The 143,042-nt window shown below is 37.7% G+C and overlaps 8 protein-coding genes across 10 annotated transcripts; 5 read left to right on the top strand and 3 right to left on the bottom strand.

Annotated features, from left to right (window-relative positions):
• The first annotated feature begins 43,597 nt into the window (after positions 1 to 43,597).
• Positions 43,598 to 67,844, top strand: LOC146133567 (neuron navigator 3-like). The gene is made up of 15 exons (XM_083397060.1): positions 43,598 to 43,925; positions 54,308 to 54,660; positions 55,407 to 55,555; positions 58,720 to 58,853; positions 60,672 to 60,825; positions 61,235 to 61,436; positions 61,994 to 62,196; positions 62,776 to 62,944; positions 63,366 to 63,513; positions 63,853 to 63,943; positions 64,161 to 64,338; positions 64,814 to 64,934; positions 65,496 to 65,647; positions 66,430 to 66,607; positions 67,276 to 67,844. The coding sequence occupies exons 2-15, from the start codon at positions 54,417 to 54,419 to the stop codon at positions 67,643 to 67,645; spliced, it is 2,493 nt and encodes an 830-aa protein (XP_083253186.1). The 5' UTR covers positions 43,598 to 43,925; positions 54,308 to 54,416; the 3' UTR covers positions 67,646 to 67,844.
• A 2,830-nt stretch (positions 67,845 to 70,674) lies between these two features.
• LOC146133566 (coiled-coil domain-containing protein 57-like) lies at positions 70,675 to 73,304 on the top strand. Its single transcript, XM_083397039.1, has one exon. It carries the CDS (start codon positions 70,675 to 70,677, stop codon positions 73,216 to 73,218), a length of 2,544 nt encoding a protein of 847 aa, XP_083253165.1. The 3' UTR covers positions 73,219 to 73,304.
• Positions 73,305 to 74,933: 1,629 nt separating this feature from the next.
• On the top strand, positions 74,934 to 92,082 carry LOC146133565 (armadillo repeat-containing protein 3-like). The gene is made up of 21 exons (XM_083397518.1): positions 74,934 to 75,022; positions 75,343 to 75,460; positions 75,811 to 75,936; positions 76,096 to 76,161; positions 76,983 to 77,158; positions 77,997 to 78,123; positions 78,381 to 78,448; positions 79,473 to 79,659; positions 80,208 to 80,360; positions 81,369 to 81,477; positions 82,454 to 82,573; positions 83,283 to 83,412; positions 83,829 to 83,965; positions 84,530 to 84,698; positions 85,313 to 85,413; positions 87,442 to 87,513; positions 87,776 to 87,837; positions 88,806 to 88,865; positions 89,623 to 89,734; positions 90,016 to 90,178; positions 91,253 to 92,082. Exons 1-21 carry the CDS (start codon positions 74,975 to 74,977, stop codon positions 91,454 to 91,456), a joined length of 2,508 nt encoding a protein of 835 aa, XP_083253644.1. The 5' UTR covers positions 74,934 to 74,974; the 3' UTR covers positions 91,457 to 92,082.
• A 152-nt stretch (positions 92,083 to 92,234) lies between these two features.
• LOC146133564 (DNA primase small subunit-like) lies at positions 92,235 to 96,843 on the bottom strand. Its single transcript, XM_083397519.1, has 13 exons — positions 96,585 to 96,843; positions 95,521 to 95,678; positions 95,262 to 95,368; positions 95,036 to 95,109; positions 94,903 to 94,979; positions 94,218 to 94,333; positions 93,900 to 94,045; positions 93,677 to 93,744; positions 93,480 to 93,618; positions 93,074 to 93,143; positions 92,920 to 92,990; positions 92,646 to 92,771; positions 92,235 to 92,341 (listed from the first exon to the last, which is right to left on the bottom strand). Exons 1-13 carry the CDS (start codon positions 96,721 to 96,723, stop codon positions 92,322 to 92,324), a joined length of 1,311 nt encoding a protein of 436 aa, XP_083253645.1. The 5' UTR covers positions 96,724 to 96,843; the 3' UTR covers positions 92,235 to 92,321.
• A 4,980-nt stretch (positions 96,844 to 101,823) lies between these two features.
• LOC146133563 (lysosomal thioesterase PPT2-A-like) lies at positions 101,824 to 105,945 on the top strand. Its single transcript, XM_083396952.1, has 6 exons — positions 101,824 to 102,075; positions 102,473 to 102,626; positions 103,513 to 103,608; positions 103,934 to 104,041; positions 104,742 to 104,974; positions 105,377 to 105,945. Exons 1-6 carry the CDS (start codon positions 101,914 to 101,916, stop codon positions 105,518 to 105,520), a joined length of 897 nt encoding a protein of 298 aa, XP_083253078.1. The 5' UTR covers positions 101,824 to 101,913; the 3' UTR covers positions 105,521 to 105,945.
• Positions 105,946 to 108,600: 2,655 nt separating this feature from the next.
• Positions 108,601 to 116,007, bottom strand: LOC146133562 (receptor-interacting serine/threonine-protein kinase 1-like). 3 transcript variants are annotated; one of them, XM_083397364.1, is made up of 12 exons: positions 115,777 to 116,007; positions 115,011 to 115,204; positions 114,044 to 114,499; positions 113,033 to 113,271; positions 112,602 to 112,775; positions 112,374 to 112,430; positions 112,215 to 112,306; positions 111,446 to 111,641; positions 110,850 to 110,990; positions 110,593 to 110,766; positions 109,654 to 109,786; positions 108,601 to 109,275 (listed from the first exon to the last, which is right to left on the bottom strand). In XM_083397364.1, exons 1-12 carry the CDS (start codon positions 115,780 to 115,782, stop codon positions 109,167 to 109,169), a joined length of 1,971 nt encoding a protein of 656 aa, XP_083253490.1. In that variant the 5' UTR covers positions 115,783 to 116,007; the 3' UTR covers positions 108,601 to 109,166. The 3 variants fall into 3 exon arrangements, with proteins under 3 accessions (XP_083253490.1, XP_083253491.1, XP_083253492.1); XM_083397365.1 differs by having other exon boundaries at positions 110,593 to 110,748; XM_083397366.1 differs by lacking the exon at positions 115,777 to 116,007 and having other exon boundaries at positions 114,044 to 114,351; positions 115,011 to 115,188.
• A 3,203-nt stretch (positions 116,008 to 119,210) lies between these two features.
• On the top strand, positions 119,211 to 125,894 carry LOC146133561 (uncharacterized). Its single transcript, XM_083397792.1, has 6 exons — positions 119,211 to 119,465; positions 120,231 to 120,434; positions 121,965 to 122,118; positions 123,831 to 123,972; positions 124,859 to 125,044; positions 125,696 to 125,894. Exons 1-6 carry the CDS (start codon positions 119,211 to 119,213, stop codon positions 125,892 to 125,894), a joined length of 1,140 nt encoding a protein of 379 aa, XP_083253918.1.
• Positions 125,895 to 126,914: 1,020 nt separating this feature from the next.
• LOC146133560 (uncharacterized) lies at positions 126,915 to 133,650 on the bottom strand. The gene is made up of 9 exons (XM_083397791.1): positions 133,566 to 133,650; positions 132,396 to 132,579; positions 130,787 to 131,701; positions 130,029 to 130,538; positions 129,462 to 129,596; positions 128,762 to 129,016; positions 128,316 to 128,387; positions 127,639 to 127,763; positions 126,915 to 127,147 (listed from the first exon to the last, which is right to left on the bottom strand). Exons 1-9 carry the CDS (start codon positions 133,648 to 133,650, stop codon positions 126,954 to 126,956), a joined length of 2,475 nt encoding a protein of 824 aa, XP_083253917.1. The 3' UTR covers positions 126,915 to 126,953.
• Positions 133,651 to 143,042: the final 9,392 nt, after the last annotated feature.

Below are 143,042 nucleotides of genomic sequence, written 5' to 3'. Positions count from 1 at the left end.
AACCACAACGACTTTAGCCGTAGATTCCGAGCCACAATTCGCCATCTTAATGTTACACCATTTATGACAAGCTTATGATGCAAGAGCAATCCTCGTTATGCGTGGTTCTGCGTTTTTTAGGAAGGTTTCAGTCCGTTTTGTGAGCCAAATCTGGTACTTATGATTTCGAAACAATGGGCACTGTTGCTTTGTAGTCGTTTAGTGTTCGGATTAGTATAATAATCGCGTTAATACCATACATAGTTAATGGTGTCCGTTATTCCACGTCAATTTCCTGCCAAAAGTCGAAAGAGGTCTTCCAAGAAAAGCTTCGAACATCTTAGAACTCTTTTTTAGGAAACACTGCTTGATTTTTTTACGAATCATTCGCGTTTTGTAATCTCTCTCGGTTTGTACAAACTGCTGAATTGCGCAAGCTACGTTTTTTGTTTTGTTTTTACTTTTAATTTAAAACAGCTCGTTGCTTACACGCCAGCCTATATCAAACCTATAGCTGTATAACGCTTTTAAAGTTTATATTTTTAAATGTGACGTGCTTGTTGTAGCTATAATACTAGGTAACTGTAAGCTTGGAACCGTACACGACTGACATGTATTAAAGGGCGCGCTGTACATTTTTTAAAACTTGATTTTTTGTTTGTAGTTGCATTTTTTTATTTTCAACTTTTATTTTTTACACGTTTCTTACAAGGGTGATGACCCTGTCCTGTTTTTGAAACGGAATAGGTAAACCGAAAATTGAACTTTTTTCTATTGTACGAATTTGCAGTTGTCTCTGGCTCTAACAACTACACTCCAGTAATGAAATGCTATTGTTTTGCAATCTTAGCCTTGACAAGCTTACGTAAAAAGGACGCTAAATGTCCTTTTGACCAAACGGCGATGCACTATTTGAAATACGCTGCTTTTCTATCTAATGAGATATCTCCTCACTTTTATTGTAACTTTATGGTGTTCGTTTATTTTTGTCGTCTGGTCGTTTACAACAGCTTATTTTTCAACGACCTTTGTGTGAGAAAATTTAAAATTCCCAACTTAAAATTAGATTTGTCAAAGACGTGGCTTAATGACGACAGGCATATCTTACCAACTAAATGTCTCCAAAAAGTCCCCTGTGCTTTTTACGTTTCCTTCCCCCAAAGCGCTACACCAAATTTCCAAATTGTCTTGCCCCATTTTCCGGGAACGAGTCACGATATTTACTGTTTTTGCGAATTTCTGATCGTTCGGTGTGAACGTAGTTTGTTTTCCCCGCAAATCGTGTAATGTCGTTTCCCCCCTTTTACTCGTTTCTTATGTTGTTTGTCCCACTATTGTCAGCGCGTGTCCAAAAGTCGTTTTACCGCCGCCTGTATTTTTGCATGTGTGTAATTTGTAACAAATCGACGCATTCTTTCGATTGTGATGTCTTTTGTGCATTTAGGCAGTCCAATAAAGGAGCCACCTTAATCACGCCACAGCATTTTGTTTTTTACACCGGATGCGGTATCAGCAGTGTTGTAAACAAGTTTTGAAATGACTTAAGTCCCAGTCAAGTCATTCGTAAAACAGCTTAGGTCGAGGTCAAATCTTTCGAACAAATAGCCAAGTCAAGTACAAAACTGAGTCATCGGTTGCCCAAGTCAAGTCGATATTAGCGCCAAATTCTTGTCGTAAAAAAGAAAGTTTCAACTAGTATAACTGGTAAACTCGTCCGATTATGAGCCATAACTGAAGTAAAAAATAACGCAACATATAGCAATAAAATTGTTTTATGTGCAAAACTTAAGACAGGTAACCCGCTAAATGAAAATACCTATAATTTTAACCCAAGTCATTTGTCCAAAAAAAGCAGTGGCTTTATTCAAGTCATTGGATTGAGTCGATACAACACTGGGTATCAGATAATAGTGTATTTCTAATTCAATTTAATAGAACTTAGTTTCCCTTTTAGTCCAGCTAAACCAGGGGTTCTTAAACTTTTTTCACAGCGGACCCCCAAAAATTGTATTTGCTTCACGTGGACCACGGTAAGCAGAAAATTTAATAAAAATTACGTCATGGATTGATGTCACAATACAAATAGACTGTAGAAATCCGCAGTTTTAGGTCCACAAAATGTGAAAAGGAAATTAGAAACAGAGACATTCAGTGCAAAAATGTTTTATTTTTAATTGAACTCTTTCCTTAGAAAAATTGATTACTTCCTAAATATATACCAATATTTCAATTTGATCTTCGTGGACCCTCTAAAACTAGTTCACGGATCCCTAAGGGGTCCATTGACCCCAGTTTAAGAACCCCTCAGCTAAACGATGTGTTATTACCAAAATTTATTCGATCGAGACGCGATGACTGAATTTCGATCGTTTAAAACTACAGCGCGAATTATCTATCAAAAACTTATTTTAGTGAATTTGGATGAAGTCACGTTGCTATAAATGGCCCTTATATAAAAGTTTGCCTTCAGAACTGAGTTACCAAACTAGCGGCGGCGATAGTGACCAAAAGAATAATCGTTTGTAACATTTCGACCATGAGTTTTTACGGACAAAGTCAACGCCTAGTGTCTGCACCTGAATATAAATGTCCGGTACATCGCAGTGAATTCCGATACCCAAAATTTTGCGCACAAAGTGTAGCCGTACGATACAATTCTGGGTGTTACTACCAAGGCAAGTAAGCATACATTTATAAGACTGAACCCTATACAAGCGTACTGTTTACCAGTTTGTAGTTCAAATTTGTTTGGAAAGTTGAGTTACCTACGATTGATATTTAGTTTACTTTTTTGTTGTAAAACAAAACGACCCTCTTCCTAATTTGAGTGCACGAAACTTGAAATAATTGGTAAACTTTGTGGAAAAATTTCAAGGCTTACCCAGTGTTGTAATTACTTAAGACACTGTTTTCAAATGACTTGATCATTTGACTTAAGTCTTTCCGACAAAAGACTTTTGGTTGAAAATAAGTGATTTTGTTTCCTATATGTTGCGTTTTTCTTATTCTTTGGTCGAGTTATTGCTCATACTCGCACGAGTTTGAAAATCCTAATAGTTTAACGCCTTTTTTATGACAAGGACGTGACTTGAAGGTAACCTGCTCAAGTTATGACTTGACTCGGGCAACTGATGACTGGGACTTCACTTGTTATTTATTCAAAAAGACTTGACTTTAAATTAAGGTATTTTACAACTGTCTGACTGGGACTTGAGTCTTTTCAAAAAGACTTTTGACAACACCGATATATAGACACGTTTCTTCTGGTTGACCGGGTCCTGTTTTCTGGAACTGTGAGATGGGGATTTGCAAACCAAACTTTGCTCATGTCGCGTATATTCAACATATCCTTTCTGTCCACATACATTGTTGTGTAGGGGTTGTCTTATTATTTGTTCTATTTTGTGGCAGTCCTGTCACCATAGATTTGGCCGCGTTAAGTAACACGAAGATGTCTGATTATAAGCAATAATATTAAAGTGAAAGTGTGTTCTTAGTTAAATCGCTTTTGGGTTTTAAGTTACTATTAGATTGCCGAACAAAACCTATATACATTTTTTATCAATTAAGTCGTTGAACAATATTGCTGACAGGGAATTAGTCCCTTGGCCAAAAAGCTTGAGAACCACTGTCGTAGGTAATCCGCTGTCTCACAATGACATAGTGGTGTGCATTTTCGTAATTTAATAACAGTTATTGGGAATCCATAGATATCCCCGGAATAGTCCACTTTTATATGATATCCGTGGTAAATGCTTTTCCAGCTTGGTGGATCATTTAAAACTGGCATTTTCGTCGTTATATTTTCGCTTCGGTGCCTTTTGTCATCCTCAAGATATCCGGATCGAGCCATTTCTCCAGGATTTGTTGTGTTTAGGGTCTTAGGATGATACCATTCAGGGACAAATGTATAGGCCTACCTATCTCCACCTGACTGGACTGCTGTCGTCCACGTTTGTGTTTGTATTGTAGTGTACGCCGCGACTGTGTAACGCAACAACACAAAACAATGTTTTTTTGCTTTTTAACAGCAAGGCAGCCAACCAGTCGCAGAGAATCTACTGTTCACAGGTTTTATCAATCAGTGTGCATAACATACGCCAAGGAAGCGGTCAGTTGGCATGTTTTTACAATAGTTTTATTGTACATACTTAAATTCGGTTTCTGATGAACGGTACTGATAGGTGTATCTAACGTAAGGGCAGCTGCTAATACTATACACAACTAAAACCGCTGTGCTTTATGTAACATCAAAAGGATCTAACCATCAACGGAAAGCCAGTTATTCGGTATTCGACTTCGACGATTTTAAAAAATACAGTTTAACATCGTAAAAACAGGTAAAACTTTTATTTGTTTGCTTGTAACAGTGATAGAGGTTAAATATTCGAGTATGACAGCCTACCTAAGGTACTGTACTATTTTCGTGATGTCTATAGTTTGATTATTGTTATTGGTAACAATTTTACGTCATTTTTATGACATTTTAGTGGGTAAAAAACAGAGCGAATTGCAACATATTTACTTCGTAAATTCGAACAATGCAAGGCAAAGCACGGGTAGTGTTGAAATGAATTAAGTTCATGACTTGACTTCATTGCACGTCAGTCACTATTTTCAAATGACTTAACTTGACTTGACTTAAGTCTTTAGGGTATTTTTAGTTATTACTCATTATCGGGCGAGTTTACCATTTTTTTAATGACAAGGATTTAAACTTTTGAATAACTTGTTTTAATTATGACTCTACTGGAACTTGACTTGGACAACTGATGACTTGTCTAGGACTTGACCATTAATGTATTCAAAAAGATGTGGCTTATACTTAAGTTTTTTACAAGTGATTTCACTGCAAATTGTTAAATGACTGACAACACTGTGTATACAAGTCTGTTGTTTTTGCTATTAATTCCAAGGCCATATCTTGTCGTAAAACTTTATAAAGTAGCCCAATGTTGTGCAAACCAAGTCTCTCTCTACAAGTTTATCCCGGCACTCTTATATCTATAGGCAAACGAAAATAAAACCGGCTTCTAGCGGGACAAAATCGTGTGCCTGTAAAATTTCTCCAAAACGTTCTATACCAACAACATGTTTTGCAGTGAAACACTAACAGCAGTTTTCATGTCGGATGTCGCGTCACCTCCAAATAGGAAAGAGTGCGTGCCGGTGAATTCGCACTGGTACAGTCACTTTCAGATAGTTCAAGAAACCGTTTACGGTGTGACTATGGCGGGCGGCAACAGCCGAAAAAATACCGCGATTTGAAATTGTGGCAATTTAATAAATTGCCGTCCAGTGTGATTACTGGCCAAAGTCGATCAATAGAGGGTTGTTTTCGGGGCTTGCTATGTTATGGTCTCGTTCTGTTTGATGTTTACTGTTGCTATGTTGAATTAGCAACTTAAAAATTTAAAATCAACATATTGGTCACGAATTGCAGGCAAATAAAAATATCCGACTTTAAGCGTTCTTTAAACTAAGAATTTTATGAAATAACTTCTATCTCGCTTTGTATGTATGGTTTTAGGGTATGTTCTTCGTATATTTCACGCTTTTTCATTTATTTTGTATAGATTTTGTTGAACCTACAAAATTTCGACAAAACTTTATAAATTTCATGATGAACGCCGAGCAGAAATTCATCGCATTAAGTCTGGCCTTAAGTGTTTGGTGTGTTTCTTTTATTTTGGCATATTCAATGAAACAGTTGGAGCAATATTTCGAAGGTAATTATGGTTGTGTAAATCTGAAAATGGTATACATGGTTAAGAACAGTATGGCTTCACGTAGAAAAGTAAGATGTCAATTTCATATACAGTAGATTATATTTAAAATGTATTGTTCAAATGTAACGATTTTGTGGTGCACCTTAAAAAAATCAACCTCAATTCGTGTGCTATAAAGTGTAGTGCAACTGCTGTTTTGAAAGTAGTGCCCTTTATTTATTACTTAGTTTTTTTCTATTATTTTTTTGTAGATAAAATGATTATTTTTTGCTATAGTAATTTCTAACGTGAAATTCAATCTATATTTCGGCTAATGGCCTACTGGTTTAGAATACAAGCTTTATTTTCAAATCAACAGTAGGATTCCTATTTTACTTTACTTTACAAAAAAATATGAACATGCTGTGAAATAGGTATCATTTAGCGGTAGCCTATGATCTTCTTTGTTATTTCAGGAATGCAACCGTTAATGGGATTTTTGCAAAAGTTTCCTTGCGACTTAGCACCGATGGCACCGCTGGTATGTTAATACGCTTGTTGACGCTTTTCATCCAATGAGTTGTGTTTAAAATTGTTTTGATAGGCGCTAATACAAATGACTTTACGTTACTTCGACATTAATGTTAACGTATACCGGTTTACGCTATAAGTACTTATTTAAATTTATGGCCCTGAAGGACAAACAGTATGTCTGGTAATAAAAATGGATTATTTATATTTCTTATTTAACAATGTAATCCTTATTGTATTAAAAGCCGTCTCTTTATCGCCATTTTATGCTAATTGAATAAACAAAGCCGAATTCCACAGCTTACATAACAGAGCTAACAGATGACTTTTACCGTTTTTTTCATTCGAATTCGCGGAGCTTGCGCTATGCTTAGAAACTTTTGATGTCTCAGGACCGTACAGTGTGTTACTTTTTCACTGAATGTGTATGATTGTTTTCAGACTCGAATAGCCTGGTTAACGTTTTTCATTCCTTTGGTGACTGGTCAGGTGTTTCTCTACAGATTGGCGTCAACCATGTGTGTTTTGGATAAGGTAACTTACAACTTGGTACTCTACATTTAAACAGTATGTATCTCTATCTCACTTGTTCTGTTTTCCAGTTATATTGTGAAACTGATTAGGTCAAATGGACATCTTTGCCATAGTCGGGTTTCAGTTGGGTCGAAAAACTTTCTGGTTGTTCCTTGAGTTTTCTTTTTTTGTAAAGCGTACTGTGCCTATTTCATGTAATAATGTAAATCACTTTCCTTAAGTTTCTGCATTTTGCCTAATCTAACAAAACACTTTAATTTAATTTAACACGCTTCTGGATTTTAAAATTATACTAACCCAAAAGAGCTTGGGTTAAATGTTTCATTGTTTAATCGATAACTTAATCAAACGAAATGGACATAGTACATAAAAAATAAAATACAGTGAACAGAAGAGCCGCATAAACCTGGGAATATAGTCGCATGCAACTTGCGAGCCGCGGTTGCTAACTCTTCTTTAAAACTTTAATATTGAGCAAAACGTGCGACAAACAATTGGTGTGTTTTGTTTATTTTGCAGAAGTTTTACCTGACCTGGAGTTTCAACATGATTTGCTCGTCGTTTTGGTTTTTGCTCTTTGGCTACGAGAAGCTGGTTAAAATGGCTGTTGGCCTTACCCTTCCCACTATATGTTCGTACATCATGCTTATCATTGCACTTCGCCGACGAGTTAACGTTGACGCCAGATATCCACCGATTCCAGGCAAGTCAAACGCATACTACATCTTGATGCTTAAGCAATAAATAGTTTTTTACGTTTTAGCAGTGAAATTACCATTTTTGACAAAATATTTCTCAAGTGTAAATCACTACGTTAAACCGATTACTATATGGAAATGATCATATTACCTTAAAATGGATAACCCTCATACCTTCCTGTACAATATTATCGAATAGTCATGGTTGGAAATGTGGTAGGCAAACTACGGCCGGGGAGCAATTTAATCCGGCCCGCGGCTACTTTTTTACCTTTTTAAACCGAAATTGGGTAATTTTGGAATATTTTTTTGAATGAATTGCGTCCTCACTCATTGCTATACTCTAAAATACTTTTAATTATATTTACACATGAATCACACTTTATATTATGTGTAATCACATATTTGATCGCCCCGCCAAAACATTTTCCGTCTCTCATGCGGCCTATTGTTAAAAATAATTGCCCAGCCCTGATGTAAACCATATAGCGCCAGCCTTTCATTACAAACAGTTAAAAAAATATAACAAAAAGTATGTAGTTAAATTATAGCCATTAAAAAGGCTAGAACTTCTGCTGGCATTGATTAGCTTTTTCACAGCATTAGCTTTTTAATTATATAATTCTCTTTCCGGCAAATGTTTTTTTATTAATGGATGTTCCGGCGTTTCGATGACCTATACGGGAAATCGTCTTGGGTGTAAGGAGGTTATTGAAATAGGTAATCAAAACGTCTGCACATTTGCTAATCAAAAATATTTGCTGGAATAACGAGGTGCAGAAACAGTATATTCATACGTAATAATTAATGTCAAGGTCATTGACATGTTAAAAAAGAAAAAAGAATTATTAAAAATGATACCTAATTCTGTATGAGCTTTGATATTCTTATTTCGTCTTACTACAACCTCCAACCATTTTGCTACAAAGTATATTCATAGCCTTTTAACTTCGGATTTTTCTTATTAGAAGCATCGCGTTGGTGGTTCGACCGGTGTATCATTGACGGAACAGCTTTCTTCGTGGTTTGGTACACATACTCGGTTTTGATATTTGGCGGAACGGCAGTCTTATATGAAGAGGGGCCGTGCAAAACCGGACAACCAAGGGGTACTTATTTTGTGAAGAACTAATTTATATGAGTGCCGCACGACGGCGCAGCTGCGCTAGCGTGATCAAGTAAATTTTAGAAGGATGTCACACAAATTCAAAGTGTTGTAAACAATAATATTTAAAAATGACTAAGTCCCAGTCAATTTGAAAATACCTTAAGTCCAAGTCAAGTCATTTTGCAAAATAAAAAGACCCGTCCGAGTCGTCAGTTGTCGTAGTCAAGTCCAGTCATTATTAGAGCATGTCTACTCTAATCCAAGTAATTGAAATAGTAAAAAACGCAACATATAGCGAGCAAACGGTTTTACGTGCAAAACCTGAGATAAATAGGCTAAGCACTTAACTTAAGTCATTGATTTAAATCATTACAACACCACAACCTTACTATATGTATCAGGGCTTTCTTATTATATGGATTAAACTTTTTACAAAGAATGTATAGAAAAATCAATGTGCAATAATGGACACGAATTCACAGCCTTCTTATAAACACCCTGATTAGCTTACACACCCTCTCTTGCGCTAACATATTAATAGAAACAAATCCTACCACCAAACATTGCTGGGATTTATCTTTTCGGAGCTAATACACACTAGTTGTTGCTCAGGTCTAATCAATCCCGAAACATGCGCTCTTGCTGGAATTTGTTGTTTTATCTTGTTGATGGCGGTGCTCACATTTCTCGACTTGGTTGTCTTTCCCCGCTACACAAAGCACATACGCTCCGGCTACCTTGCTGTCATCTACACTTCGTTGTCCGTGGTCGTGACCATGTGCATAAACAGAAGAGGTAATGGAAAACAGGAAAAATGCATGGAGTAAAGTTAACAACCTCGTACGATACAGGGTCCATAAGAGTTCCAGTATCTGTAGGCAAATCATCAAACACTATAGGGTGGTCATACGTGGAAAATCCCCGAATGTCCCCCGTTTTGCATCTTTCGTTTTATTATTCATATTTTTAAGAGAGAAAAATGATATCTTTTTTTATATTGTGGTAGCCAAACATTTCACAACATCACTGAACGGTACGTAAACAAAAAATTAGGCGGCATTAAATTAAACAGTTTTCTGCGGGCCACAGAAAATGATAAACGTGTGGTCGTGGGCTTGAGTTTGTACAACGTACACGTTATAAGCCGTACACTGTAGAGAACACTGCTTATAGCTACTTTATTTATTCAGGGTTAATTGTAGTTTATATACTATTCTAATACACGTTTTTAGCCTGTACCGTGACGCCAATTGTTTTGGGGTGCTTCAAAAGATACAGTGAAGACAACGTTTAAAGGGGTAAAAAAGTACAAAGTTTACGATGGTAATATGTTGGCAAAGTGTGCACTCGTGTAGGTGAACTTTGGTAACATTGCCTAAAACAGCAAGTTGATATTCTTTGGCGGTTAGTTTAAAACAATGATGTGTAAAAACGTCAAATACTAACGTCAAAGATTTTTCCATGTACAAAAGCAGTTCGGAAAGGCGTAATTAATATACGTGACATCCAAATCAACAAAAGTCAACAAAAAATCCGATGTGAATTCTCGTGATAATGCTTATGTTGGTATAAAAATAAAAAATAAATCTGTTGCTGGTCTTACAGCATAGGTTTGTAGTGTTTGTACCGTTGTCTGTGATGACACGTATAATGCGTTCCACTACCAAATTGAAAACTTTTAGCACGACAATGACAACGATGTATTTTTTTAAGTTTGTTTCCCACCCAAAACCCCCACATATCACTGAACGTAGTAAACAAGTTGGCGCGGTTACGGATCGTGAAGTGTCTCATTTCCAAAAACGAGCGCAAAACTTCGCTTTTTGTCTTTTTAAGATTTTCACCCGAATGCTGCGATACTGACGACGGTAGCGGTGGTCGCTGCATTGGTGCGACGCAAAAGGTGCCAGTTGCAGCAACGATTTGGGCGCCATTTAAAGTCCCAATAAAGACGAGCATGCCTTGCACCTCTACAGTACACCATACGTTTTGTAATTATCGACACACACGTTGCCTTGTGAAATAAATATTCGCAACAAAAGGTCTTCGGATATGATTTAAATGAAAAGGGTTCAGCCAGAACTTTCTTCTATAGCAGTGGTTCTTAACCTTTTTCCTTGCTGCATCCCTTTCAAATCACCAACGATTTCTCGAACCCCTTCTAGAAATGCCCCTTGTGGGTGCGAGCACCCCTGGTTAAGAAACCCTGTTCTAAAGTACGTTTTAGCTATGAAAATGCAGCTGTCAACCACGGGCATAGATAACGCTTCTGAAATATAAGAATATCAAACTTTTGATTTTCGGTTTGTGCCTTTTTTGTTAACAGTTATAGCAAGGTGCACTCTGCCTTTGTCAAGAAAGCCTATATTTCAATAGGAATATGCTATGTAATATAAAACGTGTAGCCTATAGTAAGTAAATCGTTTGACGTACGGTACATTACGTTAGAGCGAACGTAGGGTTGTGACCAACTGTTATAGATATAGGGCAGGCCACACGTTTGTGTAACAAATAATTACGATTATTGTTTATCAGCATCCATATGCCCGACTTTATCAAAATCTAAATATTTATTTGTAAAAATCAAGCCTTAAATTAAAAGGATTTATAAAGGCGTGTTGCGCTTTGTGCGAATCTATAGCATTTTTGTATCTTTTGTATTAAAAGTAACACCTGCGGAACGAACTGTATAGTGTTTATAAGGTTGGGCCTACTTTTCATGACGTCACATTTAGATATAACCTTATGACGTTACGATATGATGTGACTTTGTGTATCTTTGAAAAAAATGTCATGCCACCAATTGCATTGTACATTAGGATTGTTGATACTCTCAGACCGAAAATGTTTCAATCACTACAAAACTCATTTATGACGCTTTGTAAACCACCAACACAAAAATCCTTCGTCGACGGCGACAATTATCTGTCTCGTTGTCCAGTAAATTGATTGCGTTTGTCGGATCTCGGAGTTTCGAAGGATGAAAAGCAGACGTGGTAGTCGTACGCCCTACATCTCTTGGCTGAATAAATCTTGATGGAAACCACACTTCATTGTTACGCCCGGCATGCGGCTGAGATTATGTATAGTTAGAACTTAAAGTGTACAGGAAAGTTGTAATCTAACGTAGATTGTTTAAACGCCTATTGCACATTTAAGCAGTTGCCTTTCACTCTCTTCGACTACTAAAATAACTATTTCTATTAAAACTGCACGAGCCCCCCTGATTAAGAAACCCTGGTCTAAGTTACTTTAGGAAATGCACCTCATTAATTAGCGGTTTTAGGTTACAGCTGCGGCATTCAAGGGTTCTTGGAGTTCAGGGAAAGTCGCGTAAGTTTGTTTGGCTCTGGATTCGACGCCAGACCTTTCGATTGTCGCGTAGCCTGGGAAAACTCTCAGCACTCTGAACTTGATACAAGCCGTTAAGTGCAACGCATTAAACCTTGGGGCGTCTTTTTATGGTTGGTGTTGGAGTAAAAGTGATTAATTGTACCCACCTTACTGTATCCCCTTATTACGTTTATAGCAGTTGTACTTTTCGCTGTCCAACGAAGGTTAAAAAATTTTAATCTAAAGCACGTGCAAAGCTTTAACCCAGTAGACAAACAAATAGTTGTACACTAAAAGGTTATTTTAATTGCCACTAATCCATAACATGTTAAAATGTTTAATAACATTTCTTCGCAGACCCATACCCCAAAACGTCCTGCATTTGTTGCTTGTATGTTCAACGCGCACTTTACCGTTTTTCATAAAACGGAAAACCAATTAAGACAACATCAACGAAATATAATAAATTAATTAGAAGGACAATAGCAAATTAAGTACAAAAGAAAACTTAAGATCCTTGTGGTAAATGAAAGGTAAATGTTTTAGAACCAATATCACAAAATCATGTACAAGAGTGAAGTTATGAATAATAATATTTACTATTAGGCTACCAAGAGTAAACAGTGACTTTTTTGTCTGGTGTCAAAAACATCTGAGTAACTTTCCTTTCAGGTACACACTTCAATAATTTGGTTGTTTTAATTTTATTCTGTATTTATCGATAAGTTGTAGTGACATCTATAACAGACGATCAACTGTACAAATTGTATGGCACAGCAAATGGAAGTATGACACAAAAATCCAAAATATATCCTTTCTTAACGTCATGTACAACATTTTCAAAGAGGAAAAAATTCGGATCAGCGAACTAAATATAGATAACAGCCTTAAAGGTTTAATGAGGTGATACGTAAAAAATAAAAACAATGCGTTATTTTTTTTAAACATTGAAAACCAAAAAATGAAACAGGCTCATTTTTTCTTTTCATCGGAAGACAAGCAGTTTACTTTGGTTCCACTTTTGGGCAAATCTTTATAGTTCTTCTTTACTGTGACTTAACATGGCGGCCAAACTTATTCTGTAGCTCAGTTCTCTTCCGCCAAACAAGAAAGGTAGCCAACGCGTAACCCATCATAATCCTCGCATTTGGGTGGAAATCTGTAACACCAATTAACTGTTAAAGAAAAAAATCTGACGTATCAGCTTGGAATTTTTGCGTCGAAGATCAGTATGCAAGACGCCTATCAAAATTCGACAAACAAAATTCTAGTTTTGTTTAAACTAAGTTGGGAATTTACTACTTATCAATGGATCCGTTTAATCTTACATAACTTTTGAGGTATCCCGGGGAGCTTTTGTGTAAATGTTTATTTTTTTATATTGTGGAATGTGGACAGTCGTGCATTAACAATTGGAATCATTGAAACGTAACTGCTAATAAACTTTCATTAAACAAACAACCAGCAATCATCTAGGTATATATATTTAAAAACATTATTATATTTTGTTGGGAGCTATTAGAAAACCCATGGCTACATTGCTAAATAGGTTTGCCACCAACTTTTGTAATAATAGTAAGCCCATGTCTTGATGTATCAAGAGATAATCGTAGGTTAGTTTTCAGTCTAGAATCCAGAACATGGCATTTACCACAATATTTTTATTTTTTGGGACACATCTCCAATTAGTTATCCAGCTTGCACATTACCTTTCCTGTTGACACATATGGACAGCACCACGCCCAAACATACGTAGATGGTAGTAAAGTAGCCTACATGGACGTGCTTAGTGTAGTCAGGAAATACAAACAAGTCAAGAAACATCAAGACTGACGTCGCAAAGATAAAACAACATATTCCAGCAAGAGTGCAAGTGTCGGGATCTATTAGACCTAAAACATAACAAAAAGTAAGTCGTTGTCAGTGACTTAGTTATCATTGGCCAGTTATACTAATGATGTAAGATTACAAAAAATTAAACACGCTTTTTTTACCAAAATGGCATTTCGTTATAAAGGTTAAAAAGACTCATTTCGGAAAAAAGTATAAAGCGAAAGCGTTGTCTATAAAAGGCGTATCGTATTTTGATCTTATGTAAGTCAATATGCCCACTTGCTTATAGGCCTAATATATTCCATTAGCTCAATATCGCTACCAAACGACACATTTCTGATATTTCTAAGCAAAAACGGTTACCTCTTAGATTAGCAATTTCGCTCGGTCCTTCTTTGTACAAGACAGCAGTTCCACCGAACAGAAAAACCGAGTAGGTGTACCAGACCAAAAAGATTGCTGTCCCGTCAATGACACAACGGTCGAACCACCAACGCGACTCCTCTAAACATAGAAATAATTAGTTGTTGGGACCCTGCTTATTTATCTTTGCTGTGTATGGGAGCTCTCATCGCTATTATTAGGGTTTTTTCGGGAATTTCGGCAATTACAGCTTTTTATTTTGATCAGCTTATTTCGACTAAACAAAGTGCTCTTCGGGGTATAATTGGTGGAGGTTGTAGTAAGACGTAATAAGAATATTAAAACAGCCCATACAGAAGTAGGTATTATTTTGAACGTTTCGAATAAATCTGTATTTATTTCCAACATCGATGTTGAAAAGTCTTACTTCTGTATGGGCTCTGATATTCTTATAAAGCGCTCTTATTTTTTTGTTGTGTTCTAAAAATATTTTGCAACAACTGTTGTATCTAAAAAGCAGTATACTCTGCTTTACAACAGTATATATAGCACGTCTTATCTCTGATGTTTTAAGACGCAAACTTTTTATTGTAAATCGCCCTAAATTGCTAAAATAAAACTCTAAATCTTAATGGATGCCGCCGTGTGTTGCGATGCACTTATACTTACAAGGGTTTGCAAAATGCTTTGTCCCACAGGGAAACTTGTTTGACTTGCTATTGCCAAATCACTTTACCTTTTTCCCATTGGTGCCAAATAACTTTTACCTGTCACAGTAAATCGCCTTGTCACTTGAATTATATCGCATTTCTGAATTTATACATCTAAAACAGTGGTTCTCAGAGGGAGCCACTACTTGTCTTCATTAGGGAAGAATTTTTAAATTTGGGTAGGAAATTTGTTCCAGGGGGAAATTGGGGAGGAAAATGGATAAAAAAGAAGTTATTTAATCGGGTATATGGTATAAAAGGCCTATTTAGCTGTTCAGGTTTCGTTCATATTTTAAAGACGGGGTACATTCGACCGAAGCGCAAAAATTATATAATTATTAGGCTAAGCTGGCATAACTTTCGTTGGAGAGAATGCCACAGTGCAGAGGACGCTTTTGTCTGTAAATATGCCAAAAAATAACGTGGAACATACGAGAAAGACAGGAGATATTCGCTCAAAGCGCGAAAACAATTTCCATTTCAGTCCTTAATGCAGGCTAAAACTAGAGTTTGGAGGGGTCATGACTAGATTCGTCCCTCAAAGAGTGTTAACAATAAACCAAACCTGTAAAAACTCGCCCTTGTTTTCACTTAGCTAATGTATTTTAGTAAAAATAAGCCGCGGGCCGGATTAAGTTGCTCGGCGTGCCGTATGTTGCCTAGGTCAGATCTATAACGGTCCGTCAGCAAAATTGGACATAAAGTGATGCGTTTTGACTTGCCTGGAATTGGCGGGTAAGCGCCGTCAACGTTAGCTCTCCGGCGAAGTGCAGCGATGAGCATAATATATGTACAGACTGTGAGAAGCGCTAGAACCACCGCCATGGTAGCCAGCTTTTCATAACCGAAGAGGAAAAACCATAAGGACGAACCGAACATTGCGCAAGTGTAGGCCAAGTAGAACTTCTGCAGAAAATAAAAGATAAAAATTGTTACAGCTTTTTTGAAGTGAATCTATCAGAAAGAGATAATTTTGCGACCGAAAGCGAATCGTCCTCTCAATGAAATACAAAAATGCATTTTTTTATATTAAAAACAGGAATATTTTTTCTACAATACCAGCGCTAACAAAAACATATAAATCCTTTATACAAACTAGATAAGTTAGAGACGTTAAAGTTACCACAAAAATTTTATGTTTTAAAAGCTTTTTAAAGCTTGTTTTACAATAAATAAAACTCACAAGGTTTTTTTTATCGCGACACAAATTTGGAAAATTCGAAATATCTCGTCCATACCTTTTCAAAAACAGGCACTTTTGATGCAAGCTTGTAGAGGAATATATGGCCTGACGTTAAAAGCGACCAAAACGTAAACCAGGCAAATCGAGTCTGAAATGAACGTATACGGTCATTGGGCGGTGGACACAAATATAGTGGTACACTAAATCTTTGAGAAGCTAGAAGTTTGAATGTTATTCGACGGAAAAATGGACTATAACAGGGGTGGCCAACCAGTCAGACAACGAGAGCCACATTTGTTACTTGGTTAACCACAAAGAGCCACACCTCACACATGGAAAGAGAAGTATAACTTATATCACTCCATTTCTTGCTCACTCCCACAAAGCAATCGCACGAAACGTGAAAAAGAGTGCCTTTACTTGGTTAAATTGACAAATATTTAATTTAGAAGGAGACTTGACGCATGGTTCAAACAATAGACATTTATCAATATAATGTCATTTATCAAGATGATTTTAACAAATAACTAGAGAATCATTGACTCACAGCTTTATGGCTGTTTTGCGAAGTGCAAAAATCATACTTTTTGCGTCTATCATGTTTTAAAAGTGTTACTAACAATACATGGCCTTAAGGCAAACATCCTGAGTCTGAACCGGAAAATAAAAATAACTTTGCCAAACGAAATCGACCCATTCCAAGATATCATAATTGTGCAACATGAACGTAAGAGCCGCATAAAACTGGGTGAAGAGCCGCATGCGGCTCGCTTTTTTCCCTGCACGTCAACAGGAGTGCGGGTTCGCAGTCGGACTTGGGACTTGACGAAGTCGGTTTATTTTGCTGGAATCGGACTTGGTACTCTGGGCTCGAGTACAGGACTACTTGAAGCTATGACCAGACGAAGTTACTCACCCACAACGGATGTGGTGCGAAATCAAAATAGAACTTTCTCGCATAGTCCCCATTGCGAATCATTCCTGCAAAAGTATAAGATTGAACTGTTACTTGTCAAACCGATCCAAGAAAAATTTGTCAAAGTTAGAATTAAACGAGTGCGATCTTGTAATATGAATTTCCCAATTTTACTGAAAATTTAAATAACTCAGGTTAAACACGGGTTTTGGTAGGCAAGCAAACTTGAATCTACAAACAGCTATGGATGCCTGGGAAATAAAGCAAATATGTTGATTGCTACATTAAAACTTACCGTGAAAATAAGGTTCTAACCAACCCATAGTATAAGCGGAGACGAAGAAGGAACAGTAAATGCCAGAAAACATGCTCAGCGCGATATACCTTTGCTCGACGTTCATGGTTGTATTATTTTAGGGTTTACAGTTTGCTCGAATTTGCAGACGCAATTAAAATGTTTTCTTCTGTAAAATATCCCAATAGGTTTGTAAAAAATACAGGTAAGTTTTCGTAACCAGCTTGTCTCTACGTTAAAAACAACGTTCCCGCCAATATAAAAAAAATTTAAGGCCAATTAAAAACCCTAGTAAAACACAAAGGCAAATACCCGAAAACCTAACTTTATAGGATTCTGTTTCAAACTTAAAACAGCGCTGGTCTATGACCGATCCGTAATTCAGATATGTTAACACTTTTAAACTTAACGCAAGTTTAGCTTCTTAGTATAAGGGCAACCTTAAACGATGTTAGCGCTTTGAGGCGCTAATTTCAAAGGGCTGTTTACGTTACTAAAAACTATAACTTTCTCCTTAGACTCTGACGTTGTTTCCGGCGTGAAATGACTGGCTCCGACAACAAAAACAAAATTGCGAGCCGACAGGATGAACGTAAATATCAGCCACCCCAATTTTTTTTTTTTTTAGTCGAGCACTATAAGATAAGTTGTAATTATGTTCTTGGGTATCCAGTGTGACAGAAACCAACAAAACGACAACACGCGCATCTATATTACTCAATATTTCCTTTGGCGATGAGTAACACTCCCTTAATGCTAAAATGGTAATAAAATATGACAAAGTCAGACAGTGTTCAGCCTATATGTTTTACGCTGCGATCAGCCCGTTTTTTTTTTTGGTCACGTACCCAACGTTTTTTGCGGGCTTACATTGACCGATAGTGTCACGTGGCATTCTCCGAAAAAGCTCAACAAAACACTGGAACGAATCGTAAGTAACATTGCCAAAAAAGGCCGCGGAACAGACGTATTAGCGTGGTACCAATTGGTTACAGAATTGGCGGCCAACCTTTAGTAATTTTTTATGGCAACCCAGTGGTTCCCAACCTTTTACGATTTTTGGCACCCTCAGAAAAATTAAAAGTAATAAGGCATCATTACCCAGGCGCGGATCTGGGAATTTTGTTAGGGTGAGCTGAGGGCATATTTTTTAGAGATGACGTCACAGAGGTACGTCATGCCGTGACGTCACATAGTTACGTCATAAAGTTATATATAAATGTGACGTCATAAAAAGTACCCTATAGACATCATAAAGTTCGTTTATTATGTTATAAGTTGTAGGTTGGGCAGGTGTTAGTGTTATCTTCAATACAAAAGCTACAACGATTTTATAAATTCGCACTTAAGTTACCCAGACGTTTATTTTCGGGAGTGCAATAAGACTTACGACGCCTTTATGCCAAACTTATCTAAAGTAAAATTGTCTGATATAAGGGTGGAACAGATGACAGATATTAACGTGGTGCCAATTTGTAACGGTATTCCCCGCAACCCCCGCAAAAAGATCTTGTTTACCACTCTATTTCAATTTTGTCCACCGCAAAATGACCTTTAACTCGTTTGCATTTCAGACTCGATTTGCCTGGTTTACGTTTTGGTCGCTTTTAACATCAGGTCATGTATTTCTCTACAAGCTTGCATCAAAAGTGCCTGTTTCTAAAAAGATAAAACACTTAAAAAAGATATAGTTTCTATAGTAAGTTGAATGACCCAATCTTATCTCGTTTTGTATAAAGGTATTTATTTATTTTTTGTCAGCGCTAGTATTGTGAACAAATAGTCGTACATTTAATAGACGAAAATGCACTTTTAGATTTTATAAAGAGCACCATTTGATTTTTCTTGCAAAATTATCTCTTTCTACTTCAAAAAAAAAATTCACTTCAAAAAATCTATACACATTTTATCTGTTATTTTGTGAAGATTTTCTACTTGGCCTACGCTTGCGCAATGTTCGGTTCGTCCTTATAGTTTTCCTCGTCGGTTATGAAAAGCTGGCTACCATGGCGGTGGTCCTTGCGCTTCTCACAGTTTGTACGTATATCATGCTCATCGCTGCACTTCGCCGGAGAGTTAACGTTGACGGCGCTTACCCGCCAATTCCAGGCAAGTCTAAACGCTTTGCTATCTGTCCAATTTTGCTGACAGGATCATTCTAGACGAGATTGATAAATTCAGAAATGCGATATAATTCAAGTGACAAGGCGATTTACCGTGTTCGTGGTTCCACAAGTGGCGGTGTTTTTAAAAGTTGTTTTAAGTATTTTTTGGTCTGGTACACTTGGCCTACTCGGCTGTCGTGTTTAGTGGAACTGCTTTCTTGTGCAAAGAAAGGCCGAGGGAAATTGCTAAAACTCCCCAAAACATCACAAATGCGTCGTTTGGTAGCGCTATTGAGCTAGTGGAATATTATAAGCCAGTGGGCAAATTGACCTAAATAAGTCGGGCCAAAAGCTTGGTGGTTTATTGTGATGTTACTATGGAGAAATTAAAACAGCACACATCGACTTACTAAAAAAAAGAAAATGGTTTCCAATCGTTTGGATTAGGACACATTAGAGAAAATATAAATTGGTTGTTGCAATTTTACCATAGTATTTTCGCTCGGTTGTGATGATATATAAAGAAGTTTAAACAACACACATCGAAAAATGAGGAAAGCGTTTTCGATTTATTGAACTCAAAAGCGAACGCAAACAGTAGTTTCAAAAAACCTACCAAGCAAAAATGAGAAACCTAAATTTTGTGAAAAGTCTTTTAGCACCCTTGAGTTTAATAATAATTGGAACCTCGGCTCAGCGATTTTCAGTATTACACGAAATTATTATTTTATTAGTATAATTGCCAAATCGTCATGCTCATAACCAAATTGCCTAAGTCATTTTTTACTGATTTTTTTTCAAGTTTTTGATTCAGTCACTCCTTGTTACCATCCCTCATCCATAGAAAAATTGCTTCGGTCATTTTTAGGTCATTTCCCACTCGCTTGTGCAAAAAACTGACCGCTTGTGCAAAAAATGACTTTTCTATGGATGCGGATGGTTACAAGAAGTGACTTAGGCAAAACTTTGAAAATCATAAAAAATGACTTAGGCAATTTGGTTATGAGCGTAACGAAATGACAACTAAGCGACGACTTACTTTTGTTGTGGTTTTGTTCTAATAGAGCCCGACACCTGAACTCTTGCGCGAATATGATGTTTTATCTTTACGATGTCATTGTTTGATCCAATGTAAAACCCAAAATTAAGCCTTTTTCACGTTTTGTTTTTAAATATAAATTTCAATTTTTTTTTAAATTCTATTCACCTCATTAAACCTATAAGGCTGTTATAGATTTCTTGTTCGTCTAATCAATATGATTTTAACTCTTCGAAAATGTTCTACATGACGTTAATATAGTTGGATTTTGAATCAGTGGAAATTAAAATGCCTTTTTAGTGCATATTTATTTGTATTTCTACAAGGTTAAAGCTTGCACAATATTTGTTATGGACATCGAAAGAAATATATTTTGGGTTTATTCCAACTGTTATTTTCTGCCTGAAACATTACACACGACAAATTCTCTCGTTATTTCTTTTAAATGACAATAAGGGTCCATAATAAGGCGGGTACAATTAATCACCTTTGACCCCATCACCAACCCTAAAGAGACGCCCAGGGTTTAATGCGTTGCACTTAACGGCTTGTATCAGGTTCAGAGTGCTAAGAGTTTTCCCAGGCTGCGCGACAATCGAAATGTCTGGCGTCGGATCCAGAGCCAAACAAACTTACGCGACTTTCCCTGAACTCCAAGAACCCCTGAAAGCAGCAGCTGTAACCTAAAACCGCTTAATAATGAGGTGCTTTTACTAAAATAACTTAACCGTTTTCTTCAATGGTGGAGTGCTGGTTTTACTATTCTGCTGTAAACAATTTTGTCTGAACAGAAAATTTCTTTTTACATTTTAACTGTTTAGAAGAAAATTTTTGTTTTGTTTGTTTGTAATGAAGCTTGCGAATATGTAATATGGTTAAATATACGTTTACGGAAGATGGTTGTAAACAGTTTAAGTTTGTTAGTCTCGTTATAAATTGTTTAGATTGGAAAGAAAAAGTAAATTTTGCATCAAAAACGCCTAAAACTAACCCGAGAGTGTTTCCCTTCAATTAAATTTTAACTAAAAATGAACCGAAGGGTAAAACACAATTGACAATAAAATGTACGGCACTAAAATTGCTGTAAGGTTTGTCAATCAAAATTGTCCGCAAGGGCAAAGGTTTATTTCGTTGTTGTTCGCGGTTAGGGCAGTTTATCAGCTGCTGAAACGGCGCCAAATTGGCTGGAGGTATTTCAACAAATTGCTAGTAGCGGTCAATGTGACATGAAACGCGCCTGCGACTTCAGTTTACAAGATGCTACCTTTATTACCAGTGTTGATTGATTACGTTCTATGAAAAACTTTCAAGGTTCAAACTGAAAACTTTGTCGACTGAATTTAATCAAATCACCCTGCGAAGAGTAAGCTTTGTGCAATTATTTGAGCAGTTTAATCAAAAAAATATTTTTTTAGTAGTCAAAGAGACTAAAAGTTAACTACTTAAATGTTTAATAGGCGTTAAAACAAAGTGTACTTTTGTTTTGCCAGCCACAAACGTTCTTAAGAAAATCGCATAGCTTTTTTAAGTGTCCACTTGCCTGGAAGTTTTAACTACGTAATCGGGGTCGAATACCGCGTTTACCAACGAAGTGTGGTTTCCATCAAGATTTATTCAGCCAAGAGATGTAGGGCGTACGACTACTAGGTCTGCTTTTCATCCTAGGAAAGTCCGAGATCCGACAAACGCAATCGATTTACTGGACAACGAGACAGATAAATGTCGCCGTCGACGAAGGATTTGTAAGTTGGTGGTTAAATAAAAGCCGAAGTCTGTTGTAAAATAAAAAAATGGCTGTCACTTTGCAGATCGTCTTAATAACTTTTATAGTCATTGGTACAGGCTGAAGTGACTAACCTTCCGTAACTTAACGGTCCCTCGTATCAGAAATGAATATTTTTTGTCGCTTTTGTCGTGTGCTGTTAAGTGTCTGTCAGTCAAGATTGGTCGCCGGTCGGGTATTTTATTTTAAAGGCGATTAAGTGTACATTATCTAACTATGTGGAATTTAAACCATAATTTATTTGATTGGCATACAATGAATTCTAACTACCGCTTGTATTGTTATTAAACGTTGGTTTTTCAGCCTTTTACAGCCAGGACATTTGAATTGACATTGCCATTAGGTACACTTGTAGGCTAATAATATTGAAAAATAGGTTTTAAACTCTTTCATAATATGTTTATTTTTTGGTTATTTAGGTTTCAAAACCTTAACTACAAAGTCATATTCCTATCGTTTTCATGGTTTATAAAAGCACAAATCCGGAAATAAGCAAATATGTCGGACAAATTGTTGTGCAGTTTTCAGGTTTTTGTGTAAAATTATGATTTCACTTTTCTTTTATTCCAATAATTCTAGGAACAGGAGTAATATTTCCTACTCCCCTTCAAAAGACGTCTTTTAAAATAGTAACGCACCTTTCATTATGTCTTTGCTAGCGGCTGTAAAAAGTAATTTGCTGACAACACCGCTTTGATTGCTTTCTGCAAAATGTGTCGCTTTTATTTGGTGACGTCATACAGTGACTTCTGGTCATGAAGTTTAATATTAGAATCGCGAAAATCTTTATATGTCTATTTTTTATGTTTTTTTTACAAAAAAATGGCCGAAATAGACCTCAACAGCCTTAACTGTGTGTATCTGTAAACTTTAAATGCACATAATGATAAAGTGCATACATTTTGTAAGCTTTTTATTTTGTGGTGAAACTTCTGCAGGTAATTTCTGTTTTGCAATTAGCGCGTTGCTGCTGTAGGAAAACTTGGACAGCTAGATGCATTTTCGTATTTTAAAATTACAATATTTTTAGGTTAAATCGCAATTTATTCTCACCAGCTTGTGAATGTCAATATTCCCGTGCTGTTTGTTTTATACGTTTTAGCTTAGCCTATGCTTTTTAGACTACAAAAATAACTATTTATGGAAAACAGTCGCAACCCGGTTACTAGTGATAGAACTGCTATGCTTTTTGTTGTTGTACGCATTTAGTTGAAACTAAACAAGCAAAGATGTTTGTTTTCGCAAGACGACAAAGGTCAAATTATGCCTTGTAAGGTCAGAGCAGCGAATAATTACCGATTAGGATTGACAAGTTGTGGTCCTTTATTTAGCATGCGCATGTGCCACGAGGCGTCGAATTACAGGGTCGGTAGCATTGTTTGTGGCTGTACAGTTGTTTGCTGAAATAAGGTGACACACATCGTTAACCAATAGCTGGTGGGAAATGTGTAGGCTAGGTTTTCTTCACGTTAACAAGGCTAAGCGACGCCGCGCCAGACACGCAAGCCATTGTAAGTAACGGGCGATCTAGTATTCCATTACCTGACTAAGGATTAGCCGTTAGCAATCGCTAATGTTCGTAAAGGTAACTGAATCTTCTTTGCCGCGCAGCGCCTTTTATTATCGATTTGGAGCGTACTTCGGGCTGCGTTTAGCTTTTCGATTTCTAATGCTACAGGTCGATGCCGCGTGGCGTTCGACAGAGTTTTGTGACAGAAAATAATAGAATATATCTGGTTTCTTGAAGATTAAGCGAGGCAAAGGCAGTGCAGGGTAGTCGGCTGTTGATATTTAACTGGATTTATATTAAATGCAGATTTCGATGTTTTGCAAAGGTTGGATTGCGAATTGCAAAAGCACAAGAGCAATTTTTAATTTCATTGCTGAGTTTTTAAGATAGTTTTATTTTCTAAACTTTTTATGTATATGCGTTTGGATAAGCAAGCGATTTTTTATATACATTTAAAAATATATATTTTTTTTGCGTAAATTGCTATGGTATTTTGCGGACGTCAATTTTTATATTAGTTTTATGATAACTAGTTTGAAGTACCTCGTAGAAGGTATTTTAAAAAAAAACACACAATGCCAATTATTATGTGACTTAACAATTCGGCTGGGATAAATGAATATGGAACGCATTGTTGAATTGGTAGCTTACTCTAAAGTCTAAACAACTTAACGTTTGTGTAAAAAACATTGTGTAGAAGCCGAAAAGGGGTAAAACCAAAACTAATTTTGTAGTTCTGGCGAAGGATTAATGCATCCCTAACGCACAGACTCTTTACCTTTAGAAAATGTTCAATAACATGTCGTCACCCTGCCACATGTTCGCCAGCTCAGCAATACATTTGTTGGCTCAGTCAGCAAATCACAGATTGATATCTCTCTGTACATATTAGTCGTAAGGCTTGCAGGGATGCCAGCTGTGTTGTCGCAGTAAAGTATTCAACGCGTATAGGCGAAAATCCTATTAAACTATCCTAGACCCTCCCCAGTCGTCAGTGAAAACTGACCGATTGTCGCCTCGTATGTATGTCGAGATACGGGGCGTTATAGTCACTTGGTTTAACCCCAAGTCGAATTTTATTATTGCCTGTCGTGTGTTTGCCGTTTTGTCTGCGGTGGCGGGTTATGAATTGGTTTTTCGCTCTCCCGCGCGCAGTCGATTTCCAAAGTTTAACCTTCCCTGGATATTGTGAGTCGGTTTCCGTTTTTGCAGCTGCTGTGTTAACCCCTATATACCAGCACTGGACAATAAATCTGCCTGCGATTCGCACTTTCTGTTAAGTCAAATATTTGCCAAAGAATCGATTTTAGGGGTGGGAAAACAAATCAATTGATTTCGCAATATTAGGTGAAATTTCAGAGTGAAAGACCCAACAATATACGTCGATATGCTTAATATAAGTCTATTATTTAAAAATACCAGCGTTTTTTATCGCTCTATCAGCGTTTTTTATCGTTCTTAAATTAACAAAAAAATACCTTATCTCGGGAATTTAACATCTAATCAAAACAAATCTATGATAAAACTGATGATTTTAAATGGGAAAACAAATCAATCGATTTCGCAATATTAGGTGAAATTTTGTAGTGAAAGACCCGACAATATGCGTTGATATGCTTAATATATAAGTCTTTTATTTGCAAATACCAGCGTTTTTTATCGCTCTATCAGCGTTTTTTATCGTTCTTAAATTAAAAACACATACCTCGGCAATTGACATCTAATCAAAACAATTTTATGATAAAACTGATGATAATACTTAATGACCTTTCTATATATCGCCCAGATAAGCTTAGAGGGGATTAATTGGAACTTATAATTAGCGTTTAATTTTATATGTCAACACGTTTACTTAGTTATAATCCGCGTGGGCGATTATATCTGTATAGCTTCCGAGAATAGCTTGGGGCTGACTATTTAATCGTTATATCTTTGCAAACAGCTGTTTATTGCGCCAGTTAGTGAAATATATTGCAGCGTGAGCTAGTTTTTCATCCAATGTATCTCATACGAATAACAAATAGCCTAATTGTTTAAATACGTTTCTAAATCCAACTACGCCTTGAGCTATGTTGTATCAATTTTGTGAAACTTAATTTGTACTGAAGCCATATTATGCAAGCTGTTATTTTGAACACTAAAGTGTTAATTTTGATCGTGCCAGTAAAAGCAACATAAGCGGAAGTATTTTTTCTTCGAAAATTTGCCTCTCTTTTAGTTGGTCGGCATCGAAATTGGTTTCCACATAAGTTAAACTTAAAAACGTTATAAATTAGGAAAACTGAAAACTTTAATAGACTGTAACCCTTTGGGTTTATTTATGGAGTTAATACGGTTTTCGACATAAGGTAAAAATTGGTGTGTGGTCAGCATTTGAGTAATTGTTGTTTTTTCGTTAATTCTGCTTCACTTAAAGAATTCGAATCGTGCTTTGTGACGTCATAGTGGTACGATTTGTTACTTTACGATAATAGTTTTTTTTACTCGACCTTTTTGGGTTTGCAATTCATTATCAAGCTACATTTCAGATCCTTGCATAGTTATCAAGCTACATTTCAGATCCTTGTATAGTGTACCCAAGTTTATTTTTCCTAAAAACAAACCAATTGCATGCCGAGAAAAGCAGAAGCGTTTAAAACGCGCCCGCCCGTCTTCTCCAAGAGTGACCTGCAATTAAACCTTTTCCACGAACCTCCAAATAACATCCTGCACTTTTCACTGTTTCGACTCAAGCCTTTCCCACGGCGATTACATGAAAAACGCGCATATCGCGAAAATAGCCGAATCGCGATGCCATCGAGTCGGTGCAACAAATATGACGACATAATGGCGTGGCGATTAATTGGCGCGCGATGCAGGGCCGATGATTGCGTCACAGATTGGCCCGGGGTCACGGGCGGTTCCACGGGGCGTCCAGGCGCCACTCGATTCCGCGATGACGTTTTTATGAGGGGCGTTTATCGTTTTTTTATATATAGGATACCACGCATCCGTCAATTCCGTTAACAGCTGCATGCGGGTGGTAAAGTTAATTTTTATTTTTATTTTTAACGAATAACACCCTTTTTTGCATATCAACGAAGTTATTTCACTGAAAATAGATTTTTGGGGTCATGCTGAATAACTAGTATCGCTGTGTTACTTGTCATGAGGTATACTTGTTTTGTTGTTGTTTTTTATACTTTTTTGTTGATGTACTTGTTTTTTGTTGATTTTATATCATTTTTTTTCTCTTCTCAGCTGCAAGATTTTTTTTTATTTTCGATGTAAAATCTATTTCTAACTTTATTCCGATTTACATGGCACAACCCTGTGTATGTTTTTACCAAACATTTGTTTTAGTATAGGTAGCATATTTTCACATTTTCCAGCTGGCATTGTCTCGTCAAAGTTTATTACGGCTGAAAATCTCATGTTTAGTGGTATGATATATTTTGCAAACGCAATTCATTAAAAACATAGCCCCTACAGAACTAGATATTTCCATACATCAGTTCGGTATATTGAACGTTTCGAAATTTTGTATGGGCTTTGATATTATTACCACGTCACACCAACCATTATACTCCAAAGTTTATTGTGGCTGCCAATCGGGTAAAATACTGCGTCGGATTTTTGATACAAACGACGGAGTTAAGTTCGACCGTACCTTGTAGGACACACTCCACCGAAAAACACAAATCTTTTGTTTTGCCATAAAACAAAGCGCAATTACACGCTTCGCGAAAACTTTCTCGAACATTGGCGCCGAAGGTTGTAAAAGTCCAAACGATTTTCCCGTCGTGAAATGTCGGGCGTGGGACATTTGTCGGTACAACAAACTCGCGAAAGTTTCCAGTTTGACTAGTTTTACGGCTGAAAAAAAACCAAAACCCCTAAACTACAGTGGTAGATGAGTAACACCAACCTGCAATGGAAAATTTCTCCTTAACAGACGACTCTAAAGTAATTGTGAAAATGGTATTTTTTCGTGAGTAATTTATATTCTAATATTTTAAAAAGCGTATTTATAATCTTTTCTAAGATGTCTGGTTCATGTATATTTTTAAAACAGTGGCAGTTTTGAGTAAATCTTAAATGGTAATTTTTACTATTCTAATTTTCCCGCCTGGCCGCATATAGTTGATAATTTTGTACGTTTCGTACTGAACTCGGAACTTAAAATGGATTTTTTTTTGGACCACTGACTCTTGAAGTAATTGTGAAACTGCTGTTTGTTTATTAAGTAATTATTGTTTAGGGTTTTAAAAAGCGTTTCAATATGTCTGAGACATGTATATTTTTAAAACAGTGGGATTTTAAATCTTAGAAAAATGGTAGTTTCGAAGTATTCTATTTTTGCCGCCCGGCAGCCTATAATCGACAACTTTTTTAAATGAAGAACGTGTCTGTATAGATGCAAGAAATGATTCAATACACGTTGCAATGTCCCACTCACGGAAATATTTCGCAAACGGCGAGAGATGTAGTTGATAATTTTGGGCATATTTTACTGGGCTTGGCATTTAAACGAAAATTGTCGACATTTGTGCAGAATTGAAGTGCTTCAGCTGCAAGGTTTCATCAAAACCAACCAAGCGCACTGTGCCTATCACACCGAAAAAGACGTGTTTTGACGCGGTCACACGCCAAAGCAATGCACTTCGCTGTCAAACTTTTAATTGCAGGCCATTAGCCGAACACTCTCCAGTCGTAATGAGAAGATACGTGGCTGTAGTCAGAGCAGCGCAACGCGGAGATCTTGTTTACTCAACGGGCGCTAGTTTTATGGCATCCCTGAAACAAAGCGAGGGTTGCTTTTCTCGTGCGTCCGGGCAATAATAGATCGCTCGGGCCCCGCGCTTTTTCCGAACGATTAATCCCGGGCGCGATGCCCAATTGCGCGTGTACAAGTCCCGTGTTTGCTTTTGCAGTGGATTTTCGCCGTCGCTTTGCACAATCGCGCAAGGAGAAAGGCCAGAGCGCTTTTGTTTCTCTGCCAGGAGTTTGTTTGCAGATATGTTTATGTACCCGCTCCCCCTATAATACGACCCAGTTTGTAAAGTTTATAAACGGACTTTGCTGCTATTGTTGAGTGACAGATTTGTTGTCTTACATGCCTGAAGATTGCAGCGGCGTTTTGTTGTTGATTACATGCGTAATAGTGGAAAAAGTTTGAATGAACTCTAAGTATATAGATGCAGTCTATGTATAGAAAAGCCTCGGTTTATAAAATAATGCTTGACGATGTCTGTTTTGGTGTTAATTACATGCTTATCATTGAAAAAAGGTTAGATGCAGTCGATGTATATAGATTCAGTCTATGCATATAAATACTCAGTATTAAACAATGATTGACGAGTCTATTTTGTTGATGAGTACATGATTATCAGTGGGTTTAGACGCAGCCTATGTATATAAATACGTGTTAGTAAACGAACATGGTAAAAAGCTCCTATAAAATAATGGCTGACGAATTCTGTTTTGTTGTTGATGTAGTAACTGCAGAGTATTAGTCATTAAATACAAGATTTGCATTAAATATTAGCACTTTGTTAGCACGAAAAGACCATTGCTAGCTTATTGAATTTCTAAATGGATTAATTTGTTAACCATTTTGTTTTATACTATATATAATTTTCAAGCTATAAACGACTTATTTTCCCCTTACTTTTACGCAATTTATTTACGCGTCGTTGGTAAATGAACTTCGTTTGTTACTTTGTTCCGATTATTATGAGCAACACAGTTAAACTAAAAAATAACTCACAAGCAACATACAGCAATCAAATTGTTTAATGTGCAAAACTTTAGATAAATTTTAATGTAAAACACTTAAATGTAATCCCAAGATATTTTGACAAATGACTTAAGTCCAAGTCAAGTCATTATCCAAAGACTTACAGAAGGTGCACTTAAGTCAAGTTAAATAAGTCATTAAAATACTGGTACCACGTTGCGTTTGCAAAAGTTTCTCAGCAATTGCTAGCTCTGGCGACAATTTTATTTTAATAAAAGTCTAATTGCTAGCTAAGTTAGGTTGCTTTGAGAAATGTGTGAAAAATTCTGATCGATATCTTGTTTACTTCCGGAGATATTACACGGTTAAATTTCGAGCTGCATGTTTCCCTTTGGTGACCGAGCTTGTGAGTTGATAGAGCCTCGCCGTCAACATTCGAAAGCCGGCGGTTAGTCAGTTGGACGTCCTGGATATAAACACAATATCCAAGGCACCGGTTCCGAGCGCGCATTTGACCCGTAAAATACAGGAGCCGCACAACGGAGATCAAACACAGCCCTTTGTTATCGAATCTGGCGGGCTAAAAAACTGCCCAAGAAATTGTCCCCGAATCGTAAGATAATACTGGCGTCGCGAATTTATTCAGCCGTAATTTGGCCGCATCAAAGCGTGCCCGTTACACCTGGTTGGACGCGCCCGGCGCAGAAATCCGGCCAAAACAAGGGAAGACCCTTTTATTTATTTTCGAGCGGGCGAAAGTTATTAGCGGCCGTTCAGGTTAAACAGAGCGAAGATGGGAAAAAAACGGCGCGCAGGCCATTCTGGTTTGTACAGGAAGGGAACCGCGTTTATTTCAATTTCGTTGTCCCAACGGTTTAATGAGTAAGTTTCATAATGCGACAAAACTGTATCGGGCACCCCAAGCCGAGTAAGTTGACCTTTTTATTAGATTTTGTGGAGCTTGGAAATTTACAAATCTTGGTGAAATGCATATTGCGACTTTAGTTGATGCCTATGAGCTTTCAAAAGGGTTCAGTAAGATGTAGTGAGAATATCAAAGCCCATACAGGTAGCTAGCTTTTTGAACATTTCGGATGACTCTTCATTTATTTTCAACATTGGTGGAATGTATATTCAAACTTTAGTTGATACTTATAAGCTCGGAGTTTCTGGGGCATAAATATGCGACATTTTGTTCCCAGATACAGATATATAACTTTTGCGTGATGCAATTAAAGGCGAATTCTGTGTATAGGGCTTGCGCTGTGAATGAACTTTTAGATAGACGACGTCAAACAACCTTAATGAATTACGTGTCAATTGGCAGGAAAGCAAAGCGTTAAACGGCGAAAGTGGGATTCGAGGTCGATGTTAGGAAACAGACTTGTTTGCTCCCGTCGGCTTGGCGATAGGCTGCTAATTCGAAGAAAAACCCGGTATTGTGGGATGAATAATAATGAGTCGAGCGTCAAATTTTCTAGAGTTGTTTGTTGTACGGGTTTCTTAAAAATATTCTGATAGTCACGCTGGTTGATTAACTTTGAAATTTACATTAAAAGTTTTGCAATATTACTTTGTTGTTTACTATTGTACGTTCGTTGTTTACTATTGGACGTTACATGATTTGGTAATCCGCAAAGGTTCGTAAACTTTTCGGTTTTGCTGTAATACAGCCACAGGTAAACATCACTATTCAAACTTTAATTTTACCGATATATTCCAAGAATTATCTCAACACACAGGATATAACTTATCGCAAACGTTCCTTGAACTTTAATTAAGTCCAGACGTTATTTGCAGCTTTGTCAATATTACACAGCATTGACTGGAAACCCACGCTGATTTTAGCGTAATACGTGACTTTTTTAACCACGGTCAATTACCTTAGGCGCCAGGTTATGTTTGCGCCCCTATCCTAGATCCACAGAGCGATCGTGGCTTATTAATTTCGCCCGGCATTTGCAATAAAGGAAGGGGTATACTTGACTTATCGATAGTGTCGGTTGTTAAATATTGAGTGCGGCTTCATTGTATTGAAACAAGGCTTGAGGTTTAAGTTTGGGCTATAGGTTACGACGCAGAATCTATTGTCGCGAATGTAGCATGGGTTTCGAACATTTGTAAAGTGTTATTCGCCGTGAAACTTATTACGGTCAGACATAAACCTAAATATTTGCAAGGTACAATTAAATGCTAGCAGAATCTTTAAAGAAAGTCAGACAAACTTAAAAATTCATTATGTGTATTTTTATTCGAGGATCAGTCTGTCGATTTTTATATAAATCACACAAAAATAATGACGTTTCCACCTTCAAAGCCAAATAAACACGAAGAAGTTAAAGTTTGCCTCGCATAATTTGCAGGTGTATGCTTGTTCCCTTAAATTTGCAGCTTTTTGCATTTTAGGGCCCCCGGTGTTTTGAAGTTCGAGATCAGGGTTTAGTCTGATATAAGCGTGTTGTCTAACTTTACTTTAAATCTACCACTCGAGGTTACGTATTCTGTTAAAGCTCGAACTTTGAATTGTAGCTCAGCAAATCTCATACTTCTTTGTCGTTTACTAAGCAGCAGGCCAGCTTAACGGGAAAGCTTTGCAGTTTTGTATGCTTGCTTTAAGGTCCCCTGTATGTCGAAGTTAAAGACCAGATCACAGCAATCCGCATACTTGTTTGTCGTTAACTAAGCTGCAGGCCAGCTTAACGTGAAAGTTTAGAGCCCCATTTGTTTGGTCGCGGTCTTGGTTGTTGCGCTTAATCCTTTGGTCCCTTAAGTGTTGACAGCAGTCCAGGTTGTTTCAGGTGTTCGCGCTGAACGGTGAAGCCAAATCTGGAGGCAAGATTAAATATATTTAGGTGGTCGTTTCAAATTTAGTTGTGGTTTATGTTATGGACATTTGAAATGTAGCAAATGTGGTACAACTCTGTATATAATGCTGATCAAATATGATAAAATGCTTGATTCTTCTGTTTATTTTGAATGGCATTTGTCGTTTTATTTTTTATAAATTTTGCCTTTTTTAACTTAAAACTTGATTCTTCTCGGTTACCAGTTAATCAGTGCAAGTTCTGGAGACTCCAATCAAAATCAGTCAATTTGCTAACTTCCATCGTATTTTTGTGTCATCTCGTAAATAGAACCATCACATTAAGATATAAAATAGGGAGGTAATATTTTGAATTGGACATTGTATACTGGCCAATGACTGAGAAACATGGTATAAATTGTTAAAAAATTGAGTCAAGCAGATTTTGAAAGGGTCGATAAAATTGGCTTAGCGCTGCGGAAGACATCACTCTTCGGCCATTCGGGTGACTAAACCGGCATTCAAACGCAACTTTGTAATTGCAATGTAAACAGTATATGGCATCTGTTGTGGAAATGCACTAAGCAGTAATGGAAGTGATGCACCTTGAAAAGCGAAGCCTTACGTGGACGTGATGGTAAATATACGGACCACCTATGCTGCTCATGGGTCTATTCTTGTATCTTGGCGGCTACGATCTGTTGAACTTGTATGGGAGACGGAAGTATTCAGTGGCCAACAGTGCTTTGAATTAGATCTATTTAAAACGAGAGTTTGTTGTGACTTTTGACTGACTTGTACACAATTTTTTTATATATTTTTTTCTACTTTGAAAGAAGATATAAAAACGATACGAAGGTTTGATTTTTTATTTCTGGACCGCAATATCAAATTCCAGTTGGTTACACCCGCGTTCGTAGATACTTCCTAAAAAGTCATTTAAGTCTGAAGTTACAATAATATCAAAGCCCATACAGAAGTAGGTAACATTTTAAACGTTTCGAATAAAATTTGATTTATTATATACTTCTGTATGGGATTTGATATTCCTATTACGTCTTACTACAACCTCAAACCATTATGCTCCATAATTTAAGTTTCATTTTGGTTAACTGAAGTTTTGCTGTATACTTAAGGCACGCAAACCGACAGATCATATCTTTGCTTTTAGGATCCTTTATAAAAACATACAGGCTTCCGTAAAATAACAAGTGCTTTTTTGCCGCAAAGTCACGTTCGACCTTGTCAAAACACTTAATGTATAAGGTTTAACTTTTGTGTCCCGTTGGAGCACACCCATTAGCCTGTTGTCACAGCTCGCCTTTGGAAGCAGTTTAATACAGCATCGAAGGGTCACACCTTTTACGCACGAACGTCACTTCGTTGATAAAGGCGCAATGATCACAACTGTGTTTGATTGATGAATTTTGTGCACTGTGCTGCCAGGTAGCTTGAAAATGTACAGCACACAGTTTTGTTCGTTTGCAGCGGAGATTCTCAAACTGCTCGTGGTATACATTAAGTATTTGGAACACTTTGGGATACTCGTGCAAAAAATAAATAACCGACGACGCCAAAACACTAATGCAGTCTTTCATACAATATTGGGCTGTTTAAATCAATGTATTCCTAATAGATTGATATTTTGTAAAAAAAATTAGGTCAGAATTTATCAAAACTTTAAATTTTAAGTCAAAATTTATCAAAATTTTATATTTTTAGGTCCAAATTTAGTTTTTTAGGTCAAAAATGAATCGCCCTATTTATATTAGTTATCAGACCAATGGTGTCATTCAAATCTCGCATGCTTTTTTAGACTATGTGGAGCACTGGTGTGGCGGCCGTATATTTTAATACTGGTTTCAACCATATTTGACAGTTAAAACGGTTTTAAAGTTGTACTACAATGTTGACGATAGTATAGCTCAGCAGAACATACATGTAGATCTTAGCGATTACGAATAAATAACGCTTGTTTTAAGAACGCGGCCATCTTGTTACTGTCCCGTCAGTCCGATGTTTTTCGCAAACGTAAAGTCCCTCGTCGGCCACGTCAATAATCTTCCACTCCGTAAACAACCTACTGAGGGCCCTAATCGCACCCGGGTCACCCACTGTACAGATTATGGGATTTGGCTACATTAACGTGCCGCCTACTTGAGTCATTCTCAGCGTCTGAACCCCAATGGAACTCTAGCCTACGCGGAGTCGGGTTCTTTTGTCCCCGCACAATGGACTTCCGCGACTAAAGCTTGAATTATATATCTCGAAATTCGCCTTTAGATTATTTTTATTAGGCCGTCGTTTCTACGCCGACCTGACTCAATAAGTTGCGAAATTGTCGCGACGCGAATATTGTAAACGAGTCACCGAAGACAACCACACAAACGTTGGATGATATAGGCTTCGACAGTGGTCAAACATTGCTCATCGGGTATTGTGGGGCGGCGTTATGACTTTCATGTACAGAAATAAACTATAGTCGCTGGGCATTTTTCAGACGCACTACTCTATGATCAATTTGCAGGTTTTCCCTTAAGCTTTTAATTGTTAGAACAAGCCGATCAAAATATAAAGTTTTAAAAGTTTTATTCAACTCTTGGCTCTTAAAGATAAAGTCTACAATGAATTGCAAATCTATTTGTCTTCCTTAAGAAAAAAAGGGGTAATATAGGATCAACTGAATCAAATGCTGTGTTTGCCAAGATCCATTTGTACAAAATACTCCATTTTATTGTTATTAAAATTGCGATGTTTTGCAAGAATGTAACTAAATATAAGTAGACCCACAATCCCACATCCAACGTGTCAATGTTTGATTTAAAATCCCGTCCTATGTCCTATGCTATCTAAGAACATTGCATACCTAGACTATCCTGTTTTTTCCGGGATTTTTATATTTGGCCTGAAATCATAAAAATTGTCAGTTTATTACCATGCTGATTGAAATGCGCGAATAGACACTATAGGTTAATATTTTGTGCCTTTTTGCGTGGTTATCAGCGCAGCGTGGCGAAACTCATTTGCTGTTTGTAAATGCTCCATTCGGCTTTGTAGAAGTCGCAGTTTTTGCAGGTAGCCGTCCGTTGAGATCTGTGCTATATCAACATCTCGCCAGCGCTGTGTGTACAGAAGCTTAAGCGGTTTTAGTCACGAACCACCCCCACCCCCCTTTCTCCGCACGCAACCCCCTGTAAAAACCCAACAATCGACGGTGTTTGCTGTTCGTTTGGAGAGAGTTTGGCGCGATGCCAAAGCTCGCGCGTTGCTTCTTTTGTTTCGTCACAATCGAACGCGGCGAGGGGCGAAAATAATCCGGACCAGTAGAAAGTCACTTTCCCGAAAAGTCCCCATTTGTCACAACATACATTTTTTTGCTGTTAGGTAAAAAATGTACAACAATAAACGAAATTGCTGTCGTTACAGTTTGACGAAGTTTAGCTATTTAAGCAAAGCGTATAGTGTCCTATGAAGAATATCAAAGCTCTACCTACTTGTATATAGGCTATGATATTCTAACTACGTTTAAATGAAATCTCCAACCATTATGATCTAAATGTGTTAATTTGTAGCATAAAACTGTTTTTAGTATCTTGTGAAATGTATTCAAAATTAGCTTCCTATAATGAAGCTAATCTTCTTCGAGATGTCATTCTTAAAACACCGAGGTGTTTTAAAGTTTGCAGAAATTTTCGCCCTCCCGCCCCGTCATGTGTATATACACCTAACTCGGTTCGACGTTTGTCACGTCACAAGTGGACCACTGTGACGTCACAGCACCGTCGTTGTTTGCTCACGGGCCGCTCGCGATCGTCACGTCGGAGTAAAGCAAACGTGAGCCGCTGGGTGTCACTTTTGCCGCCAAACAAGCACCCCCTCCCCCCTTACTAACAAACAAAAGGTGATAACACCTTCGCCAACCATACAAGATGAAACTTTCAGACTTAACGTGAAAAAAAATCCATTGAACCTACGAAAAGTTTGAAGCCTAATGGCTGAAGGTTGTAGTAAGACGTAGTTAGAATATCAAAGTCCATACAGATTTCGAGCCTGCCCTGCTTGCATCATAGATCAACAGATTCGGTGAGTCTGCAATGGCTTTCGGTGTACTAATTATACGTGAGCCGTAGTCGTTGGTTAAAAAGCAACTTCGGAGGGGCTAGATCTCAGTTGTGAACGCACATATGTGTGCATGTTTCATTGAATAAATGATATGGTACTGTGGATCCCCTTCAATTGAATTGCTTGTACTAACAGATTGAGCAAGCATTGGCGTTGGTTATAGCAAAGTCCATTTTATTCAGCCCCCTGTTCCCTGGCTTGCTTATATTTTCAGCAACGAGGAAAAGAACATGAGAAAGGCGAATATATGGGATGACAATCGTTCTTGCAGATTTGTGATGCATTCACGCTTCGTTGTGCTGTATTTGCTCGGAGCTTGACTTTTAGGCGCATGTAAAGAGCTGCATTTGTCCATAATATTCGCCGACTGATTGTTTGCCGTAAACTATAGCTACCTTTGCATCCACCTCATTGCAAGAAATAACATTACCGTAATTGCGAAATATTCACCGAGACAAAAATAAAAATAAAGAGAAACAAATGTTAGAGCAACGTACGGATGGTGTTTGGGTGATTTGTGCGAACAAATAAAAAATGGAGATAATTACCTGATGTTTACAAATTTATTTTAAGCTGCCCAAGAACCGTTTTTAGAAGAGTCGCATTTCCTATTCCGATCCAAATCCAACGCAAACGCGCCTACAGGAAGAAAAAAAATCAGGTCTGCGCGTCTCGTAGCTAAAAAAAGAAGCCAACCAGCGGCACTTTCTCGCGAATTACTGGAAACCCGACACCTCGCCGTCGCTTCAATACACGGGCTCGCGTGACTGGAAAGACGCGCCAGGGACTTGCGCTGCTTCCTCGCCATGGGAATGTTGTTGTTTTGCCGCGGCCCGGCGCGCTTATATTTGAACGACCCCGGATTAGCCGAGTGCTGTCGTTTCTGTCTCTTGGAAGCTTGGAGCTCGAGCCAAGAACCGAGCGACATTTGCGTGACCACCGCTCGCGTTTCTGAGCTTTGCTTGGCGAAAGTCCAGATTTTTTCAGGGATATAATGGCAAATTGTGTATGAGGACTGACCTCACCGGATTGCCTTTGAAGATTTACCAGCTGACCTGTACTAATATAATTTGTATAGGTTCTCCTATCCTGAAGCAGCCGTATGGCACTTTCTATTTTATTTAGGTACAAACGTCAAGCTGAGCTGACGAGAGTGTTGTTGGTATAGTCGTTTGCATTTCCTAATACGCGTATAGGCAATATATGTTTAGGTTGCAATTATCAGATGCAGGAATATTTTGGTACACCAAACAAGTAGAACATATATGTAAAAGCAAGGGTTAAGTTAACCTGTGCAGAAGCAAAGTCAGAGTTTGATTTATTTTGAACCCATTGGAGGTATACTCAATTATGCAGGTCAACCCCCTTGGCGCATTTTCAAGGGTTTTTGTCAAAATTTTAGGATTTAGGGCCAAATAAAAGCGATTGTAGGGAAACACGAAATTTTATTGTTCCGGTTTGCTGATTTGTTTCCTTATTGGTTTAGCAGAAAAGTGTACTCTTTTTGGAGGCATCCCTTTAAAGCGTTTTCCTGTTTCTGAACGCGTTTGTTTGAAGGCTGAACACATGAAACGAATTCATGCTTTTCCGCGGTGTTTAACAGTTCCTGGAGCGCACAGAACACGAATAATAATTCGACTAGCATTTGATAAGAGTGCGCATTGCTCAGTTTTCTGTTTACAGTTGTAATTTAACGTTGTCTTTTATGTTTAAGTTATCAAAATCTCGCCCCAAACAGCTACTTTACAATGCGGGTAACTAAGCAAGGCTGTGGAGTCTGAGTCGGACTCGGGACCACACCGAACAATATTTTGCTTAAGTCGGACTCAGGACTCAAGTAAGACTGTTGAAGATTAGAGCAAATCGATTTCCACATTTTGTCAAACAGAGTCGACAGAAAGCTGTGAGTAAAGGCCTAAAAAACTGGCTTTAACGCAGTTCCGTCTCAAAACATCGAACCAAGCATTGAGCAGAGTAGGGCCTTTTATTGAAAATCGGACGCTATTGAGTGCGCCGACCGCATTCGCCCCAACGTAAGCGCGGAAGCATCGAAACATAAGATTGATGGATGGGTATTGAGCGCCAGACAGTCGCCGCGCAGTGCCGCAAATTCAGACCAATGCTAAACGAGTGGCCGCGACCCGGAGCTGGCCTCTCAGCGACAGAAGTGACTTAATTAAGGGGAAATCAATGACAACCTAGTTGCAGCGCTATGGGCCTTTTCCCCAAGGGGTTTTGCGCCTGTTGGCCCGATAGAGTGCTTGTTATTGCAGCTTGCCTTCGAGCAAAGCAAAAGCCACGCGTCGCGTGTTCTGGTCGATTTTGGAGGTGTTTAAGTTCTGACCCGTCGCATCGCATTATCAATAATTTATTCCTTTCTATTTACCTCGACGCGCTAAAGAAACGCGCGCGCAAGATCCCGGGAACAACAGTATCGATTTTCGCGGGATTTCGCGACGCCAAATCCCGCAAAAATTCCGCACACGTGCCAATCCCCGTGACGGCTTACCTTCGTTGTTGGAAAGCGGCAAGAAAAGGTAATTAGGAGAACATCATTGGGGAGAAGCGTGTATTTTGCCCAGTAATGCGACCTAAAGGATTTACCGCTTACATAGTGAGAGCTCTTTCCGGTCAGTGTATCGATTGATAAGCGTTTAATTGAAATTCGGTCACGAAATAGTAAAAATTTATTAACTTTGTATGAAAGTGATGGCGAAAAACGCAATAAGACTTGAAAATAATTTAGATTTTAGAACGGTTTAAATTGTAAGTTTTACCTTGCATAACCTACTAAACTCAACACAAAATAATAGAAAATAAAATTGTTGTTTACCGCTGCATTTCACTCTTGGTGATATAAAATTGGATACTTCGAACGAGGTGTCAATATCTTACCGCGATCAGATTTTAGCGCTTTGTGTTATATCCCCGGCACCTGTTTTTGCGCACATTACTTTACACGAGACCCGAGTAAAGGAAAATCCAAAAGCCTTCCACAGTTCGAAGTACCTCGTATCAAGCGGCTTTCCGGATCATGAAAAGGTCTCGTTTAACATGCAAGTGATAGGCAAAAACGCAAATCCAAAAATCCCTTGATTCCTAAAGTTTACAGTGCCGTTCTGTGCCGTTGTAGTTGTGGACCGCCAAAAAATCTCGAGTTTCCCCGAAACGCGTAAGGTTTGCGCCCTTCCGCGAAAAACCCTAATCCGGCAATCCCTCAAACAGACTTGGACAATAATTTTTTTTAACTTTTCAAAATTTGACAAGAGTAATAATTAGATAATTTTAGTTTTTCCCAATTAGATGAGAATTATAAAAAGATGATTTCGTTTTTTTTCAAATTAGATTAGAATTAGAATTACGGAATTCTTGAAGAAAAAAACTAAACTAGATTTAATAGTATAATTACGTTTAATTATTTACAACCAATTTAGTGTGAATCGAAAATTATTATAATGAGAATTTCAATGGTAAATATATGTGTGCTAAATCTTATGCTTTTTGGCATAGCTTTTTAGGCTGTAAAAATCACTTACTCGTCTTCCCGACGAAAGAGTTTTAATTTAAATTATTTTTTTGACTGACAGACTAAAAGTACCGCTGGACAAAGCATAGCATATTCGGTAAAAAACGAATTAGATTAGAACTAGGATTGAAGCACACAAGCACTTCTCAAATTTAATTCGAATAGTATTTTGTTCTAGTTCATTATTTCATCAAATGAGAAACTAGAATTATCTAGTTGTCCTAGTTTGCCCACAAACGCCGTTTTGCCTCATAACTCCGTTATAGCGGAGGCAAAGTCTCGTTCGCGCTGCGCAAAGGTTTCGCGGCGCATTCCTACCTGCTTCGGTCGAGACACGTAACTTGAACCCAAGGTTTAGCAATTTCGCATAAGGCAAGGGGTGTGCAGCTATCAGTCAGCGCCGTGCTAAGGAGTTGCGAAGAAGGCTCGTCTTATCTCTGCAGATAGGCAGTTTTAAGCTGCCAGGTTGTATGTGCGCGATAGGGCGAAAAAGCAAAGTGGATCTGCAATGTAGCTGGGTAATGAATTGCAAAGCCGAGTAGATCGACATCATCTTGATTAGGACGTTTTGATACGAGTTTGTATAATTAATCAGTTAATAAGACAAGTTCGTATCGAAACGTCTTAGAAAAGGTTATTGATCTGAAATAAATCGAAAAAAAAATCAGCCAGGAAGGGGAACAACAAACAAAAAGGTGTTCTAAGGTACGAAAGCGTGCCTCAGTCGGGTTTATTTTGGATGAGTTGCTGATTGCTAATTGTTTTTAGGCGGTGCGCTTCCTAATCTTATACATTATAGGTTTTTGCCTTGTTTAATTTGTAATATCTATTTTTGTTGGGAAATTTGTCAAGAAATCAGCCGAACTATCCAATACACACGTATGGGTGTGCAGAGTGCACCCATCTGTATCAATATGAGGCGATGAAGAATACCTGCCGAGACGGCCCCCGGGGGCATACCGCAGCCAAAGCAGCGGATCGGTTATTTATCCAAACAGAAAATGCAAATCTAAATTCGTTCCAACGTGAGATCGCCGCACGCAAGCCTTCGCCACTTGAAAGCACGACTGTGCGGCAAAGGCAGGTGCTAATTTTACTTGGCGTGTGAAAGTTGGGCAACGCCAAAGTCGCGGCGTATCGTCGTCGAGTGTCGGTCGCCGCGGATTATACAGATTAGGTGCGCCCCCTCCCCAAAGGGGGTGCACGTTTACCCAACTCGGGACCCTCCAGCGACCCGAGTCGAACCCGTTACGGGAGAAGTTTTTACGCCCCAAAAAAACGCCGCAATTTTCCATAGTGGAGTGTTTTTCAAAACGAAACGCTGGCGAGTTTTTTTAGGTAAGTTTTGCAAATTTGCCTTGAAATTTAATTTAAAGACAAAACAACAGCTGCGAGAATGGAATTCCTGGCTAATAGCGTTCCACGTTTGAAATAACACGCTTTCATGTTACCGAAATGCATTGGTCTGCTGCAATCCAGTTATTTTAAAACACACCGAGAAAGCATCGTAGCCTTTCCTAAATTTAAGTAAAACTCTTATTTGACTGAAGTCACCGCTAAATCCCATTGCTTTCTCTATTGTTATGACAATCAATACACTTAGCAACCGCGTGACGTCGTACCCATTGGGGCTTGGGGTCTTTGTGGGTCGGTCGATACCCCAGGCATCTACCCCCGCACCCTTTGTGGTCAATTTACCCTTGACAGGGGCGAATTGTATTTTGGGTGAAGCGATATTTGGCATGACGTGGTGCGTGAAAGACTTATAAAAATAAGCAAAATCACGTCGGATTATTACGCCTTGATGACATTGCATTTCAATAGTTGATGAGAACTATTATAAATAGATTAGAGTAACCGCCTAAATTTTAACTGAAATTTACAGAATTGCCTACCATTATACCTAATGAAATCGTTAATGATTTAGATATTTTTGACACTTTGTGGGCAATTTATTAGTGAGGACCTAAAAGTTATCTTGGAACAATTAAAAAAATAGTTTGTTATTGAATGTTTTTCGAAAGTTTTGTGAAAAATTTCGTCGAAATTCGCGCGGTCGCCAATGTCGTTATTAGGAAACCATACAGTTGAACCGGATGTGATAAACGTCAGGTGTTTTTTCAGCGTTTCAAAGACAATTTCACGCTGGTTTGGAAGTGCGTCACTTTTTCCCTTTTCCCGAAACCGCGAATAGTAATGGATGTTCGCCCTTGGGAATCAATCTCCTTTGCTTTTGTTTATTTTCGTTTACGGTTGCCAGGCTTTGCGCTTATATGAAGTTCTCAATTGCTTGCCGTATAACCTTAATGTACATAAAGTTTGCAATGATCGATCAATGATTTTGTTTTGTAAAATTGAAACACAAGAGTAGGAACCTTTAAAAGACCTAACGGTTATCGTGTAGTCCAGTCGTTCTCAAACGTTTTTTCTTGTGACGCCCTAAGTTTCGTGCAATCGACGCACTAAAGAGTATGAATGTTATTATTTTTTACTAAAATTCGTACACTAAAGCCAATTATTTTTGTTTTTTGAAGAAAATCGTAATCCATATACGGTAGATACGAAACGAATTCCCTATGCGACGGCATGCACAGTTTGAGCACCTCGGGTTTTGTTCAACAAAGTTTAACATGATTGGGCGAAAATATACCGTATTGGATATCAACCGACTGCATTGACTTAAACGAAGTAACTAAACACACAACTGACCAGAATCGCCATTACCAATATCCATTTTAAAGCAAAAATCTGAAAAAAAGGCAACATTTATCTATGCATTTTGGGTCGCTTCTCTCAACTCCATCCTCACACTTTCTCTTTATTGTCCGTCCATATCATTTGTTTTCAACATCCATTGCGTGCGACCCTATAGCCATAGACGTGTGGCCTGCCGTGACCCGATCCCCCATTTACCCGTACAATGTACATATACGTCGCGTGCGGCTTCAGCAGTTTGCACAGCGACGCTATCGAAACCCGTCCTATACCCCCCTCCCCCATCCTGGTCCCCTCAGCGTTTTCAGTCGTTTTTCGCCGCTTTCCAGTCTTTTTGTCCTACATCGTTCGAGTGTTGTTTTTATCACGACACGTCGGGGACTCTGTATGCGCTTGGCCACACACGACGGTTGGACTTAATAAGTAAGAGTTCTCGTCGCTGGCATCTGGAATGCGATTTGCGAGGCTGCAAAGTGCATTTGAACATCGTTAAACTGTCGCGCAAGTCGTTTTTCATTTAGTTTGTCCGTCGGTATTTTGCGTGATAGGTCGTTGGAGGTATTTCGCAATTTATTGTCTCCTTATTATGATTCGTTTGTTCTGCGAATGAATTTGGAAAATAGTTCTTGTATGAGAAAAGTTGGCGCCATACTTTTATATAAGAAGCTGAAGCACTTTAGGAAGTGAGGAATCTCCCGTAGATAATAAAATATAAAATAAATTTCATGGCTTTCGTTACAGATAATGTTAATTAAGACTGTTTACAAAAACAGGTGTAAAACATAAAATAATTTCTTAAAGTCTTACAGAAATATATATTTCGCCTTATGATTACGCATCGTCAAGAAAGAAAATGATGGTGGTGAAATTTATATTTCTGTAAAATTATAAGAAATGAATTTATGTTTTCTACATGTTTAAAGAAACAGTCTTAATATCATATTGTATGTAAGAATACATTTACATTACAACTCTCACATAAATAATGGTTTTCTATAGGCTTGCTTGATAATCTATACGGGAACTCGAAAGAGTTGCAAACAATGAGCAACAATTCTAATCCTATACATTTCTTTCAGTTTTTTATAGCATGATGTGTGTCGTGTTAGTTGGTGTTTTTGTAACAGCATAATCTACTATACTGCTTGCAAGTTTTTTTACCTCGCAACTTCGACTGTTTTGCAACTCTTTTGTAACGCTACCGTTCAAGAAATGCCACAGGATCAAGAAAGGCTGCGCCTCGCCTGTCACTCATCCTGCTGACTACACCTCAACCAATTGGACAGCTGAGTCGCAAAGTCGGGTCTTCAACTTTACAAAGGACTTGACTTTGACCATCAAAGCGGCTTAATTCAAGGTTGACCTCTGCCCAGTCGATAAAACCACTCGAGAAATAGCGGCTGCACAGTTCGGTAAGAGTTCATCTGTCTTTATTCTTTAAACAAAAGCATGAAAGTTTAAACAAATTGAAAACAACTGAATGTCGTGACGGAACAATAACGAAACGCCAAGGACTGCGTTTTTTTAAGGCACGATTTATTCAAAATACGCACGAAAAACTAACACTTAAGTTAAAAAGAGACGCTTAAGAGTAAATTTTTGGAGACTATTGAAACGACTATATTAACGAGGCCATCTTAAAAATCGTCCGGAAATTGTTTTACACCCTCCTTAGTGTATGAGACACTGATGGGGTTTTAAACTTTTAAAACCTTTCTATAGGGTAGTGGTAGTGATTTTTCGCTGCTTTACTGAATAACGGGCCATTTGGCGATAATGGTTGAACATTGCAGTGGCAGAGGAAATACTTGTTATAGAAGTTTGAGCGTTACATGAAAGATAAAAAACGTTATCGAACCGTTTAAACAATTTCTGTCATCCTCTTATGATTAACCAATTTAAACTCTTGGTAAAAATAAGTAGCCCCTTTGCTTTTAATCGATAGACATTAAAAAGGTTGTCCTAAAAAGTTTTCTTAGCGCTTAACCTACTTCACCCATGTACTTATGATTTGCTGATTTATTTAGGTATATGCAAGTATTTTTTTGGTCGAAGGGCCACAAAACATTTTGCATTATATTGGTAACTTGAGCAATGACCAAATCTGAAATCTTCCCAGACCAACCTGTGTGCCTGTTTAATAATAGTCACATAGCTTGTTGATCGTCACATTAGCGTCACGATTTTTCGACAGTGCTAATCCTCTTTGTTATTAATATTTTGCGAAAGTTCCAAGCTCGACAGTCGTCAAGGTGGGTGGCGACATGATTGGCCATTAGTGAGGTCACTCGGGGTCACTTGCGAGTTGCCTGAGGTCAAACTTTTCGACGCAAAAGGCTTAACTGAATTAACGCGGACGTGACCGCAAATAAAACGCAGTAAGAACGAACGTGGATTACATGTAACTGGTAATAGTAGTGTTTATAGAATTCTCTGCTTAAACAGCCCTGGAGTGAAGTATGAGACTATACGTAGGCCTACTTTAAAATAGCGCAGAAGTATGGGGAAAGGCTGTTTAAGGTCATATAAACAGTCGTCAAATCAGTTAAACTGCACTCGAATTATAGTGTTCTGATATGATACCCAGCGGTGATTGATGATGTTGGCTACATACATACTTTTATGCTTTGCCTTTGTGCTTACAGTGGATTTAGTTCATAAGGATTTTGTTTGATAAAAACTGTTGTGTTTTTGTCGCGAGGCGTAGCAATCTAAAGAAACTGGGAAATAAATGTTTAAGAAATTTCAACTTTAGTTTTTGCTTCATTTTTATTATTTATTTTTTATTTAATGTTTTTTCTCCTAAATTTTTTTTTGTTTTGGAGTCTCCAGCTTTCCCACAGGACGTTGATTACGAAACTGGGAAATAAATGTTTAAGAAATTTCTAAAAAAATACTTCAGCCTCTTCCGATGTATCGCCTTGTCAGTTCAAACCATATAGAATTATAGAATATTATTACACCATAAAAGGATAACGCCCAACCCTCTAATTGGTGGCACGCGCAAAACATCATTTGATCCATTGATGTCGCGACTAAACGTTACTTTAACTGACACATCCAGCCTCGCTAAGTTGATCTGATGCCGGCGCTAATCTCACGGCAAGACACGGCCCAGGCGCGCTTTTGAAGTGTCCACTTTTTCTTGACCCCTGGACGTCTTGCCTTCGTCCGGCGGTGGCCGGAGCGTCCATCAGTCGGTCAGTAGATAACAGATGTTGCCTTGTGTAGTCATGTGGGCAGCCTCGTTTTGTGGTCGCGGCGTATAGGATTAAAAGCATTAGCGATAAGGTTACTCTTGTAAGCTGCATGTTGCGAGACTGCAGATCCGATCAGTCCGGTCAGTTATTGTGTTTTTGTTTAGCTTTTAATGGATCGATAAATAAAGTTAAAATTTGATTTTTATAGAAAAACGTTTTTGTTGGTACGCGTATAAGGATGTTTTCTTGTTAAATTGTTGCAGAGAATACAACATCACGAAATATATTTTAGTTATGCACTAGTGTTTTTTAATGTCGAACTTGAAGTATTAGGAGTGTTTCAGCTTAAAAATTAAAGTTACAGACTTTTTATTTTTGATAGAAACTACCTTTTTTTCAATACGAGCAAACAAAAACGAATTTGAAAATCAGAAATGTTCTATAAAGTAAAGCCGAGATGAGTTTAATAACAGTTTTTCTTTGTGAGTATACCTGACAATAAACACGACTTATAGCAGCGCCGCCGCTTTCTTTGTTGCCCTTGGGTCAAAGATGGCATCTCCCGAAATATTTCTCACGCTTTTTTTCGCGTGTTTGTTCGTACCCGGGACGCCCGAAAAGACAGCGCTATTTGCAGTTGATTCAGATAGAAAGTGTGATAAGCTGCCTGAGTGTAGGTTTTTATCTCGAAAGCGTTTAGACCAGTCGCTTTCCTATAAGTTCTGTGTGGAAGTAGCCAGAGGTACGCACACCATAAACACATTGACTGATAAAATTTTGGCAGTAGCACATGTGTTTCATTGCGTTTTAATGCTGTGTAGTTATACAGTTGAAAGCTTATAATTAGGAAGTAGTAGGAGTAGTGATTTGAATGTTAGGCTAATATTGAAGCGGTTTTGTTCTTAAAAAAACTTGTTAAAAATGATGAGGTCAGCTTTTCAAAATGATGAGGTCAGCTTTTCCAAGAAAGCAAAAAAGGGCCCGTCAGGTAACAAATTTGTATAACCACGCAGTATAACGAAGATTGACATAGCTTGCAGCGCGTTAGTAGGTATACAAAATCTTGAACAGACCAAACTGTTTTGTAAATATTGTTCTTATAGTTGTTAATTCACAACCAACGGAATTCAACTGTACGAATTCTAACTAAATACCTTTTATACAGTTGAAAGCTCGTAAACAGTAAGTATAGTGGGAGTAGTGGTTTGAATATTAGACTAATATTGAAGCGGTTCTGAAATGTAGGAATTTTAACTTAATAACTTTTAAACGGAAACGACATGTACTGGGGTGAATTTCGGGGCGACATTCTCCGGCGCTTTATAGTCAAGTAGCAGATGTCCACTTTGGGTATTACACGCTTTTCGGAGTGTCCTCGCCCTCTCACTTACGTCGGCAAGTGCTTGTGTGAATGGGAAAGTGCGCTCTTGTTCTAACCAAGTGCTCGAAGTTGGCGAGAATTACCCCCCTTTAAAATGGCCGGGCGTTCAAGCGGGAATTCACGGAATTTGACCAAAACTTGTTGTTCTTGTGGTTCAGCTGCGCGCTTTAACGCTAAAATGAATCGAATCCGGAAAAGGCGATAGACATTCAACACACAGAAACATATATGGTTAGGTTGGCAAATAAAGATTTGGGAGCTAATGGTGCAGTCAAAAAGGTATAAAATATTAAAAAATTGGCAAAACAATCAGAACACTATAGCTATTCAATGAAAGATAATAAACACACATGTGTTCAACAATTCTGATCTAGCTCTTCGGAAGCTGCTTTTCGATCAACGATTACGGCTTTTGTATCATTAGTACACCGAAAGCCATCGCAGACTAAGCGAATCTGTCGACACTATGGCCATTTATTAACTCATTCAAATATTTTACCGAGGACTTTAAAAACCTAAAAAAAAATAGCCGTTTTAGTGAAAATGTACTCGCATTAAGGAAGAAGTACGATAGATAGCAAGTATAGACTTGTGAGTTACTGGGACAGCCTAAAATGTCTAAAATATAGCAAATTTAGAACACTGTTGCCATTTAATAATTAAGTTATATCCAAAAGATTATACCGGGGACTTACAAAACTAAAAAAATAGCCTTTTAAGTGAAAATATTATCGCACTAAGATCTAGGCGTGGGACAAAAAGGAACATTTGACCAGCAGCAAAGTTAAACTGCCACAAATCGCCTCGCCCAGTCGCGTTTAATGCATTTTATTGCAAGTTTGCGTCACTGCCATCTGCCGTCCCTGGATGCAAACGATTAATTGCCCTATCGACCGACTTTCTAGAAGCTGTCGCGATCTGAAGAAATCGCATGACGGCTCGCCTGCTCAATATTAGATTTCAAACGATTTTTACGCGCGCACAAAACGCCCAAGCTCGGTCTTGAGTTTAAACCATTGATTTGCGCATGTTTAAAGGAAAAACTTTATTTTATATTTAAGAAGTTTACAATTGTTAAAGTTTCTCATGAGTTTTTCGTAAAAAATGTTTTGTTTTTGAGTCCCCGGCTTTCACAGGACGTTTATTTGCTACATAACCTTATAGAATTCCGGTAAATGCGTATTTCGTCGCGCTTCCAAAAGTCATGAATATCTAAATTTGTTCGGTTAATTTCTGCATTAAATTGCATTTAGGGATTAAGTCCAACTCACTTAGGATAGAGCGCTGACCCCACAAAAAGTTCTTTGTATCCCGCGGTTGACCCCAAAATGCCGTTCGAAGTTTTGTTAATCCCCCGAACTGCGCACTTCGTCGCTTTGCCTTTGCAACTAATTTGTTGCCATCCTACCGCGTGACGTGTGCGATCATTGTGACGTCAGAATTGACACCACTCGACGTCGAGAGCTTGTAGCGGTCTGACACAGCGCCGGGCCATTGTTGTACGCCGCAAAACAGGGTCTTGAACACGCAGCTGCGTAGATTTTTATTTGTGCAAAACGACCCGTGGCGCCTTGCTGCTGTTCTGTCAAGTTAGCACCTTTTTTCAACTCGTCTGCGAAGCGCTGTATAAAGTACTCTGGTGGTAAGTTGCGATTCCCTTTAAAAAGTCTACTTAGACGTTTCAAATTTAGGAAGGTTTGCAGGTTTTTGTGGCGCAGGTTGTCGTGCAGTCATATACAACGTACTGTAGGTTGCAGTGTAGTTGTGTTGGAATTAAGGGAATGGATTTATTGGCATCTCTAATTAGTTATAATACTCGGGCAGGGAAACTGCAGTTGTACCAACAGGTCGATTCGTTATCGATTTTCCAGACTGCCAAGGGTTCGTACCGTGCTTACCGCTGGCGGCGGAATTTTAGTCGGCAAACAGGGGTCGCGTTTTCAAGCAGGAACCCCGGTCTGAATGCGCCAGGGATCTCGATGCGTTGAGTCACCGGCCCGCTATTTCACCGGCCCATATTTGGCCGCTTGATTTGCAAGTTTTCGATCGCAACAGCACAAGAACGAATGACTCTGTCGAGCGGTGCTTGCGCCTGTCAGTCAGCGCCATCAACCCGCCCGCCCCCCATGCCCGCGCGTTAGCCTGATTGCTTTAGCAAACTGACGGAAAAGCGATAGTTTCTTCGCAGCGCCCCCCACCTTCGATTTGCAACTTTTCGAGAGCGCCCGAATTTGCAGCTACCCCGTCTCGGCCCAATTAGCCCCGCTCATCAGGCAAAGCGACGGGCAACAAATTAGCCAATTTGTTTCGATCATCGTTTCCTTGCGCCCTTTTTGCCGCCGTTCCTTTCACCAGTTGTTGTGCTTGTCTGTTTGTCTGCCCTTCCCCCGTATGTGTGTGGCCATCACAGAAAATCGTGCGCTACCTGCGATTTCGCGTTTCGACCAGTTTCGGCGACGCACGTGGCTTTGAGCAAACGTTAAACATAGTGAAGGGTAATTGCCTATCATTCCGTAGGTGCAGCAGTGAATAATGTTTTTGGCGACCTTCACCGTCTGAATTTTTATCGTCAGATTTTTGCCAACTGTATTAACCAAAATGGTCCGATTTTTTGCTAAACTTAAAAACCAGAATTGTCAGATATTCTACCAGATAAAATTACAAAATTTTAAAAACTAGAGTTTTCGTGTATTTTTTTATCAGTAACCCCATAACTGTCAGGTGTTTTGCACACTTAAGTGGCCAAAATTGTCAGACTTTTGCTTACTGTGTTTACCGAAATATAACTTCAAAATGCGAAAAAAAACTTCAAACGGGGCCATGGCACAGCATGAAAAATGTGGTAAACCGTTTTCCATTAGGTGAAGCCAAGCTTTTTCTTGTTCAGCTTTCCGGGTTCGATAAATGCAGAGCCCGTTTGCTTTTCACTTTAAAACCGCAGACGAGAGCACGCGGTATAAACCGAACTCTCCTCCTAAGTATACTCACAATTCGTTTTCGGCCGCCGCAGCTTTCGAGACGTTGATATGAGTTGGCGATAGAGCAGCCATGAACCTTTGCCAGTCGCGCACCTGATTATGATTTCTTGGAAGTGTAATGACTATATTGAACCTAATTGGAATGATTTTCATTACGTGGGACAAATTTAACCCTCCACCCGCCTGATTTACTTTAAAATAGTTTTTAATCGTAGTCAAAAAATCCCTGGCTATTGGAAACTATAATTCTACTTTGAACGGTGATAAAATTGATATCCTTTAACCAAAATAACAATACGGTAAATTTAAGGAAATAAAATTTTATCACGCACGCATCGCGTATTCTCACTGTAAAAACGGTTAAAAAACGATTTTTCTCCCTAATGCCCGATCACGTCCGCATTTTACCCCGCCTTTCCTTATCAAGCTTTTATCGCCCGCCCAAAACCTTCTCAAGGTCGCCAATACTGTGCGCTGCGCCATTGGAGTCATTCGCGGGGCACTTCTAAGAACCAGCGCGTGCCAACCTTGCAGCCCAAACTATACAGGGATAATGGCAATACAAACAGGGGCATTAGGCAACGGCGGGTCGACCTCTTGCGCTTTCGCTTTGTTGTCATAACTTGTTCGCTTCCTGATAATTTGGCGACGACGGACTGTGGCCAAGGCCAATTGGGCACGAGAGGGTGTTTCAACCTTCGCCGTCGCAACCCGAAAAAAAACAGTTTGGCTTTGTCGGGGTTCTGTGCAGATCTGTATCGGCGTCCTGTTGCAACAAATCAGAAAACGACGGGGCGATGTGGCGCTTTCAAGTTCTGCTGATCAAAGCTCTTGGTGTTTTCCCGAACTCGGCATGATTCCAGTTGTACTGGATTCAAGGAGTACGCTGGATTTCTATCGTTCAGTAGCATTATTACAATGTTTTGGAGCATAATGGTTTTACTGTAGGTTTTGTAAGACGTAGTATTAATATCAAATCTCATACAGAATTAGGTATATTTTTGAAAGTTTTCAATTCCTCTTCATTTATTTTCAATATTTGATCTTAAAATGAATAAAGACTTATTCAAAATGTTCAAAATGTTACCTTCTGTATGTGCTTTCATCTTCAGAAGGTAACATTTTAAACGTTTTGAATAATTCTTTATTCATTTTAATATCAAATGTTCAAAATAAATAAAGATTTATTTAAAATGCTACCTACTTCTGTATGAGCTTTGATATTCTTATTATACGTATTACAATCTTTCTAAGCCTCTTTTTAGTAACGGAGCCGTAATGGTTGCCAACATACTTAGGAACACTAAACACGGATCTGTTGATTATCTTCAGTAGAAAAAGAGTGGCCCAAATAATAGATAAAAGATTCATTCTTTTATTAGCAAACGTTTCGGCAATTTCTTTTGCCATCATCAGTGCAGTAAGACTTTTTTAGAATCTTTTACTTTTTTTTTTGTTTAACCCGCGTGTCGAAATCTCCATTTGAAGCGGCGCATCGCCTAACGCGATCTCACCCATTTTCGTCGAATCTGTCGCAAAAACGACAAAAGCAATTTGTTACGGCGCTCGTGTTTCGCGCCCGCACAACGACAAAGCCAGGGAACAGGCAATAATCGCACGAGAAACGAGATTAGGGGCTCGTTTTCTTAATAGGCCGTTCGCTAACTGCAATTGGCTATAGCCGGGCACAGGGCGGGGGGATTAAGCTGTTCAGCGGTAGGAAATAGGCCAGTGCTAGATTTACGCCGGCGACCACTGCTAAACGGATATCGCCGGCAGTTTGCCTGTTAGTCCTGTTGTGTTTGTGTTGGACAAGTGTTGTGGCGTTTCTGGAGTCCGCTGTTTTGTTGAGATAGGGTCTGGGATCTGGACCAGGTATTACGGTTTGGTGAGGAGTAAAAAACGTTTTGTTTCTTGGTCAGGTAGCGGGTTGAGATAGTTTTTTAGATCGAAAATGCTAGCGGGTTGTTTCTTGTGGTAATGAGTTCAAAAAATGGTTGGAAGCCATATTATAAAGAAAGAGAAAATAAAATTGGAAAAGTTCCTCTACTTTGGGTAAAGGATTGGCTAGGGTGAGATAGATTAATAGGTGATAATATGATACTAGCGCATTGCACAAATAGCAGCGCATAACAAAAAAAAACAATAAAAACCACGGACCTTAATGTCTGTATAGTTTGTAGTAAGGCGCAGAATAGATTTTAGAGCCCATAGAGATCTTGAAAATAAATAAATAATTATTCGAAACGTTTAAAATATGCTACCTACTTCGAGTATGTGCTTTGATATTCATACTACGAATAAAAACCAGGTTAAGCGAATTGGACTATCGGGGTGCTTAAACCAACACGTATATACACACCTTGCGCAGTTGTGGAAAGGGAAACCTTTACCAGCGCGTCGTAGCTTGTTTTACGAGGGATACATCAGGTCGGTCCGTTGCTGAAATATCAGATTGCTTTCACTTGATCCCGCCTCCAATAAAATCCCTCCAGCCAACTTTAGACAGAGATGGACAAGCTGGTGAACTCTCAGTTATAGCACACTTGTTGAAAGTTTGGACCCACTCGAGGATTTTTGAACAGGCTCTTAAATTGCTGGTACATTTTGTTTGTCTGGTCTAGGGTACGGGTAACGAACACCCTAGTAATAAAACGCTTGCAGCTCATTCACTAAAAAATGGCAAGCTTTCTGACATACTCCAGTAAGGGCTGATGTGTATATTCCGCCTCTATGATTAACTTATCCCAAAATACCTACGTTTGAACGCTGTAGTTGGTGGTGTTGCACGTAACACAATATTTTTTAGAGTTATAACTTAAGCATTTGACGCACATTTTTTACCGACTCTGCATAGCGCATGTCAAATTACAGGTGGTGTGTTCACGTTTCCCAGTGAAAAGTATTCGACTCTTTTTGTGCCAAACTAAATGTGTTTTTTTTTCTGCTACTATTTTAGCAGAAAATTCGCATACATCTCTATACTAAAACAAACTGTCATTTTCAGAATGATATTTTGCCAAACAAATACATATTCGTTATTTTCAGCAAGGATAAAAACGTATTTCCTAATGTGAAAATAAAAGTTATTTCGAATGTTGCCAACAAACCAAATACAATTTTTTTGTTGATAATTATGACATTTGTCGATCAATCCATTGGTTCACATTTGAAATTTGATCAATTGTCTAGAAAAAGGTACTCGAATATTCGTATTCGTTTCTCAGGAGTAGAACAAGGGTGGAAATCGCACGCTACAGAGCTCGATGTGCCGACAGCCGATTTGTACGAGCGACGTATAAGACCCTCCATGGGGTCGGGTTTTGTTTGCGCCCGCGGAACCCTTATTTGCCCACTCACTCGTCCCCAACTGGGGGATTTGTGGCGGCTTAGCTCGGGCTATCTTGTGCGAATATCTCCTCGCATTAGGGCGCGTGTCCGACCCCCGGCGAGCATTCTGAGAACGACCGTATACTGAGATTACCTGCCCGATAAGTGTTTCGTTGTACGTTGTGAAGGCCTGCAGTAGAAAGAAGGTTTTCGCGCTCCGGGAGAATCTATCGAATTGTTTCTAGGATGTCGTAGTCCATTCTGATTACATCGTTTTAGCCAAAATGCGTCATGCATCTCATCGCACCCTTGAAAAAAAGTTTTGGCAACTTAAACTTTTTTTTAGATTCTCGCCTGCATTCCATTCATACGCTTTCATGTTAACAGTGATGCGTATGACGTTCATTGAATAAAAGGTATATGAACTTAGGCGGCTGTTATTGAAGAGCTTGACGGATTTCTAGTTTGATTGTGTTGTTTCGTTATCTGTTTACACTTTGGTTTAATCAAAATGATAAGCTTTCGAATCATACGCTGTCCATTAGGCGAAATACGAACTCGTTTAATGCTCGAACCGGTTAGTTATCTGTTTACAATCTCCTGTGAATGCAATTATTTGCTTTCGGATCATATGCTACTGATTGGGCGAAATGGAAACTTCTTTTCGAAATTGAAACGACTTATTTTTTTAATTTGTTTACACAATTCCCATTCCATACCAATTTTTAAAAAATGGCGAGCTTGTGTGTTTTCATCCCAACCACTTTGTTAAGCTGCTGTGTTACGTTCATGGCTTGGGGTGTTTACTGATGTGACAAATAGAACGTTCGCACCTGAGTGATATTAAGCTAGCAATAGTAAATAATTCACGCTAAAATTTACCTATATAATTTGTTTTCACACAGGACGCAGACCGAAAACGTCTAAGCGTAACCAGAGCTGTTAAAAAGAACTGCAAATTTGTGGAATAACTCCTTCTTTGATCGCTCCCTCTGAAACCGAACGCGCTAAAACATGGAACGCACCGCACCAGGCGAGGAAAGGGAAATCGACAAGTTGCGGAAAACGATCGAGGAATTGCGGACCAAGGCGGAACGGAACGGCACCCTGACCTCACAGGGGACTACCCCATCCTCCGCAGCCCCTGGGGCCCCCTTCACGTACCCGGAAGCGAAGGGCGCCCCCGGCAAGTCGCCGGAGGTGACGTACCCGGCGTCGGACACCAGCAGCCATTGGAGCTCGTCATCGCGGAATTACGGTAAGGGAGATTTCGTTAATGAATATGCTGTTGCTGCTATAGGTATTGTATCAACTGCAAAATTGTTATTCCGGCAAAATTTTACAATCGATACATGGTAAATGAATGTACTGTTGTTCTGAGGCATTGTATCAATTGTAAAACTGATCTTCCGGCAATCAATTTTTTATTATTGTTAAATGTACCGACGTTTCGATAAACTATACAAGAAATCTTCATCGGGGTAAAAAATTTCCTGAATCATAAGGATGAATGAAGATTTCCCGTATAGGTTATCGAAACGTCGGTACATTTAATAATAAAAAAATATTGCCCGAAGATCAATTTACAAAATTCTTTGTTCAATGCCATTGTTAGGAATTTTATACCGTGCTAAGTGTGCGATAATGATTTATTTAATAAAACAACTGAGATAAACAAAATTCGTGTAACTGTACATTTTGTGTTAGCTGCTGCTTAAAAGCCCAAAATATTAACGACTCCAGTGTGGGAAAACTAAAAAGCATATTTTCAAACCAATTTTTCTCAAAAATATAAAAAAAAAACGAAAAAACGACCACGAAGGAATACATAATATTGTGCCTTGTCGTGTTAGCTGCTGTTACAAAACCCCAAATTCAAACACTATAATGTGAAAAAAACAGATTAATTTAAACGTTGTTCGAAACTATATCGATTAATATAATAGCTGTTGCCAAAAAAGCCAAACTTTTTTCGCTTTAAACAAGTTATTCCACATTTTGCAGACCCACTCTCACCCAACTCGAACAAACGGATCTCGTCCGGAAGTCTTTCCAGCATGAGTTCCCACGCCAGTCACTCGAGCGTGTCGTCTTCCGGGTCGGGCAGCAGCGCAGACAACGCTCAGCGCAAAGAGGGAAAGAAAAGAAGATGGGTATGAAACTAAATTCGGCTCAAATTTGAAAAACGAGTTTAAGTTTAAATAAAAGCTAGATTGATCTAGCGCAGTTGTTTTCAACTTATTTTCTTTCGTGGCCCATTTTCGTTGCACAAAAATTCTGTGGCTCATTATTTTTTTTATGATGGAAAAACTATCAAATAGGTTTACAACAAAAAGCAGAAGAACATATTTCAAAACAGATTATTTATTCAACGGTTCATTAGTGAGATACTGTCTTCTGAACGATTGACTTACATTTCATTTACATTCCTAAGCTTAAAAGTGCTAAAAAAGGAAGTATAGTCTTTAAATGTTATACCTTTCTGGTAGTTTCCTCCTACATTACTTTAAGGTTTATGACCACATATTGAGAACCATGTTTATCTATTAATCAAAAATAATAGCTCCTATGGTATTTATCAGTGTTGTAATGACTTTAGTCATTGATTTGACTTATGTGCACTTAAGTCACTTTTTTTAAATGACTTTGACCATTTCATAAGTCTTTTGGACAAATGGCTTGACTTGGGTTTAAGTCATTTTGTCAAATAACTTGGGATTATTAAGTGTTTTTATTAAAATTGATCACAAGTTTTGCACATTAAACACTTAGTGCTGTATATTGCGTTTCGGTTATTTTTTAGGTAAATTGTTGCTTATAATCGGAAGAGTTTACCAATTTTAATAGTTTAACAGTTTATTTATATGGTAATGACATGACTTGGAATTGCTCTCATAATGACTTGGATTGGGACTTGACTTGTTATTTCTGCAAAAGACTTTGACTTAGGTTATTTTTCAAATAACTTGACTGGGACTTAAGTCATTTCAAAATGAATTATTTACAACACTGGTATACATATTTGTTCTCTAACGTTTCGGCAACCTTAGTAAGTGTTTTGCAGAAACGGGTATGGGTTACCAAAGAATTGCTTGTTCGTGCCCAACAAGCGACTTAGCGGCTTAGCAAGAAACACAGCAACACCGGTAGCAAGAAAAGTGTCAACTTTAAAGTGGCAAGGGCCCAAAGGAAGATACGGGGCGTGTTAAACCCAAGAAAAAACAACATATCGTATATCATCCTTAACGGGACCCTTCAACTGTAGGTTAGGAGGCTGGCAAAAGGGGCTGCGGCTTGTATGGTTTGCTTATGCGTTAACTCTTTGACATTTTATCTTGTAACGGTGGTAATTAGTGGCGTGAGATGCTCCCAAGTTCGTTTTTTACACACTTAAGCCGGCAAAAGGGCCTGCGGTTCGTATGGTTTATTTATGCGCTATCTCTATCTTGTATCGATGGTAATTAGTCGTGTAAGATGCTCTTTTGCACCTATTGCGACTTAAGTTCGGTTTTTCACACTTGAACCCATGTGGGTGATCCTGATTCACATTTCAGTCTTTCTGGTAAAACTCGAAAGAGGGAGGCGTAATGCGCGATTATTAGTTTAAACCCACAGGTTAGTGGCGCACCCTCCGCCCTTGTTAAGCTGATATCTTGAGAAGTCGAGGCCTGATCTTTGCGGCCTCTCGATCATACTTCACCCTTCCTTGTAGACCTTCTGGTTTTGCCACGCTCTTGAACACGCCGGAGTTTTTAAGCCTAAAAATGAATATGTATAGTCATTTCTGGACCCTTGCTAATTCCCATGAATGTTAAAAGCATTTGCACACAGAATGCTATATGCGTCATACAAAGCCGTTTGGCCTATGGTGCTCCTGTAGGTTTTAGGCCGAGACCTTGAAGATCAATTATCCCAAAATCGGCACTTCCCAACAGACGTCATCGTTTTACCGGCGAATTGCACACCAATTGTTCACCCAGCTCTTTGCTAAACCTCTATTACCGGCAGTGAAGGAGGTTCGACCCGTTTTTTCGGTTCAGACAATCTGCAGATTATAAACTACTAAAAAACTCGCCCATTTTATGATGAATGTTTGTTGTATTGGATCAATGCGTTAAAGGGCGGATTGCAGAAATCTAAAATACTTTAGGTTTTAAACAGTTAATGGGGATTCGCGAAACGATCTTGGGTTAAATATAGATTGGTCGCTAATTTTGTTTTTGTGCGGACTCACTTGTTCCTTCGTTCGGGTGAATGCTGTTAATCGAACTGGGATACACGAACAATCCGCAAAAATACTAAAGTGGGTTCTTCGCGTGGCAAAACATGCCTTTGATGCCTGGATAAAGTTCAATTTGCGTCCAAAGGAAAGAAAAAGAGGAAGGTTTATACTTTTGTCAGAAAACGCCAGTTGTATGTTTCGGGGTATGGGTCTTGCAAGATGGGAATTGCGATTTACATGTTAGGGATTATATCGCTATGCAGATTAACATAAATGTAATCCCGAATTGGGAGCTGTAATTAAATCAAATCAGCAAAATGAGAAAAGGCATAAAACGCCCATCCAACCCTCAACGGTGCGAACATAACCCCATCAGGCGCTGAAGCCGCAATTGGTCTTGACTTGATTAGATTAGTTTCCACTTGAGTGTGTACGGACCAAACGTTTTGCATGTGAGCTGCTCCAACGGAGCTATGTGCCCTATCTGCTGAACAGCTTGTAGCGGGAGTCGATTTCTACCCTTGGTTTTTTCTCAGATGCCAGCAGGTGTTTGCGCTTTTTCGAAACATTTTAGAATCGTTTATCTAAATTAGAGCCAATGTCAAGTCCTTGCTGTCAAATCTTTGTTTGATATTTACGTTTGGCATATTAAGGGGCATTACTGTGGTTTTGCCGTTTCCCCACATATGCTTTGTAGCTCACAGATTGTTCTAATAAAATTTTATTTTATATTTAGTTCATATAAACTTTACGATCAGTAATACTGGGCCTTGCGCAAATCAATTAATAAAGACAAATTGTATTGATTTTTGACAAGATTTTGCACAACCGTGCTTTTTAGGTCTAAGTAATAAAGCTATGCATTTATAGTGCCACCTGTTATCCCAATTAGAATTAGACAAATGACGTTTAGACAAATATTACCAAGACAATTATATACCGATCTCAACATGTACTTTGTGATTTATTTAAACGTTTTTACCATATGTGGATGTTTTTTTTAATCAATTCAATTAGAATCTGTGTGATCAGTTAATATCAATTTTAGAATCATAAAAACCAACAATACTTTCAACTTAACTTCGTTTTTCACAGTTACCCCTCAAGTCTGCCTTCTCGCGAGGGGGCAAAGGCCCCCAGACGGCCGGGGGCCCGGAATTTAATGACGCAGATGATTCGGGGTGCCCGGTTTCACCCACAACGTCGAGAAGAATACTGCACAACCCCAGGTATGGCGACTGAATAGCCCGGGTCGTGTTGACTTACCCCAACGTCGTGTAGCAATTACAATTAGGCAGCTTGGGTGGCGTGACCATGCACATTTTTGTGATTTGGTGTGAAATCAAAGAGGCTAGATGCTAAAAAGTTTTGGTTTTGCTCGAAATTGCCAAACGTGAACGTTCTGAAAAAGGTTTTTTTAAATATTTCAATGCATTACTTCAAGAGGTAAATTAGTTAAAATAGGGATGTTTGAGTTGCCCAGTTTATAGTTGGATTTAACATGTGAGAACTCGTTATTTTATTTAGCTCTAACGTTTTAAAAAAGAACCTTTTCCTAAGAAAGTACACCAAAGCCGTCGCAGACTCATTAAATCTGTCGATCAATGATGCAAGCAAGGCAAAACCTCACTACAGGTTTATTGTGTTTTTCTAACCTGCCTTGCCTGCATCATTGATCGATAGATAAAGGGCGGCTAAAAACCAGTTGTTAAACACATATATGCGTGTCTATCTTTCTTGATTTGTCCTAAACAATTCATTACTTATAGTTTCCACTTTAATATAATTAAGTAGAACTCGGCTTCCCAATTAATGTTTTTTTCTGTTATAACGTAATCCGTAATCCAAGTACACGGGGTTTATACGGCGATATTTCTCTTGCCAATTTGAACTGCTAATCTTCGTGTAATGAAATCTAATCGGGATTTAAGCCGCCCACCAGGAAAGCTAGAAATAAACTCCTGGAATCGGCCTGTCGACCTTTGGGTCTTTCGGGCGCTTGGGTACACGATAATTCCATTCAATTAGACGCTAATCAGATTAATTACGGCGCCAGATGTTTTATTTCGCTGCTTGCCAGAGAAATAGCACCTCCAGTAATATTTGCCAAGTGATTTTAAAGCTTTTGCAATAACGTTGTCGTTAAATTAATTCGGAAATTATAGTCATAGGCAAACACTTGTGTATCAGGTGCAGAAATCACGCAATAACTAGATTGACAAAAGCAAGTAAGCTTTTAAAGTGTAAGCGAATAGGCTTTTAACATGGCCTTAAACTAACCAGATTAAAAAGAAAACCTGTTTTTTATTGCGATCATGTAAACATACCATAGGTTTGTTGAATACTTTTGTTTTATTCAAACCGATACCCAATGTTGCAAGCCTGCTACGTTACAAAACTTATGATGCCACAGCTACAGTAAAATTGATTGCTGAATTCGAAACATGAATATGTCAAGTTAAATAACTGTTAACCTATAACTTAAATATTCATTAAGCTATATTTGCGTTCTCGTTAAGACGTTTAGTTGACTTCGATTGTTACTGTTAAGACTAACAGTGACTTTGCTAAAGCGCATTTTGATGTAAGTGCAAGCAGCATTCTATTACTTGCGGTCAAACGGCCAAAGGTTACAGCACATGATCCTTGACATTGTAGTTGTCTTTACGGCAGTTGGTGTTACTACCTTGTCGCGGTAGGAGCTCACCTTGTTAGTCACTTGAAAGTGGTGATGATGTTCACCTTACACTTATGCTACTTCTGTTTCAATAACATTGTTTGGTATTCTATTTCAATAAATATGAATCCATTTGTGTAAGCTTTTGTGTTATTAATAAATTCCTGTACACTGATAAAGACTTCAGTATGGTATAGGATCCATTAGTTTTCAGGTACCAAGGTTGAAATACAACGGTTTGCAAACGATATTTGTCCAGTTTTGAACGATTACCGACACAACTACTTGGACCACACTATCCCGCCAGAGTTAGACCATTTATAGCATTGCACTTTCCCATCTGACGTAGCGTTTTGTTCCATTCTCGCAGCCTTGGCCTGACGCCTCGCGACGGTCGCATTTCGTACAACGAGATTCTTCAGATCGTACAGGAAAAAGATCGGCGCCTGACCGACGTTCGTCTGGAAGCGTTAACTTCCCAGCACCAACTCCACCAGCTCAAGGACCAGATTGCTCAAATGCAGGTTAGTTAGTGGAAAGGCTTTGCCTACCACTCTCGCAAACAATTGAGGGTCATCTGAACACATGTAAATTTCGTTTCTGATATGCTTTGCAAATGTGTTCATTTCTTAAACATGATAGAACTGTATTCTAAGGTCTTAGGGGCTTAATAGTGGAAAAGGCATTTTTTACAAATTGTATCAAAATTATACTACATTCGAGAGTCTTATCAGGCCATTTTGTACAATTCCAAAGAATCGAACATGATTTTTACGTCGAAAATGGCCATATAATATTGCGAAAAAAATCTTTACGCTTCCCAAGCATCCATGAAACCTAACCGATGGCATAAAAATACGTATACCTATGTTACCAAACGGTACTTTTTGTTTTTAACACACCATCATGTGAACTTACTTGTTTTTTCTGCAGCACGAAATGCAGCTCCTACGCATGGAGAACGAGCGCCTCCAAGCGAGCGCGGTCCCAACCGATTACGTCACGACCCCCAGTTCCACGATGCGGCGCCAGAGATCAAATAATAGCGAGTTCACCCCTTTCCGTGAGGAAAAATTCGGCTCAAGTGCGTCGCCAAGTGACGCGGTGGCGTTCAACCCGGCTCAACCGCGACTAGGTTTGATTTTTTTTTATTTTTACAGGTTTTTTGTGCTCATCGATAAAACAAGAAATACGGCCTTTTTCATAGCAGCCCAACTGATGTTATTTTCTCGATAACTTGCCTAAGAATGCGATGTGTATACTGTAGACCAGATTATATTTTGGCACTTAACCCTAGTTTGAAGTTTTAAATCTGTTTAAAAAACTTATCACAACCGAACGTTATAGATTTTTTCACGGTATTATGTGACGAATGAGGTATGTTTTATTTAAATAAACCGCATTATACCTCGTTAGGGTGTCTATATAACGCGTTGTTAATTTTTTTCGTTACTGTTTTCGTTAAGAGCTCACCAACCTAAGATGTGACTGGGTGAGCATTAGTTACTTTGCTGTGCTTCGAGATTATTGCTGGACTTCCTTTTTTTAGGGAACGTAGTTGCCAATATATATTTTCAACTATAGGTTGAATGCGTTACCGGACTTTTAGTCAACGTAAATATATTTTTTCAACCGAGGTCAGTTTTCGTCGTTTTGTCGCTATTTTGGCTAACTCGAAACTTATTTAAACAGACTGCTGCAAACTCCACCGCCTGGTGTCGCCCGGAAGCGAAGAAGACGGAGCCCAGATAAGGTTCACGGTCCGAACCCCGGCCTCGGTACGCGCCCCCGCCGGCGCCGCCGACCAGGCCAAGGGGGTCTTGGTGGGTTCGGTTCCAGTACCCAGGAAAACAAGCTGGGTCGAGCTGGACCAGATGACCAGCGATATTTTCCTGGTGAGTGTGACCATGGTGTTTTGTGTGTAATTATAGATATTACTACTTTTAAATAAACGAGCAGTATATAGAGCATAAGGCCGAAATTTATTTTCGGAATAAATTTTGTTTTTGTCGACATTCTTTTTCGGTTTGGTTTGCTAAGTTTTAGATCGATTTTCGTGTTGTAAACAAGTCATTTCAAAATGACTTCAGTCTAAGTCAAGCCATTTAAAAAATAACTTAAGTCCAAGTCAAGTCTTTTGCAAACATAACAAGTCAAGTCCCAGTCCAAGTCATAGGTTGCCCAAGTCAAGTCCCACAACAATAAAATTGTTTAATGTGCAAAACTTAAGATAAATTTTATTGAAAAACACTTATGACTTAAGACAAATATGACCCCAGTCCAAGTCAAGTCATTTTTCCCAAAGAATTAAGTCCAGTAAAGTCATTCGGGTCAAACGATTTAAGTCAAGTCATTTAAAAACAGTGACTTGAGTGCACTTAAGTCAAGTCAGTGATTTTCATTACAACACCTTCATTACAACACCTTCATTACAACACCGCAGAAAAGTGAAAAACAAAATTTCTTTTTTCCAGGAATATTGCCGATGTGTGGACGGCGACGGCCGCCTGGGCCTTTCCACGGGCAGCCTGTCCTACTACAAAGTGGGCGAACAGACCAGGGTACCGGGAACCAGTCCCCCCGAACTTCTCCCCTGCGCCTTTCTTATCGGTGACGTCAACACTGTTGAGATCTCGCTTAAGGGTAAGTCCCCTTTGGCCGCTTTTTAAAGATTAACAAGCGTAATCGATCAATCGCAATTATTTCCATTTATTTGTAATGCTTTAACAAAAAATGCATTTTTTATTTTGTTTTTGAAAAACACCCTGATTTTTAGCAATTCAATTATTAAAACAGGTAATAATGCCCAATGTAAATTGTAGATAGATATTCGTTGAAAAAAAAAGGTATTTAAGCTGTCAATAGTCTGTTTAGTAAAATCCAAAGGAGAAATCATTTTCTGGTAAAAAAACACATGCATTTGTTTTGTAACACAAACCTTTCGAAATTTGATCAGTAAAACCAGATTGGAGATAGGGCAATCAATATAGCTAGAGGTAGACCGCACAGCGCAAGTATTCTTTAAATAGCACCTAAATAAAAATTCTCGTTGCTTTTATCCCAGATGCAACGTGTGGAAGTGTAGACCTGATGGCCTTCACTACCTTAATCCCGAAAGACACCTTACTTCGTTACGTGAACGTCCTCATGCACAACAAGCGGGTTTTGCTTCACGGTCCTTCTGGTACGGGCAAGAGCTCGCTGGCACACAGGTACGTCGATGTTTTTATCGTTGGGTGTGATCTTTGTTTCAATACTGACCTCCAATTACTTTTTTCTTTTTAAAAGCAAGGGCATATAATTTAAACGCCAAACTCGGATATATCTTTATGATTTAATGTAACAAGAGAGGCCGAAAAAAAATAATGAAGCTTCATACTAGTAGCATTTGTTTGGCAAGAGCTTGCGTTGAGGATCTAATAAGCAACAATATATTTTTTGTTTCATGTATTGTCGTTTTCTTTATTTGCTTATATTATGTTAAAACGGTGTGGCTAGTGAACGCATCCAAAAAACATGTTAATTGCATCTTAACTTGGTTTGTATTACAGCCTTGCCCTGCATCTTGTGACGAGAGTACGCAAACAAGCAGATCTTGAAAAAGCAATTTACGTTTACGACGTCAAGCAAAGGGGAGAGCAGGTAAAATTGAAGGCCGTGTAAATGTTAAACAGAAGCATGTTTTTACCAATGTAAGGCTTTAACAATCCTTATTAACCAATGTAAATTACTATAAAGGTCATACTTTTTGTGGGATTAAGCCCTCCAATGCTTGATATCAATTTACCAGAGCTAAACTAATTTTCGAAAAGTGTAAAGTCGTAATAAATTTTTATAAAAACTTCTCCTGTTGTTTCAGGAACTCCACAATTACCTGCGCAACATTTCCGACGTATGTCAGCGAAACAACGCCGCCAGCGCGTCATCAATTCCCCACGTCATCATTGTGGAGAACAGCCACTTAGTGACGTCACTCAATGACGTTTTCAATCCTCTGCTCAATCTACCTGCCGACGTCATGTGTCCCTACGTCATAGGTGGGTATTTACGAGCAAACAGTTTGTTTGGGGGAAGTAATGTTAAAACAAAAAACTTCGAATCTAAAGGTGAATAATGAAACTAAGTACGAAACACTAAAATTGTTTATTTAGAGCAGGGGTCACTAAACTACGGCCAGTGGCCCTTTTTCTTTAATAAAAAGTACAATTAAAATGTTATCCAATGCTTCAACTGTACGACAAATTATAAGGCCCACTACAGTTGTTATTGCATAATTTATATTTTCTTCTTGTAAAAATATTTAAGTTAATAAAGTTAAACAATTTTTTTATCCGGCCCGCGGTCGTAATTCCTAACAGTTATCTAGCCCGCGATGGTCAGACTTTGAAAAAAGTTTGATGACCCCCGGTTGCACTAATACTATATCGATAAAGTTTATTTGTAGATTGAGGCAACATCAATATCTATAAAGCTGCAGCAGCGTGTAATTAAAACGTTTTTGTGCATGAACAGGTACGATTCTCCAAGGCAAGGTACAGGCAAAAGTGAGCGAGGAATGCAAAACCAACTTCGCGTTCATTTCATGCACTAACAACAGTTCGCATGTGAAAGATTACCTCTGGAGGTTTTTAAGGTTGGTGTACCCGTTGATAAAAAAAATTGTATGTCCAAGCATTCATCTAACAAATTGCATGTCCAAGCATTTATTTATCCAAGGTTTATCCCAAGTTATTTGCTTGACAATCGCTTATGTACAAATGTTAATGTTATTTATCGATAGCAGGCCTACACCATTATGTCCCTAATCACTTATAACATTGTGATGTACCCAACATATCTGGCATTTAAAAATATTAAATGAGTAAATGCAAAATAAAAACAAAGCTAAACTATAAAATGTATTTTTCAAGAACAAATTGCTCATAGTCGAACAAGTTTACCGATTTTAACGGTTCAACGTTTATTTTTTATCACAAGGACTTGACCTTATTTATTTGATCTGATAATGGCTTGAATGGGGCTTGAGTTATTTTACAAATGACTTGACTTGGACTTTAAAAATGACTTTGTTTACAACACTGCTGGTTTGGTTATTTCCTTTAAATACATTTTAAAACGTCTGTAGACACAAACGAAAATGTGTTAAACCCTGTCCGCAACATTTTTTAATCAAAAATGCTCTTTGATTATGCAGACGCGCTGTTATCGAGAACGAGATCACCAGTCAGCAACCGACTTGTGAGGAGGAATTCGACAACACATTACGCGTCATCACTTGGCTTCCCTTATGCTGGCATCACGTCAACAGATGCCTCGAGTCTCAATGTACAACTGACGTCACTATAGGTGGGTTCAATTGTATGTAACTGATCTTGCACGGCTTCACGTATTTGAACACAGACACTTTTTAGTGTGTACCTTTACGAAAACGTTTTAGTTGAAAACGCATTTGTGAAATCCGATTTAGACTATATGCTATTGTATTTTTATTTTGCCCGTAAATATGTCTATGAAAGGTTCACAGCAAATTTAACATCGTTTCGGAGCCATTCCTTAGTTGCACAATAAACATTTGCCTTTCATTTTTAGTGATACAATATTTCCAGTAGAATCGGTACATCTGAGATTTTCTTATCTTGGTTTTAACAAGGAGTTAAACATCCTTGTGATGACTATATTACGCAAATACACCCATTTTATACTTTTGTTATCGACAAATTATTACTTCGTCAGACTTTTTAAATAAAATTTGTTGCTGGCTCTACCTGATCAGTGATCACGATATAATTACCCGTATAAATACTAAACCGTAGTATTTCAAGTATTTTTAACTTTACTGTCTTAATCAAACGCATTTATAAGTTCTAGTTATATTTTATAGGAGAAATATAGATTCTATATGAATAATAAAAGAGACTGATGATGCCTTATTTTATGGCGAAATATATTTCTCTTATAAATCACTGATTTTGACTGACTTTGATTAAGAAATTTAAGTCTAAAGAATATTGCTCCCATTGAAAAACATTGGTCGTCATTGAAAAACATTGGTCTTAAGGGGCGAGGAGATATCTTCTTATTTTACACATTAAGTTTGCCATTGTGATTCAGCCTAAATCCATTTTTAGGTCCTCGTGTTTTCGCCTCTTGTCCGCCCGACTTCTACTCGTCATGTACCTGGTTTGTGCAAGTCTGGAACCACGTCATCGCCCCCTACGTCATCACAGCGGTGCGGCGCGTCCGGCAATCCGACAAGCTCAGCAACCCCACCGCGTGGAAAGATCCTACGAGCTGGGTGGTCGAAAGGTGGGGTTAGAGAGAAATTGTGTATAGTCAGTAGTCACCTTAGAAGCATAGATCGGTTTAATGATGGATTAATATCTGAAAAAAGGAGAACCACCTTGAATAGAAAGTTTTTCTTCTTGTATCACAATGCTAACTTTGTGCATTTATTCATGTTTTAAACATTTTTTATCAGTCAAACGATTTTACGTACTTAAGTGTTTAGTAGTCCACCTTTAAAAGTTACTTGTGCTTTCTTAGCTTCTGGTGTCTTGATTGAACTCGAATGCTTCAAACGTAGTATCGTCTTTTTTTTGCACAACGTAAATAGATAAAAGAAACGCTGAAAATGGTTGCATATATATCGACATCAAAAGGGGCTTTCGTTTAAATAATCTAGCTGTCTCTAGACTAATTACCAGTTTCGTTTGATTAAATCGAGGCTTGTGCCGCCCCTTTAAAAAATATGGGTGAATAGCAGTAACGTAACGATAGAAATTTCTGACTTAACAGATAGAGGTTTCCGTCACGGGAAAAAGGAGGTGCAAGATTGAATTACTGCTATTCAACACCTTAATAGCCAAATTCGTTAACATTGTTTTTTGAGGCACCCAGTTAAAGGTGCAAAATGTGATTAGAGACAACCAATACAATACTATAGTATTGACTTCTAACATGATCGTGTCGCGCAGTTTTCCTTGGAACGCGAGCGACATGGGTTGCGACAACACCCTTCGGCTGAAACACGTCACCAGTGATGACCTCAGCACGCCGCCAGTGCCGCCCAGGACCGACCTGCTGTCAGCGGCCGCGGCGAAGGACGAAAAAGCTGAACCCTTAAGCCGCAGGCCGCCGCCGCCCGTCCCAGTTCACAAGAGCAGCTCGAATGCAACAACAGATAACAACTTGTCGCTGCCGAGGAAGCTTTCGACTTGCGCCAGCGTCGAACACCAGCGTCTGTCCAACTCGGACGTGTTCAGCGCCGAGGACTGCAACGTCTGGCTTCGGCAGACCAGCAGCCCGGCCGCCTCGCCTGCTAAGAGCGTGCGCGTCGGCCGGTAATTTTCTTTTTTCGCTCGGCGCTCGATATTTTCTCGGTGTGTTTTTGTGGTGTAGTACGAGTTGTACGAAGCGGCCCAAGGAGCCTTCTGAGAAGAGATGTTACCCGTATTTTTGTGCGGTTGTTGGGGCAGCGGAAGAGTCGATGGTTTCTTAACACACGTCAAGTGAATCACGGTGATGTTTTAGTCGCACTTTATGAGACCAGGCTCAACGTGCCTAGAGCACATTACGCACCCAACGCGGTAATTTTAAGTGATTGTGTATGACTTAGTGATTGATTTTCAAAGGTAAATGCGTTAATTGCTGGACTAAGTGGTCGCGAGTCACTGAATAGCCAGAATTGATATTAAAATGCCAAAGGGAGGCATGTATCATTTCTACCGGCTTGCTATGTGCTCGATCAACCCACTTATCCGCCTTTGTTCAAGCAAACTGCTTTTCTGCTGCTTAAGGTAACCACAGATAAATTTGCGCGACTCGCCGCGTTTATAATTAAACAAAGAAACCGCGGTTTGTGTGTCGTGTCGCTTCTTTCTTTGTACAAACTTCATTGCTACTATCCACGATTCCGTCGGAATTGAACTGTGCACAAATTTCATGCGTTGCCTTTTCGTTGCTAGGTGTCGCCAATGTTTTTCTGTCTTGGCGCCTCAATGCGTATTGAATCACGACAGAACACTTATTCTATAAGTTTCTAACGCTATAGACTTAATTCTAGAAGGTAGAATACGAATGTGCTTTGTAAGTTTTAATTCTTACCATAAGCCTTACGCTGTCATAAAAACAACGCGGAAGCTATTCGAGGCAGAGTATTGTTGTGCGAATTTTTTGCGTGTCGTAATTTATACTCGTCCTTACTTTAACCGTGGCGACTGCTTTTACGGTTAAACAAAGGATATCGTACGTAGCCTGGTGTTCGCTGCTGCTGCTTTGATGTAGCCCGCGAACTAAAAAGCCTTATGTCACCATAGATCTCTCGTCGTTTATTAGATGTTTCATGGTGTCTAATCACTCGAATATGCACGACCGTTTTCATGCTGTTGTAGAAATAGTCCGCCACTCGTTCGCTTTTCGTGTTTCATTCGACGAAGGTAGTCGACTCGCGCTATGATGCGTCTTTTTTTCCTGCTGTATCTTCCGTGTTGGGCAGCCAAGTGCGCGCCGTCGCGTCAAATATAAATATATATAATAAAGCAAAACCGCTGCAAAATGAAGCCTGGTGAGGCTGGTGTTCATGTTTTGTGTCAGTCTTGAAGTAGTAATGTAAGTAATGATACTTACATTTATTGAGTAATGCTAAGTACTGCAGTGAAGTAACTGAAACCTACATAGGCCTATACACAATGTGTATTCTGTGACCAAGCTCTTGTGGAGTCGTACTGACCAACGATAACGACACCCATGTTGTCCCTTCTAAGCCTGTGTCGATAGAGCGAAGGTCTCGGCATGAACGTTGAATGTGAGTTCGAACCTCAGCGCAGGTTAGTTGTACAATCCTGATTGATATCGGTAGGCCTCTAGGAAGGCATCTTGTGTCCTAGTGAAGTGTAGTTCTAAAGCTGGTATGGTGGGACCTCTTTGCATCCCAAAAATAATGTAAGGCCCAAACTATTTTTTAACAAGTTGTAATTAACAAAGAATCAAGCTGTCCAATGATTTATTATAATTAAAACTCGGTGCGAAATATTTTATGACGCAATCAATTTAAAATATGTTCAGTAGCCTCGATGGAACTTTTTCACGGACTCTGTAGTTTGAGTGTGACTGAAGACCCCGTATCGGATAACCGTTTGAGTTAAACGGGTTATCACCGCAGGCAAGTCTGGATTCAAATACGAATCAGATTTGACATTCTTTTAAAAATTGTGCGGGGGCACATGCCCACCACTAAACTATAATTATTATAATGTTTGCCAATTTTTACTATGCAAATACCCAAAATTAATTGCTTTCCATTTTAACTACGTTTTTTCGTTTTTTTTTTCAGTTTTAAGCAAATTTATAGTTAGACCAAAGAGATTATAACTTATAATATGTTTGGTTAGACAAATAAAAATGTATCAACCGTTGTGACATTACAAAAACTTGTTAGCGTTGAGCAAGGGGATTCCCCGTGATACAAAATCGACCAGTTCAAATTCCAGTTGTCGTTTTTTAAGTTACCCAGAGAATAAGAAAGGAAGGGGCACTGAAGTGGTTCGAATCGACATGTAATCACTAACATCACCTTTTCGTCTTTTGGTTTATATTGCCAACATTATTTTGGGGAGGGTTGAAGTTTGGTGGGTCAAGTATTATTTTTTAAATAATTTATTCTACAATATTTCTTTCTTTCTTGTAAAATCAAAAATCAATATTGACAAAGTCTAGTTTCTTTACTGTAAATATAAGTGATAAGATTCTAGACCAGCGCCCTAACAGGTGCAAGCATAAAACTTTCTAAATTTAATACTTCCACGCCCAAGTATAACCTCTAAATCAATTCACAATAACATAAGAGTGCAAGCATAAAACATAGATCTGGGCAAAACACCACTTCCAATAACAAATCGTCTAACGACTTGCATTTATTAGGTTTCGCAGAGTTACACAGATTTACAATGTATTTCTAGAACAGTGCTTCTTAAACTTTTTTAGTTTTGTTCACCCCTAGCATCTATCTTCAGATTTCATTCACCCTTGTCTCATGATATGATAAAACCATCTCATCCAGATATAACAGCACCCGGAATAACTGCCTTGCTCGCAAGCTATCATCCGTTTCTGACGTTTCACCCCTGCAAAAAATGCATTCACCCTGGGGTGAACCATTCGCCTGATTAAGACGTTCTAGATAACCCCCTAGACGCAACATTCGTTGTTGTGATAACATAAAAATGCAAGGGTTTAAAATGGTCAGTAAGTTAGAAATTCTATTTGTTATATTAATTCATTTTGTTATGTATGATTTATTTTCTTAACAAATATGTATTTTTTTACTCCAAAAAAACTTATTTAAACTTTAACACTTTAATAGTATGAGCAATGGTATGGATTTAAAAGAGTTGCAAGATATTGTAACAGAAAAGGAAAATGACTGGAGAACTGCCACGCTTATGCAAATAAAAACACTCCAGAAAGAACTAAGTACAACATCAGAAAACTACAATGATATTAAAGAAAAGTTTTTGAAAATGAAGGATGACTTCAAGTATAATTTGAAACTTTTAAATGAAAGAGATGATGAATTGAAAGAATTGGATCGATTTAGACAGCACACAAAATGTTTGGAAAGTAAATATCTTTGTGAAATAAGTGATTTGCAAATAAGAGCTGACGATTCTAAAGTTGAATTGGTAAAGGAAAAAAAAGCTAAGGAAGAAATGGAGCAATTTTACAAACAAAAAATTGCGGATCAAATCGCGCAGTTTGAAGCCTTCAGAACTTCAAAACTTACTGAAGTTGAAAGAGTTGTAAGTGACTCAAGCAAGGCTAAACAGCACCTGGAACTTAAAATACACCAACTTGAATCTGAAATTGAATCACAGAAGAATGACCTGACACATCACTTTGAAGACCTGCTTCATACCAGCCAACTTGAATCAAATGAAAATATTGAAGAGGCAAGAAACAAATGTCTTCAATTAGAAATGAAAAATAAAGTCTTGGAAAAGGAAATTGAAGTTGGACTTGAAAAGCAAAAGGCCTGCGATAAAAACGCTGAAAATGCACTTCAGCAACTAAGTGATTTGAAAAGAAAACTTCAGCAATCTGAATTTGATGTTAATGATATCTCGTCTGTCAAAAATGCCAGAATTGTTGAACTTGAATCTCAGTTAAACGATATGCATGAGTTGGTCAACAAGCAAGCAAAAGAATTTGATGAACACAGAAGTAAACTGGACAAAGATAGTCGGGTTAAACAAGCAAACTTTTTGTCTGTCCAACAATCCTACCTTGAAAGTGAATCAAAACTAAAAGAAAAAATACGGCTTCTTTCTTGTAACCTTGATTCAACCCAGGTGGAAATTAAAAGAGCAATATGGGATGCAAATAATGAAAAACAAGAATTTAAGGAAACACTTTTGGCCAAAGACAAAGAAATTGAAGAGTTAAAAAGCAAATTAGAGACACTCTTATCAGATCGTAGTCACAGCGAAGCAGCCAAACAAACTGAGATATTTACTTTGCAAAAGCAGTGCAACATCCTAAAAACTCAAAACGCAAGGATGACATGTGATATAGAAGATTATCAACAAAAGCTTGTTAAATCGTATGCCAAAGAGCAAAGTTTGGAAGAATCGAAAGCTCGCATGGAAAGCGATTGTTTGCGTAAGTTTGAAGAAGTAAAAACCAATGCTCTAGCGAATGAACTTTCAGTGCAGAATGAGCAGCTCAAAAACACAATCAAACAAATGCGTGTTGAAATGCAGCGTCTACTTGATGAACAGGCTGACAGACTTTCAGAGTCCAAAAAAACTGAAGATGAGAAAACAGAGGAGTCTACAATAGCACATCCCTATGTTAACTCCCTTGAAAATGAGGTCATCACACTAAAAAAGGCAAAGAGAGATTTAGAAAATGAGCTTACGACCTTTAAATCAACCTCTGAAACTGAACAAAAGGAATTAAAAGCTGAAATGCAAAAGGTGAGGGTTGATCTTGAACATCAAAAAACTTTGGTCACAAATTCACAAAACGTAGCTTCCCAGTTATTAACACAAATACAGCAACTGAAATCTGAAGCTTCTTTGGTTCCAAGCCAGACCAAAATGACTACAAAATTACAAGTTGAAATGGTCCAGCTAAGGAGGGATCTCGCTCTTGCAGAACAACAGGTTACACTGCTCTCAGTTGACAAACCAACTTTACATTCACTTGTTTTGCAAATTGACGACAGACTAAAAGCGGCTGCTAACAAGATTGAAACACTAACAGTAGAGAGGGATCAATTGCTGGAATGTGGAAACAGGATGCGGTCTGAACTTCGGGAAGCTACCGAACAGATGGAAGCGGCTGCCTTAACAAAAGACGATGAGCCTGTTAAACTTCAAGCACCGGAGAAAAAAATTCAAGAAATACCAGAAAAGATTACCCGGGACCAGGAAGCTGATAAACTTCATCAGATGGAAGATCTACAATACCAGCTTACGAAACAGGAGCTGCAGTTTGCAAGACGCCAGCCCCCGCCCAGTTTCCATATGCATGGCAACAGAGATTCAGTTTCTTCTAGCAGTGAAATAACAGATGCAAGTAATGTGGAGTCTGCACAGTTTCCAGATGCAGAGGAAAGGGTCAGGATTTTACCCACCCGTGTCCCATTCCATCCTGTTGAAATTAGCTCATCTTCATTAGATGATACATCACTTAAAGAAGTTTGGAATGTACTTCAACAATCCCCCATGACCTCAATAGATACCCAAGCTACGGTCAAGCCAGTGTTGCAAAAAGGAAAATCTAAACCCTTAGAAAAACCTTTTGTTGTTCATAAATACAAACCTGAGGTTAACAAAAAGAGAACTTCTAAACCTCTTAAAATTCGTAATTACAACATAAAAGATGATACTCATTTTCAAAAAAAATCCAATGGTTAAATTTTGTATAATTAAGTGCAAAATAGATTTTCCTAATATATTCTGTATTGTTTAGCGGTGTGACTGAATAACTTAGCACAACTATTTCTGGACACTCATGTTGCTGTATTACTTTTTTTTTTACTACATATATTTTATTTTCTGTAATTATGTGTTATTGTTTTGCATATGTTACAAAACGAAATAAATTTTTGGTAATGTAAAGATGTATTTTTTTAGTTACTAGTAAATGTTGTAAATTTTTATATAAATATACTCATAAAAACCTAGATAACAAAGTGATAAGGGAAATCATTTCTGTATACTTTTTGCCATTTACCGGTACATAACATAAAAAATTTATTTCAAAATGGCTGCTGTTTGCGATATTGTGGAATCTGTGGCTTAAGCCATATGTCAGAAAACTTTTTTTTTGCATCTTGTTTAAAAGTTTGAAGCATTTACAGTAAACCCAAGTCGTTAGTGGTGGTAATACGAATAGCAATTTGGTGGTACAGGAAGGCTTTCCAGTTCAAACGTGTTCATCTTTTAGGTCCTGGTTAGTAAAGAAGGACAAGTGTAGTTTTACTGTACTTGATGGAAGTCGTCCCCATTTGAGCCGCATTAATTCGAACCATAATCTAGAATCGGCGACTATATAGTTTTTGAAGGAATGTTTTGGCCTGTATTAATTTGAACATAGTGGTGTTGCAGCGACATAAAAAGGCCAGTAGCTGTTACACAACCAAAGAGGTTGGAATTGAAAAAGCGTGTCACTGGCATAGCGAGATTCCTGTACGTACTTTTCTTAACTTGATTTCTTTAATTTTACCATTGTCCAATTCATTCCGTACTTTCGTACCAGCCAGGGTTGAGGCATAAGAAAATTTATAAAAAACATGTTTTATTATTTGCTAACTAAATATATTTAAAAAATATGTGAAAACATAAAACATAAATTCACAATATAATAAAAAACATTTTTTAATATTTTTTATTCCGATTTGTTACGGATGCACAAGCGAAATAACATCATTGCCAATACAAAAATAGCCTTTATAAATCGGATACATGTTTGACTTTATATCTTGTAGTTTTCATTCATTTTCTCCCTTGGAAACGGTAAATGGCTTGTGTTTGTCATGGTTCAATGATTTCTTACTGGATACGAACCTCACGGCTTTGGACAAGAAGATATACTTTTTGGTAGTGATTGTTGTCATATGGCGACGAGTTGTAGTTTCCAAGTACTTTATAAAGCTCTGCAAAAATTTAATATGAAAGTCAAATATGGGCGCTGGTCTAACCTGCCACAACGCACATTATTTTGGGTTAGGGTGCGCCGTGCGGGTTTGGGTTAGGGTGGGTCAAGGATTATTATTAAATAATGAATATAAAACTACTTGACCAACCCACCTCGGACCTCGCTAACTCGCACCCTAACCCAAATATTGTGCGTTGATTTATTATTGTGCTGGAATTCTAGACCATCGCCAAAATTTGTTTTAGCATTTCTTATTTTGTACGATAGTTACTTGTCTTACAGTACAGTTCGTATAGGCTCGTCGTACTCGTAACTAGGTCATTCCGTATTTTTGCATATGTTACTAAATGAGAAAAATTAAATAGTTTAAGTCATCTGGCACCTTAAACTAAGACTAAGCCTCAAACTAATGGTGTTGATACATTTCAAGATTTAATTAACGACTATATCCCTACATTTGTTGAGTAGATTTGTAGGCTATTTTATATACTAAAACCACCTCTGTACATAACAATGGGCAAAAAAGTAAAGAAGGAAGTTGAACCGCCAGCAAAAGATGTTGTAAGTAATACTGCAAATAACATATTTAGTGGTTAATCATGTGCAAGATTTTGTATTATAAAAATATATTTAGCACTTAACAAAGATAGTATATTGAAAAACAGCCTTTTAATTCTAACTGAAAGCAATTAATCGCTAGGCCTAGTTACTTTTTAATAGGGTTAAATCTAAGTTTTATACCTTAATAGTAAATATATATATTTAAGCGTGAAGTTTTTTAACATATACATACCTGATTTTTTTTTAATTTTCAATAACTGTGAAATTATTATTTGTTAATTTTTATATTTAAAAGTTATGTAAAACCAATTTTTTCACAGTTTGATCCTTTAAATATTGAAAGTAAAAAGACGGGGACAGTTGTTCTTATGCTCAAATCTGAAGAGGATGAAGTTTTGATGAAAGCCTGTGAGGCAATATATAAATTTGCCGACAAATGTAAGATTTTCAAATAATTTTTGTGTGTTAGTTTTATTTCTGAATCACCTTACTGAAATTAATCGGTAGAGTGTAATTTAATGGGTTAAACACTTTTGAAGTGGTATTAATATACCTAAAAGTAATGCAGTATTTTTTGTAAAATACCACATAAAATTCAGATTATAAAGTTGCTTTGTTTATTAACTGTATTCAGTATTTTTATTTGTAGATTTTATATTTAAACATACTGACTGTGAAATACATTACTTATTAAAAAGTTGCAAGTTTTTTATAGTATATAATTTAATTCCTTTGGAATCCCTATTTGCAACATTTATTGACTAAACGATTTTATTATTTACTGAAAGGTGATGAAAACAAATTACAGCTGTTAGATCTTGGTGCAATGGAGTCGTTGATTCGATTGATCAATCACGAGGAGCGTATAGTTAAACGATATGCCTGTATGGCATTTGGAGTGATGGCAGGACACCGTAAGGATTTAAGACTCTTTTCTATGTGTTAAATTAACTTGATATTGCTGTAACAGCTTATAGTAAAATCACTGTTAATAACAATCAGCATTTTGTTTAAAATATTGAATGCTGATTTATGTGTAATATATGTAGGTTTGAACTATTTTTGTTTGACAGCTGATGTTCGACGATATCTTAGGAAAACCGACAGCATTTCAGCTGCTATACAGCTCCTTGGAGATGGTTAGTGGTATTTTTCTGTTTCCCATATGTAAACAATGTACATAAATCAAGTAGAAATTTAAAACAGTGTTGTGTGCTAAAAACTGCACAGAAGATTGTAACTAATTCTAAATAGGTTTCAACAATAATAATTCTAAATAGGTTTCAACAATAATGTCTCGGCTAATGCAGTTGTGCATATTGATTAATACAACTACATCAGGGGTCACCAAGCATTTCTTATAAAAGATAGAATAACTGTGAGGCCTAACCATTGCAGGTTGGATAACTGTTAGCATTTACGACCGCGGACCAAACCGAAAAAAATTGTCAAACTTTGTTAACTTAAATATTGGTATGCGAAGGAAATAAAAATAACTATGCAATACCGAATCCTATATTGATTTAAAATTTTATTTAATCTTTATTGTTTCTGACTCTTATACTGTTGCGTTTGTTTTTATTCAGATATACTGACGATGCCTTAGTTGGCGAAATATATATATATCTTTTAAGATCTGGTTAATGTGTCTGACCTGAATTGCTAGCTTTGCTAGATTATTTTGCTGTTGGGCCTAAATTGTCGCACCGTTTAAAATTTTATCAAAATTTAGTTTTGAATTGAATTTGCCAACATTTCTACTGTACTTCATCTACTTAAGGGGAAAATGCCGCGGTTTGGATTAATTGACCCAGCAGGCAATAGTTTGATGACCCCTGAACTGTATGACCTATGACCATTCATCAAATGTCAATGGAAAGAAAAGTCAAAATTATTGGGAAAAACAAAACCTCTTTGATTCTTGATAATGAGATAGCAATCACTGATTTTTTTTTTACAGAGGACGATGTTTGCAATGAGTTCTCAAGCCTCTTCCTCTCCCACATGTCGACCGACTTTGCAAGCAAGATGAGCATCGGAAAGTCCGAAGGTCTTGAACCTCTCATTAACCTCCTTGCTTCTCCTGATCCGGATGTGCAGAAGAACTCCGTACAAGCTATTTGCAATTTAGTGCAGGTGGGACTTATTTTGTCGAGACATGCCGGTTTTAAAAATTAGAGTAATTTAGCAAAAATAAACAGTCAGTTGATCTGAAACTGAAACATATTTAAAAGGTCATTTTTAGGGTGTCCAATTGTAGTGTGTAAATTTAAAGATATGTAGTTTTTTTTATATAATTGTGGCAATTGAATTTACCGAACATGAAAAGCAAGATGACGTCAATCAGGTTTTTCCATCTCTCTCAGGTTCAGTCATTCAATTTCCAACTTGAAACATAAACCAATTTAAGTTAATACTTATTTAAAATATTATATAGGTTTACCTGGGAGAAACTGGTTTCATGCTTACAAAGTATGTCATACTTGTAGAGTCCCAATTAGGGAGGACTGTGTAGTTGGTTCAAAACACCAATTGCTAGATAATAAATTTGAGTCATGAGTCAGACTTGTATTTTCTAAATCAGTCGAGTCCATAATCCAGCTCTCACTACACAGCCCTCTTGCACTCATTCAAGGAACTAAATATGGCGGATATACAACAATCCTCCCATAGGGGTGTCATAAATCATTATGTGGGTAGAAAAAGTTTCACTTAATTTTATTCTACCTTAAGATTTAACCATGTGCAGCCTTATCAATACTGAATTGTTACTGCACAGGCACACATCGGACTCAAGGCTCCACCCAAAAAATACAGCCAAATAAATGAACTCCGTAGTGTTGCGAATATGGCTCGGATTTCGCAGTTCTTCTTTTGAGGCTTGCTGGCCCAAAGTTGCTTTAATGAGGGATTGTCTTAAAGTTAAAAAATACATTTTTACTAAAGAGGGTTTTAAATGCGTTTCTTTTTTCAGGACTTTCAGAATCGATCATCTGTCCGTGAGTTGGGTGGTGTACCTCCACTTTTAGAACTGATAAAATCTGATTATTCTGTGATACAAGAGCTCTCCCTGACAACACTCGCTGCCCTTACACAAGACGGTATTTATTTCGTATTTAACCAACATAGAACAGTTATTTATAAAATTAAAACATTCGAAAACTGTACATTGTGCAACGTGCATTTTAACAACCTGTACAATATTATTTCAAGGCTGCTATGTAACCTTGCATTTGAAACGTACTTTTGTTTTAACAACTTTTTAAAATTATGTTTCAATAATAAAATTGTTTTATGTTTAAATATATTCCATTTGTTACATATGTTTTATTCATTTTCATCTCTGTTTTATTCACAGTTGAATCCAGAGGAGTGGTTCGTGAAAATGAAGGACTGGAACAGCTTGTTGACTTCCTTGGAAATAAGGTAAGAGTTTCATATTTACAAATTGAATGTTTATCAAACTACAATTTTTTTTTGTACAAGTCACAAAGTCTCCTCACACCATTATATGTAAAGAACTTTTTTGTACTTTTCTTGTATAAAGAATGTTTATTCCGTGTTGGATATACGGCAAACCTTTCGCTTTTTACATTTGAAGAAAAAAGCCGTTTGTGTTTCTCGAACTAATTAAGCTTACTAAGCTTTTTCCACAGCGGCCAATTTTGTGATCGTAAATCAGCCCGCAAATCTTTTGAGATACCTTAAGTTAAGCTTCCAGTATTGTAACCAATTTATTTTGAAATGACTTAAGTCATAGTCAAGTTATTTGCAAATAAACTTAAGTCCAAGTCAAGTCATTTTGGATAAATAACAGGTCAAGTCTCAGTCAAGTTATAATAAGAGCGGGTCATTTTTAAGTTAAGTTATTGTCATAAAAATTAAACGTTAAACTACTAAAATTGGTAAACTAGTCCCAATATGAGCGGTAACTTAAGTTAAAAATAACACAAAACGCAACATATAGCAAGCAAACTGTTTTACGAACGAAACTTAAGATAAATATCCCAATTTTATAATGAAAAATCTTTGATGAAAGCACTTTATTTTAACCCAAGTCATTGTCTAAAAAATGTAAGTCAATCAAGTTATTTTGGCCAAGTCATTCGGAAACAGTGACTTAAGTGCACTTCACCCAAGTCATTGTCTAAAAGACTTAAGTCAAGTCAAGAATTCTGCCAAAAAAATTAACTCCTGTCAAGTCATTGTCCAAAAGACCTTAGTCAAGTCAAGTCATTTTGTCCAAAAGACTTATGTCAATTCAAGTCCTTCAGAAACAGTGACTTAAGTGCAGTCGTTGACTTAGGTCATTACAACATTGCACGCTCCCTTTTAGGAAGACTTCATTTCAACCCAAGTCTTTGTCAAAAATATTTAAGTCAATTCAAGCCGTTCGAAAACATGACTTAAGTGCAGTTGAGTCAAGTCATAACAACACTCCATCTTTCAGGAATACGATGACCTACACGTGCATTGCCTTGCTGTGCTCTCCAACTGCATGGAGGAGACAGAATCTCTCGACGAGATTCGCAGCAGTGGGGGAATGGAAAAGCTCCTCTCGTTCGTTACTGAACCGAACGCTTCAGGACAGTTGCAAGCCAACACTGCAAGGGCACTGGCAAGAGCTGCGAAAAATAGTGAGTTTTTTTACAAATTGAAGCATAGAGTTTAGAACTTTTTTTACCGCAGACCCCTAACATTTTTTATTTCAAGCATCCTGGGGTTTATATGCAGACATAAAAGTGTTGTAAATAAGTTATTTTGAAATAACTTAAGTCCAAGTCAAGTCATCAGGTCTTTTTGAATAAATAACAAGTCAAGTCATAATTAGAGCAAGCCAAGTCTTAAATTAAACTTTAAAATTGGTAAACTCGTCTGATTATTAGCAATAACACACATTTATAAAAAAATAACAAATCCATAAGTCATTATAACAATGGGGATTAGGCACACACACAACTGAGAAAGAAGGGGTACTACTTATTGTTTACGAAATAATTTTATAGCAGTAACTATGGCTGGTCTTATTACGCTTTTAAAGTGATACCAATTTTACTTACTAATCTATATGATTACTGTTAAGAGAATATGTAGCTAATGCCATTGAAGCCGATCACTACATGTAAAGGTTGTGAAAAACGCGAATACAATTTTCTGTGTAAAAAAACAATCTATGTCGCTTTAGTTGAAAATGGCAAAATCCTTCACGAACAAGAAGTGGAGAAGACCTTGATTGCCATGTTGGGTGGCAATGACGATCAAGTGACAATTGCCACTTGCCAGGCAATCGCTTCCTTATCTGACAACCTGGCAGCTAAGGACACGTTTGGAAAATCTGGTAAGTTCAGCAATTATGTTACTCTTTGTAGGATATTTTAGGGAAAATGTTCCTCCTAATGCCATTTTACCCTAACAGTGCATAGCCTTACCAATAACAAACTTGTAACTGCACAAGCACACTTAGGACTCGAGACTAAAGCTAGGGTTGCAATGTGCAGCCCTTTCTGTAGCTTGTGACCAAAGTTGGTTTTAATGATACTTAATCCTATTAAGAACAAAAAATTAGTTCATTTAAACCACTTCTATGCTTTATTTAAACTGTTCGGTTTTACATTTTAAAGTTGTGGTATCTACTCAGCGTTTACAAAAACAAGTGCCTTTCACTACTTTTAATCAAGAAAAGTTGAAAAATCTAACTAGGGATGCCCGATAATTTGAACCACAGCTGATGCCCGTTCTAATACTAAGGAGGTGGCCGATCATATAGCAATTAATTAATTTATTTTAACCATATATCTTATTCAGTGTGTTTAAAAAATATATAATAATATACCAATAAAATCAAAGGCTAGTGGTAAAAGCACATTTTGACTTAATAACTGAGAAATATTACTTTTACCAATATTGCTTATTTGCCATGATAAAAGCGGTATTTGTACCGGAAGGCACGGTCGTACTTTTAGCCCAAAATGTCGGGTATCGGTATCGGGATTAAATCCATTACGAAGAATCGCATATCCCTATTTTTGACTCTGTATCGTACAGAGTCGCCCAAATCCAGGCCCGCGAAACTTGTGAATTTAATGAAACCCAAAGTATTTCCATTCGCGTACCATGCGTGACGAAAGCACGCTATGGCGAGCCACCCATTTCTAGAAAACCTTTAAAAAAATGTGAGTAAGTCGAATAAACTATACGCTTTTAAACAAATGTCACCGCGAAAGTTCAAATTCTATGGTGTAAATTTTTGTGGCCATCAACGTGGAATAATCTGGCCTGTTTTTCGGAATAGTGAACCCCCTGGCCTAAAGTGTATCCAATAACTTACTTTTGTTTTACTTTCCAGAGGGAATTCCTCCGCTAATTGCCCTAATGTCTGCCGACTCGGGTTTGGTTCGTGAGGCGGCCACCCTGGCACTTGCCAACCTTACGCTTAACAACACAAACAATGCCAAGTAAGTATGGGAGAAGATCATCGTAATTAGGCAAATATAAGCGAACGGCAAAACAGTGAACACCCTTTTAAATCTTAATACTCTCTAAAGATTTAAAAATGGTTTACTCCGTTTTAATTCCCATATTTGTTAAATCTTTTTATATAAATGTGGTCCAGGCCTTCTTTATTCATTTCGTCCATGTATCGACATGTTTATATACGTTTTAAAATGTGCTATACCTGGATACGATATGATAATGATGCTAAGGATAAGGAATGTCCAATAATATAAGATCAGAGCCGATACTCGATGCCAAGTGATAGTCGGTACTCGTCCGATACTAGGGTCATATTCTTAGGCAATTTAACCTTTTAAAGCTGGCCGCATTTTTATTCACGTCCTGAGCGTAACTTGCTCTGCTTGCCATTTTTCGATCTACACTCCACGAGCGCCAAACTAGGAATGGCAACCCTATTCCATAGTTGCCATTTTTTTCTTACGGTAAACATCTAGAGTTACAAAAAATTTATTCTAAAAACATCTAGATTTTTTATAAAGAAATCTAAATAATAATCTAAAAAGGATTTTTAAAAATATTCAATACTTTTGGACCAAAAACGTCAACATTTAAAGCTTAATGCCGTATAAAGTGCATAAAGGGTCTTGCTTGAAGCTTTAGAACTAAGATTTTCTGTTTTATAAAACATTTTACTGAACATGACCAGTTACTGAAATTATTGATTTTATGCCTCATAATTTATTTTTCAATAGCAAAAATTTAAAACTATTGAAATTACTGAAATATTTATCGTCGATAGCGAATCTGTAACTAATTTAGATTATAGAATATTTTTTTTATAATAATCTAAAAAAACATCTAACATCTAGATTGCATAATCCTACATCTATTCAAACCAAAACATCTAAATCTAGATTAAAATAATCTAGAATGGCAACTATGCCCTATTCACGCAGTGTCCTTTGTCATACACAGCGAACTGGTGACTTCTGGTGGAGTCGAACAGCTTCTCTCCCTGCTTCAATACAACAAGGAGTCTGTGATTATCAACGCGGCAGCTTGTCTCATCAACATGGCGCATGACCTCAGCATAAGGTAAAGGGCTTGGTTATGGTGGTAGGCTACCGTCTAGGTTTTGTCACAATATAGATTTACAATTTTTGACTGGTGATCTTTGTTATTTTATTTGGCATTTGCCGTCCCTTTGAAGAAAACATGCATTTTTAAATCTTGATTGTGAGTACAAAGTTATTATTTCGAACTGAAAAAGTAATGTTTGTTTTAAGAAGATTAAGTCTTGCTTGTGGATAAAATTCTACAAACAGTTTTACTGGACAGTTCTACTATGTTGTTTAATTAGTTCTCATGTGACCTATTAGCTATTACAGTGTTTCTCAACCTACCAATTTTCAAAATTTGGTCACCTTTTCATTTGGTTGGGTCGCCATAGAAGTAGTTTAATATGGTTAGATTTATTGATATCGGCCCTGAGCAATATTTCTCCAATAGTAAGAAAAAGGCAGAATCAATACAAAACGTTGCTCGTTAGTTAAATTGTCATCTATTTATCTATTCTATTGTCGTGTAATTTTTGTTCGCCTACAAAACGATACATTATAATGGCTTTAGTATGTTTATTGAAATTACTGAATTACCAAACGTTCAGTAAAGATAAATTAGTCGCTGAATTCTTGCTGCTATACTTCGTTTAATTTTTGGTCACGACGAAAAACGATTGAGAAATACTGAGCTATTATTATATATAGTTAAAAAAATAAACCAATCTCTCTACGACATATTGCAGGACCGACATATTCAAACGAGGTATTGTTGCTTCTCTGACTGAGCCCCTTAAATCACCGAGCCACAGGGTTCAGAGTAAAGCCGCTCAAGCTGTGGCTGCTTTTGTGACTGGGGCAGACGCAAGAACCGAGGTATTTCAATTTAATTGAATTGATTCTGAATACAGACCTTTATGTTTTGCCTTAATTTTGTTTAAGCTACATTGCGATGGATGTTGACTATAGAGTATATTTTTGCCTTAATTTTATATTTTGTCAGATAGGTGTTTTGCCTCTTTTGCTATAAATCCACTCATACGTATGCTGAATGCCGACCGTTATATTTGTCCTTTATTTCCTAAGTGCGAAACTAAATCATATTCCTTTGCTTTGTTTTAAATTCTCTCAAATGAAAGCTAAATACAGAACTAAATATTTTTTGCCTATGTTTTTGTTTTAAATTTGATCAGATAAGGCAGCACGTTATATCTATTTTGTCTTTTTTTTTAATGTTCTCAAATGAAGTATATTAGGAGGTATGTGGAATGCCTAATTTAAAATCTTCACAGATGAGGCAGCACGGTGGATTGGAGCCTCTGATTGGCCAGTTGCAGTCAGGTGACAGCGAAGTAAGGAGAAATGCATCGTGGGCGATTCTGGCTTGTAGCGCTGACCCTGCCACTTCAGCAGCTATATCTCAACTTGGGTGAGTCTTTTTTAAACCAAACTGTTAGTATTTTTATGACAGTATTAAGCCTTTGGAAACGCGTCCTGTCAGTTCTTTTGTTAACTGTGTGCGATTGTATTTGTTGAGTTGTTCAAGCACGATGACAGTTTTCTCCAAACGTCCTCTGAAACATTTAAAATAACAAAAACAAAAAACAGGTCCGTTTTGTAATTTTAAACGATTAGGACTTCAACCCCTCAAAATGTTTCATACACAGGGGCGGATCCACGAGGACTGACATCACATAGTTATGTCATGGAGTGACGTCATAAAACAATTATTCTAAACACACTGGTTGCTCTCGATTGAACTCGTGCGCAATTTGCAGATTAATCCAGTCTAATAGAAAAAGCGAAAAAAAAAATGTTTATTTGGTTTAAATTGAATTATAAGCCCCATTAGACACATAACAGAGGTTCGAATATTACTTGAAATAACAGCATTTTATAGTTTAATTTAACAAAAATTGCAAATACGAGCTGGTTCAAGTCTAGAATATTTCTGTGTTTTTAAAACTGCCAAATTAAAACACCTTACGTTCAGTGGCCTCGAACTGCTTCAAGAAATAAACGATTCCGACCAGCGCCGCAACAACTACAGCATCGCGGCGTTGGACAAACTGCTGGACAGCAACCTGCCAGCCAAATACAGCCTAACCGGGAAGCTCTCATCGCACAATATAGTTACAGACGGCTTCTACGACGCAGGACAGGTAAGAAAAAGAAGCAGTTTGTTAGGTTTCATTTATTAGATCGATTTAAATCAGAACAACGATGGCGCTTAGGTTTTATTTTCTCGGATTTACGTTTGGCTAAAAGCTCGGTGTGAATATTCCACCAGTGTTGTAAATAAGTCATTGTTTGTAAAAAAGAAACAAAGTCTGAGTCAAGTCATTTAAAAAAAACTTAAGTCTAAGTCAAAAAGTATTTACGAATAAATAACAAGTCAAGTCCCAGTCAAGTCATAATTAGAGCTAATCAACTCCAGGTTAGGTCCATGTCATTAAAATGGAACCTTAAACTATTAAAATTGAACTATCCCGATAAAAAGCAATAACTTAACTAAAAAATAACATAAAACGCAACATATAGCAAGCGTATTGTTTAACACTTAATTTCAACCCAAATCATTTGTCCAAAAGACTCAAGTCAAGGGAAGTCATTTGTCTAAAAGACTTACGTCAAGTCGAGTAATTAATTGACTTAAGTTATTAGTTACAAACTTACAACACTGGATCCCAGTAATCCAGATTTACACAAATCGAAAAGTTTTTTACACGATTTTCAAAAAACATTTGTATTAACTGTAACCTTATTGACAATCAAGCTTCGTCCGAACGCCAAGTTTCTCTCGTTGGACATGCTGGCCAAAGAAGAGCTGAACCAACGCCGACCTGTGCTGCTTGTAAATTGCAAGTCGTCCGACCCGTGAGTAAAGTATTTTAACTTACTTGTGTAAACAATGTGTGTCGATTGCAGTTAAGGGTTCAGTGTGTAAAAGCTCCCAAGTTAGTTCTGTGACTTGTTTGTGGTGATGTTTGTGTCAAACGCTATTTTAAATAAACCATAGTATTGCATCTGGGTAAACACCATGGACTGACGGTCAATACTCTACTAAGAAAACGGTTAACTTATACAAGGCACATTTATTATACACTACTTTTTATATCAACCTTAATATCAAAATAGATAAAACTCGCGTTCCAATTATTTAGGTGTGTTTTTCTGTTGGAAGATTTTAATTAATTTAGATGTTTGAAAGAGTACGATTTTGTGTCGTGTAATTTGTTCGTTTCAAGTGTGATCTTCGGCTTTCGATTTGCTGTGTGCTCGCGTTTCTTTTAAACGCTTCGAGCACAACTGAGCTCGGCCCTTTTAATTTAAACAACAAATGCCCCCATAACCTGTCAATTTCAACGCACCACGAAAGCGAGGAAGACTCGGAATCCAGCGAAGGCGAAGAAGAAGCGACCGAGTCGAACGTGGACCTGTTGGCCGAAAACGCACCTACCGAAGTTTCTCCAGAGAGGTTGCTTGCATGATGCGCCTAACCCGGCTCTGTTCGGCTTGGCCGCACCCGCTTTTTTTGACCAAGACGCGGGCCTGTCTCTTACTTTTGCATGCTTGCTATTTAATAAATAAAGCTGAGCGAAGTTAATCAGCATTATACCGCATGATTTCTGTGTTTTTTTTTTCGTTTTTGCTTGCGTTTTGGTTAGTTTTTAATTTTGCTTCGTTTTTTGTGTTGTTTGTTTAAAACTTGTTTTTATTTGTGCTTGTAATATAGGGTTCACCAAACTCTTTTCATAAAGGGCCGGATAACTGTTAGGATTTACGATCGTGGGCCGGATAAAATTGTCAAACTTTATTAACTTAAATACCGTTATACTGTAGTGGCAAGCTTGCATTTCTGTCAGCGTGCTGCAGGGGCTACAATACGAAGGAAATATAAATACCTGAGCAATAAAAACTGTAGTGGGCCTTAACAAATTATCGTACAGTTTAAAATTTCATAGAAATTTAGTTTTGAATTGCGTTTGGCAACATTTTAAATGCACTTCATCTATAGTAGGGAAATATGCCGCAGGCCAGATTAATTTACCCGACTCGCAGGATCTGGACTGTTTGGTGACCCCTGTTCTAATAAGCTAGGCTTGCTTAATTTAAACAAAATCATTTGATGTTCAGAAACATGATTAAGTTGTAACTTATTTGCTTCTAAGCATGCATTAATCGTTTACATGATTACTGAGTAGTTATACTTGAAACCTATAATAGGCGATCAAGAGACAACGTTTATATGTCTCGTTTTGAAGTGATTTTAGCTATTTGGTGCTACGCGTTTGTAGATTAAAACGTAACATTTGAAAAATTGAAGATTTCCACAAAGTTGCTTTGTAAATTATTGCATTTTATGGAGCAATTTTTATTGTGGATAGTAATTTTGAGTTACAAAGTTAGGTATGTCCGATAATATCGAGTCGAAGCCGATACCCGATGTCAAGTGGTTTCATCGGTACTCATCCGATACTATAGCGTTATCGGAACTGATCCGGTCTTAAATGATTATCGGAATTTTAACCAAAATTTGCCATCCAACGCAGCGATTTCTCCCTTAAAGTGAATTTGTCGAAAATAGTAGCTCAATAACTGGAGGTAATTCAACTTCTTATCGCTAAAGGAATTTTGGGGCTATAAAGTAGAAAAAAATTATTTCATTTATTTCGCCTATTTTAGCGTGGTAATGACGTCATTTGGTACCGGAGCGGATCGCGGTATTTTTGTTTAAAATATCGGTTATCGGTTTTGGAATAAAATGGTCCCTATTACTCGGAATACTTATTTACATATAAAGTATTTCTTAACTTTCCAAGAGATTTAAACTAGCGAAACGAGGACCTCTTAAACCTTAATTTTGCTAAGTCAAGATGTTAATATACATTTCTATTTCGTCAGCGTCAAAACGACCTTGGATGAAACTTCTGAAAAGGGAAGCAGAGTCAGTTCAAAGGCATCATACACCAGAAGGTAAAGATCCATGCAAATCCCCAAACTGTTTCATTTCTATTGAGCTTTGTGCTATTATAATGTATGGTACGCAATTATGATTTTTGATAAACGTCAATTGTAATTGTAAGTAACGGTAAAGTAGTTATCTATTTTAGTTACAAACTATTGTCGTTCAATACGAAAGCTTAAAACGACTGAATCCTGTTTTGAATTCGCATTTACCGAACAACGTATTGATTAACTTTCAGTAGTTATGCTTAAATTTAACTTGCAACTTTAGGAAGAAAAAGGACAAGGAAGCTCTAGCAAAGGAGGAAGAAAGATTGAGAGCTGAAAGAGAAGGTTTGTAGCTCTGTTTTACGTGTTTTTTGGGGGTGACTTGTTTGATGCCAAATGGTTATATTTTTTCTTTTATACCTGTGAACATGTAACTTACATGTTTACATGATGTAAGTCACTTTTCTATAACAAACTTTTTCTTAGATTTGGATTGCTTTTGGTGTGAGTTTCTTTGGATTGGTTAGGGTATTTTCAATAATATAGATATGATACAGGTTTTGTTTGGGGGGGGGGAGACTTTTTTTTTCCGACGTGGCGTGATGTCAAAAAGTTACATCATAACGTGACGTCATAAAGAAACAACTTTGAGTCATAAAGAAATAGAACACCGCCGCACGGTTCGTTTCTTTTGTTAAAATTTAAGTTTGCTGTTGTTTTCAGATGCACGACGCCTTTGGGCTGAAAGCATTTTACAAAATACGATTTGATATACAAAGCAACGTAATACCGATTCGCGCGCGAATTTTTTTTATTTGCGTACTTTAAATGGGCAAAAAATCCCCCTGATTCTTTACACGACCTTGTGTTGGTCATGTGAAAGGTTTACCATAAATCCTCTTTGAGGAGGACTCATTATCTTTGATCCTCCGAGACCACTGACAAAATGCCCGAATGTGGTCAATTTTGCAATTTGCTTGTTTATCTTTTTAACTGTATTATAGTTTTATGTGAATATTTAGCACGAGAGTTTGGTTAATTCCAATGACTTTTCGGCGACAAAAAAAGTTTTTTTTTCTTATTAATATTAACTGTTCAAATTTCTTGGCTGTAACTTTTTCTGATTTTTATAAGTGTAATTGTCGAAAAAAGGGTCCATGCGATTTTTAAAGTAAAACTATATGTTCATTGTACCTTTTGTGCTATTTTGGGGCGATGGAAATACCGTATAGACCAGCTTATGTTACGATCCAAGCCCTTCAGTGTATTTTATATTTGGTCGTGCTTTCCTCACTTGGTCACAACTTTTGCAGCTCTGAGACTTAAACAGCTTCAACTCGAAGAAGAGTTAAAGAAAAAAATGGAACAACAAGGTCTATTGTCACGTCATTAGTGCGGCATACGTCATTAGTGGAAGGCATGATGTATTGTAGATGATTATATCGTCACAAAATGCCTAGTTATTTTACTAGGACTGATTAACCGTTTTTGTATTTTTATTTTTTTTTTTTTTTGGTAAATATTATTAAAACAGGGAAACGTATTTTAATGGTGGGTAAAACTGCATGAACTAACTTCGATATCGCCTTTACTGATACTAACCTATACTACAGTTTAAAACAAGTGTAGAACATGTAAAACAATGATTATACGATACTAAAAATTGATTGCATAATTTATAAAACTAACATTTAAATAGTTATATTAGACATTAATCTCACAGCATTACCGACAAGGCGTTTATGCTACACTGATTTAGTCTTGACACAACAGTTTTAATTTCTAAAACTAATATTTTTTGCGTACACTATTCACGGATCTGTAATGTAGCTTGATATTGAATTACAAAGCCAAAAAGGGCCAGAACATCGACATCATATTGATTGAGAAGTTTCGGTACGAACTTGTATCATCTTCAAGTAGGCCTAATGTGACAGAGCAGTATCACTGATGCTTTGATTTAGTTCTCAGTCACATTAACTGAAGATGATACAAGTTCATATTGAAATGTCCTAATATTTTTTACTGCAACAACTCCTAATGTCTGGCAACATGAGCCTTGTTCTGTTTAATACCGTAACAAATGAACGTCGCTTTGGACACTTCAAACACAATAGTTTCTCGTTTCAGACGGAGTGTACCGCCCTCCAGTGGACGCAGCGTTACAGGGGTACATCGATGACGTCACCAAGTACATTCAACCGATGCCGACCACGAAAGAGCAGATCGTTACTCTTGCGCAGTAAGATTTTATATAGAAATAACGCTGTACTGACACCGGATTTTTTGGCCCTGTTTGGCATTATTTGTGGGTAATGAATGGGCTTAGGTAAAGTGTTGTATATGCCTGACTCTGGCCATTTAGGTCTTATTCCGATGGTTTAAGGAATTATCCGATTTATGTATTAGTCCTATTTTGGTGATATTCCGAACTGTGCTTTATTCCGACGTCGATACTGCTCTTATTTCGGTCTTATGGATGAAGCCCGTGTACAACGCTGGTAAATCGCTATTCACTAACAGATACGTGGTCGGTAAGATGGGCGGTGAAATAGAGCGGGGAAAGTTGAACGACTTCAGCTGGGATCTGCACATCGCCGAGCTCAAATTCGACCTCAAGTCCAACATCATTCCCATCGGCAAGATTCAGTTCGGAATACATTACCACCGTGCTTTGCTATACAAGGTTTGTAATGCTTTAAATGTTTGTGAGGTTGATCAATGTATGCCGAATAATAACACTTAAAACCGGTGTTGCGAGTATAACATAAAACAGTGCTCTTCAACCTTTTTTGGTTTTAAAGTTGTTGTGACTAACTCATGCACCCTGTTTACTTAAAAGGTAAATTATCCTAACTGTCAAATAATAATGTGATGCACCCTTGTATACCGTTTCGTACTAGTGCACCCCATGAAAATGTAGGTGCACCTCAGGGTTCCGTGCAAACCGGTTGAAGAGCACTGGCATAAAATGTAGTTGCCGGCGTTGCTAAGGTTTGTTTAGATGTGTGCTATCAATAATATCCCACAATAAGTTAACGTTTTATACGTAGGTATATAAACTTGAATATATGTCTAGCAACACGAGCCATCATGACACTTTATATCTATACGTATTTTTTTTACAACATTTTTCGACATCCAATTGTATTAGTAAATGCAGTGAGACTTCAAAAGTCTTAAAATTGCCCGATACTACTTGGGCAGTGTATTTTATTTTCTCATACTGCCTTAATTCAGTGATGCTTTTTCAATTGTGTTAAAAAAAATGACTCATAAAAACACTTCATGTCAACCCAAATCACTTGAATCAATGAATGAGTTCAAGTTAAGTCATTTGCCCTGTCATTACTACACTGGTAAGTTTCTACAGAAACTTTTAAATATCACTCCTCCTTTACGCCAGTGCTTGCCGACCAGTGGGTCTCGAAGCTATATTAGGTGGGTCGCGAAGCATTTCTAAATGTTAGTTTTCTATTAGATCGGGAAATTATTGCATTATCATTACGTATGCTACAATGTAACATTGTAACAATTATATGTGTTGCATCGCATTAACTATTCAGCGTACGTCAGTAGTAAAGGATTTTATGTAACTGTTAATCTTATTTCCAATTAGTTGCATTTTAAATTATTGCTAAACAATTTGGTCATATCTCATTGTGGGTCGCACAATAAAACTTGCATTAAAAGTGGGTCGCGAGCTAAAAAATGTTGGGAAGCACTGCTTTACGCTATCTAACCCGTACGCCATACTCAGGTTCTCGCTGACAAAATCGGTGTGCCGTGCTCCCTGGTGCGTGGCGAGTACAACCGGGCCTGGAACGAGGTAACGGTGGCCGCGTCCTTGGAACCCGGCGCCCTGCGCTACCCCCCGACCCGCTACATCGTCGACCTAATGCACGAGACCGGCAGACTGATAAGGACCGATTCGTCAGACGCCGTACAGTACCAGTCGTTGTAACTAGTTTAAACTTAACGCCAAAGAAAGAGCGTACGTGTTTTTCTTGGCACATTTTTTTTTTATATGTAAGTATTACTATTTTGGGAGTTCATTTTTATATTTTACATTTGTTTGACTTTTATGAGTGAACAAACGGATAGGCCGAAATGAGTTTAGTTTATCCTTTTGATACCGTAAAATTAGTCGGCATTTTCAGATTTGCCAACTAATCTCATTTTATTTCAAAACTGTACTTAGTTTTAGTTGTTTTTACTGATATTTTGCCCGTTACTGGAGAAGGTACTCTATTTGCATAACTGTGATTACGTTCCGCGATGTTTAAATTTGGCCTTATGTTTTCTTCTTTCCTTTGATATGAACGTACTGTCAAATGTTTCTAGTTTCGATTGTTTATCACTGTAATTTTTTATGTGGTGTTATAAGAACACTGTTTACTGATATGCGGTACAACTTAAAATGTATTTAGTCACGTGATAATAACAAAGTTGATGACATAATTAAATAAATTTTTATATTGAAAAGATAAAACACTTTAAGCTGCCAGGTCCAGGATCCAAAAATTTTTCTTCGGCCAGTGGGAAGATTAAACACAAGTTTGAACCCAATATTCTAAACTATTTTAAAGTTTATATTACGCGACTAATATGCTCAATATGGATGTCGAAGAGAAAAATAACTGCTTTTCTGGCAAAGTTGGGTATTACATATTAGAATTAGAATATCATCAATTCCTACTTTTTCACAATACGATATGATATGGCTAAAAATACACATTTCCTGAGAGTAATATTTTTTATTATTACAATTTGTACAAACACATTCAATCAGCAAAATGCAAATATCGCACAATAAACAGTGGGGGACATCAGAAGTCCATGTTTTCTTCTGAAATGTAAAACAATCATTAGTGTACTCTAATATCTGTTAGCAAATTCTTGATTTAAACAAGCCTGGCCATTTATCACTATTCGTAGGGTATCGCGTTTTTATTTTGCTGAACAACTAATATTGGTTTTTAATCGGGAAATCTAGGCAAAAATTATGCAACCCAGTTGAAAGTTACAATAGATAATACTGAAACTATGAGATTTGGTTTATTAGACTTCGGCTATAGGGAAAACACATTGAAGGGTGTTGCAGGTTTAGGTAAATAAACTTTAATCACAAATCAAATTCCACTGAATCATACCCTTTGGTTTCTTAGAGCTTGCTTTAATCGTGTTTAAGAAAGTGTCAAAAACCATCATATATTCATTAAGTCTGGTCTTTTTGAACAAATTTGTCGGCTTTCTTTTTGAAGTTTGCACTTTTTCGTCTGCAAACCAATTATAAAAAAATATTTTAATAAGGTAAACAGCTACAAAATCAACAAATGTTATCCAACTTATGCAAAGCACAAAAAGATATTGTAAAGCAATCCCAGTTTGTTGACCAAGTTTGGGTATTTCAGCAAGGTATGTTACCTTCATCTTTAGCTGGCTCAGATGTGTTTGTGTCTTGTACCTGAATTTGTTCCACTTCTGCACATAGTTCACTGAAACACAAACAAGATGTGACGGATTTAGTTTTTTTGCTTAACAGAACTTCCTGTTGGGTCAACTAGTGTTAATAACCTACCTAACAGTTGGAACAGTGAATGGGTCGAATTGGTCAACTGCATCTGCGTCGATCGGAACACAAACGCGACCTGAAAACACGATTCAGACTTAAAACTGGGGTTTGACATAACGGAATTTGTATGTGTTACCATAGGCACACATTTACAAATACCAGAACAAAATGAAAACTGAATAAACTGAAATTTAACCAAACAATAATTAAACCAAATAATTTTATATATTTTAAAAGTATGTTAGATGGTTTGCTACAGGAGCATAAGGCAAATAACATTAACATACCAAAAATTGATAGTATAATTATCTTATTATATTATTTTTGGGTGATGTACAAAGAGAAAAGTAGTTATATAATAGCGTTTTTTGGATATATTTAGTAGATTAAGTGCTTTTTTGTTTATGTTTACCGGTTTTGGGGTGCACACAGAAAGGACTTTTCAACAAATGGTTGACACCTTTGCTGACATTAACATCTAAACGGGGAAAGCAGTATTCCAGCATGATTTCAGGAGCTGTGTACCGTAACTTGCGATTTCTTTTGGGATCCTGCAAAAGTGAGTTTGTTACGTCACAAAGGCGGCTCTGCAATTATTTAGATACATACCATTTCATAGTTACTGGAACATTCTGATCGGATTTTTTTCCACTTTTGTGCTGGTTCAAGATCTTTTTCTACAAAATTGATTGACAGATCAGTGAGAACACTACATAAATGCCAGAGCTACACACAACCAAGCCAAAAAGTAGATCAATAATTTGTTATCGTTACATAAGTCTTTTTTTAAATCGATAAAAACACTTAGTTGGATAAAATAAACTGTTCACACCTTTAAAGAGTTTTTGCAATGAGGCCCGAATGTTTTCATCTGGAATGAGTTGCAAAACCTTTTCTGAATCTTCTTGGGAACTCAAAATTTCCTGGTCGACCAGAGCATAAGTATCCCAGTATTTGTTCACTGTTTGCAGACAGTGTCTAAATAAAAACAGTGTTACAAAGCGTTACCTACACAGTATATTTCTTGATAAGATGTCTTATTCGAATGCCATGTACTATATATTATCTAGGCAATATTACTTCAAATCATTTTTTGACACCGACACTTGATTTAAAAGAAGATATAAAATAAACAAACTATAACAGAAACCTGATATATGGATGAACTGGCTCTTTCATATTTGCCCTTTTCTCCACATTTCCACCTTGTATTAAACTTAAGTACTCGACAATGGCAGAGCGAGCATGTGCTGACAACTTTCTTGCCTGGTGAAATATAAACGCACTAAAATAGCTTATTTATTTGTTATCCTTATTTAACTTATGGTTTTGGCTAATATGTTGCTATTATTAGGATTTCAAAAATACCTAGAAGTACAGTTGAAATATTGAAGACTGCAATTCAAAATAAATTTTGATGAAATTTTAAACTGCTTTGCAATTTAAGGCCCAATAAAGTTGTTATATAGTTACTTATATTTTCTTCTTATAACAATATTTAAGTTAATAAAGTTCAATCGTAAATCCCAACAATTATCAGACCTGCGATGGTCAGGCCAAAAGTTTTGTGACCCTAATTTAGGATCATCATAAATACTTTTAGTCTTAATATTCCATTTTTTTTTTATTTTTCACGCCATTGTTTCAGCAAATTATTTTAATAACATTCGTGTCCGATTAGAGCAATGGGATTACAATTTTAGGTGATTGAACCAATGTACAAAGTTGGTAACAATACATAAAAAAAAATATTTGATAGTTATATTGTATGCAAATTATATTGAGGGAATATGTAATTTTCTTGTTGACCAAATAAATTTGTTTTATGTACCAACCTTTTCATCGCAGACCCAACAATGAACACCTCTTCTGCCAGAGTAAACCCACAAAACATGCTTGAAACCAAAGTCATCTGAAATACAGCTGTTAGTTTTAAAAGTAAATTTCTTGTTACACAGTCCTACCAACCTTTCAAAGCACGATTAATGATTTTAATTGCAATTTTCATCAGAGTCCAACATTTCGGACAAATGTCAGCACCCCTGAAAAACAAATACAATTTACAAATTTTAGAAAAAAAAGTACCATTTTTAATTTAAAAATTTGCAGTAGGACGAAGAAAAAAAATTAGGCAAACAAAAGTAGTTGTCCACATATAATGGAAAATATTCAAAAGAAATATGAGGAAACTTACTGGCAACATTTACGTACATCATCATAATCAGTCATATCAATATCAAAAACTAATTCCTTTGTAAGAGCCTTGAATGCTCCGCTGTGATATTTGTTGTGATCTTTCGGCTAAATAAAGCATTTACAGAGAAACATAAAATACAACAGCAAAATGAATAAAGATTTGTAATTTAAAAAAATAAATATACTCTTGGTTGAAAAATAAAAATAAAAGTTGTGCAAGTTTATGGTGAAATAGTTAACTTTAAACTAAGACTCACATAATGCGAATAAATGGCACCAATGTCGATTTTGTACGGGTTTATTCTTTGGATTTCCTTTTCCATTTCTGCTTGGTTGGAAAAAGACTGATAGCGCACGTAAATGTCATTTTGTAGGGTGAAGGAAAATTCTCGATGAGTGAAGCTTGTCGTTTCACCTACAAGAGAAATTTCAATAAATTATTTTGTTTTAATTTGCTGCAGTTTAAAATATAGCTGCAAAAAATCAGTTAAAAGGGAAAGATTTGCAGATATTGCTATATATATACTTCTACAAATTCAACTTTTATAATCTGATATAGATTAATCTGTATGTATATTGTATGTGCCTTTTATATGCCAGATTGGAAATTTTTGATTTTGCGCAGGGGAGACGATTTTGCAGCTTGAAATTGTGCGACTGTGATGACATTTCCGCCCAAACTTTTGCGGCGGTTACAACGTTAGGTTTAAAATTTGCATGGCTGAAAATAGATTACTATACTAAAAACCTTTAGCGCGACAAAAGTTTTGCGCGTTTGAGTGATTTTAGCAGCTGACTGCATTTTACGTTGATTTTACATAAAATGCTTGGCTATGATCGCGGCCAAATGTGAAACTCTGCGGGTTATATCAGGCCTTTCTTTCCAACCTGGCCTTTATGTTAGCCCAATTAGTGATTACACATGATTGGGCTTAGGGTTGGGAGCAGTCAGCATTTCATGAAAGTTTACGCCAAGATCTTGGATATGCAGTGCCAAATTTTGTGTTGTGCACACACGTTTTTGCACATATTAGGTATACTGAGGTATAGTAAACTGCATTATTTCCATGATTTATTCCATGATTAATTCCATAATATTTAACATACTTTGCTGCCTGGTTAAATAACTGTAGCTTTCAGAAGGCTATTTGCCTGGCTCACTGAGTAATGCATACATTTATTAGTCATTATTTTGAATTTAACTACTTTATTGTCCTGTCCATGAAAATAGCCTTTTTATATAGTTTTTAACATGTCCATAAGTGCCAGACAAGCATGATACATTATTTAATGGTTTCTGATAAACCATAATTTTACGCACCTGTTGGTAAGAAATTATAACTCAACCACTTGTAGTAGGGCCCATAGGGGAAAATATATTTGTAATAAATCGGTAGTAAACTTGGCAAACTGCCTGGGTCGTAAGTTATATCCATTGAATCATCCTTTTCCTCTGGCATAGTGATTATTTTTTGGCTATAGATACTAATAAATTCCCCAGATGGTGCTTTATATGTTATAATACGATTTATACGCTAAAATATTAGTCCAATTCCGTAGTATTTTGGTAGAGATGGGAATTGGGAATTACATAACAGAGGAGTTTTCCCGCCAGTTCTGCTTGAGTGACTCCCATAGAATTAGTTAGGCAGGAAAATGTTTTGCAAAACCTTAAATTTTGTTCCGATACCCGATATTTAGGATGAAAAGTATCGCGGCCGATACCAAAAGACGGCATTACTTTTCTCCGACAAGCAAAAGAGATTTTTAGGGTTATTGGGCCACATAATGCTTCGTCATTAAAATCTTATTTTTTTGTTTCAGTCAGGCTTGCCTGTTTTACTTTTTTTGTTTTTTATTAAAGTGGTATTAAATTTTGTTAGGCGGCTATATGTCAGTTTTATTAAATCAACAGATTAGAAAATTTCGTCTGAATTCAAATTACTTTCTGTGTGCTTTTAACTGTTCAGGGGTCGAAAACCTATGGCTCTCGAGCCATATATGACGCTTTTTATGAGCCACGTGGCTCTTTTGATAAAATAATATTGCTTACAGATAAATCTAAGCTATCATTTCTTGGCCGCTTTCTAACTTTATTTTTCTTTTTTTATCATACACAGTAGTTAATTTTTCGGCGATGCGCAAACCCTATTTGTATTTTCGGGACTGTTTTCCGTTTGATGGAATTTCTTAACTTACAAAAGGCCTTGTTCTTCTGACGGAGCTCCGTAATGAAAGTTGTGCAAACTTGGCTAAATGATTTTTTCGTGCTTAGTAGGCCTACGTGCGGTCCTTTTAAATAAGAACAAAATAAAGGTCCCTGTTTGCTATTTTCAACCTATAGCCTAACTAGATGTAAAAGTATTATATGGCTCTCATGGAAATACAACCAAGAATATTTAGCTTTCATGGCTCCCTGAGCTAAAAAGGTTTCGACCCCTGGTTCAAACAATCGCTTTAGGATATTTAACTGTTTTAACCCAACAAATAATATTTGTTGTATAAGTTAATCGGTAGGCTATCCCATGTAAAGTAAGAGCCGATCATTTCCTACACCAAGGCCGCCTACAGGAACGCCTGTTAGGCTTATTTTATTGTGGGCCAAAAACGAATGATATTAATTCATTAAAAGAAGATTTTGCAATTAAATCCACTAAAATCGTTCAACCCGAATAAAACCAGGATCAGTTGAATAACAACGCTTAGCATCGCTTGCGCAACTAATTCGCTAATAACTAGTTGCAACTTGCATCGCTGTTTGCCGTTGTATTTTAGGTCTTTAACCAACGGTTAATCATGTTGTCCACTCAGGCGGCTGCTTTATCCCCTGGCAGTTGGTAAACTCACATAATCAGATGTACACGTTTTGATGTTCGGTTTACCTGACGCTAAAGGATAAGTGCGTCGCTTGGGCACACCACATCTTGCCTCGATGTTTAAAGAGTTAATACAATGGTAAAGGGCGAGTGTCTTCTTTACGAAATCGCTCGACATAAATGCTAAAAAAACAGTGCTGATATGGCGTGTTTGTTTGGCAAACCCTTCGAACATCAAAAAGGCGAACTGGCCAGCAGCCATACTTGTTGGATTGGACAAGTTTCTGTTTGAAATTGTAGCCTAAGTATATAGCAGGGGTGGCCAAGCTTACGAGACCCAGAGCCGCATTTGTTGCTTGGTTAACCGCAAAGAGCAAAACCTTAAACATGGACAGAGGTGAATATCACCCTGTATCTTTCTTACTTGCACAACCTTTGCCCAGCTAGATATATTATAAATGTTGCACACTAACAATATAGTGTAGCCTATTGGCTACATTTAGCAATTTTTGATTAACACTGCAGGGTGTCTTGAATAAATGCCACCACGCAGTTAAAGTTGTCTAAATTTGACTAGATTTTAGAAAAAGGAAAAGGGTCTAAAAAGGGATGGATCCCATAATTGTGTTTAGGGTATGTGGTAAAAACGTGACGCCATGAAATAAGTCTCGTTCGGAAGTATGCAACGTGTTCGGAAAAATGCGAAATAATACAGCGTATTTAATCTACTAGGATTTTTCAAAACCTGCTGAGACATATTGGAATGTTAAACGTGTTATGCGCGAAAATTGTTTTTACTAAATATTGCAACTCCCATACAACTTGAACGTAAGAGACGCATGAAACTGATTTTAGAGCCGCATTCTGCTCGCGAGCCGCGTATTGGCCACCCCTGGTATATAGGATGTATCTAACCCTAAAAATGCTAATCCGCTAAGCACGATTTCCAAGTAATGCGCTGCAAATATTGCGGTCGTCCTGTCTTGTCTCTCTCTTCTCTGCGGATTTCCTGTATATATTAATTATTAGTGCAGACGCAGACGCAGGCGGACGACTTATGTCGGTTTGAAGATGTCCTGGATATGAAACTGGCACGCCATAATACGAAAACATCCATCTTGCAATCCGCCCGCCAAGCTTATCCCTTTCAGTATTTCCTGAGCATAACGGTATATGGCGACACATGGCTTGCATCTTGGGTAAACGAACATATGATGGGAAACTTAATTGAAATAGTTTCAGCATGAGCTTAAGTGTATAAAGTTGCAATAGGAAGCTTGCGGAAAAACTTATCGTTGAGAAAAATATTAAAATAACCCTGAACTGTGCGAAAATAAAACAAAGTCCTTAAAAATATGTAAAATGCCCGAAATGCTGCTTTATAAAAATAATAGATTGTCAATGCGAAAAAGGTGATTCGAAAGACGAAATGAAAAACATCCTTAGAAAATGTAACATATTGCCCCATGCCGACTCTACAAATTGCTGTTGTGCATAAGACACACACACACAAAAAAGTGTTTATCGGGGACATTTTTTTCGTAACTTCTGCTGTCGTCGAAAACAACATACCTCTCGCTATAGCGACTCCCCGACAGAAAAACAGAGCAATCACCGCGGGTTTGTAACCCGTCCACACTTAATGTGTCGGGTTCAATCGGGTTCGCTTTGCGTTGTTGTCACCCCATAAGCAACTGTTGGAACACGTGTCCAAAAATACTCTTCGCTGATTGGCTCGTCAAAAGAGGGCGTCGAATGGCGTTTTTAATGTATTGAAGCCAAGATAAAAACAACGTATACGGTAAACAGAATAGGAGGGATATTATTGTAGCCTATCAAGTGGCGTGATAAAGGTTTGATCAGTAGCTCTTTAACACATTTTGGTACTATTTATCTAAAAAATTGGTTCGTGTTCAATTGTCAAAATTTGGGGAGACAAGCATGTCATAAACGACTTTTGTCAATGAAAAGGCATTATATTAGAAATCCTGCCTCCCAACAGTTTATTTGCATTGGAATGCGAACATCCGCTCTTTGGCTACGAGGTTCTAAATCCTTATCACAGAGGACGACAACTATCTTTGCTAGGCTCGTTTTAAAGGCGAACTTTTATCCTTTTTTACTACGTTTTTTTTTTTCAAGAAAACTATTCAGCCTAAGGACGCCATGTATGTTTTTGTTAAACTAAACTTAAAAAGCAAATGCTGTTATTTAAAACAATATGCGTTTCCTTCTATACGCCTAATGAGTCACGTACCCTTTCAAATAAAAAGTTTTGCCAATTTGAATAAACGCATTTTTTACGATGAAACTTTTGGAATGATTTCAGCTGCGATTTGCGCACGATTTTTTCATGAATAATTGTTTGACTACGTTACGTAATAACGTACTTTTGTAACGTCATCCCTAAAAATATTATGTCCCCCAACAAAAATCCCACCTTTCTAAGTTAATTTTATTTTATTTTTTTGGGGGGGTGGAGTGGGTGGGTATTGTATAATTTTGTGACATCCTAAAATAGTGTTTGTGGCTTGTTTCTGGGCCACGGCCTGTACTTAAGGAATCAATAGACTCGTTGCTGGGCGGGCGGAAAACATGTTTTGCAGGAGGCCTTCCAACACTAGCGCGTGACAAAGACAGGATAGGTTGACTCGAGGTCGAAAAACATGGGCAGTGTGTGGACACCATTCTCGAAATTCTGGGCACATATATATAAAAGCTGGCGTGGATAAGCTAACCGCATTTGCAATCAGCTTCCTTGGTGTTGAAAATGTGTTGTTGGAATACATTCACTCCATATGTGAATGTACGCGTAGATCAATTTTATTTCTAGAATGATGAAAAAAGTTCTCAGAGCGCATAATTTTTTTAGATATGCCTAACAAAGGTTCGCCATAGCGTGAGGTTAAAATAAGTTTTATTTTGGCAACCTGAGGTTAACGTTTTATGTAGTGCACAACTGTGCAACTGAAATCTTAGTTCAAATACGTTCAAGGAAATGTCGGGATTGCATGGTTAAACAGGTTATTGTCCGGCAAAAAAGTACACCCTTTATATTGCAACGCTTACTTTCACCACTGATTTAAACTTAGATTATGCAAGATTACTTTCGAAAAACGACTCGTGGTTAATTAGCTTAGAAAATGCTTTTTGTATAAAATATCTATGTGGTAAAAGTGTCAAAAAATGGCCTTTATCATGTGCTGCTCAAAACCTCTCTGACTATTTAAAAAAAAATGTTGCAGGCCCGGTTGCAGCAAGCAAAATGTCTTGTCTCCCACCCTTGGCGTTTGGCAGTAATCGTGTTGTTCAGAATAATAACACGCCATCGTTACGCAACGGGTAGTGATTGCGAGCTCTCGTTTTGTTTCTCTTTGTTGTGGGGCGCAGCGTAGTACCGCAGCAAAAGCACGGCGCTTGAATGAGAGAAACTTACAACAACTGCTGCGATGAGACCAAAAGGACGCTTTTAGAGTTGAACCCTGTTTTTTTGTGTGTAGGTGCTGTGACAGGACTGGTTATCGTATTATCTACTCAAGTTTACATTAGAAACAGTGAAAAGTAATGAGTGTGTGCACGACAGTTATCTTGTCTGTTTTAGGGTCTAACAGCGTGGTCAAAAGGTCGTTTGTTTGTCTATTGTGACAAACAGGATGCAATTGTTACGTCACCACTGTCCCAAGGATATATTTGCCTTTTTTGCTGCGTAAACAGTATTGTGCTGTCCTTGGTATAAGTATGGTTAGTTGATCGCTGTATGTTGTACGTTTACAGAGTGAGTTTTACTGGAAACTTAGCTTTTCACTTAGATTGTAAATTAAATTTCAAAGAGCTATGGCTACATACGCCAAAAGCAAAGGATTGATTTGGCTACAATTTTGTTTCGTGATGTTACTTCAAACAATTAAGACAAACGGATACAAGCCAGTCATTTTAATTCATGGCATTTTGGACGATGCCAAAGATTTATCGGAGCTGAAATCCTATATTCAAAAGGTAAGCCGTGTAATTGTGTACGGAATACGAATATCAAATTTATGTAAAAACGAAAAAAGATATGACGGCAAGTTATTAAATTGCAATTTGAGTATTTTTTAAGTGACATGCAAATACTCGGGGGCTGGTCTAGAATTTCACCACGTTTTTTACAGTAACGAAACGAGTTGTTAAACTTGAAAGGAAGAAATAATTTGGAAAAACAAATATAATTATAATACTTGGCCCACCCGAACCAGACTCGCACTCTAACCAAAACAATGTTAGCAAACCCAACCTCCGAACGAGAATATCGTACAATTCTACACCAGTGCCTAAAATAGTAAACTTTGCATGAATTGGGCGGGTAAGGGTTTTAAATTAGCGTTTAAAATCAAAATTTCGTTGTGTTATTTAGGCGCATCCCGGCACTGAAGTTCACACTTTGGATGTTTTCGATCACTACAAGAGTTTTGAGCCTTTGTGGAGTCAGCTAACCTCGATCAAAGAGATTGTCGCCCCTATAATGGAGGCTGCTAAGGACGGAGTTCACGTCATTGGATACTCGCAAGGTTGGTTTGAGATGTGACCTAGAGTAACCTAAGTGTTGCGCCATGTGCGCTGCGCCGTGATTGGCTGCCGATCGTGGCCCGTGGCGAAATTGCTGATCGAGAGTAACCTTTGTCTCACGCCCGAGTGCGCTTCCTTGTAGCCGCTTGACCGCTGGTAACCCTCGCCCGTTGGAAAACTAGGTCACAACCGCGCGATGACACCACGGTTCAATGGTTTTGAGTGGACACCTGACGGGGCATTGTCCAGATAATTTGCTGACCACTTCGTATTTCCACTTGTTGTATATCGATCAGTTGGCATAGTGTCGTAATTTAGTTTCCATAACATTCTTCTTGAAACGACAGGGATGGTCCAATAGCTGCTAAAGGTCATTTTTACTTCAAAGGTTAAATTGCTAAATAATTTTATTGGTATGGATTTAGGTTTGATTTTATTAAGTGGCGAAGTTAAATATGAACCTGAAATTCCGTCAACAGTTTTGTCACCTTTAAAATATAGATTGCTGCTTTTTGTATTATTTAGTGCCCTGGTTCAAATTTTACTTTTAGGCCTGTTTTCTTGACTCTTTTTCATGTATGAATATAAACGCGAAGCTTAACTCGTATAAATAAATCAATTTCAATTTACGTGAGGCATCAGCTGTTTTTTGTATTTTGCCAATTAACTTGCTAAAACTTTTGAGAAATTTTGCTGTGAACAATTTCAATAAATCTAACCAGCGAACTACTGCAACTATGGCAACGCAACCAAATTAGTGGACAACCAATAGGCCGACAAACATTGCTTAAGGCAACCGAGGATTACATAATATTGGATAGAATCAAATAAACAATAATTCAAACAAATTTTAACATTTTCAATCAAACAAGTTTTTTTTTTCTAAAGGTGGTCTTCTTGCAAGAGGTCTTATTCAGACCACTGATGCACACAACATTCACACATTCATTGGACTGTCATCCCCATTAAATGGACAATTTGGAGGTTTGTATTTAACTGTGTTTAATGGGTTACATTTAAGGTTTATTAATCATAGTTGAAACTATAAGTTTTATATAATTTTTATGTCTGAAGAAACTAAAATATTTTAACATTGCTGCATGCTACAAAGGTAAACTTTTAATGTGTAGGGCCAAGTCCTAAACTGTTAATTAATAAGGTCAAAGTTTGTGCACGTTAAACTAAAGTTAAATTTTACCTGCATTGCATTATTATCTCACTCGAGTTGAACTCTTGTTGAAATTCTTTAGCTAAAATTAATCTTTATGTAAACCTTTTTTATTTTAAAAATATTTCTGATTTTTCACAGACACATCGTTCATCAACTGGTTGTTACCTTCAGCACTTAAGAGAGACTTGTACAAAATCTTTTACACTGTCGATGGTCAACTTTTCTCCATTGGAAACTACTGGAAAGGTGAGCAAGTGTGTTTAAAGCAGAACTGCTGAATAAAAATAATCACATCACAAAAATGAGCCACAATCCAACTCTGAATCTATAAGCGTGGATATTTAGCAATTTCCTTTAAAGCATGTCATATATTTCATCCATATACATGACATAGTTTAAAAAGTCTTCTTGTGTTGAAATGCTAAGAGCCACTGTTTGGCTTACTGATAAAAAAACTAATTCCCACTGAAAGTAAAAAACTTATGGTGCCCTATTTTAATGCAGTTAATTGCCTAAATTAAAAACATACGTGGGGATTCACCTATTTTAATGCAGTATATTGCACCCTTTAAAGCAGGGTTTCTTAACCAGAGGTTCGAGAACTGTTTCTAGGGGGTGCATGGATGCTTAATCAGACACAGAAAATCTATTACAGCAGTTTATTTCTTTGCTCAGTTAAATGTAAAACTAACTCTAAATAAACTGCTAACTCTAACTAAATCCTGTAAAACTAACCTAAAATTTTGGTGTTATGTTATTGTGTTATCAGTTACTTGCATAAAAATAAAATTACAATGGTTTTGTTATTTAAGCAATTCTAGGAGGGAGTGCGATAATTGGTTGGTGATTTGAAAGGGGTACATTTAAAAGGAAAAAGGTTAAGATTAAAGGTTTAAAGGAAGCTAATAGTGTACATACCTTTAATTTAAATATTTAATTGTTTTAGATCCTCACCATTCACATGCTTACATGAAGTACAGCTCGTACTTGGCAGCCCTAAACAACGAGAGTCGCCACAGCGATTTCCAGTATCCTCAATCGTGGAGACACAACTTCAGAAGGTTGGACAAAGCTGTTCTGATTGGTGGTCCGGATGATGGAGTCATCGCGCCATGGCAGTCGGCCCATTTCAGTTGCTTCAACAAAAAAGAGAAAGTTGTCCCACTAAAAAGCCTTCGGGTAAGACACCTAGTTGCTAGACCTAGTAAAACAAAGCCTAAAATACGTTGCTAAAAGTAGTAAATAAAAGCCTAAAATTTATTTCTTAACCTAGTAAAGCAAAGCAAAGCCTAAAATCCATTGCTAAAACTAATAAATTTATGCCTAAAATTCGTTGTTAAACCAAGTAAAAAAAGCCTAAAATCCGTTGCTATACCTAGAAATTCAAAGCCTTTTTTTAGTAAGACCGCTCGATTTTTAAAATTTAATCACCCTTAATGAGATGTACCAAGTAGCGATTATTTAAATATCCTTTAAATGAGTTTGGAAATCAAAGACAGTTGTAAAACGAAACCCTTACCTTGCCAAGAGTAATAAAGTGATTTGGGTGATTGTATTAACACTCCAAACTTTTTTGCGCAGATTTATCAAGACGACACCTTTGGCCTTCAAAGTTTAGCTAACCGAGGAGCCTTAAAGTTATGCACAATCCCAGGTGTCAAGCACACAAGTTGGCATCGCAACGAAACTGTTTTCCACGATTGTATTGAGCCCTGGCTCACGTAAATGCCATCACGTTGTCTTGTTGATTCAACGCCTGCCTATTGTTTTCTTTTTTCTAAATATTACTTTTTTCGTGACGCGATATTCTATAACTGTGCCGCCTTTGTATACGACAAGTACGAAATTATACGCTTACGTTGCCATTTTATCAAAAGTGATTTTTGTACATATTATGCTTTTTGTGCGCAAAACTTTCGCAGATGGTTTGTTTATAGTTTTACGTTTTACTTCCCCGCGCGCTTTTTTGTTCCATTTTTCCAGTTAACATGGAGTTTTGTTGCTTTTAACGGACTATTGTAACACAACTGGTGTTATGCCGTTTATTTTCAGGCGTTGCTAAAAATGCGTATCTTTCCCATTGTTTTTATCGCCATGCGCAGTTACGAACTTGATACCTCCGTTTTAAAATGGAAATACAAACCGAATTCAATTTAGAGGTGTTACAGTGTTTATGCTTTAGGTAAGACAAAACTGAATTTGGTGCGCAAGAGCTGCAGTCTAAGCTCTCGGCATTCAAACTGTATTCTGTACAGAACAGCTCATTTGTCATTTCCTGTTTACTTAGTAATTGCATGTCGCATTGTCGCACCCGAATAAAACCGCTAGTTTGACAGCGGCAGGAAATTGCTCCGCTGCATACGGACTGTCACCAGCGGCTACAAATAATACGGAAAAGTGAGCCGTCCAATGCATTGGTACAGTTACAATTTTAAGCTGTTAAAACGTCCATTTAACTGTTTTGTTAAAGTTCTTCGAAGGTTTTGAACGCTGCATATTCGGCCAGTTTATTTGTCTGGCCAGCCGTAACTCTATAAACAAGTATATCTGCACAGTTACACGCTTATTTAAGACAACAGTTCTCAAACTTACTTGAAGGTCCCCTGTAGATTCCCGAAACCTATGGCTGACCCGATTGGGTTTAAAACCAAAAAAGTTTCGGTGGAGTAATTACTTTAACGTTGAAATTACTATTCGTACAAACAAATTACCGTCCACAAGCTGTCTAGTCAAGCGATTTTTTTTAAATATGCTTCGCTTTTCCCAGCTTAAGGATCACAAATTTAAGAGTTGATAAAACTAGAATTGTCCTCTGTAACTGTAAGGGCATACTATTTACCTATGCTATATGATTTAATTTTCAAATAGAAAAGTGATGAAAATGGAGATTCGTACACTTCGGAGTCGGGGCCTGACTCGACATAGTCGGTTTATTTATTTTGTGATTAGGACTTGGGTTAGGAAGACTACTCCAAAATTCTTTAGTCTTTAGCTTGCCATACGCTCATGCACCAGCACATTGCATTAAATCCTAAAGTTTAAGAGCATAGGGTGCCACCTTGGAAGGTATGATATTACCCTTTCTTTTACGATCGATAAAGCTACCATATTGTGTTTTGTACAAAGATAAATAAATTGTCCTCCGAGACACTGAAAAATGTTCTCCTTTATGCATTTTTTGTTTCTCGTTCATCTAATTGAGAGAAATATATTATGTGACTTTTCGGCGTGTGATGTTTAGTTGAGCGTCTTTTCGGTTAAGGAATAAATTATCATCATTTAATTCTTATCAATGTTTCCTATTAAAAAATAAGGTAAACGTCCAATTAATATCAATGGTGTGAATATGTTACATATATTCGCTCTCTATTTTATAGAGATCAGGGGTCTATCCTATAAGATTTCTATGCCGGATCTTTAAAAAATTTCCCGCGCCTTCTGCGAAATTGATGCTGTTCTGTATCTGAAAAATGGTAGTTTTGCGTTCCTTGCGTACAATAGAAAGTCATATTAACGAATATGAAGTAAATAAATGTTAAGCCCCTAACGCAGGTAAACTTATTAGGTTCTAAACCAGTGATTCTCATCCTGAAGTTTCTGTTGCTCCACAGAGAGTTATCAATCTCCAAAAAAGTTCCTTAAAATTGTATTTTTTAGTACGATATGTGCGTCAGCCTGACATAACAATTATGGGCGCTGGTCTAGAATCCTACCACAACGAAACACCATTTGGGTTAGGGTACGGGTTAGCGTTTGGGTTAAGGTGGGTCAAGTATTATTATTAAACAAAGAATATAATAATACTTGACCCACCCACACCCAAACGCTAACCCGCACCCTAACTCAAATTTTGTGCGTTGATTTTAGAACTGTGGTAGGATTCTAGACCAGCGCCCAATTATGTTCAGTTGTGATTTTCACGGAAGACCCAATTCGTTTATATGAGGAGGCTTGTTAAGTCACTAACATGAAGTTGTTTTATATGAACAGCACTAGCACAGTTGTTAGACTGAACATCCTGATATGCTAGAGCTTGTGAGTTTAAACCTCACCACAGACTGCATTTTTCAGCGCTGGTCTAAAATCCTACCACAGTTCTAAAATCAACGCACAAAATTTGAGTTAGGGTGCGGGTTAGCGTTCGGGTGTGGGTGGGTCAAGTATTATTATATTCTTTGTTTAATAATAATACTTGACCCACCTTAACACAAACGCTAACCTGTACCCTAACCCAAATGGTGTTTCGTTGTGGTAGGATTCTAGACCAGCGCCCATTTTTCCTGCCTGTTGTTTGTACTGCAATCCTGATTATGACAACCGTTGTCAGTAATAAATAGTGTTTAACAAGCCACTCAGTATATTACTATAAAATATAATTAATGCATAATTGTTGGTCGGTAAACTTTTAGCAGGGCTAATATTTAAAAAAAATGTTTCACTAAAGGCTAAGCCTTTAACACACCCTTGAATTTAGTGACCTATGTGCAATACAGTTTTGACTATTGACATTCGTGAGGTGTCACAGCAAAGTGGTCAGATCCGATATTTCATTTAAAAAGATTGTCTCTGGTCCCTTGAATGCCTTCCATGATTTGTGGCCGCCAATAAATCGCACCAAAGAATTAAAAAAATTGGACGATACATACACCAAAACGTTAGGCGCCAAACTTTACAAATTTCAGGTTGTTAGTTTCTAGACAGTGCAAAATTGCTCATTAATTAGATAAAAAATGTGAGCTCTTCGATAACAACTACATGTTGTCTGTTATTACAGAGCCAACATTTCTCCTTTTAAAACTTTATTTTGGCACCTTTAGGCTAAAAAAATTGCATTAAAATGGACAAAAGTAACAATTATGTAAAACTCAACTTAAAATGCATAAAACATAACAAAAACATAGTTAAGGGATTCTATGACCTCTTGCCTATACATGGCAATTTGGAGTTTTTAACAGTGTTGGCTATCAAGACCGTGTTCCAGAAATAATTTTGCACATTTATTGATAACTTGGTCAAATCCCAGGGAGTTTTGACGCTCAACGAGAAATACAGGGCGTTTAAAAACGCTATGCACACCTACGTTAGGTGCACATGCCAACAACAACCAGTTTTAATTGTAAACCAGGGTGTTATGGTTTTAGTTTAGGGCAAGCATTCCATGCCAAAGAACTTTGTTGGAAAGGTACTGGAATGCGATAAGGGATGGGCCAAGCTTGGAAATAACAGTTTTAAACAAAAAGCATATTCAAAAATATAACTATTAAAAGCAGACCTTGTGTTAAGTTGCTTAAGTAATTAAAGTCGAAGCCTTTAGATATATTTTCTCTCAAAAAAAAATACTTGAGGTGTAAAAATTGTATATGATCTACTGCTAAGAAAGAATAACAACAGTGGAATGAAGACTCTCTTCTCTTGTGTTGAAGCAAAACTGCCAGGAATTTTGTTGGGGGTCATAGACTTCAACTGAATTTTCTTTCCATCTAATATAAAAAATGTATTGCTTTATTTTTTGGTTTTTCTGTTTGACTTGGATATATATACTTGTTTTTTATATAAATTTGTTCTATTTTAAAATGTTTTGAAATTAACTTCTAGCAGTTTCAATGATTATTGATCTGTTGAAGTATAAATTGTAGCTAGAATTAAAAATTTGGCTATGACATCAATGAACCTTTAGGAATTTCTTGAAATTCAATTTAAATTAACAAGATGGATTTTGGTTGTAATTGTGAAAAAAAGTTGTGAAATATATTTTTAGCAGAGCCCACTATGTAAGCACTCCACACATTTATATAAGTTAGCAAAAAATAGTACATTACTATTTAAATCTTTTTCCTAGAGTGATGGATACACCTTACCCTCCAACAACAAAAATTTTTCCTTGCGCTGTAAATGCATTTCCATTATAGTGTTCGGTCAATGTTGGTTCCAAATCTTCCCACTTATCCACCCTAGGATCGTACCGTTCCATTGAGCTACTACTGTAGCCACCTGAAATTGTTTCAAACCAACTGGTTAAACCTATTTCTTTAGAAATTCTGTGGATAAAAATTCATAATCAATAGTATGGATGTCGGATACTTAACATTTTGTTCCGATACCGATACCCAATATTTTAGACAAAATTGTTGCGATCCGATACAAAATGATTAATTACTATCCTCAAATAGGGCAAATAGATTAAATTGAAATGTCTAATTGTTGTGGTTTTCAGGTTGTTTGGCTAAAATTTGCTTTAGCCTTTAGAGAGTTTAGTTACCTCTTTTGTTAACCTACTATTTTTGGGTAAATCTACCTTTCAATGTAGAATAGCTGCATTTGACCGTAAGTCATGGCTGAAATTTTTAAATTAGTATCAGATGGATACCGATACTAGTACTGCTTAGAATCTTGTAGTATTGAAAAACATAAAATAGTTTTTTTACGATCCAAAAATGTTTTTTTTTTAAATCAGGAGCTGTCACCTTGTGCCACAACTGGCCAAAAAAAATGAATTACACACGCTATATTGCGTTGTGCTCGTGAGAATTACGTTTTTACAGCTTGTTGCGCTGCCACTGTGGGCACGGTTTTAAAACTGTTCGTGATTTCTAGACTCAAATAAAGTGATTCGTTAATTAGAGGTTAACATAACTGATAGCAAAGAAGCAAGTGCACCCGTCCCATTGATACAATTAAAAACAATGTGTTATTTTGAGTTTATTTGTGTATATTTTTAAGGACCGTGAGCAATTAAAAAATTGCTGGGGGACCGTTGCGTAATTTTTTAACAAAAGTTTGAGAACCACTGCTCTAACCAATGCTGTAAAGCATTCCATCCAAGGCCACAACAGAATGACCATCGCGGCCATGTTTCATGGGAGCAATCTCTTTCCACATTTTCCTTCTCCGATCAAAGTGTTCACAAGAATTGTTGTTTTGGGTGTCAAATCCTCCAATGCAATATAGAGAATCTGTGAAAGTCCTTATACCTCATATTTGTGAAAAATTATACAGAAATGTTCATTATGTATGATTTTTACATGAATTGTTTGTTTTGTTGGACATAACACACCTTCAATAGCTGTCATTCCATGGGCAGATCGTTCATATAACATGTCAGATAGAGTTTGCCATTCCCAGGTATCAGTGTCTAGTATTTCGTTACATGCAAGTCTTGTCTTGCCATCCAAGCCGCCCGATATATATATGAAATCTGCATTTTAATACAATTGTTTCATATTATAACTTAATAAATAATGAAATTTTTTTTTCTATTCTAGATTTTTATGCAACAACATATATTTAATTGAATATACATTCATTAATAGTTTTTAACCCCTTTTTACCAATGTTGGGCAATATCGGTGCTCTTGAAGATTTTTGAGTGTATCATTAAATGTAAGTAATATATTTTTTATAAAGTGTGCTGTATACTAATTAAAATTACTGTGTCCATATTAGGTCTTGCCCCAAGTATTAGCAAACTCTTTTTGTATATTTCTACATAATGTTTCTTTAAACACAAGTGTAAACCCCAACAATGACAATACAAGAGAAATGTGAGGAGACCTTGGAACATGTCATCTGTTTTATTATTTTTGAGTAGTGTATTAAAAAGTGTGCATCTTACATCAGTAAATACCATTATTTTATTTTCCAAAAACTTACTTTCAATTTGCGCACATGCTGCATATTTACGGGCAACACTCATTTTTGTCTGAAAAGAAAATGTATTGTCCTGGTTGAAACATTCAACTGATTTGAGAGATTCAGATCCCGAATTGGAGTCTGTTGCTCCACCAAATACCATAACAATTTGGTTGAATATACTTGAGCAAGCACAACACCTCTTGTGAATAAGACTCTGTTGTGTTAAATTTACATTAAATACATTAATTTAATTTTAATCAGATGTTTGAAATTGTTTTTTTATCAAGTATAAAAAAACGATTTCAATTTTGTTTCAAAAATATATATATATTAGAATAAAATATTGGTGAGCTAGAGGAGGGCTTCCACAACTAAAGGTTGCACAGTTTAAGGGGCGTTAAGTCCATATAATTTATTATACAAAATGTTACATCAATCAAATTGTTATTTTTCCTGTTTAATATGCTTTTTAAATTTTTTTGCAAACCAAATCCCTTAAAATGCACATAACTCAAACAAAGTCTATGCCAAAGCGAACATCAAGAAATGTTATGTTTGTAACGTTTTTAATTAATTGAAAGGGTTCGCATACTGAAAAGGTGGGGAAGCCCTGGGCTAGTGGATTATTAGTATATTTGGAACTCCTGCACATAACAATTTTTTTCTATATAATTAGCAACATCTTGATTGGATTATTTCTAAATAATTTTTAACAACAGTAAACTTTAAATTTGTAAAATTTTATATGGTTTACCAAATAATAGCAAAAAAAGTAAGTTTAGCCCACCTTGATGCGCTCACTCTTTCCTGAGTGAATGTTGTATTTTACACATGCACGTTCACTACCAACTCCGCCAACCACAAGAAAGCTTTGATTATCTATAAAAATTTAGGTTAAATATTCATTATATGTGGCAAATAGAAGTGTTGCAAACTTTCAACTTACAAAACACTAGTTCTTCTTCTTCAAGAGAAAGTGATTTAATGTTTTCTGTAATTTCATCTGCATTGAAAACACGTTTAAATAGGTTTAGTTTGGAGTAGCACTAAAAAACTTTCATAGATAAACTTTGGCATAAATCTAAAATCTCAACATTTAATCAAACGTTAGTCAAAAGTATTTATCCCAGATAACAAAATACAGTTGTTGTTTTTTTATTTGATTTACTTATACCTTGTTCTGTGTAGGTTTGAGACTTAATGAAAGGGAACGAAAAGGTGGTCAACTTTACCAGAGAAGATGGTTTGACTTCTAGTTTGTTACTTGAACTTTGAGTAAGGTTGGCAACTTCACGTTCAATTCTGACATGATCGACCAAATAAAGGTGCTTGGACAATTCCTCCTTAACTAAAACATATCAATAGCAATGTTTTATCTGACTGCTAAGCTATGTAATAATAAAATCAGGTTTTAAATAAAAAAAAAACTAGCTACATATTCTAAATAAACATTAGGCAAAAAACAAACAAAAATATTATTAAGTTGCCTCAATACTCCAAAAGATTTTTAGAACAACCACAGACCAAGGTAAACTAAAAAAATAACCAAACTATTTGCCTGTTTGCGTGCATTTTTACAGCATTCACAAAAAGTCTTTGACATACCTTGTTTACTTGCAGGCCTATCGCCAGGATCAGTTTTCCAACATGTTTCCATAGTGTCAACCAGACAATTCAATATGCAGCGGTCCTCATCAGAGATCTGTTTCTCTGCAACTTCTTTCACTGTTTCCATGTTGGGTCTTGCCCCTTTAAAGACCATAATGGCCAGGATGTTTTGCGCTAATTTTGCCCCGCTGTAGATGTGAGTCAGCGTGATGATTTCATACAACACCATGGCGAAGCTGTTGGGTAAATTATTAAAAGCGATAGTAAAAATGATTTTGGGTAATTTTTTACTAAAATTTGAGTGTAATATTGCAAATTACATTTTATCAGCATGAAATTCAACATAAACAATTTTTGTGTTTATAGCTAGCAGTGGTTCTTAACTTTGGTAACCTGTCGAACCCCCATGTTGTTCTGCAAGCTTTCGTTGAACCCCAAATTTTCACTCAGTTTTCATTTTTTCCTCCTAGCAGCTGAAACTGGGCATAATCAAATCATTTATATAGGTTAAATTGGCCAACTTTTAATTTATACTGTGACATGACACACCATGGCACATAAAAGAGATTCAAATTTAGCTTGAAATAACAGCATTTATGTTTTTAGAGGACATTCTTGCCGAACCCTTGAAACAGCTTCATTGAACCCAAAGGGTTCGATCAAACCCTGGTTAAGAACCACTGAGCTAGAGGGTATTGAAAAATTTCTTAACCAAACAGAAAAAATAAAAAATATTAAAGTCCGATCGGAACAATTTCTCACTACTATGTGTTACATAGTTTATAAAAATTTTAGTTATGACAATTTTTCAATTATATGACAAAATTTTCATGAGCTCCGCTTTGTCATCAAGAATTGTTTGGTTTTTTGTCATAAATTTTTTTTTAATAAAACATACTGCTCACATTGTAGTAGTCGACTCATGCCATTATTTTGTCATTTTAATTGTAATAGATAGCCTTATCCCAATAAAAATGTACTTATAATAAACCATATATTGAAGCACACCTGTATACGTCCATTGCAGGGCTTGGTTCAAAATCATCCTTCTCACATTCCGGTGCTGAGTAAAGGATTGTACTGAAGTTGGTGGTTGGCATACTTAGGTTGGTTGCCTTTGCATTAGTGGCTTTAATCAGGTTCACTGAACCGAAATCTGCAACTTTAATATTCAAGCCTTCATCCAGTAAAATATTTTCTGGTTTTAGATCAGTGTGACAAAAGATTTTTCCTTCTTCATAGTTATGAAGATAGACAAGAGCCAAAATAAGTTGGAATGCCATCCGAAAGCGATGGCTCCAGCTTGTTTTTTTACCCTGATCAGAAAACAAAAAACCATCTAAATTTCCTCCTGGCAAAAATTCCAATACGATACCAATGTTGTTGTCCCAACATGTGTAACCATGTATTTTTACAATATTTTCGTGCTGCATTCTGGACAGAGCTTCTGCTTCTCTGCCTACACTGCAATACAGAGCCGTATTCATTTTAACTCTTGTGTAATACCATTGTTGTAATTTCAAATGACTTGACTTGGCTTAAGTCTTTTGGTCAAAATGACTTGGGTTGAAAATTGAAATAAAGTTAGTTCATTTAATTGGATTATTTATCATTATGTTTGCACATACAACAATTTGATTGGTACACATTATGTTTATGATATATTTCACCTGAGTTAATGCTCATATTCGGACGAGTTTATCGGTTAACATTTTATTTTTATGACAAGAACTTGACTTAAAGTTACTTGCTCTAATTATGACTAGACTTGGACTTAAATAGTTTCAAAATGACTTGTTTACAACACTGATATGATAAATATCGAACAATAAAAAAGCCACTACCTATTTATTTTAGTGTTCTTCAATTATGTTTGGATGTATGTTTTTTTTACTAAAAGAGAAATCCCTACTTTCATTGTATAAGTTTTAAATTTATTTAAAAACAAAATTCCTTTACACACCAATGCCCTTACGTTTCTTGACGCTTTGACAGGTCTCTGTTTGGGTCTGTCAGCATGGCACATTTAACAACAACTTGACCAAGAATCTCGTCCTGGCAAAGTCGCACTGCACCGAAACTACCGCAGCCCAGGTAATGTGTTCCATCTTTGCTGGTCAAAAGCTTGCTGGCATCTTTGCGGTTGACTTTAGATGACAATTTTAAACCCTAAAATGTGAATTTGAAGGAGCGGATTAATTGTGAGTCTCATTAATGTTTTTTTGCCTTGGTGAATTACCCTTTCTTCTTCAATGGGGATTGTCTTAGACTGATACAAGTCCACACAGTTTTTGTTGGCTGGTATTGAGCAAGCCAGCGAGTTGCAATTGTTCTGTTTATTGACTGGCGATCAACTAGCATAAATGTTTACAGTATGAGAGTTAAATGGGTGGGCTTGCGGAAGTGATTAATATCTCACGGCTCAGGCTGAAAGTTTTTGGTAAGCAAAAACTGCATGCTAAAAAGTTTTAGAAATTTTCTGTGAGGTCACATCAAAGGGGCATAACAGCGCCAAAAAGCGTGAAACCGCAACACATTTGAAAATATGCAATACGATAAATTCCAAATTAATTGCTTATGACGCTACAAATTCTAGTGCAACAATATGTTCTGTAGTAATAGCATTGATAAATGTTGTTGAATTCACTAGTGATAGACAATATCTTAAAGCAAATCATTATAATTTATGATAATTTTTGACAAAAAATTCACTTTATATATTTAAATTATGACAATATTACCTGCATTTTTATAAGAATTATGTTTCTGGAATGATTCAACTGTTAGGAGAGTATACCGTCCAGCTGAAATCGATAATTGCTTCTTCTAGGTTCAATTTATCAACTTCAGAGTAAAAAAATGTCTCTCAATCTAATCTTCTATAGAGTTAACATGTTCTGGTGCATTTTTGCCTCTCTTAAGGGCGTGGAAACACAATTAACAAGGAATCAACGTATCTTTATTTTTGTTGCATATTGTTTCCCTTGTAAGTTTTTAATTAAGACCAAAATACAAAACTAGCTATTTAGACATGGGGATTTCCCGGTATCAATACCTAACCTACTTGATCAGTACCAATTTTTTTCTCATTAAAATTTACCAGATTAAATTGAAAGTTATTTGTATAACTCGTCATTACAACTTACTGTATGTCAAAGCCTAAACACAATTTTACGACCAAAAATGATCGATCATAAATGAAATTCCGCAATAGTAATAATGTCAGTTATATCAATTTAGGGTTTAAAGTTCTCTGGAAACATCCGTTTCCCAATCGTGAAAAAGTATTATCCATGAGAGCATGGTGAATATTAAACTTAGGCATCATCTACAGCCGCAATTCATGAATAAATCCAAAAGTATTTTTTACTTATATTATTGCCCACTACATGTCATCTTGCAAGCACAATGCTACGAAACGGAACTGTAAGAAAGTTGCTGTCGGTAACGCTAGATTACGATATTATATGCGCAGTCGCATTATTTCCTTTTTATCCGTTTTAAAATGGCGTAACCTGGAAAATTCTGACAATTGTAATTTTACGTAGGTTCCAGATGCCACCTTTCAAAAGTCTTTGTTTTTTTGGTGAACTTATTCCTTTCCTAAGTGTAGTTGTATTTTGTTTAAAAAGATTTCTATATTTCGGTTTAACAGCAGATTTCGTCAAACTGGCACCGTGTGAAGGAGATTATCCGAATACCAAAACGGATTTTGAAAATTACGTCTTAAAACTGTTTGCAGCGCCACCTAACGTCACTAGATGATAAATCGCATTGTTAAAAGGTACCGTTGGCCGGTCAAACTTACGCGTTCTTCGCTGTCTTTTTGTAGCGTGTATATAAACGTGTCTCTATCATTTTTAGACCATAATATACCTACGCGAGTTGATGCTAGAGACCAGGGCTGAGGTGTTGGTTAAAAATAACGCGAGTCCGACTACGGCTAAATATGCGATTTCGTCGAGTCCCGAGTCCGGCTCAGACTCTACAGCCTGCATTCCGCCAATTAACATAACTAAATACGGTCGATATTCAGCAATCCACTTCTAGGGGTTTTATATAATTCATCCACTCACAATACATGGTTGGGACATATTCTCCATATGCTATTCCACCTTACAAGTATTTACAGTTTGCGGTAATATCAGTTTCAAAAGTCGGACTCGGGACTCTGGTAGTTTTATGTGGTCTTACTCGAGTCCGACTCCATCAAAACAAACCGACTCTGCCTAGTCCAACTCCGCAGCCCTGTCGATATTTTGCTCCTGTACCGATATAGCGGTATATTTGAACCAATATTTTTGCCGAAATTTCATATGAAAAAGTATTATATATTTTTTCCTTGAAAACAAAAATAAACTATTATTCCCATTTTAAAGATTTAATTTGTTTTTATCTTTAACTTGTAGTTATCAGTAGGAAGGAAAAATTGGCCCTTTTAGGGATATTAAATCTCCTAATTTTAATCTTATACATTTGTCTTTAATGGCTGACTGATTTTACATAATATAGCATAATTTGATTTACAGTACTGTGTTCAGCGAAGTAAACGTACAAAATAAGAGTTGACTGAATTAGACCCACCATGTTGTCATTACTCTAAAGGAGGGATGAGGGATGTCTAAAAAAGGACAGAGGTACAAATGCTATGGTCTTATCTAGACCAGCTCCCACTAAGTCTGCGTCGATTAGTCGGTAGACCGCACCTCACCACAGGCTTATTGTTTTGCTAGCCTTTCCATTTGCTTGCATGAAAATCCAGATTAGGCCTGGATTGATTTCGTGAAACTTTTCCGGAGGCATCATGCACATCCTAGGTATGTAAAAATACATCGGATAAAGGAGTCTATAAGAGACATTTTTGTTTGGAGTTTACGTGTCATATTTTTATGTACAATTTACTGAATCCGGCAACAAGAGGCGTTTGTGTGGTTTGTAATAAAAGTCGGCATTGGACGAAACTAGCCGAAACGTCGTCGGCACTAAAAGGTTTTAGGAATTGTTTCCGAAAAACATCTGGACTTTCACATTTCAGGGTCAATTGTGTCAAATTCATCAGGGAAAAATGAACTGCTAGGTCCAAGAAAATCAATTGGTCGTGATAAATAGGCCAACCGCAGTTCGATCAATTATATATCCCGGGGCCTGGCTAAAGTTGGACCAACAGGTGTTTTTTTTTACAAATTACAGTTGGGCCGTTGGAAAGTATCGTTAATATTGTTCGTTTTCGTGGTGATGTTTTATTTCAAAACTGAAGGTCAGACAGCAGACAATATATGGTTGAATATTAGTTGTCCTGATGCCTGACAACAATTGTCATGAGAAAGGGCAAATTGCCAAATATATTTCGACAAAAACGCAACTTTTAGCGATTTAGTAACCTATTTGATATTTGCAGCGCCAAAACATGACCTTATGTGGTCCAACAAATTAAACGTGATGTGGTTTATTTAAATTATCGATCGACTCGATAGTTGTAATTCGTTCAATACTGTAGCTCCAAGGCTATGATTAAACTTTTGTCACATTTCTGAATCTAGGTTACCGTATATCGTGGCCCGCCAAACCAACCAGTAGTAACAAAAAGTACAGCCTATAGCTATTTTTTCGAATATTCACTTGATTCGTCATTGCGTATTCCAGTTAAATGAACCGCCATTCGATCAAACGTACGCAAGCCAGGTGAAAATGTCAATTATTAATGGTAACGCGGAATGTTGCTCCGGCTTCAGAATATGTCCCGCGCTGTGTGTGATGTCATAACTGCAATCGCGCGACGTGTGTATATTAGGGTTGTTTCGAGTTTCGATACATAGTGTGTTTAAACATTTTTAGTTAGCGATTTTTCTTTCTAGTGATATCAGCAGTTTATCAAGAAAAGTTGACAAAAAGGGAAATTACTTTGCAGTTTAGGCTGATTTCTTCATATTTTTTGGACATAGATCTGTTTTTAAATTAAGGGGATATGCTGAGAATAAATGGTCTTCCCAAACATGCAATTTTGTACTGTCATTTTGTTTTATAAAAAGTTATCATATTGTTTTTATAAAATTTAAGGCATTTGTTGGACATCTGGAATGCCCTTGAATTGATCCTCTGAATCAAAAACAAAATTCGTCATTTTTTAAAACCATTAGTTTCACATACCAGCGAGCTCTAGGGACGCCAAAGCGTGATGAACCAGTCCGATTTTAATGTAACTTCAGTTGCGGCAAATCAACAGACGGAAATTGGAGAACTTTCAGAAAGTGTTTTCGAACCGTTAAACAAGCAATATGCAATACTCGTTGTCGAATTGTGCCTACTGCTGCTAGAGACACTCGTTTTTGCCTTTGTTTTGCGATGCTGCTGGACGAATTACGAGGAAGCGACTGTTTTTCGGCAACGATCGTTGTGCAATTTCCTTCGGCTTTTGCCACCATTAAAAACGGTAAGAAGATTGGTTCTTTGATCCTTTTCTTACATTGAAAATTAAAATTAAAAAGTTTAACCTAGCAAAACACCAAAGCTAACTTCCCAAGCGTATTTTTAGAGTTTTACTTTGAAAAAAAAAGAACATTTTGCAACTTTAATTCACGCTTATAAGGTCTACGACTTGGGTTTTTTAAAGTAGCTTGGCGATTAAAGAACCCGGTGTTTGATCAAAAAAGGCGATCGGGCCAGTAACGGTGGGAATTTGTCTCTGTTGTTAAACCTTTGCTACCCAAACTGTTTAATGCGAGGGTATAACAAGCATCCATCGACGTTGGCGATTTTTCGGGATTTTCGCCCAAAACTTTTCGTCTCTTTTTACAACATCTAATGATAAATACCAGTTGCACATTGGCCATATTTGTTTCGCTCCTCTTGAAGTTTCCAGGCTGATGGAAAGACTACTATATTTTGCAAGAGACGATGTGCGCCAGGGGATATTGCGTATAGTTGACGGCAATATGTATGAAAAAGTATCCATAGTATTTATTGAAAATACTATTATTGGCAGGCATTGTAAAATTGTTCTTCCGGATTTTTTTATATTAAAGTACCAAGTTTTCTATCACCCATTCGAGCAATTTTCTTCAGGGCAATATTATTGCAACTATAAGGCAAAAATATATAGAGAAAGAAAAACGCAATGAATCTCAAGTAGAGAAAAATAGTATTAAATATTCCTAAACAAAAATAGGCCTACAAACCCTATTTATGTTTTCTGTAGTGCTTCCTAATAGCAAACCTCATCATTATGATGAGCAACGTGGTCTTCATCATTCGACTGTTGCTTCCTGCGCCAAAAGACGACTACTCGTGTACTTTCGGCATCAAGATCAGTGGTCCTACTTGTTACAGCATGGCAATCGCTTCGGTGTACGTCTATCTCTGGGCGAGACAGTATTACTTGCATTCTGCACCTATTATAAAGGTCAGTAATAAATTCACACAGTGTTGCAATGACTTTACTTATGTCACTGTTTTTAAATGACTAGACTGGGACTTAAGCATTTTCAAAAAATGACCTGTTTACAACATTGAATTGACATGATCCCCTTGCTAGAGAGTAAACGTGTTTTTTAATAAGTTCGGGATCGCGACAAAGTTTGTGAATCCTTGAAAACAAATCTTTAAAAAAACGCTTTTTTGTTTTTCCAAGTCACTTCGAATGATTATTAAATACGTTTTAGGTTTAGCATATAGTTGTGTTTTGAGAAAGTCCTGTTGAAAAACCAATTTTTTAACTATTAATTGTTATTATGCTGATCATGATGTTTATACCGTTTTGTTCTTGAATAATGTTAAATAAATGTTAAACTATCTAATTATTATTATACGTCTTTGAAAAGCTATAAATTTTCTTGGAAAAATATTTGAATGTCTTTGACAGTTGCATTGTATGTACAAAAAGTTAAGTTTATTGTAATACAAATATTTCACGTTTTTTGGGAAAAAAGTTGTCATTACCGTTTACCAGAACAAAAAAGGAAGACCATAGTTCAGTCCATGTGGAGCGTTTCAAAACACGTGACTATTCTGAGGGACACACTGTACGCAATTGTAGGGCGCTCGCCTAATTTAACGTTTGATTGATTCGACAGGGCGCCGTCGCGATTATGAGGGGTGCGGCAATCAGCGGGTAACTGATCGCCCGAAAATCGATATTTCGGACAATTACAACTAGGTCAAAACATCTAAGCGTATTTGGCTGGGCAAGGTGTATGACGCAAATAACGCGGTATGACACATACAAACCACGGCTCATTTAAAAAAAACGAAGCATCTTTATTCACAAGTGTTTCAGGGAACTTTTCTTTTAGTTTTTTCAACTAATTTTATCAATATAAACCTGCGCAAACTGGCAACTCTACGCCAATGCGCCTTGGAAGGTAGCCAGGTCGGCCAAATGGAATATATTCGGAATATAAAATATTACGTTGTTTTCATATCGTTTTGCGTTTAACTTAAGATACTTTAAAGACAACTATGAGGCCTATGTAATAAAACCTGCAGATTATGCGAGAGAAATATCGGTTTTTGCTCCCCAAAAATGCGATATACTCCCGAAAAAAGTTGTCTACAGGTGCGCTCTGAGGTAAAAAGGTTACGAAACCCATCGATCCAAAAACCAAAATAGAACGACGTAACACAATTAATTTGAAGGTTGGTTTGCGCATTTTTATCTCATAGTTTTGTGTCATTTTATTTTGCGTGATGTTGTTACATTTCCCGATGATCCCCGAAACGTGGGATAAAACAAATAAATACCGGACGAACTTCTTTTTAGTAAAACAAAAAACAATAAAATGTTTGCAGATTAACTAGAAAAATCGTCTTGTAAGAGTTGGCCGCGCTAAATTCCAAGAAAATATTTTGGTGTTTTAATTTTGTTTAAAGAAACTTATTTTCAGTATATACTATGCAGTGTAGCAACAGCACATTTATTTTATTACCATTGCAGCACGCGCTACCCAAATGGCTTCCCAGTGTGAGCAGGATTTCTCTCTTTCTTTCGGTTATGGTGTTCGGGCTGCAAGTTCTGCTTATATGGATTCCTGTTGGAGGGATTGGGGATGTCAACGGACAGCTGATCGACGGAATTTGTTACCACAAATGTATGTATCGGTGTTGTGAGTTTCACCTCTTTCAACTGAACGACCAGTGCCCCGTAACCTTTTTTTTAGTGGTAGTATCGGTACTCGTTGGACACTAGGGTGGTATCGGTGCCGATCGGATAACAAATTAATATGGAATCTCGGAAAGTATTTGCAAACGCACTTGTTTTTACCTTAAAAAGGTGTGCATAAAAAATACTAGGTTTGATAACCACTGAACTCCTTAATGCTATAGCAAATTTGGCCTAATAACCCTGCAAAAAACGTTGCATATTCATCTATTTTAATTGTTTGAGCATAGTATTAGTAATCACGTCATTTGGTATTGGATCAGATCGCGATACCTTTATCTAAATTATCGAACATCCCTACTGGCGACACACCTGCAAAATATACCTGAAACGACAATAGACAGATGGACAAATACACAAGGCATCCCATAAAATGCAAATGAGCGTTTTTGTATGTTACATTCTCCTATTTATCTTCTATTTTTTACAGCCTACTAAAAAGTAATAAGCCGTTCAAAGTCAGAGAAATTGTACCCCGCTACGGTAGGAATCGTAATCACATTTAGGAACTGAAATCTCATCATTGTTTTTTTTTGTACTGTTATAGGTTAGCTTAAATTAAAGAATGTGTACCTAGAAACACTTGTGTGCCGCGAGACCTTGTCACAAGGCTTTACACTTCATTTGTTTCGCTGGTCCGTTTTAAATCAGAAGAATTGACCGTATACAGTAATTATTAGGTTTCCTTTATTATTTAAACCTTTTTTATGTTACGTTCTTGTCGAAAGACGTATTTCGACTAACATGGGATAAGCACGTTAAAACCATACAATATGGTTTTAAATATTTGTACCAGAACGAAGAGGGAACTATCCATACGATCGAAATCCATGTAATACCTTTGTAAAATATTCTCTTTTCGTCCTTCAAGCCATCGCCTCGGTTCTTCGACCCGCTATCAAAGCGGTTCCGAAACTTCTCTAAAAAAAATTCCATGGTGGACCCTTTGCAATTATTTTAATATTCGCGGCCCTATAAAACATCAAGGGTCAGTTAACCCATGTTTTTGTAGTACAATAGTGTAGTAACGACTGTAACGAGTCTTTCCAATGTAACAACTTTCTAAATAATCCCAAGGATTCGCTGATATAAGGTAGTACAGCATAAAACATGCTTTATGGTGTCACAAGAGATATTCGATTTCACAAGAGATAGAATAACAATGATGATAATATTTAAGATAATATTTAGAACATAGACTAATGTTGAAAAACATCACTAAAGCCTAATGTTTAAAAACCTTAAAAGACCAATTTTCATTGCGGACCCTCTGAAACTGCCACACGGACCCCAGTTTGGGAACCGCTGCTCTTTTAAGAGGAAGAAAAAATGTCATGAGCAGTTGTTATTTCGAAAAAAATATTTTCGAAATTTGGGTTTTGGATTTTTGAAAATTTAGTTTCAAACTTTCGGTTTCGAATATTGCGCACGCACACGACGGACTCGTGACTCTGGTAGTTTTACGTAGTCTTACTCGAGTCCCAAGTCCTACTCCAGCAAAATAAACCGACTCATTCAAGACCCGAGTCCGACTCCGACTCCGCACACATGTGGTGATTTTTCGAAGTTTTGGCGTTATTATCTAAATATGTCATGCCGGCTAAACTTTGCCTCACCCATAATTCTGTGGGTTGTTCGCAGCCAACGCGCTAGCTGCTTTCCCGTACATCATGGCCGGGGCGACGATTATGACGCAAGGGTCTTACATCTTATTGTTCTACGTTATCGTTCGAACGCTGAGCAAGGCCAACAAGGCCATCAAACAAAGCAGCAAAACGTCCAAGTAAGTATGAGGGAAAGTCAGTGTTGTAAACAAGTGATCTTGAAAAGCTTGTTCAAGTCCAGTTATTTGCAAAATACCTTAAATTCCCAGTTCCAATTCAGGTTATTAAATTGATACCCAACGGTTGAAATTGGTAAACACATTTTATTTTGACTATACTTTTCCCATCAATATAGTTTAAATTTCTGTTTAGTGTTACGGTTACGGTCAGTTTTCTCTTAGGACTGCAGTTGACTTTTGTTAATTTTTGCAATATGGCTAGACTTGCACTTTCATTTCAAATTAATTGACTGGAACTCAAGTGATTTCAAAATGACTTGTTTACAACCCTGCAAAAGAATTACAGTAAAACGTTGCACCACAATAGGTGAATTTTAAAATATTTTCAGTTTTCCAACAGATAATGTGCTGTGTTGTAATGACTTTCACTTAAGTCACTGTTTTCAAATTACTTGACTTAGTCTTTTAGGCATATGACTTGGGTTGAAATGAAGTGTTTTAATTAAGCACTTTTTTTTTTAAATTGGGCTATTTATTTTAATTTTTGCACACAAGACAATTTTACTTGCTATTCTGTTATTAAGGTATTGTTCATAATCGGGCAAGTTTACTTTAAAGTTTAATTTTATGATAATCGCCTGGCTTGAAATTAAATTGCTTTAGTAAATATTTGGGACTTTATTTAATCTAAAAACTTTTAAAAATGACTTGTTTACAACACTAAACTAATGTGCATTAAAGTCTCACATGCTTGCCTGAATAACATTTTCCCCCTAAATTCGCAAATGTTTGACAGCACACATTGTTTGGGAATCGCCGCTTTAGCTACTCGTGTTTACTATTGTGGTGACATTTAAACGGCATGTCTCTCTTTTCCCTTGTTAAGCATTACCTGGATTGCCCCACGTTGCTTTAAGCTCGCCATCGCCTGTACTGTGGCCGATTGTGTGACCATGGGTGTGCTGCATGTCACCGGGAGCCTCATGCCGGAGTACTACACCCACATGCTCCCCCATTTCGACCTTTCCTTCAACCTTCTGTGCATGCTCTTCTGCTTCAACACTTATCAGGAGTGAGTATACACCAGAAACGCGCGTATCTTGCCGTACTTTTTCAAAAAAAAAAAAAAAAAAAAAAAAAAAACTTTTTTAATAAAGAATATTTTAATATACTGTTGCTGTCAGGCATTATTTCAATTGTAAATTTGTTCTTCCGGCAAACTTTTTGTACCAACGTTTCGACCACCTATATTCGGGCAATCTTCTGCAGGGCCATATATATTAATAGTGCCCTAAAGATTGCCCGAATAGGTGGTCGAAACGTTCGTACTTTAATAATTTTTTTTGAAGGAACAGTTTTACAATTGAAGAATATTTGTTGTTGTGACATGATAAAGTTAAATACGCAATAACATCTACGTCGGAATAAATTAAGAATCAACGGAATAAGACCTAAACCTGTCGCAATAAGTCCTATGGCCCAAACAACTCCTAAAGCAGTACGGTATATGGACAAGGTATGGGATGATTGGGCGCTGTCGGTCTGGCATCGACCGTTTTAGTTTAGGCGCCCCTATTTTGGTGTTTGCCTTGTTTACCGTTAGGAGTTGATAATGGGTGCGATTAGAATTTCGATTAGTGTTGAAATTATTGTTAGATTGTGTGATGAAGTTATGGCTGGGATTTTGGGCTTGGGCTAACGCGTGGTTGCTCGTTTTGCTCAGATTGTGTCAACGAGCGTTTGCGATGTTGACTTGCGGACGTTCAGCTCACAGTCTAAACTCGAAGAGCGAAAAAAACAAGGCCATCATTACCGACGAAATCCAAGGTCAAGAATCCAACCCAGCGCAATCTTGTGAAAACCACATGGAAAGTTGTGCGCAAGATTGTGATGTGATGCCGAGATCCGAGCTGATCACATAACCAACATTTGTGGATGCAAGCTGATTGTTTTATGAGGTCAAGAATCCAACCCAGCTCAATCCTGTCAAAACCACAAGGATTTGATATCTGAGCTGATCGCATAATTCTTTTTCACAAGTTGTTTGTGCATTTGGTCAGCTCAGGATCAAAGAGGCGCAAGCTGATTTATATCAACCTATAAAAACTCTTAATGCGGTTCAACTAAAGTCCTTAATTTACCTAAGGTATACTCAATAGTTATTTCCACTGAGAAAACAAGTAATCACTTTTCAATACAAAGTATTATGTGTGATAATGATCAAATCACTGTCTGCTGAACCGTTGTAGACGTTTAAATCTTTCGTGTTAGACATACGTTTTTTGTACAAATAAGTTTTATAACTTTATATGGGATGCGAATAACGATGATTGAAAATATCGGATTCAGATTAAAAACGCCCGAAGAATTAGTTAGCGCACCCGGTTACGAACCAGTCTGTTAAAGCGTTCATCTCGGCATCACTCACTTTTTAAATCTGACATTTTAAGGAGACATTTTCTCTCGTATGTTATGTATGTGCATTTCGTTGTTGATATACCTCGCAAGTTCTAAACCTTTCTTTGTAACCCCGTGACGAAAAAAACTCACGTAACGCTTTGCGAAGCACGTGTGTTGGATCTTATTTATTAGGAAGAAGAGAGAGATCAGTGGAGAAACGACAAGGCGAGAACAAAAGTTCTCAAGTACGTCGAAAAAACAAAAACAAACAGCAACAATAATAACCAAGGCGAATTGAAACGAAGAAGCGCGCAGCGGCGCCAGCTAGCGACCGCGGGAGAGTATTGCATTGCATTGCACGTTTCGACGTCGGACGCACCCGCCAGCGGGTTGACGTTACGTAGGCGTGACGTAATGACGTAATTCTCCTTGCGTCATCGGAGAAGTGACACTAGCGTTTGTCGCACCGAATAGGTGCCTATTACTACTACTTCTGCTGTTGTGTGCGCGCGTGTGATTGGTCAACCGCGATAGAGCATAGGTCTATGACGTCACGAGGGGTCGGTCGACGTGCGATGACGTCATACGGCGTGGACCTGGGACGGCTTGATGCGGAGCCGAATGCAGTCGCTCTCCTGGATAAGGTTGTAGACCTTGGTGAGAGACAGACTGGCCACCAACTTGCCGTTGATCTCCGTGATTTCGTCACCAAGCTTCATTAGGCCGGCGAACATCTTGTCCGGGTAGCTGTCACTCAAACTCGACACGAACACGCCTAGGGAAACATCACATTTGGTTAGCGAAATGTCTTAAAGGAGTATCGCAGTATCGAAAATGTTTTAATTTTAAAGATAGACGATCATTAGTTTTGGGGATGGCTTTTCGTCGGAGTTTAATCTAAACTCTTCCACAACTTCTTGGTATTAAATTGGGACAATGCTAGTAGCTCCTGGTAGCGTTTAGGATCAGGTGTAATCCCGAAATATGTTGTGAAATTCGATTTCCTCTGCGTTTATGTCTTCTACGAATTTAACCATAGACCCTAATTCGTAAACATGTGTGGTAAAACATGACTAAGGGCACCAAACGAAAAGTCTATCAACGCATAAAAAAATGCTCGACACGAATTTCGACTTTAGTTCAAAGCTGTAACGAATGTGTCTCAAGAATGATTTGAACGCAACGGTGAATACTTGAGTCTGTGCAAACACAAAATGCGACCAAGTCTTGTACCTTACGTAACGGGCTGCAATAGTTTACACTTACTTCCATGGTCTCCACTCTCCTTTGTCCTTGCAAGGTAGAATCCGTAGGGCCCTGACGGCGGCTTGCGCATTTCAATGAGGAAGGTTCCTTGCCTTGCGTCCATTTGGAGAACCCGGCCGATTGGTCTGCAAAACGTACACGATATTTTAACATTTATGCATCAAACAAGAGAAGACGTAAAAATATTCCTAATAATAGATTTCAATAAAAATGTAGCCTCAAATATTTTAACATTTCCCTGTTTGCAAAATTATGCATTAGTAGGTTTTCTCTATAACAGGGGCAATTATTTTGGACAGTGGGCCGCATTACAACCAGGAAATGTCTTGGCGGGCCGCGTCACAAAAGGGGATTTCGAATACATAAGTACAACGTGTAATTCCTTAAGAATCTTAAATATCCTTGTTTTAAAAAAGCTGGTAAGAGTAGGTATAAATAAGAATGCCTTGCAAGAGTGATATATTCAGAAAAATATTTGGAAAAAAATGTTGAGGATTATTTTTGCCTGAAAAAGTTTTACTGGAAATGAGCCGCGGGCCGGTTTATATTGCTTAGCGGTCCGGATCGGCCCGCGAGCCTTAGTTTGTCCAGGTCTGCTCTATAATAACTTTAGTATCGTCTTCTTGGCTCGTAAATATTAACTTCCTCTCAATTATTTCAGTAATATCCTAACTTACCTAAAATGCGCGGGGTTGCCGACATCTTCGGTCTTCGATGGGGTGTGCAGTGATTTTGGACGACTTATATCCCTGAGAAACAAATTAGACAATTAAGACAAACGATCACTTTGAGCTATAAACTGACAACTAACAGCATTAGTGTTGCGTATAATAGTGGTGGCTGCCCATTTCACAACAAAGACAACGACAGAAAGTTAATGTTTAACTGCAGATGATACAAGTTCGTATCAAAATGCATCAAGATGATGTCGCTTTATTAGACCTTTTGGCTCGGCAATTCATTATCAAGCTACATTACAGATCCGTGCATAATAAGGCGGGCATTCTTTAGGACGAATTAGAAATACTCCATTAAGGCAAAGCATGAGTTATTAAGTCTTATTATGTACGTAACAATATAACGCTTTTCGAATCGACAATCAAATCGAGTCTAACTAACCCACCTTTTCGGGTCGTACTCTTGATTTTGCTTCACGACAGCTATTGTGTTGCGCGCGCGCCGCTCACGTGACTTTCGCTTGCGCATGCGCACAGTGCTGAAAATGGACGAAATCGAGGGGGCTTTTTGCAGGGGAGGTGCGGCGAACGCGGTGCTGCTCGGATCAGTGAGCGACTTCTTTCGGGGCGGTTTGGAGCTCGGCAGTTGCGAAATGTCCTGGCCGTATTCGTTCAGGTAACAGTGGCTCACCGAACGTTGGCTGTTGTGGAGGAGAAAAGGAATAACGCTTAGTTCAGATATGTGAAAATAACTTATTTTAGAACGTATGAAAATCACAACGTGACTGACGATAAGGTAAAATCGTTTTTGGCTGACAGAAAACGTCAATGTTAAATTTCATCATCAAAATTCAAATCATTTAATAATAACCTGAAAGAGATGCAATGGCTTTCGGTGTACTAACCTGAAAGACGTTATTATTATAGAGAGCTGTGCACAAAGTAACAAAATATATGCAAATCGTTGCTGTCAGATATTATGTAGATTATAATTCGCAATGTAGGCCTACTTTGTACGCCACAATGTTTTGGAAAGTAATTTAAAATTTACGTCAAATCGTTTGATAACTAATACAGCGCATTAAGCAGCTGCAAATGATTAATTGTCCGTTTGCATTGTGGTGATGCAGGCCTCTGCATACTTACTTTAAGTTGTCGTCTTCGTTCAGCTTATCAATACTGATCGCCCTTCGAATGTTCTGGAAGCTGAAAGCGCCCTTTAATCGATTGCGTAGCGAGGGTTTGCGGGGTGGAGACCGTCCGTTGGGGTCAGATGAGGGACTGGATTAAACAAGCAGGGTTAGAACACAACCTTACAACTGCAGAACAAATGCTGCACGATAAACAGATGAGTTGCATGGTTGTATAAATACATTAACCCTCTGGGTATTGGTACTAGTGACTGATTGAGATAATAAAATAATTATTCAAAAATAAAGCGTTAAAGGCAGCAGAAAGTTTCATAAGGGGAGAAATTAAAGGCAGCAGAAAGTTTCATAAGGGAAGGGCACTATTTTTTACTTTTAACCAACTCTGGCGGTGCGTGAATGACAATCTAGCTAAGATTAGAAATATTGGTCATATTATCACGTAAGGAACCAATTCGAAAAGCGCACTGTTCACTTACATTTTTACTGAAAAATCATGTATTCATATTACCCACAGCAAAATTGTCTGAGATTGACACCAATACACGATATAAAGTAAACTTACTTGAGCGACCACAGTGAACTTGTGTTGTAGACGGACCTCGCCGATGCGTAATGATCCGCGTTATTATTGTTCCTGTTCAGAGTCCTCTCGTCGTCAAAGAAGCGACTTTGTTCGGTCATGTGTCGCCCTGTGGCTCCCGAAACGGTGTTAAAGGTCCTCTGGGCGGGCCCGGAGCCATCGGGCACCCCGACTTTGTCCAAATTGGCCAGAGAGGCCGACATGTTGCTTTCAGGTTCGCAATCTCTTGGATTGGCAAACGCTTTGGGAGATAACGATTTCGCTCGTCTGCTTTTCTCGTAGGATGAGTTTTGGAAGTTGGTGGGTAAGGTTTCTGATCGTTCTTCAGGGGTTTTTCCCAGGGCGGAACTGGCCTGCATCGCGAACGCCAGACTGTTTCGGGAGCTGGAAGACTTCTTCGATCTTCCCACTTTCGGGATGCGGATCTTTACCGAAGAGGAAACCGACGACTTGCTTTTGGTGAAAGTGGATGCTGGCTCCACCATGCAAATTCTAAAGAAAAAAAAATTAGTGACCATTTGTAAAAATTATGGTGGAGAAAAATGATAAGTTCGTTCATGGCGGTATTTCAAAGATTTCACAGGAGAAAAATTATTCATTTTTAAAAGAAAACATGAATGATCGTCTTCGTAAGTTTACCACTTACGGTTATTTTATGTGTAGCACTCCTTTACGTTTTACACAAGAATACTCAAGGTATATCATTCAAAAAGTATTCTTATCGTAAAAGTAATACTTACATGTTCGTTGTTTGTTCGGCACTTTGACTTGCACCAGTTGTCACACCGCTGGATTTAACGGCATCACTGGCGGTTTGCAAAGCTGTCTCCAGTGACGCAACGTCACTATCGGTGTTGTTGACATCACTGGTCGCTACCAAAGTAGAAGTAGTGTCGTGGTCTAACGACTCCTGCTTATCGACTTGTGATATTCTTCTGTACTCCGAGGATTGCGTCCAATCAGCGACCGGAAACACGTCTTCGTCATTGTTGACAGATGACGTCAGACTGCTGGCGACTTCCGTTCTAGTTTCGAGGCTCTCCTCTTCGAATATCGTCGGATTCGGGTTGGAGCCCGGGACTGTGTAAGAGCGCGCTCTAGCGTCCGCTTCGACGCGTTCTGTCGCGGCGGTAGGTGTCGCCAAGGAGTGCGCGGAGGTGGACGAAGCGTTGGAAGAAGAAGGAGAAAGCGATGAACTCCCGATGGAGCTTCCAGGGCTTGAGTAACCGCTGCTGCTCATTGTTCTCCTACTCGGTGACGTGTCGCTCTCTGATTGGGCGAGCCTGCGTATCGGCGACGACGACTTTTCGCTGACGTCGTCCGTCACGCTCGATCGATTGCTCCTCCGCAGTTTGCTGATGTCCGATGACCTCAAATAACCTTTGGCGCCACGTGACACGTACGGAAGAGTGATGATCTCCTGATTGGTGCTCATTGGCGCGGAACCGCCGTTCTGCGTCCGCGAGCTTTCGTCTTTCTTCCGATGGGATCTGGGCGGAGGTCGCGGTTTTGCTGACTCGTAAAGATTGTTGGCCCGGCTGTGACTCAGCATGTTGGCTCTCGAGGACGTGCGCGCGATGCTGACGACGCACTTTTTCGACCCGTTAAAACTGGAAGGCGGCTGCGCTCGTCTGAACTCGCAACTTGGTGGAAAACTAATAGAACAAAATGAGCATGTCAAAAAATGGCTTAAAAACAAACAAATATTAAGGATTGTCGTCATTTGTGGTTATGTTGTACCTTGTGGTATTTTTAGTTGAATATGGCAGTTTGTCTTTACTCTATAATCAGATTAAAATTCGGGCGGAATTCACAACATTTCGACCGAATTATGTATAGTCAGCTTAGTAACGATGATGTAATGCTCGTATTTAAGTCACTATATGGTGTTTCGAGACGGTTCACACGCGAAAGGCAGCTGTGTTTGGAAAGCTTTGAACCACAATTCCACAAGTTTGAAAACAACAGATTGCGTTTGTATTACAACGAGTATAAAACTGCCGCTGACAGGTACAAGCAAGTTAAACCATCAAAAGATATATTTTCTTTCATTTTAACACACGCGAATAACAAAAAGGAAATAGTAAGAGTATCAAAGCCAACACAGAAGTATTGCTATCATTTTAAATGTTTGAATAACTATTTATCAATTTTCTACAACATGGGCCATTCAAAATGCAACCTACTTTTGTATGGACTTTGATATTGCTACTACGTCTGACTACAACCTCTAACCATTACGCTCCAAAAAGGAAATAGATAGTGTTTAAGGGTCTAACATGACCCTCCGCTTTCTTAAGCTTCGCGAGCTTTTTGTGTGTTGCAAAGTGATATCAATATTGAACCAACCTTTCTTCGTCAGATAAATTCGGCAGGGTTTCGGCCATCGGTTCGCGAAGCTCTTCGTCCGACGATGAGCTGTCCTCGGACTGGATCGCGAGGCTTCGCGTCTTTTCGGATCCGCTCGCGCCACGAACTACTGGGCTGCGCGCGCGGTCGTCATGGCGATCGGGCTTGGGCGCGTCTTTCGAATCTGCAAAGCAAACAAAACTTGAGCGACTAGGTCCAGGGCCTTGGCTGTTTTCTGAGGCAGTTGTACGTAGACGACTAGCCATTCAAACTGATGATAGTTAAGCTATGCGATAAGCATTCACTAGTCCAGATTACACTACAAATTTGCTCAAGATTTAGCGACCTACGCACAATCATTTCGCATTACAGTCTATCTAAAACAGAGCAAGGGCGCCCTGTATGTTGACAATTAACAAAAAAACATTAACGACGTTTTACAATGAGCATTGAGTCACCTTAAAGAACGCTCAAGTTAATTTGAGATTGTGACACAATGCTGTACAGCTGTTAATGTTAGCTACACACTAAAGTACCTGAAATTTTGTCCCGTCCAACTAAGATCAATGTGTAACTGCTTATCAGTACTGCCTGGTCACGCACATTATTGTTGTAATGACTGGCATTTCGCGAAAAGCCCGGTTTGCTTTTGTCGGGATCAATTGCAAACAATAAGGCAACCCCTTTTTTGACGGGGCTCAATACGTCTTTGTGACGTTGTATAAAACAAACATGTGGAAGGAAAGACGAGACAACCAGCCATATTTGTCACGCATATGGGCCAACATTCATTTCAGGCGAATTTTCTTATTATTTCGTCACTTTTAACTCGTTCAAGAAGCATCCAGCTTAAGATCAAGAAGCATCCAGCTTGCATTATCAATACTTATTAATAATGTTGTATATTTATGTATTAAACCTCACGTACAGGAGAGAGACTCACTTTTTATTTTATATATCGAAGTAAACAACTTTGAATAGTTTTTCAAGTGCAAAGCAAACTCTGTTAAGAAACACAACAACTGGTAGAAAGTTAATGAGTGGCTAAACCTTAAATCAACTTTCTGTAGCAGTGTACAAATGTCACGTGTGGACGTCGGTTCAACGTATGTCAGTTAAAAGGGAAAATGAAAACACAATACATTAAATTTTGTTTGTGACTGAAGTTACCTGTCAGTGAAGTCATCATGAGTTGTTTATCGTCGATAATGGGGGGTGCAAAAGCGGGGGGCAGTTTGCTCTCTTGCAACAGCATTGAAGCGTTTTTTATTTAAATAAATATGCAAAAAGCTGGTATATTTGCACGATATTTTACTTTTCTGTGTACAAAAAAAGTTTTCATAAAACACCCTTGAAAATGTGTACGATTGTTGTTTACATTAATAAACAATATTTTTTCAAAAAGGCTCTATTACTGTTGCTTGCTAAAACGACTTTGGTGTTTTCTGTCCTACTTCCATGCTGCGAGAAACAAATATTTTTGCCCGAATCTGTCCATTTAGTAAATAAACAATTCGTGAACTCATACGACTCATATTAAATATACCTGACGATGTAAAATGTCAGCAGTTAACTGCATTGTACATCTTAACCCCAACACTGGTGCAGCGCAACATTTATGGTCTAAAAACCCAAAGCTAAAAGCTAAATATTCGGTAATCAACCTGATCAACCCAACATATATTTGGACTTATACTGCAAAAAAACTACTGAAACATCCCTATAGGCTAAACAAAAATTTCTCCTATACACAGGTTGTAGCCCAAAGAGACAAACCTACAAACGCTAACGAGGCACCACTGGTCTATCTGACTCACTGACGTACATGTCGACACACACTTAATCCTAATCGATATCCAATTGCAATCAAATGCATATCACCAGGCTGCCTGGCTTCAACCGTGTCAGTCAGAGCACTGCACCGCAAACAGGTCACGGACGAAATGGGACGACCCGCTGTCCAACTGGATGTAACAAGAGGACGTCAATAACAACAACGGCAGCCACTTTCTTTAGCACCAGTAACCTGCCAGTGCCCGCGTTCTAAACTGACTTGGTGGCTTTCATCAGCACTTCGTTTTAACGCCGAACAAACAGCGGCAAAGTGCATGTCACCGCTGGTTGCAGGCGGGCGCGCAAGTCGATCAACACCTAGAGAGAGATAGGAGGTCCGGCGTTGGGTAGCACGCAAGTGTCATTACGCCGGCGATAATCCTGGCTAATTGATAGCGCGGCACGTGCGCCTTGCATTTTGTCCGGGTCGCCGACGGTCGCATGATAATGCAATCGGGGCCGACTTCTTTTCTTTTCTCGACTGATATCGAGGTCGCACTTTCACCCGATGAGCTGCAGCCAATATACCGGCCTTTTAATCGTAAGTGATTGACATCAATTAATGAAAGCGTGAAGGTCCAGCGACACAACAACAACACTAAGGATGGGAAACTGTTACAAGTTGTAGAGTTCCCATACAATTGACCACATCCAACTTCATTTAAAGGGATTCGAGGAGTAATGAATGGTTCCAGCCACAATTAAGCAAAGAGAGGATACAGAATATTGTTTTACACTATTAAATCCAAAAAAACCTATATGTGAATATTTGTAAACCAACCAAGTAATAAAGCGACAACCGTTCCACCCAACCTAAAGTAATGGGTGCAAAGTACTTTGACCTGATAAAGCACGGTTGTGCGAGAACTTGTCAACTTTTAAATACACTTTTTCCTTTATATAGTGCCACCTGATAACCCTATTTAGAATTAGACAAATACGGCCATTTACAAATATTGTACATGTTTCTTCGAGGACAAGTTCGGCGACAATGTTCTATCTCAGCAAATTAGCTTCCTTGTAATTCCCACACACCGCATGTTGATTTAGACCTCAACGACAGATCGTTCCCGTAAGCGCAGCCTGACATTGCCTTTTCCCAGACTCGTTTTATGTCATAACACAAAGTAAATTGTCTCATTATTTCTTAAGTCTTATTCGGTTGGAAAAACGAGCCTATAGACGTTTGTCGGTTTTTAGCACTTTATCAATTACTCCGTATATATAACTTCTAATTTTAACAGTTATGTAGGTTTAAACGCATAAAAAAAAACAACAAAAATGGCAAAATCCCAAACGCAGTTTATAGTTACAGCACGATTTTAGAAGAAAAAATTGAACAACCATTGGACCGAAGTCAATCTAGATCGTATCACAGCTGTTAAGAACAAAACAAAACACCATAAAGAGCAAATATAATACCACCGACCCTTACACAATCTAGTCACTTCAACACAGGCCAGCAGTAAACATCAACTCAGGCGAACAACTCGAACCATAGACGCGTCATAACGCGAAGGCAAAAGAGGCCAAAGAGGCGTGTACGGTACCGACTAGCTTTCTTTATTGGCGTACAGTGAAGTGCACTTACGGGGGTGAAAAGCTGGGGGGTGGACATTTCAAAAATCGATATCAACTGCACTCGACGAACTAACGCCTTTTAAACGAGCCGAGACCGATATATTCCACGTTTTTCTTGTTTCTTTACTTCTGGAGCTATTTCTGACAGTCGCCGCCTAAATTTTCTCACGCTCCTGGTTTGCGTGACGTTGCAAAAGGTCATTGTGACCGCACAAAGGGCCGGGGACAGCAACGCGCATCGTTGACCGTCGCTCACCACAGCTGTGATGTAACAATAGTCGACAATTTAAATAATAGAGGCCGTCGCGCTATTGATATTTAGAAAGAAACGTGATTGAACTTGGACTTTCTATTTGTAACCCTAATTTCCCCTAACACTTAATTGGCGAGCCAAATTACCATTAATGAGATTGGTTTTGCAAAGACAGACACTTTACCATGCTATAACACCTTGATTTCCGCACAGCCGTTTTGTTAAATAACGTACAAATCAACCACAAAACCTTATTGTAGGCGATACTCCCTAACTAACTAATCTTTTACGGAAAAACAAAAACACTTGTAATTGGCGAGGTCAATTAACATCAATTTGGTTTGCCTTCACGTACAGAAACTTGCCAGATTACCATGCTATAACATTTTGATTTCCACAAAAACTTTTTTTAAAATAAAGTAAAATAAACCTTTAAAAATCTACGCGCAGTCGTTACTTCCTTACTAACACATCATTAAGAAAAAAACTAGACACACTCAGTTACCAATAAATTTGTTTTGTGCTAACATCAAAAGTTCGATGAAACTTCAAGTGCTTTATAAAACATTAACTGCACCACTGAAGCGGTTGTCTTGAAACTGTAGTTTTCGCCTTTGATCTTTCAAACCTGTCATTGCGCACCTTGCCCTTTCAATATAATATTCTGTACACCGCAGCACTCTTTATAACGACGGTCGTTTGTACTGGGAATTCAACTAGCTCACTAAACGCATCCAGCATATAAGATTGAATTATCCTGAAATCGGCCGAGCGATTAACGGCAAAGCAGCCGTGTCGTATATCAGCGTCGCCTGGAAATTAAACCGCCCGGCTGGCGCGGCAGGAAAGACTGATATTTGCACTGTCGGGTCATAAACACTACTTGTGATGGCACAAACGATTTCGGAGTGCTGCCAAAAAAGCCAACGCAGCGATTGGGCCGTGTATGACACACACACACACAGGACGTCTCTTGCTATCTCTGTTTCGGGAGGCAGGGTTGGGCCAAGGGACAGAAAAATATAGGTAACGTAACGTGCATTTGACCTTTGTATCGCGTCAATACCGTCGGGATAAGGATTTTACAAGTGCGTTCAAAAAATGAGTTATGAGGTTGCTACATTCCTTTTTACGTAAAAATGTGCTTTACGTTAAAACCACGTTAATATATTGTCAAATTGGTTGAATTTAAACAAATTCAACATTTACTAATCTGTGACTAACCTACTGCATACATATCTGAATATCAAGACAAAACTGGCGGTCCACAAATGCTGATTTAGTTAATTGAAAGTGTCGCATTGCAGCAAACACTGGTAGGCAATTGAAAAATAATTAAAACAACCAATCTGTCGTCGGTAAATCGTGGCTGACCCGTCGGTTTTCATTCGCTCGGTAAATATGTAACCGCTCTTAATGGGACCGCCCAGTCAATAAAACACAAACGCGGTGGTATTAGTCGATATTGAATATGGATTGGCGTGCAGATTTAAGGTTAATTTCGTTTATTCGGTGAAAGTTCCCAAAGACCGACTCTTTTAAGTGATTCGTCTCTTTTAAATGATTAGCACGTACATGCAAACGCAAAACGCTTTCACGTAAAGTAAAAATGCTTCAATGAGCCAAAACGACACTGTGGCTAAACCAACAATGGCAATTGGCCAATCCTGACCAGGTGAACTAATTTTAAAACGCCACGAGAGTTCTTAAATGCGTTTAGTTTGTTTTGGTTGGGTAGGGTATAGAAAGGCTCCCTGCGCCCACAATGAAGCCTGGCATTTCGTAATTGCAGTTTGTTTTGTTTGCTAAAATAAAACAAGGATTGCAGGATAAAAAAGACAAATGGTTTGCTGAACATATACAATGACTTTCGATAGAGGAGTGTTACATTATACACACGCAGGCTATTTGTTTTATTTTTAGCTGATAACTTTTCCGATCGTAGCTTATAGATATTCCACTTTTTTATACGAGTTAGTTTCGGCGGCGATCCGATACCCAATCAAAGTAGGAATTTTTAGTAGTTTCTAACTATCATACGAAGCGTTTTCTAAGCGGTAAAATGTGTTTTAAAACAGGGATAATAAGTCCGTTAAGCCATTGGTGAAAGAACTAATTGGGATCAGATCGAACGGTAACACTTGCGGAAAACAATGCGTAGCGATATAGATATTAAGTCGTGCCGCTTATTTAAATGCCCAAAGCCTAAAAAGTAGTCTATTTACACGTGGCGATTTACTAGTCATTAAACAACAATCGTCTTGGAGGTCGAATATTTTTGCGCCGTGTTTGCCTTATATTTATTTGGGCAAGTATGCAACTATATAGCACACCGTCATATACGGACGCACAAGAACAGACGAATCAGACGTCTTACGGCGGGTCTCCCAGACACATTTGCTTGCTAACACACACAAGCAATGCTGGGAATTGGTCTCGCATCTCATAGGAAGCGACTTGTTAGCACCTCGGACTTCGCTACAACTGGTGGGGCTAGGATTAAGATATTGAGAGAGGTGTGCAAGAAAAAGCAAGTGAGGCAGAAGATTCCCGGAAAGCGGGGCTGTTTGAAGTCGGTTAAAAGTAAATCTCATAGACGTGCTGTTACCGATTTTCTTATTCAACTATGCATAGCTGGTTAAATATGTTTCGAAATGCCTTTTCTAAATTAATAATATCGACGTTTTAATTTCCAAAAAAGAAACTGATGCAAACATGTTTTGTTTAATACATTGCAGTGCTAAAAACAAATATTAACCATTTCGATACGAACTTGTATCATTTTTAGTTAATATGAACATTAACTGAAGATGATACAAATTCGTAATGAACCGTCTTAATTAAGAAGATTTCGACCTACTTGAACTTTTTGGCTTTAAATTCATTATGAAGCTACATTACACATCTGTGCATAGTGCACCCAATTATTAAGCAGTTTGTTTGAAGATACGCACGTGTACACATCTGCAAGGTGAAAAGCAGCTTGCGCCTATAGCCATTGCAGCATTTTTAACGCCGGCAAATGTCCGTGACAGGGCAGAAATTCATAAAATCGATCACGAACACGTGGCTTTTACGCTGCTCGCACGTTTATCGCATTAAACGTCGATATACACGGCTTTATTTGCTGAATATGCGATCAATAATGCAGCTGTGTCAACTCTCGCCCGTTCAAGCCACAAAACCACACAAAGGGGTTTACGTTCAAATCTGGCAAATCAGAACGGTATTATTGGGAAAACTCGCTCGATTTGCGAACGAATGAATGCGCGCGTGGCAACGCAAGACTGGGTCAAATGCCGATTACTTTCATTGGCAAAAAATGCTTGTGCTTTCCTATGAATTGCAGCTCAAAATTAGAGACTTTGAATTTTATCCAATTCAATTTAAATTAATTAGAACGGAAAATCAGCTACGCTTAGCAAAAAAAAACGTGTCATATCGTTCTGTGTTGCCGTACACTTATACACATTAATCTGTAATGCTTTCATATGTTTTTGACTTTTCTATTAATTTTTTTACTAATTTTATTATTACTCTGCAATTTATATGTAATGTACTTTACTCTTGGGATCTGACGATGCCAGTATAGGCGAAAATATACGTGTCTTTAAAAATTGTTTATCCTGGTTTTTCTCAGGTTTTTAAACTTTGAGTTTTGTTGTCTATTTACGCGTCAGAGAAACAGTGATCGACAAGCACATACCTGCTGCCAATGGTTTGAGATTCCATAGAGATACGCACTTTTATATACTTACACTGCGGATGCGATTACATACTCATTTCTATAGGTTTTAAAAGCTCAGTTTTGGTGGCGAAAACTCCTTGTTATGCTATGACAAAACTAAATTGCTGACAAAGAAAGTTGAGCTGAAAATCTCTCACTGAATCAACATAAATCGACAGACACAGTTTAACAACGCCTCGTCGAGCTGACTCCGTTTACTGCGCCTGGGCAAATAAATCAAGCAACGAGGCCCGTAACTTGACTTTCAAAGCTGAACCGAATACACGACGCTTCGTGTAAGGTACTGGCTACGGTCTTGCGCGCAATATGAGTTGCACAGTAAGAAGCATTCCCTGATAATCCATTATCGGGTCCTATCTGAAAAAACAGCCACTCACTGTTGAGTGACTAATGACGTTTAAGACGCATTCGCGACAACGCGTGCACACACAACATACCACACGCACTCCACATACACACACGCACGGATAACTTGTTGACCTTTTCAACGGTGGTTGGGGAACAACTAAAAAGGATGAGCTAAGGTAAAACAATGTGGTTTCGTTGGGATGGGTTGGCATATAGCGTTTGCGGCTTGGAAAGCTATATTTAAGTTTTACAAAGGAGTGCTATTTGTTAGCGTCAAATAGGGCTCGACGTATTCCGGTGTCTACGTGTAGGACGACACACGTTTTAAAAGCAACAGCAAAACAAATTGACTTGCAGAAAATAACATTTTTGGTTGTTGAAAAATCTGTTTAACAATTTAGAATCAATATCAAAGCGCATACATCAAAACTGTTGAAAATCAATAAAGATTTATTCGAAACGACCATAAAATGTTACCTACCTCTATATCAACGTTTATATTTAATATACGGAACACGGATAACTACTTTCTCAAGCCATTATGATCTAACTTTTAGCAAATACTTGAGCCCTTTAGTTCTTTTTATAAATAATTGAAGTACCCATTTAATAAAACGAGTCGGTATGACAAGTGCAACTTTTTGTATGTGTAGCCTATTCCCAGATAGAAAATTGACACTCAAAATAAAAACATACGTGCCGCGTTTTCAATGTTACTTCTTTAAACTTTGTGATCTGGCGGTAGGCCTGCTACATTAAGAACAACTATATTTGGCTATAGAATGGCATTCAACAAATTTTAAAACCACTTTAAGGCCGTTTTAACCGCTAAACTCAACAAACGAGCCAAACCTATACCGATTATCCAGTAAAGCCTCGCCATAATATTTGTCTGAGCGGCGACTCTTTTTCGAAACAGTTTCTTCTCGCCTTTTCGTTTATGTCGCAATATGGAATATTATGACGTCACATCAACAACAAGGACGGCGACAAAGCGTGTTTGCCTGGCAACCGCCGTCGCCCTATACGCGCTTGTTGTGTTAGCCAGCACCTGTCAACTCTCTTAGTGTCGAATAGTAGATAGCGACCTCTCGACCGTGTAATAATGCAAAGTAAATAAAAACTAAACGCAACATGAGCTTCATTTTAACTGCATCGGCGTTTTTTTTAATTTCACGCTTAATTTGGTTGGAGATTTTGACCTGTTGTACAGTTTTAAATTTTCCCGCTGGTCTAGAATCCAATCACAATGAACATTATTTGAGTTAGGGTGCAGGTTAGCGTTTGGGTTTGGGTTGGTTAAGCAATATTATTAAACAATACTTCAACCAAACACTAACCGATACCCTAACTAGAACAGTGTGCGTTTGCTTTAATAATTGCTTCGACGCTGTGGTTCTAGACCAGCGCCTAAAATTTTCTACTCGGTTTAGTAGGTTTGCAGCAGTAATTAACAGCTAAACACCAGAAACCGCAAACTATCGTCTCGCCCAAAAGTTTAACCGACAAAAAACAGATACAGTTCCATCAAACGTTCAAAGTTCGTCTGCACGGAAAGCTCTCTCGACGCGCAAAATCGCAAAACCACTCCTTGACCAAATTTCCACGCCATTTGAGCACAACAAAGCGCCACAGTTACATCACAATGGCGGGGTGTGCCGACACAATGGGACACGTGAAGCACCGCCCCAGAATATATAAGGCAATTTAGTCGAAAAAAAGCACGAACGACGGTGTATTGCCAAACGAACCAAAAGGCTTTCGCAGATTTTAAGATTTGATGGATAACGGGGAAACGTAGTTACCTATTCGTAAAAGAAACTCGGCATTCAGGATTTCTTACACCCACAGCATTTAAGTTTGAATACACAGTTCGAGTTGTTTTGATATACGTTTTTGCAGTTTAGACCATTTAAATATCTCGCATCGCTAAAAAATTGCCAATTTTGCCATATATAGCAAATACAGTGGATTTGTTCTACGTTTTCTAAACTGTATTGATGCCTCGTTTTGTTATCCTATGAAGCGTAAACTGGCGTGAGTCAGTCGCACTTTTAAGAATAGATCAACACCATCTTGGAAATATACTCCTACGCTTTGTATACTCTTCGTGTGTCATCCTTTGCCGTCTGTAAAACTACTGCTGATATTTCCTCCCAAGTTGAACTAGCTCACAATTGAAAAATGTCGCTTCTCGAGCCTCTCTGACTCAACAGCAACCAAAACAACTGGCGTCCCCAAAAGGACTCGAACGGGCAATAAACCAAGACCTGCCGCTGTCTGTGAGTGAGGCGACGCACCGGGTATATATTCGCTCTGTGTGACGCAACTGTCGCAAAAAAAGGGGGACAAATTTTCACACGTGCCGCCGCCCGCCCGCGTCTGTCTTTCGATCAAAGCGCTTCCGAAGCTCAACGCGAATTGAACTGTCGCCTGTAAGTCGCCAAAGAGAACAAAAAACCTACAAGTTGCCTCATTCGGCGGCGAAAGGCGGCCCCGCCGTTTGATTGGCTGCCCATTGATGAAGCGACGTTTTTTGAAAGTTTGCGCCGTTCATATTTACACTTGCATTATAGGAGATCAACCGCTTAATGCGCACCTGCTGCACAGCAACAGGAAAACCCAAAACTCTGTTGGGTTTGTTGGCGCTTGCCCTGTTTGAGAATATGGGAATTAAATTAAAAATAAACTGCACCGCATTGTTGAAGAGTAATCATGGGTTATCTGCTAGCACTCAATACAAAGCAAAATATGCTTGACAAGGTAAAACATAGTTAAATGGCATACCAATTAAATCATAGGCATTTCACAAATGTAAATAGCCTCTAAGATGAATACATGCCCAGTGAATTACAAATCTTGGACGCAAACTACTAAACACAGG

Source organism: Ascidiella aspersa, chromosome 9, assembly GCF_963924565.1.
Source record: "Ascidiella aspersa chromosome 9, kaAscAspe10.2, whole genome shotgun sequence".
In the NCBI taxonomy this organism is placed as follows: domain Eukaryota; kingdom Metazoa; phylum Chordata; class Ascidiacea; order Phlebobranchia; family Ascidiidae; genus Ascidiella; species Ascidiella aspersa.
Note: the sequence above shows the minus strand (reverse complement) of the source record. Positions and strands in the feature narration are given on the sequence as shown.

Bases quoted from the DNA above. Each gene is read 5' to 3' on its own strand.
- LOC146133567 (XM_083397060.1), top strand. From the start codon at position 54,417: ATGGAACGCACCGCACCAGGCGAGGAAAGGGAAATCGACAAGTTGCGG. The intron at 58,854-60,671 runs GTATGGCGACTG...CCATTCTCGCAG, and splicing joins AGAATACTGCACAACCCCAG to CCTTGGCCTGACGCCTCGCG. The intron at 61,437-61,993 runs GTTTGATTTTTT...TTATTTAAACAG, and splicing joins CCCGGCTCAACCGCGACTAG to ACTGCTGCAAACTCCACCGC.
- LOC146133566 (XM_083397039.1), top strand. From the start codon at position 70,675: ATGGATTTAAAAGAGTTGCAAGATATTGTAACAGAAAAGGAAAATGAC.
- LOC146133565 (XM_083397518.1), top strand. From the start codon at position 74,975: ATGGGCAAAAAAGTAAAGAAGGAAGTTGAACCGCCAGCAAAAGATGTT. The intron at 75,937-76,095 runs GTAAGGATTTAA...TTTGTTTGACAG, and splicing joins TGGAGTGATGGCAGGACACC to CTGATGTTCGACGATATCTT. The intron at 77,159-77,996 runs GTGGGACTTATT...TTCTTTTTTCAG, and splicing joins CTATTTGCAATTTAGTGCAG to GACTTTCAGAATCGATCATC.
- LOC146133564 (XM_083397519.1), bottom strand. From the start codon at position 96,723: ATGCCAGAGGAAAAGGATGATTCAATGGATATAACTTACGACCCAGGC. The intron at 95,679-96,584 runs GTGCGTAAAATT...TTTCTCTTGTAG, and splicing joins TTATAATTTCTTACCAACAG to GTGAAACGACAAGCTTCACT. The intron at 94,334-94,902 runs GTTGGTACATAA...ATATTTCACCAG, and splicing joins GTTGGGTCTGCGATGAAAAG to GCAAGAAAGTTGTCAGCACA.
- LOC146133563 (XM_083396952.1), top strand. From the start codon at position 101,914: ATGGCTACATACGCCAAAAGCAAAGGATTGATTTGGCTACAATTTTGT. The intron at 103,609-103,933 runs GTTTGTATTTAA...GATTTTTCACAG, and splicing joins ATTAAATGGACAATTTGGAG to ACACATCGTTCATCAACTGG. The intron at 104,975-105,376 runs GTAAGACACCTA...TTTTTTGCGCAG, and splicing joins TCCCACTAAAAAGCCTTCGG to ATTTATCAAGACGACACCTT.
- LOC146133562 (XM_083397364.1), bottom strand. The intron at 114,500-115,010 runs GTAAGGGCATTG...TCTGTATTGCAG, and splicing joins CTGTCAAAGCGTCAAGAAAC to TGTAGGCAGAGAAGCAGAAG. The intron at 111,642-112,214 runs GTGGGCTAAACT...TTAACACAACAG, and splicing joins GAAAGAGTGAGCGCATCAAG to AGTCTTATTCACAAGAGGTG.
- LOC146133561 (XM_083397792.1), top strand. From the start codon at position 119,211: ATGAACCAGTCCGATTTTAATGTAACTTCAGTTGCGGCAAATCAACAG. The intron at 122,119-123,830 runs GTATGTATCGGT...GGTTGTTCGCAG, and splicing joins CGGAATTTGTTACCACAAAT to CCAACGCGCTAGCTGCTTTC. The intron at 123,973-124,858 runs GTAAGTATGAGG...TCCCTTGTTAAG, and splicing joins CAAAGCAGCAAAACGTCCAA to CATTACCTGGATTGCCCCAC.
- LOC146133560 (XM_083397791.1), bottom strand. From the start codon at position 133,650: ATGCTGTTGCAAGAGAGCAAACTGCCCCCCGCTTTTGCACCCCCCATT. The intron at 129,017-129,461 runs GTAAGTATGCAG...CCTCCACAACAG, and splicing joins AACGAAGACGACAACTTAAA to CCAACGTTCGGTGAGCCACT. The intron at 128,388-128,761 runs GTGGGTTAGTTA...TTTGTTTCTCAG, and splicing joins CAAGAGTACGACCCGAAAAG to GGATATAAGTCGTCCAAAAT.